Source organism: Thalassophryne amazonica, chromosome 7 (assembly GCF_902500255.1).
Source record: "Thalassophryne amazonica chromosome 7, fThaAma1.1, whole genome shotgun sequence".
NCBI lineage: Eukaryota > Metazoa > Chordata > Actinopteri > Batrachoidiformes > Batrachoididae > Thalassophryne > Thalassophryne amazonica.
The window spans coordinates 21,485,570-21,629,748 of NC_047109.1; positions in this window are offsets into that span (position 1 = coordinate 21,485,570).

Genomic DNA, 144,179 nt, shown 5'->3' on the forward strand with positions numbered 1-144,179 from the left:
AGGATTTTTAAAGAATTTATTTGTAAATTATGGTGGAAAATTTGGTCAACCACAAACAAGAAAGATTTTTGGCTCTCACAAACCAGTAACTTCTTTAAGAAGCTCTTCTGTCCTCCAACCGTTACCTGTATTAATGGCATCTGTTGGAACTCGTTATCTGTATAAAAGACACCTATCCACAGCCTCAAACAGTCAGACTCCAAACTCAACCATGGCCAAGACCAAAGAGCTGTTGAAGGACACCAGGAAGAAAATTGTAGAAGTGCACCAGGCTGGGAAGAGTGAATCTACAATAGTCAAGCACTTGTGTGCAATTGGGAGCTATTGTAAGAAAATAGAAGACATACAAGGCCATTGATAATCTCCCTCGATCTCGATTTTGGTAAAAACTCAACTCATCGTGTTGGGAGAAAGAAAAATGATGAGTTGCATCCCAAGAACACCATACCTACTCTGAGGCATGGGGGTGGAAACATCATGCTTTGAGGCTGTTTTTCTGCAAAGGGGACAGGACGACTGATCTGTGTTAAGGGAAGAATGAACGTGGCCATGTATCATGAGATTTTAAGCCAAAACCTCCTTGCTTCAGTGAGAGCATTGAAGATGCAACGTGGCTGGGTCTTCCAGCATGACAATGATCCCAAACACACCGCTCAGGCAACGAAGGAGTGGCTCCATAAAAAGCATTTCAAGGTCCGGGAGTGGCCTAGCCAGTCTCCAGACTTCAACCCCATAGAAAATTTGTGGAGGGAGTTGAAAGTCCATGTTGCCCAGCGACAGCCCTAAAACATCACTGCTCTAGAGGAGATCTGCGTGGAGGAATGGGCCAAAATACCAGCTACAGTGTGTGCAAACCTGGTGAAGACTTACAGGAAACGTTTGATCTCTGTCATTGCCAACAAAGATTGTGTTACAAAGTATTGAGTTGAACTTTTGTTATTGACCAAATACTTATTTTCCACCATAATTTATAATTTTTTTTCTCATTTTGTCTCTCATGGATGAAGTGTACCTATGTTGAAAATTACAGACCTCTCTCAGTAGTAGAACTTGTAGGAGAACTTGCACAATCAGGGACTGACTAAATACTTTTTTACCCCACTGTAGACAAGTAAACAGACTGCAGATAACACCACAGTAAGGGCCCCTTCACACATAGTGCAAAGTTTGGACAAAGTGCGCACTTAGTGCGCATGACGCAGGAATCATGTGCAAACTGTGTGAAATCATCCCTGCCTCTAATGCCTCGTACACCTGTTGCTACAACTATTTGTGCACACCAACAGCTGAAAGGCAAAGTGTGTGCTGTGAGAACCCATCAAACTCCCTCATGGCAGGTGCCGGCCAAATTCCAGGTGACACGCATGAACATCTAACACCGCTCACATGGCACGTAGAAAATGTGTGGCCAGTCGCACTCTTGGCACGATAACAGACTGCAGACAACCACTGTCATACTCGCAGAGAAATTTGTCTAAGTTCCCCACGAGTGTGGCTTTGGTGTGTGCACTGAGAACTGACAGGAGGTGTAGCTATGACAGAAGCAGCTGTGGTGATCTGTCATTCTGGGCATTCCAGCTGGACAACACCTACTGTGTTTGGACAGACATGGACTAATAACTGTCCACTGTGAGGCACGTGTGTCTGATTGCTTTACCTATGTGGACATAAATAAAAACATATATTGCCATGGTGACAAGCTGCAGCGAGCGAGCGCATGCATGGAGTGGACAATGACAGCCTGCCAGGTTTAAACGGACCATCAGATCCGAACACATGGTGGGCGATCTGACTGTCACGTCACCCACGTGAGCTCTGTCCCACATGATGCAGTGTCAGTCCTGCGGCGCGCCATCCACAGGACATACGTGTCAAGCCGGACACACACGCGGGGCTGGCCGGACATGCCAGGCCAGTAGATGTGGACATGATCAGAGCTCACTGCTTCTCATTCATGTCATTTCATGACTGTATGTCTGTGACCATGGGTCATCACCAGAGCAACAGACGGTTCATATCTGTATTGCTCGCTGGATAAATGGTGTGTTTTTATATGGTGTGTGATTTTCTTTTTTTTTTTTTGGTAATACTTCCATGTCCTTCATGATATGAGGCAGATTCCCACAGTTTTCAAAGAACAGCTGCGTAGCTCAGTGGTAAAGTTGCTGACTGGTAATCAGAGCTTTTGGAAGTCGTGGGTTCGCGTCCAGTGGGTGGTATGTGTTTTTCTTTTTTTTTTTTTATTTTACATAAGCAGTGCGATGTGGTCCCACAGGTACCGGCTGGTTTTATTTTTTATTTGTTGCACATAAGCGGCGTGATGTGCTTCATGCACGTGGTGGGAGCAATGGCTGTGACTCAATGGACATACCGAAAAAGTACGGAAGCCTTGGTTAATGTTAGTCCTCCTGATGACAAAGTTGGCGTGATAGCACTGTTACCTGCATGCAGTGCTTAATTTGTAAAGTGGGAGGTCCCAGAGCGCAGAGGATGGGTGGCTCCGGTGCAGAAAAAAAAGAAGGGCGGAATAAACTGGGCATGTATTGTAGGACTAGTCACACTAGTCACACCAAATCCAGATAGAGTACAAATTCCTGTTTAATGATATACAGTGGTCCCTCATTTATTGCGGGAGTTACGTTCTCCGCGTTCACACCGGGCACGACGCGAGCGACTGCAGCCACAGGTTGCCATGTAATTCCAATGTAAGGACACGTTTTGGCGCCAAACCACGCAGCGCGACGCGAGTGAAGTGACGTGAGTGAAGCGATTTTGAGCGTTTTGCACGTTTGTGGTGCAATATTGCATCGCGTCGCATCACGTCGTGTTGCCCTCCTTCCCAAGTTGAAAAATCTGAACTTTTTCGTCTTGTCGCGCCGTGATGACCAATCAGGGACTGAATATGTAGTGACGTGGAGATGTTTGGAGTTTGACTGAAGATGTGAACATGTCCTGGATCTCGTAGCAGCCTGTGAGCAGGACTTATGTCTCTTTTGTCCTTTATTTCACAATCATGACAGAATTTTTGGAGTGAGCAGCAGCCCCACAGCAGCGGGAGAGGAGTTTCTTTTTCTTTTTTTTTACGTGCACGCGTGAGGGAATCATCCATGGAGATTATTTTACTTACACAGATGCATAATAAAGCAAATGGTGACTGGTTTCTAAAGACAATTATGACAGAGTTTTTTGGGGAAAGAGCAAGGAGCAGCCCCACAGCAAGCAGCAGAGTTTCGTTCTTTCTTTCTTTTTTTTTTTTTACGTGCGCGTGCGAGCGAATCGTCTGTGTGGAGAATATTTTATTAATTAACTACACAGATGTATAATAAAACAAATGGTGACTGGTTTCTAAACACAATTATGACAGTTTTTTGGGGGGAGGAGCGAGCTGCAGCAAGCAGCAGAGTTTCCTTTTTTTTAATTGTTTACATTTGCGCGCGTGAACGGGACAGTTGGTCCTCAAACTGGGTCCTGCAGAGGCGGAAGGACCGCTGAAAGCGGCCGTCATCCAGACGCAGCTCCTGCAGCAAATAATGATACTCTCTGTATTGGGATCTTTTCACAACAACTCGCTCCGTGTGATCAAGGTCCACTATGATGACTTGACGCCGAGCGGAATGGAAGCTCCTCCTATTTGATGAAGCACCAGGGCGAATTTTCGCAGCGAAAGTCCACCCAAGCAGAGCGACGCACCGGGCGAAGGAGGCGCCGTCCGTCGCCACGCAACCCCCACAAATTTGTAGCGTCTGATCGCTCCCGGTGTGAACGCGGCATAACCCGCGATAAACGAAATCCGTGAAGTAGCGCTATTTTTTACACTTATTATAGATGTTTTAAGGTTGTAAAACCCCTCACTACACACTTTTCTCAAACAGGCATTAACATTTTCTCACTTTTCTCTCTTGTGTAAACACTCTCTTTTTTTCTTCTGTGCGAGAAGATTATAAACAGACACACGCAGAACACAATGCGTGGCTCTCCCTTCACTCACTGCCTCCGGGGGTACGGATGCGGGACCTGCAAAGAATCCAAGTCCTCTCTCGGTGGCCATGGAGCTCTGCGGCTACGGTCAACATCCGCATCAAAACAGCGAGTGTAGCCTCTGGACCTGTTGCCAGATTTGGTGCAATTCTGCACAGTAGACAGGAGGGCGGCGGTGTGATTGGCAGTGAGAGCAATCGCGGTGATTTTTTATTTATATTTTGTTAGTCAAGAGAGGTGGCGGATCACGGATCCAGTATAAATAGCTGGCGGAGCCAACATCAGAGGTTCCGGAGCGCGCGTCCGAGGTTCCGGAGCGCACTCTGGCTTGCTCCCCCTCAAATTAAGCCCTGCCTGCATGGCTGTGTAGGTTAGGCCATCCAAAGCTTAAGTTATTAAAATGAGCATAATGGGTCTAAACTTACCTGAGAAATAAAGGAAGAACTTCCTCTTACAAACACCTAACATGAGAAGCTGGGGTTATTTTCTCAACAATAATTTTGATCTGGACAAAACTCATGGGTTTGATGTGGACTCATCCAGAGTCAGTCAGATTAAAAGTTTCAATCGGAAATGAGGGGCCACCATGAATCTCAAAAGATTATATCTCAAACTTGGCCAAGGGGAATTGCACAAAATTTACCATAGTTATCTTGGGACAGCTCTCACTTGAACTACATAGGTACATCATGATTGATCAAAGGGGCCGTGGCCTATTGACTTTTTTAATTAGAAAATTGGGCTTGACGCACAGTATTCATGTTATCAAACTGAAATTTAAGGGATGATACAGACCAACTCACAAGTTATAGCATAGCAACATTTACATTTTTTTTTACCTCTAGGTAGTGCTACAAAAAATAAGAATACTCACAACCAATGCCAGCATTTTACCTGTTTTAGTTTTACGTTAAAGCACATGCATTTATAGCTAGAAATGGAACCAAAGCAGATACAATGGCCAACCAACCACTGCTATTTGTTTTAAAAGTCCTGTTCATGTGACAATTGAAGGCATACAATTATTTTCATGTACACAAACACACGTGTTGTGTTCTAGATCTAAAAATCTGCACCATTCTGCATGGTTATGACCCTCCTTCAGAGCCTCGTCTTAATGTGGAACTGCATTCAAAGGCTTTTAGTGTTTTTGTTGACCAGATGTAAAAACAGTCAGGGTGAAAGCAGGTAAGGCTGCTGATGGTGAGAGCTTTTTATCTCCATTAAGGCTGCATAATGCCACATTTCAGATGTGATTTATTTGATTTGACATACCTCACCTCAGCACTAAACACACACAAGCCAGCAAGAGTGCTGACATAATACTAAACTAAACTAGCATCTTGTAGAAGACTTTCTACATCATTTCAGTGGCTTTAGTCAGAAAATATACAGTGCCCTCCAAAAGTACTAGAACACTTGGTATTTCATATATTTTTCTCTTGGCGAAACAGCTCATATGACCGAACCATGAAACATTGCGCTGACAGGCAGGCATGCACGATCCCGGTCTGATGTTCGTGCGTGCGATGGTGTATTTCGAGCAGGAAACATAGTGTGAGCAGCTGCACCACATCACACCGCAGTGGAGAAAAAAAAAATTAAAAACAGGTGTTTAATTAGTGAATATCACTGGGTTGACTGTAAATAATACGTAAAAGGGGATGCAGTACAGAGCCACATGGTTAAATAACCCTGGTTAAAAAAAAATGTCACTCACAGGATTCAAACCCATAAGCCATCTGATTACCAGATGTAAACTTTACCACTGTGCTACCATCACTGGCCTGTAATCAGCGTGGAAAAATGCCTAAAATCAACAAAGACATGAACGAGGTGCGCTGTGTCCAGCCACTGCAGCCCAGAGCAAAGGTGAGAGATGTTTTATATATTTCCATGAGGACAGCAGGCAGAGACATGTGCCTCATGGAGGAATGTTGTAAGTTCAGGTCCTTCCAAACAGAATGTGTTCTCAAGCTGGGACGTCCAGTAGCAGAGATCTTTGGCTGTGAGCAGACACGCCCCCTCTGTCATTCAGTACCCAGACCAACGTGTCACTCTCTGTGTTATGTGGTCATTCATTTTCATTATTTGTTATGTACTGTAATTGCGGCTGTAGGTATTGTCGTAATTATTTACATAACTGTCCTCACGGTGGTTTCTGTGTTTTCAATGCGTGCACTGAGCTGTTATCCAGCTGTCAGTGTGCTGTGATCAGCTGACAGGCCTCTCCCCGTGCTGTGTGTGATCAACCTGGTTGTCCGGCCCCCATCAGATCTTTACATACCTATAAGCATTTTATGCAAGTGTGCTCCCCCCTGCATGCCAGATGTGTAGGGGGAGACGTGCAAGACACATGCACCACATGTGTGTGACTTTTTGCAACTCCACAATCACGGGGGACTTAGACAAATTTCACATCCAGCTTGACAGTGATTGTCTGCAGACTGTTTTCATGACGACAATACAAATGGCCACACATTTTCTAAGTGCCAAACGAGCGGTGTTAGGTGTGCAAAAACAGTTGTAGCAACAGGTGTACGAGGCGTTCAAGGCAGCTACGAATTTACACATTTTGCATACGATTCCTGCTTCGTGCGCACTTCGACTAAATTCAAACTATGTGTGAAGGGGCCCTTAGGAAGGTAATTTTAGAATTTTTATTTTTTGTATTTTTTTTGCATTTGAAATGGCATAAACAAATTAAAATGTGTGAAATACCAAGTGTTCAAATACTTTTGAAGGGCACTGTGTCTGCTGTCTGCAGGGCTGAAATAATTCCATGAGAAATGATTGATATATTTTATATGAAAATGTGAGAGCTGGTGGGTGGTTCCCTTCTGCTTTCCACACCCTGCTCTAGATCTCTCCAATCCACCTGTTTCTCATCACATGCTCATTTCATTCTGCATCTCTTCTTGCATTCATCCCCGCCAAATCGCTGTACTTAATCACCTTCACTTCCAGCCTGTCCTCTGAGTATTCTTGTCTTTATTGTCTAGCCATGTTTTTGAACCTTCTGCCTATTTTTGGACTCTGCCTTTTGCCTCATGCTTTGGTTACTGTTACTGTTGCTGTTTGATTACCTTTTTGTGTACCAGACCCTGCACGTCTTTTCAGTAAGGAATTTTGAAAACCTATTTCCTGTGTCTGAATCCAGCATTTGTGTCGAACCTTCTCATGCCCCAGACCTTGTTAGAATGATCTGCCCACACATGGACACAGCGGAGTCAGAACCATTTAGTTTGACAGTGCGCACGCACAGTCAACAGGAGGCACAACAAGAGGACAAGCTGTCCATGCTATGTGCGGGTTTTAGTGAACCGGCTAAATGACAAGACACGACGTTGTCCACCGTAAGCTCCCAGGTTGGAGAGCTTATGCGTAGATTGGTCAGTGACTCTCCCACAGCAACACAAACTGAAGCTACCACTACCCCCTTCCGGGTAAATCGGCAGAGCACACGGCTTCAGTTTCAAACTCAGCTTTTTGTAACCAGCTCTCCCGTCCAGAACATTTTTCTGAGTAGTCCAGTGATGTCAGAACTTTCATTACCCAGTGCGAGTTACACTTTGAACTGATGTCATCTATGTTTCCGTACAGACAAAGATGGCATTCATGATGTTTCACTTGACAGAACGTGCGGCAGCCTGGGCAAACGCTGAAGGGAGCCAACGGTCGGATTTTTGTCCGACCCTCTGTCTTTTCATCACCGCATTGCAACAGGTGTTCCAGCATACATCTCCGAGCCATGAGGCAACATGATCCATGATTGAACTTTGGTAGGGGGCTCGGAAGATTTCTGATTACGCAATCAACTTCTGCATCCTGGCAGCAAAGAGTGACTGGAACTTTGTGGCTTTGAATGGCAGTTTTTTCAAGTACTTGCTGACTGCATCAGAGATCAGCTGTTTGCTGTTGACCTTCCCGAAGATCGAGATGTGCTCATCGCGCTGGCTATTAAGGTGGACTGAAGAATGTCACACAGACCATGGAGGGAGACTCATTCTCACAGCCACAGTATGTGTGGTCACAACCTTCGTCCTTCTTGTTCAGCCCAGTCCTGCTCTAGTGCCTCCAGAGATGACACCGAGGAACCCATGCAGCTAGGACGCACTTGTCTTTCCACCGAGGAATGTTGTCATCATCAGGAGAAAGGTCAATGCTTCTACTGCGGCTGTTTAGGTCACATGATCTCAAATTGTCAGTTCAGGGATGCCTCTGATGTAAATAGATCTGTAGTACAGGAGAGTCAAAATTCCATCTTTTCAGATTCAGCCAATAACATGATAAAAGCAAAGCTAACCTCTGAACAATTCTCAGTGATGGTACCTGTATTCATTGGTTCTTCAGATGCTAATCACCTGCATTACTCTTTTGTTAGGAACCTGTATCTTAAATTATTTTGCCTCTCATGCCCTCTGGAGGTGAAGCAGTGGATGGCAGCTCACTGGGTTGTATTACCCATCGGACCCAATCTGTTTAGTTAATTGTATCTAATAACCATTCTGAAATGATTAACTTTCATGTTTTTGATAATATGATTCAACTGGCTATTTTGGGGCACCCCTTGCTTAGACCACATGACCTAAATTTTGATTGGACGAGCTGCACATCGTGTCGGCGATTAGATCGTGCCACGTAGCACGACATTTATGCATGAAAGATTTTTTTGAAAATTTCAGCTCGTCAAGTAGAGTAAAGAAAACAAGAACAGAGCAAGTGGTGATGTCAGCGGATCACATCAGAGCACAGCTCGTCTGAACATTATAACAAGAAGTTAAATCTGTGATAAACATACTTTAACAGCTGCACACAAGAAGGAAAGAACACACAACTGTTTTACCAAGCCATGACAATGTAACATGACAAATAATTACCTTTTTAGATGGCTCAAAATGCTTTCTGCAGCTTGTTAGGTGTGCGTGCATTCAGGAAGTGATTACAGCCGTTTTCAATGGCCAATTTGCAGAGAAAATTATGAATCCGACATGGCACAATCAGGTGGAAGTGGTAGTTTCGGCTGTATTCCCTCTGCCATTGTACTGAAGTGAACTTCGGTGAAACGAGATGAGTGTGTACGTGCGGAGGAGGAAGGGACAGAGGGGGCGTTGAGCCTGGTGACGCAAGCAGGAAGAACTAGACATGAAGGCATCTGATTAGTCTTTTGAGAGCGGACCATGGGGTTTATAGTGGTCGGAGAATTATCGATCCTACAGCTGCTACAGACATCTGATTTTTTTTTTCATTCCTTTTTCTGTATACATAATGTATTGACTACTGTTAGGATAGACAGACCATTTCATCCAATATAACAAAAAGTGTTTCTGAACAGAGTTACTTACCCTAGCTTTAACTGTACTCACAAAATAATTTCCTTCAAGATGAATAAATTTGATCTTATCTCATCGTATATCCTGTGAGATGTTTTTTGTACTTTGGAAACTATTATGACTGATGGGCCTTTCACACTGAATGCGTCGGAAGCATCAAAAATCTGTCGAAAAAGCATTATTTTCATGCTTTTTAGATGCGTCAGAAGCATCGCATCAAAAGCCGAGCTAAAGCAACGCTTCTGATCGGAGCGCGCATTGCCACTTTTTGACAGGCTGACGCGGTCAAAGTTCAATCCAATCCAACTTTCAATCCAATAGGAACGATGCGTCGGGCCAAAACACGGAAGACTAGTGGCAGAAACCACTGATCTCTACAAAACAGAAACGTATCACAGGACTGCTCATTTATAGAGCAGTTTTCTGAAGAAAAATCCTTGGAAATGTATTTTTGTTGTTGTTTGTTACCTCAAAATTTCTGATTACTGTTAAAAAAGTTTAGAACACTTGTAATTAAAATAGCTAAATAAATCAGTAAATGGTTCTTTAGAAACCTTTCATCTGTAAATTAGAACCACCTGTTATTTCAGATTAGATATTTTTTTGTTTAACATAAGGAACCTTGGACATTTATTTTTAGACAAATAAAATAACATGGAAATTTGTACTTTTTTAAGTCTGGTAGATTATTTATATCTCATTTCAACCAGAAAAACAGACACTGTAAATAAATACAAATGTTTATTATAAATGTAACAGGAAATTAACAGTGACTGCAGTGTGATTGTAAAGCAGGACTTCTGTGACATAAACCTCATGATGATTTTTTTAATAGTCATTTCAACTTGTAATTACGTCAAAGTATGTAATTGCCTTTAATGTTGTTATCAGGACAGATTCATTTCTAAAATATGAATTTGAGCACAATAAGTGGAGAACTTCTACCTGTGGAAATGTCTTTTGACTTTGATTTCGTGGACATTTTTAATGATCCATTCATTTATTGTTAAAATATAAAATGAAACAGCTTTTTAAAAAATAATAGTTGCTGTTCAAAGAGCCTTTTATTTAGAAGCAGGTGATGTTCTGCTGGATTCTCGGGACCAGATGAAGGTCTCTTCTGCAGCTTTGAACTCTGGTGGTGTTGCTGAAGACACTTTTGTCCTATTTTGAAGAGCAGAGATGTTTTCGTTCGACTGGACTTCGTGGTGTTCAGCTCATCAATGGAAGTTTGGTTGTCTGCACAGCAAATGTTCCTGATTGGGACAAAAAAAATAAATAAAAAATTGTCTTAAAATATAAAGAAACACTAAACAGTTTATATATATATAAAAGAAAGAAAGAAAGAAAAAAACTGAAAAAAACGATGGAAAAACAAACGCCAGAAAAAAAGGTATTTAAAGTTGAGCTTTTGTGGTCTCCGAATAAAGCTGTAGCTTTATTTGGTAAAAATAAAAAAGACTGAACATTTACAAATTAAAGTGTTCACTCACGACCTGGATGCATTGGAAAGCTTTGACGCATCGGCCTGACGCTTTCAGTGTGAAAGGCCCATGAGAATGTAATATTTTATGGTGTAATTGTCTCTCAATAGACAGAACAATGTTTCAAAGTAAAATTTGTGTGTTTCCAGTTTTATCAAAAATGTTATGGTCATTAATTAAGCCTTTCAAAGGGAGCATCAGCACTGAATAGACATTTAATAAACTATTATGGTGAAAATATGTTGAAACTCTATTTCTAGATGAATAAATGCTCACATTGAAACTGGTTTTCAACGAAGTTCTCATCAGCAGCTTTTAAATGATAAATGGATGAATGTGCTTTGCTAGTTAGGCTTCAAAATTGAAATTCTTTTAATTTACTCATTGCACAGGTTGAAAAATATCACTATTGAAAATCTTGGTTAAAAATCTTCTAAATCCCATCTTTGATTCAACATCTACACATGGATGGTGAAATAAACATTCACTTCTGAGCCACATTTGAACATCTTTTCAACGGTGGGCATAGATGTTTTTAAACATCTTTTCAACATAAAAATGCTCACTGGGCTAGGCAAAACGAAATAGCAGTGGAAATGTGGGACAAAACAAATAATGTCTGTTCAGTGCAGATGCACAATGAACAGCAGAAAATGCCAGAAGAGTGGAAAGTAGTGTGATTGATTGTTCCAACTATACAGTGCATATGGACAGCTTTCACAGTGCTTCATTTTTTTCTACATTTTGTTGTTACAGCCTTATTCCAAAACGGATGAAATTCATTTTTTTTCTCTCAAAATTTTACACATATGATATCCCACAAGTTTTTTTTTTTTTTTGCAAATTTATTAAAAACTAGAAGCACTCGGAGAGCGCAAACCTCCGCCAAGGCCATAGGGTCACTGACGTCACGGAATACCCTTTGGCAAAGAGACTTATTCCACTTCATTTCACGCATCTACCGTCATGTTTCAGATTCAGTGGTTAACCCTCTGGGGTCCAAGGGCATTTTTTGGACAGTTCACTTGCCTGGCATAAATGTTTTATTATTGCTGTTAACAGCTCTCCCTGCATCCCACAATCAAGTTTTATCTCTCTTTTTTCAGGGCAACCTGTACTTTCAAAAAAATATATATATATATATATAAATATATATAAATATATATATATATATATATATATATATATATATATATATATATATATATATATATGCTATAGTTGTGTTTTATAAGTGTAATAAAGGCTTACAATCAGAAATAAGAAAGGAAAAAGTAAAGCAGAAAATAATTTTCCACACACATTTATTCAGAACACACAGCAAACTATAATAAACAACTGTTCTGACACTTTATAAAGGTAATTTGGGCTCTTGTGTGAAAGACTGTATAACAAGAAGGTTCAAACAATAAACACAAATGCACATTTTGAACAATATATACAAAATGGTCTATGCGTTTTGTTTGTCTTGATCTCAAAGCAATTTCTGTCTGCTATTACACAAAGGTCATATCACAAACTTCTACTATGAAGTTGACTGTGTGTTTGTTTTCTCCTGCTCTGAAAGCAACATTCACACTTCGAGGCTCATTCAGTTTGAGGAGCGGCCCCTACCCCCTCACTCCATTGATATGGTAAACAATGCTTTACGCCGGAGCGAAAGAGCTTGCCACAGGCTTATCCAGTAACATTCACAGAAAAACTAGTCAAGCAATCCTGATACTCACACACTGTTTGAGCATGTGTGATTGTATAAGAGGCTGTCCATCTGCTCCGTCTGCTTACTTTCACTTTCGCTGTGCGTAATGGCGCAGGATGCACTGGAGCAACCAGGGGGCTACTCAAACGGGCCAACCTAAACTAAAAATAGTAGTCTGTGTCAGTCATTATGCTAAAGAACAGACCAACATTTGTGTCATTTAAGTAGCTTAATGACAACACAGATAACACGGATACAGATACTTTACTGTCATTGTAACAAAGTACAATGAAAGGTAAGGTTCAAGCCTTTCAGTGCAAATGTAAACCACATGCAGACTTTAAATGTCTGGAGAAGAAAAGAAAAATAAACATAAAATTTAACTGAGTGAAAGAGGCATGTTCAGAGTGCAAATTAAAAAAGAAAAAAAATTAGAAGAATGTAGTAGCAAAAAGGAGATTGCACATAAAAAAGAGAAAAGAAAACTGTGGATATTGCACAAAAACAAATATTGGACTCGTTTCAAGTGTGGCATGTCACTTGGCTATTTGGTTCCAGTGGTATTCAAAGCTCTGACAGCAGTTGGGTAGAAACTGTTTTTCAATCCATTTGTACTTGCTTTAATGGTCCTGTACCATCTGTCTGATGGCAGTAGCTCAAACACAGAGTGTCCAGGTTGGAATAAGTCGTTTAGGATGGTGTTGGCTCTCCTGAGACAATAAGAGCCATGAAGGTCCCACAGTGTGGGTAGAGGGCATCCAATGATCTCTGCCATTTTGGTGACCCTCTGGAGCTCTTTCCTGTTTGCCCCCGTGGAGCAGACAAACTATGTACAGAGGCAGTATGTGATGATGGTCTCCACAGTAGAGTGGTCAAAAGACACGAGCAATCTCTGGTTTATGTTACTTTCATACTAACTGCGAATAATAACTAGTTAGGTCTCACTTTTCTCTGAGCACTCTTGGGGTCATCGCAACAAAATGTAAAACTCTATTATTGCTAATACTGTTATTACTACTGGGATTGTAAAGTCTTTAATTGTTTCAAGAACATTTGGATTAGAAACAGGTTTTATTTCCCATCTAAGTGATGAATGTGACTCCTACTCAGTGAGCAAAGGTGCAGAATCCTCTCTCATCATCAGCTGCCTCCATAAAAATCTTATCAAAGGTACAGCGAGCAATAAACACCACATTGCATCATTTACTATTTTTCAATTTTTCAATTTATTTTCATTTATATAGCGCCAAATCACAACAAAGTTGCCTCAAGGTGCTTCACACAAGTAAGACCCGGGATTCCTTAACCCAGCCACTACACCTTGCTATTGAGGTGGGCGTCATTACTGAGATATTACCTAGATTTACAGAATTTGATAGTATCTCACTAGGCATGCTGACAAAACTCATAACGTCAACAAAAAGCACAACCTGTTTATCTGATCCTATACCAACAAAACTGTTTAAGGACCTGTGGCCCACTCTTGGGCCAACTGTGCTGGAAATTATTAATCTTTCTTTAACTTCTGGATCTGTTCCTAAATGTTTCAAATCTGCAGTGATTAAACCATTACTTAAGAAACCTAATCTTGACCCTAGTGTATTGAAAAACTATCGGCTGATATCAAATCTATCATTTTTCTCTAAAATTCTGGAAAAAGTGGTGTCATGGCAGCTAGTAGACTATCTTACTGAGAATAATCTCTTTGAGCCACTGCAGTCTGCTTTTAGAAAATATCATTCCACAGAGACGGCTCTCACTAAAGTGGCGAATGATCTGCTTACAATGGATTCGGACACCACTACGGTTCTGTTGCTGTTAGATCTCAGTGCTGCATTTGATACCGTGGATCATCATATTCTACTTGATAGGCTGAAAAATCATTTTGGGATTACTGGGAGTGCCCTTGCATGGCTGATGTCATACTTGACCAGTCGTTCTCACTGTGTTTTGTACAGTAACACTACCTCTAACCTTAGTGACATGAAATTTGGGGTTCCACAGGGCTCTGTCTTAGGCCCCCTGCTTTTCTCCCTTTATATAGCACCCCTTGGGCACATATTGCAGCATTTTGGGATTACCTTTCACTGCTATGCATTCAGTCAGTGAGTTCGTCAGTTTTGTGGAACAAACAGGTGGGAAACAGGTGTCCCCTATTTAAGGATGAAGCCAGCACCTGTTGAACATGCTTTTCTCTTTGAAAGCCTGAGGAAAATGGGACGTTCAAGACATTGTTCAGAAGAACAGCGTAGTTTGATTAAAAAGTAGATGCAAAAATTATAGGCTGTTCATCTACAATGATCTCCAATGCTTTAAAATGGACAAAAAATAAACAGAGACGTGTGGAAGAAAACGGAAAACAACCATCAAAATGGATAGAAGAATAACCAGAATGGCAAAGGCTCACCCACTGATCAGCTCCAGGATGATCAAAGACAGTCTGGAGTTACATGTAAGTGCTGTGACAGTTAGAAGATGCCTGTCAATTTATTTGCAAGAATCCCCCACAAAGTCCCTCTGTTAAATAAAAGACATGTGCAGAAGAGGTTACAATTTGCCAAAGAACACATCAACTGGCCTAAAGAGAAATGGAGGAATATTTTGTGGACTGATGAGAGTAAAATTGTTCTTTTTGGGTCCAAGGGCCGCAGACAGTTTGTGAGACGACCCCCAAACTCTGAATTCAAGCCACAGTTCATAGTGAAGACAGTGAAGCATGGTGGTACAAGCATTACGATATGCTCATGTTTCTCCTACTATCGTGTTGGGCCTATATATCGAACACCAGGTATCATGGATCAGTCTGGATATGTCAGAATACTTGAAGAGGTCATGTTGCCTTATGCTGAAAAGGACATGCCCTTGAAATGGGTGTTTCAACAAGACAATGACCCCAAGCACACTAGTAAACAAGCAAAATCTTGGTTCCAAACCAACAAAATTGTCTCGCAGATGTGAAGAAATCATGAAAAACTGTGGATATACAACTAAATACTAGTTTAGTGATTCACAGGATTGCTAAAAAAGCAGTTTGAACATAATAGTTTTGAGTTTGTAGCATCAACAGCAGATGCTACTATTATTGCGAACACCCCTTTTTCTACTATTTTTTTTTTTACTAATAGCCCAATTTCATAGCCTTAAGAGTGTGCATATCATGAATGCCTGGTCTTGTTGGATTTGTGAGAATCTACTGAATCTACTGGTACCTTGCTTCCCATGTAACAATAAGAAATATACTCAAAACCTGGATTAATCTTTTTAGTCACATAGCACTACTATTATTCTGAACACTACTGTACATGCCAATAACTGCTGGTAATCTCGTTCACGTAAAATCCTTAGAAGATTGCCTTGCAGCAGTGAGAAGTTGGATGTCTAGAAACTTCCTACTTTTAAACTCTGATAAGACTGAAATGATGGTTCTTGGTCCAGTGAGACATCGGCATCAATTTGACCAGTTAACGCTGAGCCTAGGCTCGTGTGTCATACATCACACTGATAAAGTGAGGAACCTTGGGGTAATTTTTGATCCTTCGTTGTCCTTTGGCCTCCACATTAGAAATATTACTATGACTGCTTTCTTCCACCTGCGAAATATAGCGAAGATTCGTCCCATCCTGTCTATGGCTGATGCTGAGACCCTGATCCATGCATTTATCTCTTCTAGATTGGACTACTGCAATGTTCTATTTTCTGGTTTACTGCAGTCTAGCGTTAGGGATCTCCAGTTGGTTCAAAATGCTGCAGCCAGACTTTTGACACGAAGCAGAAAGTTTGACCACATTACACCCATTTTGGTATCCCTTCACTGGCTTCCTGTCCCAGTGAGATTAGATTTTGAGGTTCTGCTACTAACCTATAAAATTATTCATGGACTGGCACCTCCCTACCTAGCTGACCTAATTAAACCTTATGTACTGGCCCGGGCTTTACGTTCTCAGGGTGCAGGACTGCTTTGTGTCCCTAAGGTGAATAAGAAGTCTGCGGGTCACAGAGCTTTCTCTTATTGTGCCTCTGCTCTGTGGAATGATCTCCCTGCGTCAATAAAAGTCAGATTCTGTGGAGACTTTCAAGTCCAGATTTAAGACGCACTTATTTTCCCTTTCATATGGCTAGCATACTGGTACACTTTTTACCCTTTTAATTCATTTTATTAGTAATTGGAGCGTGCCACGGCCTCAACTTTACCTAAATTCTGGGTCTTTTAGTGAAGTTTAGGGCTAGTGGCTGGCGATCACCTTAGTATTTCTTCTGTTTTTCTTGTTGTTTAATACTGGGAAATTATACTGTATTTTTTGTCTTTCTGATGCCTGATTCTGTTTTTTCTCTGTTTAAGGTGCAGCTCCATCCAGAGATGGGAGTTGTATTTGTGTTGGTGACCCTCCTGTCCTGTGCGCCAACAGCATTTCTTGTATATTCATCCGTAAATTGTTTTGTGAATTGTTCTGTAATTTATGTTTGTAGCATGGCCCAAGCAGAGGGTCACCCCTTTGAGTCTGGTCTGCTTGAGGTTTCTTCCTCAGAGGGAGTTTTTTCTTACCACTGTTGCTCTGGGGGTTGGTAAGGTGAGAACTTACCTGTGTGAAGCGCTTTGAGGCAACTCTGTTGTGATTTGGCGCTATATAAATGAAAATAAATTGAAATTGAAATTGAAGACCTAACCTTACCAACACCTAGAGAAAGCACACAGGCGACAGTGGTAAGGAAAAACTCCCTCTGATGATTTGGGGAAGAAACCTCAAGCAGACCAAACTCAAAGGGGTCTGCTTGGCCCTTTTGAGTCTGCTTGGTAGCATGGCCCAAGCAGAGGGCCATGCTACCAAGACACAAATTACCAAACAATTCACAAAACAAATATACAGGAAATGTTGCTGGTGCACCACACCCATCTCTGGATGAAGTCGCACCTCAAACAGAGAAGAAAAAAACAGAATCAGGCATCAGAAAGACAACAAATACGGTATAATTTGCCGGCATTAAGCAAAAAAGAAAAAAAACAAACAAACAAAAAAAAAAAAAAACAGAAGAAATACTAAGGTGATTGCCAGCCACTAGTCCTAAGCTTCAATTAAAGGCCCAGAATTAGAATCAGAATCAGAGAATCAGAATCGCCTTTATTGTCATTGTAATTTGCATTACGAGATTTGAGTGCAACTCCAAAAAGGTGCTTTCGGTGGTGCGAGTAATTTTTAGCCAAATAAAAGATAGTGAAATTTAACAGTAAATTATTCAGAGTATATGTACAACTAATATAAACATAAGGTAAAATAAATTAGAATGAAATGTGGACTAAGTAATGTAAAACAAGAATTACTCGTATATACAAATGTGGAATCATATTGCACGGGAACATTGCACATGGTTTACAGATATTGCACAAGAAACTTGAAGGTGTGGATTAGAGTGATTTGTTTTTGTTCAGAGCAGTGATCGCTCTGGGGAGAAAGCTGTCCCTGAGTCTGTTTGTCCTAGTTTTGATTGATCTATACCGTCGGCCGGAGGGTAGTAGGTCAAACAGGTGGTTGCTGGGGTGGGATGTGTCTTTGCTGATGCTGGCAGCTCTGTTGAGGTAGTGAGAGCTGGCAATGTCTTCCAGGCTGGGCAGAGAGCAGCCAGTGATCCCCTGGGCCATTGATCACCCTCTGCAGCGCTCTCCTGTCTGCTGCTGTGCACTCCCCGTACCACGCTGTGATGCAGTAAGTCAGGATGCTCTCTATGGTGGCTCTGTAGAACAACACCAGCAGCTTCTCCTCCAGACTGTTTCTGAGTCGCTGCTGGGCTTTCTTCACCACCACTGTGGTGTTGGCAGACCAGGAGAGGCTGTCAGAGAGCTGCACGCCCAGGAACCTGATGGAGCTGACCCTTTCCACACAGTCCCCATGGATGTAGAGCGGGCCTGGGTCAGCCCTGTTCTTCCTGAAGTCCAGGATTATTTCTTTTGTTTTTGTGGTGTTCAGCGGCAGGTTGTTAGCTGAACACCATGCTGTCAGTCAATTTACCTCCTTTCTGTAGTAGCTCTCATCCCTCCCTGAGGTGAGCCCAATCATGGTGGTATCAACCGCAAACTTTATGATTGCGTTTGAGAGATGGGTTGGAGAGCAGTCGTGTGTGTAAAGGGTGAACAGGAGGGAGCTCAGTACACAGCCTTGAGGGGAACCAGTGCTGAGTGTGATGGTGGAGGAAAGGTGGGGGCCAAGTTTTACGGACTGTGGGCGGTTTGTGAGGAAGTCCTTGATCCACTGGCAGATGGGGGTGGAGATGCCCAGATGTGTCAGTTTCTGGACCAAGATCTCTGGGATGATGTGGTTGAAGTCTGAGCTGAAGTCCATGAAGAGCATCCTCACATAGCTCCCCTGGTGCTCCAGGTGGCTCAGCGCGGTATGGAGAGCTGTGGTGATAGCGTCCTCTGTGGCGGTTTGCCCTGTAGGCAAACTGGTGGGGGTCCAGAGTGAGAGGCAGACAGGATCTGATGTGCTGAGAGACCAGTCTTTCAAAGCACTTCATGACCACAGGTGTAAGTGCAACAGACCTGTCATCATTTATGCTCTCCACTGCTGACTTCTTTGGGACTGGAATGATGGTGGAGGACTTGAGGTAGGGTTGAATGGTGGCCTGTGACAGGCACAGATTGAAGATGCAGGTGAAAACCCCAGCCAGTTGGTCAGCACATGCTTTCAGTACCTTTCCAGGTACACCATCGAGGCCGGCCACCTTCCTGGGGTTCACCGCCTTCATCACACGTCTCACTTCGTGTTCTTGAAGTGTTAGCGTGCTAGTGCTGGAGGGTGGTGGGTGTGGAGTTGCTGCTGGTCTGTCTGTCTGCTTCGAAGTGGCAAAGAAGCGGTTCAGCTCCTCTGCCACTGAGGAGTCAGACCTAGAATTCCTGGGTTGCTGCTTCTGTAGTTGGTTATATGATTTATTCCCTGCCACATCCTTCTGGGGTCTTTTGCAGTGAAGTGGACAGATAGATAAAGTTTATTACACTTATAAAACACAACAAAAACATATATATTCTGACAGCACAGGTTGTCCTGAAAAAAAGGAGACATAAAACTTGATTGTGGGATGCAGGGAGAGCTGTTAACAGCAATAATAAAACATTTATGCCAGGCGAGTGAACTGTCCAAAAGATGCCATCGGACCCCAGAGGGTTAACTTATGGTTCAAATTTTAACCAAACTAATTTCGGACAAGTTATCTAAATTAATGTCATGTCGGAAGTTTTATAAAGTGAAAATATCAGATATAAGTTTTAGTTTCAAAGTAATGCACTAATTTTTATGGTTTTAGTGTTGACATGCTGTGTCCACATGCATTATGGGTATCTCAGTACATTCACGACATGAGAAATGCATTTGAAACACTCTGATCAGGCTCTACGAACAACAGCATTAAACTCTAGTGCCTAAAACTCTCGTAAATATATTCTCTGGGTTTATAGATGTTGTTATTGTGTCTGCGTTTATTAAATTTCACGCATCTTAAATGTAGCAGACACGGATTATCTGGAATTTTGTTTTGGCAAGTTTTCAAGGTCTCTGCTGTCATCTACTGGCCAGTAGTGTTCATGGCAGTACTGGCCCTGAAGCTGGGCTGATATATTTTCAATCACTGTACTCGGCTACAGCTCAAACTGTACCACAGAGTTCAGAGCGCACGATTTATGTTCTCACACACATTGTACGTTCAGAAACCACACGTCGGACTCGTGTTTCCAGAAGCAAAACGTAAACAGAAGCTTTTTTCAAACTTAATTTACAAAAACTCTCGATGGGAGTACGGAACCCGGGAGAGGTCACTTAAAGTGATATTTTTTTCTGGCCATGATAATTTGTGCGCACGTTTTCCTTTAATTGAGCCCATGAATTAATACAACGTGCTCTCAAATTAATAAAACGTGCGCATGTTTTCCTGGCCGTGATAATTTGTGTGCACATTTTCCTTTAATTGAGCCCTTGAATTAATAACACGTGCGCACGTTTTCCTTTCATTCAAAATTAACTTCATAATATATGACCTAAATTGTCATCCTCACGACGGGGAGACGCATCGCCCTCAGCATCCTTTTTAATGTGCTTAAACTCCAGATGATGATGAGCTTTTGGATTTTCTGGAGATATCTATCTGATGTCAGCCAGACAACAAAATACAATGTCCAGGCTTTATGGCTTTCATTCTCCCAGTGGGAGAATGAAAGCCATAAAGCCTGGAGTCAAAGCCCTGCTTGTTTTGTAAGTGTTTCACAATGTACCATCAACAAGCATGTAGACACTTGTCTTGGCTGTGCTGAGAGGAAGAGGAGTTTGAGGACCTCTTGCACATGTGGAACCTGGTAAACAGCTGACTGTCAGATCAGGAACTAAGGAGGAAGCTGACAGAATGACATCCTTCTAAAGAAGCTTGTGGAACCCAGCTAATCAGCTGGGTTGGTACCAAGAATTTGTCGATATTTACAAAACTGAACTGAACTTCCTATACCTAAAACCGGGTCAAATGACAGAATCCCAGGACACGGTAGTGGTGTTGTGTGATTAATTACAGGATGAACCCAAAAATGCAGGTAGTAAAAACACAGGATGTAAAGGGAAAACAAAGGTGTACCAATTTATCAGAGTACTGAAGTCCAGTCCAACAAACAGAGGGAGTCTGATATGAGGAGGATTTTCTTTCACCAAAACATTAAATCTAGGCTTGTATCTCAGATGTACCTTCTGGCAAATTGTAGCTGAACTTTCAAGTCTTCTTTTAATAAAGTCCTCCTCTGTACCACTTCATCATGAAGCTGAATAACTGGTGACAGAAAATGCAAAACATGCACTGTGCATAGTTTCTTCAGTCAGAGCCAGAGAAGCCTGCAACTTTTTCGGGGTTGTCTGAGTGTCTTGTTGGCTTTCCTCATTCTTCTCCTTCTTTTACTTTCACTCAATTTTTCAGAACTGTCTACTCCATGCAGATTTACCATAGAGTGCCATACTGTTTGTATTTCTTCATAACTGATCTAAATAAAGTTCAAGACATACTCGTTGACTTGGAAATATTCATGTATCCATCCCCTGACTTGTCTGAAGAAAACTGCCAATTAAATTGATTATTTACAAGTATCATACCAAAGGGGCTGATTACTTATGCAACCCATCATCTTGGCTTTTATATTTTTAATTAATTTATATCAAGTTGTAGAGCTTTACTTTCAGTTTGAGTGTAAGGAAGATAATTTTAGAAATTTTTATATTGAGAAGCCTGATTTACTTTTTGTATTTGAAATTCCATAAACAATTTAAAATGTGTCAAACACCAAGGGGCTGAATACTTTTGCAAGCCACTGTAGATCGTGGGTACAAGAGGCTATAATGGACTTCCTTAGGAGGATGGCTAGTGTCTCCCTTAGAGATAAGGTCAGAAGCTCTGAGTAGAGTCGCTGCTCATTCGCGTTGAAAGGAGCCAGCTGAGGTGGTTTGGGCATCTGGTGTTCCAGGCACATCCATCTGGGAAGAGAACCCAGGGAAGACCCAGAACTAGGTGTAGAGATTATATCTCCACACTGGGCCTGGAATGCCTCAAGATCCCCCAGTCAGAGGTGGTCAATGTGGCACGGGAAAGAAAAGTCTGGGGTCCCCTGCTGGAGCTGTTGCCCCCGCGACCTGAACCCAGATAAGCGGTTGAAGATGATGATGAGATGAGTGATTAAATGGTAAATGGACTGCATTTACAGTATATAACACTTTTCCATCTGCATCAGACACTCAAAGCGCTTTACAATTATGCCTCACATTCACCCATTCACATAAACACTCTCAAATACCGATGACAGGATGGTGCCTTGCAAGGTACTCACTACACACCGGGAGCAACTTGGGGATTCAGGACCTTGCCCAAGGGCCATTAGTGATTTTCCAGTCAGGCTGGGTTTGAATGGAGTATACTCTGGTCTCAAGCCCAACGCTTAACCACTAAGACCATCACCTCCTGTAAATTTTGGGCATAACTCCCTGCCACCCAGCTGGGAAGAAATATCTATGTACTTGTTTAATGTTGATACGATCATCATACAGCAGCTTCATGGCAAGTTGTTTGTATGGAAGGAGCCACAATTTTTTTTTTATTTTACTATTTCTAACCTGACTCCTTCTGCTAACCCTAACCATAACCCACATCACCCCACATTTCATGCTCCCATCACAAAATTAATTCCTGCTCCCATCACAAAAATGTGGCACTTTTCATGATGGTGTCACAAACAATAGATCTTGATGCCATCATGAAATGGCAGGAGATTGGGTTGGGAAGGATACTTGTTTTCGGCTGTTCATAATTGTGTTGCGTGGTATGAGTTACCATTTCTTCCCTCACTAGCCAACTCGGTATGAGTGAAAATATGAAATTAATAAATAAGATCATTTGTACTGGTGAAAAAAATACATGTTAAAAATACGAGGTCTGTTAGAAAAGTATCGGACCTTTTTATTTTTTGCAAAAACCTGATGGATTTGAATCACGTGTGCTTGCATGAGCAAACCTTGAACCTTTGTGTGCATGCGTGATTTTTTCACGCCTGTCGATTGCATCATTTGCTGGTAAGCAGCCTTTGTGTGAGGATGTGGTCGCGCTCTCGGCGGATTTTCATTAAAAGGATAATGACGGAACGACTGGAGCAGCACTAATTTTGCCAGAAACTGGGCAACAGCCAGGTGGAAACCATTCGGATGATTCAGACGGCTTTCTGTGACGATCCTATGGGCATCACACAGATTAAGGAGCGGTAAAACTGGTTTAAAGACGTCCGCACAATGGTGGAGAGCGAATCACGCTCCGGTCGTCCATCAACATGCTGAAATGACCAGATCATTTCAAAGTGAATGCTGTGGTGATGCGGGACCGTCGTGTGACTGTCCGAGAAATTGCGGAAGAGGTGGACATCAGCACTTTTTCGGTACATTCCACTGTGACAGAAGATGTGGCCATGAAAAGAGTGGCGGCGAAATTCGTGCTGCTGCTGCTGGCGGCGCAAAAGTGCCTCCGTGTTGAAGTCTCACAGGACATGCTGTGACATGCCCACCTCTTTCACAATTTCTCGGATAGTCACATGACTGAAAAGTCACCGAAAGCTGTCTGAATCATCCAAATGGTTTCCACCTGGCTGTCGCCCAGTTTCTGGCAAAATTTGATGCGGCGCTGCTCCAGTCATTCTGTCTTTTTCCTTGTAATGAAAATCCGCCGAGCACACAGCACATGTCCTCACACAAAGGCTGCTTACCAGAAAATGATGCAATCGACAGGCATGAAAAAGTTCACGCATAAGCACGAAGGTTCAAGATTTGCTCATGCAAGCACATGTGATTCAAATCCATCAGGTTGTTGCAAAAAATAAAAAAGTCTGATACTTTTCTAACAGACCTCGTATACCATATACTTATTAATAAACTAATACATACACATTACAACCTGTGACTATTGATTGGAGTAAGGGAGTATCAAGAATGAATCAATGAATACACATGACATATTGCATCAGGAATGGCATCTGGCATAAAACTTGTGCCAAATCTTCATACAGATCCAACTCAGATCTGCTGTGGCAACCCTGAGTGAAAATAAGGGAGAAGCTGAAGTGACTTACTTACATTTGTACGCTTATATCTTTATAACTACGTAGGTTATATGCTATGTAATGATGAAATAATGATACATAGACTCTGTGAAGTGAATGGGGTGCCCAGTGGTTAGAGTTCTCTTCTTTGGAAGACCAATAACTGCATGGTTTGGCCATCCCTTTTTGGACATCTTGGAAGAAAAGGTTATCAGATTGACTACTGTTGCTGGGGACATATTACTCCTGCTTTTATATTCTGCAGTGCAGCCAGGAGATTGAAGGAAAACTGTATCATTATTTAGACAACAATAGTCAATACAGGACTGTAATGTTGTGTTCTTCTTTTAAATAAAAAGTACTTGGCTCTTGGCTGGTGAAGAGAAGGGGCAGATAAACCATGCTGCCAACCTCCCTTGAATGTGCTTAGGGTACTATCTCACTGGGCTGTGACTGCTGGAGAGCAGCTGATGATGTGGAAATTCCCGCAAATGTACCCAGTAAGGACAAAATAAAATAATAATAAATTAAAAACTAATCATAATAAAGCCTAGCATAGCTCCATGGGCAGAGGGGTTAAGGGGGCTAGAATGAAAGGGTGGATAGCGTACTCATCGACTTGCAAAATGATGTCCCTGCTGGACCTACTGTCCTCTCCTTCATGTCCAGTGTACGGGATTGTACACTGGACATATACACTCAACAAAAATATAAACACAACACTTTTGGTTTTGCTCCCATTTCGTATGAGATGAACTCAAAGATCTAAAACTTTTTCCACATACACAATATCACCACTTCCCTCAAATATTGTTCACAAACCAGTCTAAATCTGTGACAGTGAGCACTTCTCCTTTGCTGAGATAATCCATCCCACCTCAAAGGTGTGCCATATCAAGATGCTGATTAGACACCATGATTAGTGCACAGGTATGCCTTAGACTGTCCACAATAAAAGGCCACTCTGAAAGGTGCAGTTTTATCACACAGCACAATGCCACAGATGTCGCAAGATTTGAGGGAGCGTGCAATTGGCATGCTGACAGCAGGAATGTCAACCAGAGCTGTTGCTCGTGTATTGAATGTTCATTTCTCTACCATAAGCCGTCTCCAAAGGCGTTTCAGAGAATTTGGCAGTACATCCAACCAGCCTCACAACCGCAGACCACGTGTAACCACACCAGCCCAGGACCTCCACATCCAGCATGTTCACCTCCAAGATCGTCTGAGACCAGCCACTTGGACAGCTGCTGAAACAATCGGTTTGCATAACCAAAGAATTTCTGCACAAACTGTCAGAAACCGTCTCAGGGAAGCTCATCTGCATGCTCGTCGTCCTCATCGGGGTCTCGACCTGACTCCAGTTTGTCGTCGTAACCGACTTGAGTGGGCAAATGCTCACATTCGCTGGCGTTTGGCACGTTGGAGAGGTGTTCTCTTCACGGATGAATCCCAGTTCACACTGTTCAGGGCAGCTGGCAGACAGCATCTGTGGCGTTGTGTGGGTGAGCGGTTTTCTGATGTCAATGTTGTTTATCGAGTGGCCCATGGTGGCGGTGGGGTTATGGTATGGGCAGGCATCTGTTATGGATGAAGAACACAGGTGCATTTTATTGATGGCATTTTGAATGCACAGAGATACCATGACGAGATCCTGAGGCCCATTGTTGTGCCATACATCCAAGAACATCACCTCATGTTGCAGCAGGATAATGCACGGCCCCATGTTGCAAGGATCTGTACACAATTCTTGGAAGCTGAAAATGTCCCAGTTCTTGCACGGCCGGCATACTCACCGGACATGTCACCCATTGAGCATGTTTGGGATGCTCTGGACCGGCGTATACGACAGCGTGTACCAGTTCCTGCCAATATCCAGCAACTTCGCACAGCCATTGAGGAGGAGTGGACCAACATTCCACAGGCCACAATTGACAACCTGATCAACTCTATGCGAAGGAGATGTGTTGCACTGCATGAGGCAAATGGTGGTCACACCAGATACTGACTGGTATCCCCCCCTAATAAAACAAAACTGCACCTTTCAGAATGGCCTTTTATTGTGGACAGTCTAAGGCACACCTGTGCACTAATCATGGTGTCTAATCAGCATCTTGATATGGCACACCTGTGAGGTGGGATGGATTATCTCAGCAAAGGAGAAGTGCTCACTATCACAGATTTAGACTGGTTTGTGAACAATATTTGAGGGAAATGGTGATATTGTGTATGTGGAAAAAGTTTTAGATCTTTGAGTTCATCTCATACAAAATGGGAGCAAAACCGTTTATATTTTTGTTGAGTGTATATATATATATCTGTATTACAATAGCCAAGTGGCCTCTATGTTCGTGTGTGTGTGTGTATGATCAAAGCCATACACACACAGCTTTGATCATGCAAAAAAAGGGGAGAGCTGACATTTGCCGTTTTGCATGCTGATGTATTTTGGGTCAAGCATGAATGCTACGAAAGCTGAAAGATAGGACAAATATTTTTGGAGATATTAGCAATTTTAGCTAACCTATAAACAATGGATGGTGTGCTGCAATGCACCATGGCAGTTTGGGGTTTTGAGGATTTAAATGTTATTGTGGTTTGTTAGATTAACAGTGTTGTGTTACATGAATGTAAATCTAATATGTAGCTTCTATGATATAGAATAAAGTTTTATGGGTGAACACATTCAAATCATGTAGTTTTAATATTACATGCAACAACTTAAAAGTTAAGTTGCTCATTATACATAAAATTATGGAAAGTATTCCCACCCAAGTAAAATGCATTAACGTAGCCAGAAACAATTTTGCTGAGTGACCTAAATGTAAATTTGTTGGGTCAACATGATGAATTTACATTACTGATACTTAATTACCATGGGCCAGGCCAACTAGATTTGTAAGGGTAAATGTAAAAAAAAAAAAAATTAAGTCCCTTTGGCTAATCACTTGTTTCACTCGGGGTCACCACAGCAAATTCAAGGTGGATTTGCATATTTGATTTGATTTTATTCGGCAATAAAATTACATAAGAATATATAAAAATACTGCTGAGGATAACACAAGAAAGCTTCCAATATGGATGCTTATTTACATTGTGCTCCTCGAATAAATTGTGCTGATCCAACACAGCAAAGTTAAGTTGACATGTAACTATACTATTTTAAAAGCAGCTGTAAGTACTTACAGGCAGGGGTGGTGGACAAGTGGTTCGTGCACTTGGTTTCAGAACGAAAAGTTCCCGATTCAAACCCCACCCCTGCCACATTTCTTCATGTAATGTGGAGTTGCATCAGGAAGGGCATCTGATGTAAAAACTGTGCCAGTTCAACATATTCAACAATTCAACAGATCTCAGACCTCATTACCAGCTGTTATTGGTGGAGCAATGAAAGGTAATCCCAAAACACCACAATATGTGCCCAAGGGGTGCTATATAATGGGAGAAAAGCAGGGGGCTTAAGACAGACCCTTGTGGAACCCCAAATTTCATGTCATTAAGGTTAGAGTTAATGTTGTACTGTTGTACTGTAATGTTGTAATGTTAGCAGACCTTTAATGAAAGGCTCATTAAAGGTCTGCTAACGAGTCTTTCATTGGATTCAGGTGTGTTGAAGCAGGGAGACAACTAAGAATGTCAGGAATGTGGCTCTCGAGGACCGAACTTGGCCACCCCTGCATTAGACCTAGTTGATAAATGATTATTTGGGGGGTTTTATTAAAAAGAAGACCTGAAAGTTCAGCTACAATTTGCCAGAATGTACATCTGAGATGCAAGCCTAGATTTAATGTTTTGGTGAAAGAAAATCCTCCTCCATACCACTTCATCATGAAGCTGTATAACTGGGGATACAAAATGCAAAACATGCACTATGCACAATTTCTCCAATCACAGCCAGAGAAGCCTGTAACTTCTTCTGGGTTGTCTGGATGTCTTGGTGGCTTTCCTCACTCTTCTCCTTCTTGCACAGTCACTCAGTTTTTGAGAACTGTCTACTCCATACAGATTTACCATAGAGTGCCATACGGTTTGTATTTCTTCATAACTGATGTAAATAAAGTTCAAGACATATTCAGTGATTGGAAATGTTCATGTATCCATCCCCTGACTTGACTGAAGAAAACTGGCAATTAAACTGATTATTTACAGGTATTATACCAAAGGGGCCCATTACTTATGCAACCCATCATCTTGGCTTTTATATGTTTAATTAATTTATATCAAGTTGTAGAGATTTACTTTCAGTTTGAGTCTGAGGAAGATAATTTTAGAAGTTTTTATGTTGAGAAGCCTGATTTACTTTTTGCATTTGAAATACCATAAACAAATTAAAATGCGTGAAACACCAAGGGGCTGAGTACTTTTGCAAGCCACTGTATATACCCGCCTCATTTGCACAATACTGATTACAGTGTACAGTTCTGTCAGAAGCCTAGATTGGTGTGATGGAATTATTTATTTATTGTCCATATGTCATATGGTGATTTTTATTTTTCTGACTGTTGTTGTGTCTGTTTGTCTTTGTCTTTCTTATTATGTGAACCTGAATGCACCTTTGGCAAGATAAAGTGGAAAAAAGCTGCACAGCCTAATTTAACAACCCATCAACTCTTGTCCTGTAACTAACTGGTAAACTGAATCATATTTAACTTTACATATCTACAACACTTTTCACACAAGTGCATTACAGTGGAAGGTAGTTGGAGTGGATGATATGGCCTAAAATATCTGATCTTTTCAGAAAAAAATAGACTTTCGATTTTTTTTCCTACTTTTTAAAGAAAATGAGTACAAATGACAGATAACTCAAAACAAGTTTTGCTTTTATTTTATCAAACAAACATAACCCCTACTTACCTCCTGGAATTGAAGTTCCAGCTGTTCTTTTGTTTTAAAAAATACACTTGGGTGAATGATTCCACCACAGTAAGCTGCTTTTTAGCAGGAGTTTGTTGTAGCACTCTAGTTCACCTCATAAACATGGCATTTCTCCAACTTGACTGAATGCCACTGTTGTAGATGCTGGAATAAGTTTGTTTTGCTGCTGCCTTTTATTGCAGGAGGCTTTAGACAAACTCTGCAGCATGCAGTCACTTGTTCCCCGTCTATCACAGCAACCCCAAACCACTGACCAAACACTCGCTCTTCGTTAGCGTTAGCCATGTTGTTGTTGTGTGAAGGAACCAGGAAGTGAATTTGCGAAACATATGATGGTAGGGGAAGGTTCCGCCCTTTTCGCCTCTGATTGTCTAGAAGGTGTGTACCATGATTGGGTATTTGATTTGGCCCTGAAACGTCATCTTACGTTCAGGAACTGCCGTTGTCTTGTTTATCGATCGATCTCGATCTTGACAGTGTGATAAATGTGTGCCGTTACATTTATATTCCAAGCTCACGTTTTCATAACCTGTTTAGAACATGTTTAGATTAGTCTTAGCTTTTTGTGGGGTAGTTTTGTGATGAAAATAATGAACTGACAATGTCATCACAATGTTGGCTGCTTGTTTCCTCTGTTGGCTCTCAAGCGTTGAACAGTACCCTATTAAAGCATATGCAGGCTTGTGCAATGCCTGGGTCCAAATGGAGGCCTATGCAATAAAATATCACCTCAAATCTTTCATTTAAACCCACTGGTCACAATTGTGACCAGAAAAAAATGGACACTTTTAAGACTTTAAAAATGTTACTGCATCAATCATCAGTACATGTAGAGCAAAAACATCCAGAAACTCTGATAAGACTGAAATGATGGTTCTTGGACCAGTGAGACATCGGCATCAATTTGACCAGTTAACACTCAGCCTAAGCCCGTGTGTCATAAGAGGTCTGTCAATAAAGTATAGGTCCTTTTTATTTTTTTCAAAAACTATATGGATTTCATTCATATGTTTTTACGTCAGACATGCTTGAACCCTCGTGCGCATGCGTGAGTTTTTCCACGCCTGTCGCTGACGTCATTCGCCTGTGAGCACTCCTTGTGGGAGGAGTCGTCCAGCCCCTCATCGAATTCCTTTGTCTGAGAAGTTGCTGAGAGACTGGCGCTTTGTTTGATCAAAATTTTTTCTAAACCTGTGAGACACATCGAAGTGGACACGGTTCGAAAAATTAAGCTGGTTTTCGGTGAAACTTTTAACGGCTGATGAGAGATTTTGAGGTGATACTGTCGCTTTAAGGACTTCCCACGGTGCGAGACGTCGCGCAGCGGTCCCAGGCGCCGTCGTCAGCCTGTTTCAAGCTGAAAACCTCCACATTTCAGGCTCTATTGATCCAGGACATCGTGAGAGAACAGAGAAGTTTCAGAAGAAGTCGGTTTCAGCATTTTATCCGGATATTCCACTGTTAAAGGAGATTTTTTTTAATGAAAGACGTGCGGACGGATTGCAGTGTCGGCTCGCAGCCGCTGCGACACACTGCCACAGGAAAAACACCTCTGTTAGAAGCCTTAAGGACAAGTTGGAACATGTCCAGCTGTTAAACAATTTCTCATATACTCACTCCACTGAAAGCCATCAAAAGCCGCCTGGATTTTACAAATGGTTATCAACACGGAGGTGTTTTTCCTGTGCCGCCGCACCGCGCCGGCTGCGTCCCGACGCAACAACAATAACAACAACACAGGACATGTTCTGGCATGTCCAGGCACATTTACGATTTCTCAGATAATCACTTGATGGAAAAACCACCGACAGCCGTCTGAACGCCATCTCAAAGCTGTCCTGTGAGACCAAAACGGAGGTGTTCTTTGTCATGCTCCATCAGCGAATTCGTCATGATGCGTGAAGCCTCCACGCGGCTTTCCATGACAAAATCTCTTGTTAAAAGTAAAATCTGCCGGAAAATGGTTGATGTCCAGCTCTTGTGATAACCAGGGAAATGGCACATGATGGTCACGGATCCAGACAGCCATCCATTTAGAAATTAAATGGTCGTTCAGCCTGTCGATGGTGGCTTCGGAGCGCGGCGCGCCCCACAGCTGCTGGGGCCATCCTTAAAGCGACAGTAACACTCCTTATTCTCTACCAAGCCCGTAACATTTTCACCGAAAGCCAGATAAATTTTTCTAATGGTTTCCAGCTGCCAGTCTGTAACAGTTTCTGAAAAAATTCTGATGGAAAAAAAGCCCAAATCATTCCGCCATTTCCTGGCAATGAAACAACGATGAGGGGGCTGGACCACTCCTCACTCAAAGCCTGCTTACAGGCGAATGACGCAACCGACATGTGTGAAAAAACTCATGCATGCGCACGAAGGTTCAAGCTTGTCTGACGCAATCACACGTGATTCAAATCCATATGGTTTTTGAAAAAAATAATAAGGTCGGATACTTTTCTAATAGACCTCGTATATACCCGGAAGATTGCATCTGCGAGTATACATGTTGAACGAGTCACTGGTTGTGTGAGACAGCGATGCACCATTTTGAGTGGACCAGTTCCAACTGATTACTCAATGACCAAATACATTGAAGGTTTCACTTTGATGGACAAAATAGTCAGAGTATGCTGTGCCTTGAGTAATGCATGTGATACCGTTGTTCCAGCACTTTGGGGTGAAAATTTACTTTGAACTTTTGTAAACGTTCAGAAAGTTGGACCTGAATGGAAAAATATTACCGACACCATGCTTTCTAGATAAGCCACACAATTTATTTTGCATACTTGAGAACCCATTTAGTCCATGGAAAAAGCTCTATTGCCATGTTTTGGGACAAGTATGCATGGGTAATGGAAATTTGTATGCCAGAAGTAAATGCCTCTAAAATCATATTCCCATTTGGACTTTGGTCCTGACTGTCACAGAAATCGAAACAGCTTTCATATTTTTTTTTTACTATAATCCAAAATTAGAAAAATATTCGCCATGCAAGTTGGGTTTTATGGCTGTTTTTTATGGGCTGTACGAATCAAGATGGTGTACGAATCAAGCGTACTTGGGTATACCCGAGACATTTCTACATTTTAATTCTTTCAATTCACATGAAATAAAAATTGCTGTCTGGTCCTTCAGCGTCTGCCACCACAAGATCTGCTCATGAAATAAATCAGATTTTCTGATGACAGAACCTGAACTTTCCCTTATATCGAGTACTCAAAGCCAAAAGGTACTAAGTGACATTTTAGAAAATACACTCAAAGTCTTGTCACTTTGAAATGAAAGAGCTATTGTCATGAAATTTGCACAGCTTGGGCACCTTAATCAGTCGTTCAAGCACAAAATCCATGAGAATTTCTCTTTTCATAGAATAGAATTCAACAAAATTTTTGTTTCTGCACGTAGTACCATTTGTCTCCAAGCCCTCGATATACAGTATAAGGGAAAATAATTGATGAGTCAGTAAGCAGTATGATGTTTTCTGAAAAAAAAAAAAAAAAATCATAATCTGCATTGTTAAGTTTAATTGTTCAAACCACTGCTTTAAGGCCCGGTCCCACTGGGGAGAGGATTAATTGCGCATGAATTGAATATACAAATTTCGGGCGGTCATTGTCATCCGCAACAAAATTGGCCAAAAATGACAAATTCCTCAGTATGAATTATGGATATATTAATAATGTATAGCGAATATATGACAAACAATCACAGATGTATGATGCATGTACCGAGGAAACGGAACAGACGCATTGCAATTATCACTGAAGTATTACGGATGGATTGAGAATGCATTGCGCACGTGTTGCAGAAACAGCAGTTGTATTGCGCATGCGCGGCATCTGCATTGCGGTCATAAAAGAAGCGCACTCGGGCCTTTCAGCATCACTATTCACACCAACACCGCAGCCTCTGGAGCAATTGTTGGACTTAGACAAGTTGATTGTTATGTTGTTGGATGGCAGCAACTATCACACTACGTCTTTGCGGATCCATAACTACGTCTGTAAGTCTCCACAGCTGGACTGGCAATGACTGGCAAGTGTGTCGATTTCTGCCACATTTATATAGTATTTTGGGTTAATGTGAAGTGTTTGTTATGCATTCGCAAATTGTCCGCAAATCAGATGCAAAGCAGATGTAATACAAATGCTTTTTTCGTGGCCAATCTGTATGCAGTTGCTACAACTTATTTTAGTTTGTGATGTGGCACAATACACCTGTCAGTTGTGGATATCAGCGGATAACAGCGGATATACAGCACATAGATTGAGCATATATTGAGTATGTATTGCGTATGCAACCAAAATTTTGTGCAGCTCAAAAATTCTGGCAACGGAAAAATGTGCCTCTGCGGATAATTGCGGATGTGTGTGGATGTCATCCGACTCATACATGCATGTTTCACAGATATTGCGGATGTTTAGCAAATATAAACCAATTTTGTGCGCAATTCATACGCAAATCTTCCAAAACGCCAGTGGGACTGAGCCCTTAACAAGCTCTGACTACAGGAGTAGACAATATATTCGGTGACAAACCTGAGACATTTTGTTTTTACATTTTTGTTCTGTCAGTTCACATGAAATAAAAAGATAAAAGCTGCAATTTGTTCTGCACAGCTTCTGTCACAACAAAACCTGCTTACGAGATGCCAAATTTTTTTGGTGACAGACCCTGAATGTGCCCCTGTATATACAACACAATCAATTTCATTTTTGTGAAACAAGGAATTAAAAAAAAAAGTTTCATTCATTTCATCCTTAGCCTCCTCAAGCTCTGGGTACACAAGAAACCAGTGTTTGTGGTGACAGAAACGTTAATGTTTCATATATGATACATTTGATGTTCCTTGGATCAACTTATGTAGTAACCAGTACAAAAACTAAATTCATACTTTTATGAACCAAACCTGACGGCTGCCCAACATGCGTATACACATTTACGATTTTGTTATTGTTAATTTACAACATTAACACCCCATTTGGGGCCATAGTCATATAACTGACCTTTATCTTTCATACACTGATGAAACTATGATGTTGATTGTTATTAAAAGTGAAAATAATTTTAACAATATCTCAACTTTTAATAATGATACCAGATCTTTCATACTGAGAAGCACTATTCTTTAAATGTGGTCAAAGCTTAATTTCTTTCCACCCACCAACCCTACCTGTAGTAGGGGCAGCATGAATTAGAGCTCTGACGATTACGGTTCGGTTATACATGATAACCGGTTAGTCAATCGCTAACCGGTTAACCGTACATGATAGCTCTACTCCCTGTGGAGAGATATTTTGTCACTTTTATTAACCTGTTCAGCTCAGGTTATTCAGATGTAGATATAATTAGAATGTCTATGGCTATGGCTGCATCAGCAGCCAGAGCTAGTGCTGACAGCTGCTGCAAGTACTACTCGTCATAGACCCATTGAGTTACTATTCATTTTGCTGGAAATTCTGAGACAAATTCAAATCGGGCGTCAGGTTAATGCACGACGGTTAACCAGTTATGAAAATTTCTAATCCTCCGAGCCTTAGCATGAATGGAGACATACTTTATGTTCTTGCTTCCACATTTTGCTCTTGTCAATTCACAAGTCTGAAACCATGAGGTGCACACATAATGCTTCTATCTACATTATATTTTGTGTAAAGGTTTTCAATGAAAATGTGACGTGTTTTCTTTTGATCAGATGGATACTTGAAAATTAACACTGTGATATGCACTTTCATATTATGAACTTTGATCAAAAGCTGACGTTGAATAAATATAGACATAAATCAACCTGTTGTCTGTATCACTGCATACCTGGCAGGTCTTCTTGACCTGCTTGACATGCAGTGATACTCGCAATCATTTGAACTCTTTCACCGTGGGAGGTGTAAATTTGTGCCCAAGTGCTATCTTCAACTCTTACATCAAACTTGAATTTGTTGTAACATATGCTGATCTCTATTTTATATGTAAACTCTATGATGAAAGATAAAATGCTTGCATGAAAATGAGCATGTTAGAAATTGCTGTTTTAAGTGTACCTTCACTTAATGCCTTTTTTCTTTGGCAAGTGCTAGTTTTACCCTATCACCAGTTACTGTTGCTCAAACAGGAGAATACATAATCTGATTATTATCCTTCAGTTCCTCTGAACGGCTGAATCCACACATCCGACTGATCCTTGAAGAAACAACGGTGGTGGAAGCTGCATTTAATCAGGCATATCTTGGCGTGCTGGGTGACCTTGTGCACGCGATGCATGACCGGGGCATGTGACCTGCGCCCCCACCCCAGACTACAGACACATGAAACTTTTGTATAGTTTGTGTTGCTTTTTTTTTTTTTGCAGTAAACAATTTGACTCATGTGACTGTATCATAATTTGTCATTTCAGGCTGAGTCAACAGTAAAAAACATTTTGTCATTGATGTTTTGGTGCAATGAAGGTTCATTTCTAAGAATTTTTAATTTGGGTTTTGCCGCTCCAGCAGACACTGCACACTACACCTGGCTGAATCTTTACACAGATGCTGGAATAATCATGTCTAAACTGAGATTTTACCAAATGGTATTTAACATAAACAAAAAGGTTTAGTCACTTCAGTGAAGGCACCATTACATCAAGGAATTTAACAACCAGTTTTACTGTCTGTTACATTTACATTTATGACCCCATTAAATGTAAAACTTATTTTACTACTGGATTATGCTTAAACAGCTTTTCAAACTGTTTGCCTTTAAATCAGTAAACCTTGGTAACTTTTACAAATCAAACTGTTACACAAAAGTGGAGACATTTTAGCAAAAAGTACAAAAATTTATTCAAAATTCATAGTGAAACATAACATGTATAACATGATGATGATGATGATGATGACAAAGGTGTCCCATTCCATGGCATGAACCTTTGCAGAGGTGACTTTGAGAAAACCATCTGAAACACACACAGCATACATATTTTAATTAGTGTTGTCAGGTTATTAAAAAAATAATGTAATTGATTACAGGGTTTGTGATTAGTTAATCTAAATGAAGCATTTAATTGCAGGTATATTAAAAAAAAACTCAGATCTGTGTGTGCTTGGGACATTTAATAATCAGGTAAAAAAGGATCTGGCTTATTTTTGTTACATATCAAGGAGGTATTAAACAAGCTGTAAATTGATCTTAAATTGTGAGAACTGTCTACGTGTAATTTGGATAGGTTAAATGCAGACAAATTTCATTGGTGTACAATGACAATAAAAGGCTATATTATAAAGAATGTCTAAAAACAACTGTGGGAGTTTGGAGGCTGATTCTTTCTGCACAATATGATTCCTTTAATAATTATCTTATTAGATTTCATATTTTAAATTTGTCCATTGAACATTAAAATCTAGATGAAAAACAAACGTTTTAATGTGTTTTAAGCCTGTTTGAGCTCAGTGACAACGTTAATTAACGGTCATTAAAACTGAGTCAACATTTTGTGCATGAACGTCAGTAAACGCACAAACTCCCACATTTGAGATTTAACAATAAGTTATTAAAGCAAGTTACTTTGGTAAAAAAAAAAGTATTGACATTAACACGTTTATTGCTCTCAGAAATGCGTCTTTATTTACAGACCAAGTCACTGACGTCAAAACAAAACAGAGCAAAGTGTGACTGAAAGCGTGACAGGTATTGTAATTAATCTAAACTAACGCTTTATTTTAACAGCCACAATTTTAATAGTTAATAGCAACAGCCTGCAGTTTATTTATTTACAAGCTACTTAGGAAGCTAACGATTAGCTTACCATCATGCTTTGTCTCTTCGTCTCTTTATCAGCTTGTATCTGTTGTGTGTTGGGGGGTTTGGCTGGATGTTTTTGTGTTGTTTTCTTTTCTTTGCTCTCCAGGTGGTATGCAAACTGGTTTTTGTCTGTGGAGAAGGTACTGGCAGAAGAGTCCTTCACCCTCATCAGCATTATTAGCTGCACCTGTGGAGGATGTTCACGTGCAGGCCTACTGACTCGCAGCACCTGTGGATGATGCTCACGTGTAAACTTAAAGACTTTCAGCTGAAGCAGATAATGAGGTGGCGTTCTGCATTTAAGCCATGAGTGGTTCAAGCAGAATTGCCGGGAACTCGACCTTGTGACGTTCGTTTGTGAGACGCTGAGGACCGCGCCAGGGTTTGACACATCGTGCCTGTGAAGGAGGACGGGTGAGGGACGCATGCTGTCAGCACACATCAGAGGTGATTATTGTCTGAATGATCGTTAATAGTAATTTGGCATTTTGTTACGCAGTATATTTGAACATTGATGAGAATTGTGCAGTTTGCTTCTCACTGCCGTGGCGTACGGACTGATGATCCTCCACCTGTTGTGAGAAGCTGCTCATTTACATAAAGCTTAAATTCAGACCTGAATGTGTTGCTGATAGTGTGTGCCTCTGAAAGATATTTGCTGTAGCTCTGTTGACTTACCTCACCTTTTCCATCCTTCACAGAGTCAGTTTGTCGTGTCCACCTGGGGGGTGTTTGGCGCTGAATCTGAGTCCAGAAGCGCCGAGGCTTAGATCCTTTTGGGCGCTGGAGAGCGCGCCGTCCTTCACTCCGCCAGACAAACTAAATATTTATGTTGTACACTAATTATTGCACTGGAGGGGAAATAAAATTGTTTTGTTTGTGGAACCGCTTTCTGGTTATTTAGCGCTGGGTTCGGTCAGACGTTGGTCCGCTCCTCAACCTGCGTCTGCACTTAACAGTATCTTCTCGTCTTCATATTGTTGTATGAATTCCCAGTCTTCTGTACTTCTCAAGTGTGTTTTGTCTCGCCGCCAACAACTTTCTCTTAAAAACTCACAGAGCAGTAAACACATGGAATCCGCCATTGTTTATGTTTGTGTCGTGTATAAAAGGACGTCACTGCAGTTTGCTCTGCTGACCCCGCCCACGTTGAAGAGGTACTATTTGCAGTAGAAAAGGATGCGCCTGGAACCAAACCGAGTAGAGCTGAGTAGAGTACAGCTGAGTAGTGCTGGAGCTTTCTAGTAGAAAAGCGCCTTTACACTAAGGTCTGGCTAACTTGGTAGTCAAATCTAGGTGCAGTGGAGGCTGTTAGATAAAATCATGAATATTTACAAGGGGATGACTGGTGAAATATTAAAAGTATTCTTGTAGGTTTACCTTAAAGGGTTAATTTCACTTTTGGTGTGAAATTCATTTTATGTGTGCTCATCTGGGGGAGCTATATCTAAAACTTCTTTCATGAAAAGTAAAATGCAAGAAATGACTGTTATTTTAAAGATTACTGGCGGATTTTTATCTCCAAGTTGGTCACCTTTTGTTCTGTGTGCCGACGCGGCCCGGAGGACCCGAACCAGCGTCTGACCGGACCCAGCGTTAAAAGAACAGAGAGCGGTTTAAAGAAAACAGATTTATTAACCAACTGTGTGATAATGTGCAAAAGGGAGCAGCGGTCTGGCGTGGGAGGACGGCGCGCGCAAATGGACCGGAGCCACAAATGTTCTGGATTCAGGAACCCTGCCGACACCCCCCCAGGCGGCTGCACGGACCACCGAGTCTGTGAAGAGGAGAACGAGGTTAGTCAGCCCAAACCTTCAACTCAGAGGGAAGTTCACACAAGCATATACTCAGCAAACACTTCCAGGCTTACGTTAAAGGTAGCTCCTCACCGCAAGTGCCAACCAACACTTTCCATGAACGGCGGTGAGGAGCGAACCAAACAATTAACGTAACACGCTCAATTACAGCTGTTAATTATTAGAAACCATAAACATTAAGGTACCTCAGGAAGTGCGCAGTACAGCTTGAGAACCTCACTTCTCCTCTCTCACAGACACGTGCGTCAAACCTGGAGCGGTCCTCAACGTCTATTGTAATGAAGCTGATCTCTCCAAGTCAGCCTCACACAGATGGCACAAAGGTGATCCTCTGGCAAAGAAGCCCTGTATCTTCAGGGCTTAAATTCAGCAGGCCTCATCAGGGAATGCACTCCAGCTGTTCTCCTGTTGATCTGCACGTGTAGACAGGCAGCAGGTGCAGGCAATGAGTAAGGTTCTCTGATCCTCTGCACACTTCACCTCTTCTCAACTCAGGACCAAATGCAAACCACCTGGGGAGACACAGAGAAAGCAGGCCCAGCCAAACACCCCCCACTCCATGACAATAACCCCCCCCCAGAACCACCTGGGGAGACAGAGAAAAACAGGACCAGCTAAACACCCCCCAATCCATAACAATACCCCTCCCTCAAAGGGAAGCCTCCCGGCGACCACACGGACCTGCTCCGAAAATGGCACCATCCTCCATGGTCCACGGCAGGGAGACATGTGGCGCGACCCTCCTGGGTCCACGGCGGAAACACATGACAGGCCGGTGAGGAGACAAGGCAACTTGGCTGGCATGTTGGCTGGTAGCAAAACAAAAACAGTCCAAAACACCCCAAAAGAGTCCCACAATATAGTCCAACATAAAACAAATAGAAGAACCCCAACAACCCCCCCAGAGGACCGTCCCATCAAACCCTGGGGAGGAAAAGAAAAAATACAATCCCAAAACCCCAACAGAGCCCCACAAACACAATCCAAACATAATCCCAATAAAAGAAAAACAAATTAATACCCCCCCCCAGACGACATGTAGAGCCCAACACTCCCCAGAGGACATCATCGCCAGCTCCAGGAGTAATAACCATAGCCGAGGTTCATCTGAGATCCAAAGTCACATACAGGAGCTTTTTGCGTCTCCCAGAGGACCGTCCCATCAAACTCCAGGAGACACTCCCATGACCAAACAAACCCAGCCCCGGCCACCCACGGCCAGTTGGACCCACAGTCATATTTCTCCCCTGAGGATGGAAACTGGGAGAAACATAACAAACCCCAAGCCCCCCAGTGGACACACAAACAACCCCGGGGGAAAACAAAAAACGGAAAAACCTGTTGCCCCCCCCCAGAACCCCGAGAGACCCTGGAAACCCTCCAGAACCAGTTGTCAGATACTGTAATGGCAAACAGCTCAAAACAACTGAATCCAGGGGAGAAAACAGGACAAAATGACCCCAACCCCACCCCCTCAGCACAGGGGAAACTGGAAATACGTCCAGTGTCATTACCTATGACTATACCTAAAAGTCAAACGGGAGGAGTGGAACTGCGGTAATGGCATACGGCACAAAATGGCGCCACGCCCCCGACTTTCAACCCAGCTCCTAGCTGGAAGTATATTCCACTGCATCAAGCCTCAGCCACGCCAATGGTGTATGGCTCAACGGCGCGCTGAGGCCGGAGGTGGAACAGGGAATTAACATAAAATAAAACGCCCCTAAACCCCCCCCTCCCAGGTGCAGAGGTTTTCTGGGAAACCCCCAGCGTCACCAACCTGCACCACCCTAGAAACACTAATGACAAACGGTACAGAAGTGACTAGGGTTGGAGGTAGAGGACCGGGAAATAAAAACAAAACGACCCAATCACCCCTCCCTCATCACCCCCCAGAGGACATTTACAATCAAATCCTGGGGCGTGGGACTAAAATAAAAACCTAACAAATAATAAAACAAAAAGTACATGTGCACCGATATCCAGCAGCATTGAATGTGGAGTATGATGACTTGCATTTACCTTTTTTTTTTTTTTTTTGGTCCTGTGGCCAAAGTGACAGTCCAAGCTTTGAGGAGTGATTAATTTGCCTCTCACCTCTCAGCCTCAAACCTTCACCTTAAGTCAAACACTCTCATCCAGACACCACTAGACACGTGCACAGATACATCTGTGTCAATACAGCTATTGTCCTACCACAAACTTAAACGAGTGAGATTTGGCATCTAATTACCTGAGTCCAGTACTGTGCTCCAGACAGCCTATCTGTCCATACCACCGGACCAACTACCAGTGCTATAACCCACAAAAAAAAACAGTTTAAATCCCACATGTAAAACCCCACAATTAATAAAGCAACAAGAAACTAACTGATAAGTGACTTATACCGTCAAGCTCAAAAAATGGAACATCTATGTTCTACCTTAAGAGCTGTGACGGTAATGTGGCTCAGTCACCAGCAGGGGGAGCCAGAGTGCTAAAAATGAAAAGCCCTGTGGCAACCGAGTAAACTCAACACACACTGCTTTACTTGTGAGCAGCTACGTGTAGCATACAGCTAAAATGTGATTTAACTAATAAGTCCGGAGCTGATACAACAGACGTAGTAGCCATCTTCACCCGGGGAAACGGGGCTACGACTGTAACAGCAGGACGCAAAGCGACCCGTGCTGCAGAACTCCGCCGTGCGCGTTCACCCTCCAATCACACACTCATGCAGCTCCTGTCTAACCTCTCATCCGGTTGGAGTGTGAAGCGAAGCCGTCGCTGATCACGCTTAACGCCAATTCCAAAGACAAGGCAACATCACAGGAACACGGCTGCAAGAGAGTTCAAACTATTATTCAATATTAGGATCACTAACACGCACAACCCGGGCGGAGAGCACCCGCAACTGATCCCGGATAACTTCCAACGTCTGCTGCCACCTTCCCGGCACGGTACCAACTCTGCTGCCACTGGGTCCGTGATGTTTGGCCAGAGGATTCTGTTCTGTGTGCCGACGCGGCCCGGAGGACCCGAATCAGTGTCTGACCGGACCCAGCGTTAAAAGAACAGAGAGCAGTTTAAAGAAAACAGATTTATTAACCAACTGTGTGATAATGTGCAAAAGGGAGCAGCGGTCTGGCGTGGGAGGACGGCGCTCGCAAATGGACCGGAGCCACAAATGTTCTGGACTCAGGAACCCTGCCGACACCCCCCCAGGCGGCTGCACGGACCACCGAGTCTGTGAAGAGGAGAACGAGGTTAGTCAGCCCAAACCTTCAACTCAGAGGGAAGTTCACACAAGCATATACTCAGCAAACACTTCCAGGCTTACGTTAAAGGTAGCTCCTCACCGCAAGTGCCAACCAACACTTTCCATGAACGGCGGTGAGGAGCGAACCAAACAATTAACGTAACACGCTCAATTACAGCTGTTAATTATTAGAAACCATAAACATTAAGGTACCTCAGGAAGTGCGCAGTACAGCTTGAGAACCTCACTTCTCCTCTCTCACAGACACGTGCGTCAAACCTGGAGCGGTCCTCAGCGTCTATTGTAATGAAGCTGATCTCTCCAAGTCAGCCTCACACGGATGGCACAAAGGTAATCCTCTGGCAAAGAAGCCCTGTATCTTCAGGGCTTAAATCCAGCAGGCCTCATCAGGGAATGCACTCCAGCTGTTCTCCTGTTGATCTGCACGTGTAGACAGGCAGCAGGTGCAGGCAATGAGTAAGGTTCTCTGATCCTCTGCACGCTTCACCTCTTCTCAACTCAGGACCAAATGCAAACCACCTGGGGAGACACAGAGAAAGCAGGCCCAGCCAAACACCCCCCACTCCATGACAATAACCCCCCCCCAGAACCACCTGGGGAGACAGAGAAAAACAGGACCAGCCAAACACCCCCCAATCCATAACACCTTTACCATTTTGGTCAAGATGCAGTAAAAAGACAACCCCAGTCAGACATGTCTAAGTGACCTACTGACCTCTTTACTGTTTTGGATTACTTCTTTGACAGCTCATAGATTAGGGATGGCCTTTAAAATTATTGATAAAAAAAAAGTGTAATTAACCCTTACCCCAGCTTTAAAAATAAGAGCTGTGTGAGCAGAAGCAATTACCCAGTACAAACATTTTGAGATATTGGTTTCCATGAATGTAACCAGGAGATACACAGAAAATGCAGAGATAGGCTGGATTTTCCTAGAAAGTGATAAAACATTAACACCATGAGCAACAATGATTGTGATTTCCAATCTGACAGCTAGACCTTCTTCTTGGTAGATTTTTTCTGGATGACAGTTTGGACAATACCAAGTTCCCTTTGGTGCAATTTTGAGGCCAACACAGATGAAATGAAACCATCCATCAACATCACAGTTGTCATTGTCGCAGCCGATCATAGGGAGCTCTTCCTCACCACAACAAAGGCACCACTCCGGATTTGATTGTTTATCAATGGACTGCTGTGCCTGCTGTGATGTAACTGCAACTGCAAGTGGCATTAGGGTGAATTTAGTAACTCCTGGTACTGGACTTGATGAAGCTGAGAGAGAAAACTGACCCACCTTTCGTCAAAAAAGTGACAGCTGCCAATCAAAATCGACCACGTCACTAAGCCCCGCCCCCTCTATGACGCCATAGCCAATCAGAATTGATGATGTCACTATGTCCCGCCCCTAAGCCCCTCCCCTAGTCCCGCCTCCAAGCCCCGCCCCTTATGACATCACAGCCAATCATAATCGATGACGTCATTATGCCCCGCCCCTAAGCCCCGCCCCTGGTCCCGCCTCCGAGCCCCCGCCCCTTATAACGTCACATCCAATCAGAGTCGATGATGTCAGTATGTCCCGCCCCTAAGCCCCGCCCCCGGCTCCTCCCCTAGTTCCGCCCCTGGCTCCTCCCCTAGCCCCACCCCCCAAGCTCCTCCCCTAACCCCGGCCAAGCACCGCCTCCAAGCCATACCTCCCCTCCCACCCAGGGTCTAATATTTTAATGTCATTTTATTTCATGAATTAAAGAACGATTAAAAATACCTAGATCTTTTTAATGTATTAAAGAATTAACTAATTCTGAAATAATTAAACATAAATCAGTGTCTATTATTTAATGCCCCTTTAATATTTTTAATTCTTAAATTATTACGTTTCCTTTTCTGTTTTTTAATTCATAAATTAAAGAAGGGGTACAAATAGCCGTCTCTCGGCTGTAAGTCTTTGCAGCAAGACGGTCAAATACCCACGCATAGAGCCGCTCGCGGAAACATGACCCCACGGCTGTAAAACCTGTTGCAGACGCTGTGTCTGTGTGAGTGCGTGTGTGTGTGTGTGTGTGCGTGCGTGTGTGTGTGTGTGTGTGTGTGGCGGGACACCCGCTGAGCGGAGATGCTGCCCCGAGGTGATGAACCCGAAGAACAATAAACAATGCTCCTTATCACTCACGCCAGATGATGTTTTCTTTTAAGATATTAGCCGATCGATCATGGTGCGCGGGACACCCGCTGAGCGGAGATGCTGCCCCGAGCCCGAACAATCAACAATGCTCCTTATCACTTACGCCAAACGGTGTTTTTAGAGCAAAAGGTAAGGAATTACGCCCCGCGGACGAAGAAGGGTTTAAAAATCCCCTTTCCGACGATAGAGTGACATACAGCATTCACCATGGCGAGACGAACTCCGATCCTCCGCTACATCTGCGAGACCCCGGTTAACATCACCATGACAACAGAAGGCTCGCTTGCTCCAAAAAAAGCGAGAATGTACGTCAGCCGTCTGAGCCAGCCGATACCGGAGGAAGATCTGACGTACAGCCTGGAGGGGCACGAACGTTTAACTTACACGTTCGACCCGTATTATGCCCAAGTAAGTTTCTTCACTCTGGCCGAGGGTGAGACTGCCACTCGAGGAACCCCACGGGTGGCGCTTACTTCCGCCGATTGGGGTGTCTTCTCCGCGGCGGCGGGCTCGATGATTCGCGACACGGTCAACCCTGAACCTCCAGGAGATCGGACGCCGGAAAAGAAGAAAACACGCTTCCAACTCACCTGGCTCAGCGCCCAGGGGCCTCGCTATAGGGTGATATTCCAGCGTGGACCTCCTGACACTGTCTCTGAGGGTGAAATTAAGTTGGAGCGGGTTAGTGCCAGCGGCCACGTCAGAAGCGTCACAGCTGCGGCTGAGAGCTGGCATGAGATGTTCAACACCTGCAACGACAGGATTACGGGCCTCTTTACAAGGTGCCTGGCCTGGAGGGATGTTATCGAAGTCCGAAAAAACTTGGCCCCTCTTTTTACTTAAAAAAAAAAAAAAAAAAAAAAAAAAAAAACTCTGACGTAGCTCCTCCCCGCATGCACGGGGATTTCTATAAAAACCAGGGGACCACATCTCATTCAAGCATCGGACGACGAACCAGCATGAGCTCCTCAACCTCTCCCATTGCAGCAGCCGACGACATCGCTTGTGACTGCGCGCTCGACTGTGGAAGAGACCAGCCCTCCCTGAGCCAGGCTTCACGGACCCGCGGTGGGTACGAGAGCCCGTGGGGAGTTCAGCTCGAGGCGGTCTGGGGCAAGATCCATCCTTCTCACGCGCTTTCCAGCCCGGGAGGCGTGGGGTCTCTTCCCGCTGTCACGGAGGCCGCGAGTCCGCGGGAGGTACAAGACCTCGAGCCGGCTGAGAAATACGCCACATCTTTCGCATCTGACCGGCCTGACGGGTTCCTGTCAGAGGAATTCCTGAAAACGGTGAAAGTCGGCGTGGCACACTTACTTTTGGCTGTGATCAAAAGTTACAGACAAAAACTCTGTTACGGGTGTGAGATCGATCACCCCAGCCAGCGCCAGCACGAGTGCCTGGACCCGTTAAATGAATATTTCTTTACCGGACATTTTGAGAGATTAATGGTGAGACTCTGGAGACCGACCTTCATCCCGGCTGTGGTAAAGCTCCTAGCCCAGCGCTTCCTCAACCCATCGGCTGCGAGGGTTCAGGGGGCGGTAGAAAACATCCTCACTGAGCTGAAATACACTGATAATTTTGAAGCAAAGATCAACGAACTGTACACATGTTTCGGTGAAGACGCAGATCTCGACCTGGAGGGGATGGTAGCCGTCTATAACCCAGACGACTGAAGAAAAACCTGCTTTTTTTTTTTTTTTTTTTTTAAATATCATTATATTGTTTTACAGTCATGGGTAATTGTGTGATGATTCTCTTTCAAAGCTTGCGGGAAGTTTATATTATACGTGGACTCTCGTATAAGCTGGAGCGGGTAGTCATTCGCAGGCTGGAGATCCCAGACGCCCCGCCTTCATGCGCTATGGAGAGGGTCTTCGACGTTATCAGACGTCGCCCCGGGCCCGGAGTCTGGACAGATCATATCTACAGCGCGGCTCTCCATTCATCTGAAAAATCTCTGTACAACGTATTACTGAAAATCTCTGTTTTGACCACTGACGATTTTACACGGTGTAATACGATGCATCTGCTTACATTATACACTCTGTTTGTGGATGTGATAGCGTGCCGGGTGAAACAGATGGGGGTGTCCAGAGGGGAGATTGTTCCTACACTTTTACAGCTGAATACTGAAATAAACCGTAAATGCGGGGGAGATGTATTACTGAGAGTTTTCCAGTTTTGTACGTGAACGTATGCTTTTTTCCTTCACGTATGCTGTGTTTAATAAACATGAACAATTGCTTTTTTCTCTGTGTGTGACTTTAATGAATGTAATAAAGCACATATTCTAAACCTTATACGGCCTGTGTTCTTTCCTATAATATTGTTAAAAAAGGGTGAAATGTTTTTCATATTGCAAGACAGAGTCATACAAATGAGGTTTTGGTGGAAAAAAGGTGCTCGTATGAATTAATGAGGGGTTTTAACACGGTCTCATTAAAAGCTCAAGGCTGCTCTGTGAGCGCTCTCCGCGGTGCTGAATCAGAGTTCAATTTAACGTTTCCAAGAGCTCCTATTTAAAACGTATACTTTTTTCCTGCACGCATGTTGTGTTTAATAAACATGAACAATTGCTTTTTTCTCTGTGTGTGACTTTAATGAATGTAATAAAGTATATATTCTAAACCTTATACGGCCTGTGTTCTTTCCTATAATATTGTTGAAAAAGGGTGAAATGTTTTACAAATCAAATTTATATAGTGCCAAAACCACAACAAAACAGTTGCCTCAAGGCGCTTCATATTGAAAAGACAGAGTCATACAAACGAGGTTTTGGTGGAAAAAAGGTGCTCGTATGAATTAATGAGGGGTTTTAACACGGTCTTATTAAAAGCTTGAGGCTGCTCTGTGAGCGCTCTCCGCGGTGCTGAATCAGAGTTCAATTTAAAACAAAAGACTAATATTTATGGTCGCTAAAACATATAAAAATGCAAAAGGACTATCCGGTTCATCATTCTGAAGAGATCCGTCTTAAAAGATGGGTGATGAGGGTTTAATGAAGGATGTATATTATAGTCCGGTAAATCCGGGGAGTTTTGGAGGGCCGGAGCGTTTACGCAGGGCTCTGCATGATCAACACAGCTCTAAAATTCGTATGAAGCATATCAGAGATTTCCTGTCGGGGGAAGATGCATACACATTACACAAACCTGCCAGGACGCATTTTCCAAGAAATAGAGTATTTGTCACAAACCCGCTTAACCAATTTCAGGCGGATTTATGCGACATGCAGGGGTTATCAGATTTTAACGACGGGTACAAGTACCTGCTGACCGTTATCGATATCTTCTCAAAAAAAGCGTATGCCAGACCTCTGAAGTCAAAGCAAGGGCGCGAAGTCTCACAGGCCTTTGCCTCACTCTTAAAGCAGAGCGGGGTGCCTCTGAAGATGCAGACTGATGCCGGGAAAGAGTTTTTTAACAAACCGTTCAAGGATTTAATGAAAAAACACCGGATTCTACATTTTGCCACCGCAAGTTATCTGAAAGCCTCGGTTGTCGAGAGGTTTAATCGCACGCTAAAGACGAGAATGTGGAGATATTTTACTGCTAAAAACACGAGAAGATACATCGACGTCCTACCGTCTTTACTCACGGCTTATAACGAGAGTTATCATAAAAGCATTAAGATGAGGCCGAATGAGGTTAATGATCGAAATGTCGATCAAGTGTTTCAAAATTTGTATGGGGCATCCACCCTATGCAGGAGGCCTGTGAAGTGTAAATATAAGGTCGGAGATATAGTCAGGGTCTCCAAGCTCAGGGGAGTTTTTGATAAAAAATATGAACAAAGTTTTACGGATGAAATGTTCACGGTGTCAGAATGTATACAACGTACGCCGCCCGTTTATAAATTGAAAGATTATGACGGCGAGATCATTGAAGGTTCATTCTATGAACCGGAATTGCAGAAGGTTAAAATAGCAAAAGACAGACCGCATCAGGTTCAAGAAATTATTCGTGAACGTTTTACCAAGGGAAAGAAATTTGTATTTGTCAGATGGAAAAATTGGCCCGAGAAATTTAACTCCTGGGTTCCCGCGGACCAGCTGATGGCCGTATAAATATGAGAACTTCCATCTTCAACCGACATATGAGAAATGGATCGGGATCTGAAACACGGATTTTATATGACTCTGCCTTCAAACGCCAGCCTAAAAGTATTCCCGGACAACACAATTTCATGCTACCAGGTGGACTTGGCTCGACACCTGGATCTAGGGGGTGACTGGGATGTGGCGCTGACGGAAATTTGTTATCCGCACACCTGGTTAAATATCCCGGAAAAGCCTTCCTGTACGTTCCAGGTGATGAAAATTACGGGCAAGAACAAACTCGCCGTTCACTCGCGATATTTTGACACGGGATATTATGATAACTTTGAGGTTATTGCAGGGCTGATAAACCCTCGTTTGAAGACTATAGATCCGAATCTGACTTTAAAATATGACGATATCCAGAAAAAGTTTCTGTGGGAAGGAGACGGTACCAGCCAGGTATATTTTGAAGCCCCGACGGCGTACATGCTGGGGATGCACCCTAATCAATGGCTGAGATGCGGACCCGGGGTCACGAGCTGTCCCCGCTACCCCGATATAAAAGCAGGGATGTATCACCTGTTCTGTTATACAGACGTTGTACAGCCTCAGGCGGTGGGTGACGCTTTTGCTCCTCTCCTCCGAGCGTTCGAAATTGGAGGTCGTTTCGGGGAAATAATTACAAAGAAATTCAACCCCGCTTATTACATCCCGGTCTCCAAAAGACATATTGAGACAATACGCATCGAAATCAAAAGCGATCAAGATCAAACGGTGGATTTCAGATATGGTAAAGTGGTTGTGACATTACATTTTAAACCGGCGGGATAAAAAAAAATGGCTGGGGCAGCGCACAAAGCCGACATTTATAGATTTGTGCCTTACTATGAAAATCAAGTCGGGAACGGCCTTCACGGCTTCCACGGCGCTCCTGTTATGTACGGGCGCGGGCTCGGGAACATATTTTCGAAACTGTTCAAATTTGTGTCGCCGCTGATTAAACAAGGATACACGATCGCCAAACCTCACCTGAAAAACGCAGCCCGAAGCATCGCTTCCGACGTAGTGAGCCGCGTTGTTGAGAGGGCCGGACGGAGTCAGGAGCCCGAGCAGCAGCGGGGGTCCGGGATCATGGTGCTCTCAAGAAGGCCCCGGAAACGCCCCCCGGGGAAACGGGTCAAAACGGTTAAAAAGCGAAAGACCCCCAGAAAAAGCAGAACAGTTCGAAGGAAGCATAAGAAGAGGAGGTTGTCCGGGGATATTTTCTCTTAAACAATGTCTCTTTTGCGAAATAATTCCCCCGAATGCACCATGAGCGAATTGGATTTATTCGCCGTCCCCGGGACCCAGCTGTCCATCGAGCAAAGCCAATACGTTGAAGTCAGCCCGTTATCAGCCCTGACGGACATGGGCCCTATCGAGTTTTTTATCCCCGGAGACGGTGAGAGGTATTTAGACCTCAATAATACGCTGCTTTATCTGCGAATGAAAATTACAAACGCCGACGGGACTGACCTGGCTAATGACGCCCGCGTGGGCGTCATAAATTATCCTCTCAATACGATTTTCTCACAAGTCGACGTGACTCTGGGTGACCGGCTGATTTCCCAGTCCAGCGCGACGCACCCGTACAGGGCAATGATTGAGACGCTGCTGAACTTTTCCCCCGCTTCATTGAAATCGCAGTTCACGGGCGGTTTGTTTTACAAGGACACCCCGGGTCAGCACAATTCGACCGCTGTGGATGACGCGGGCCCGAATAAAGGCCTCGTGAGCAGAGCGCGCTTTAGCGCCGAATCGCGTGAATTTCAAGTTCAGGGTCCGCTGCACGCGGACATATTTTTCTGCGAGAGGCTTCTTCTGAATAACATTGATCTAAGAGTTAAATTAATTCGAGCCAGCGATGCTTTCTGCCTGATGGGGCTGGCGGCCTCCACTTTCAAGCTGAAAATTCTGGGCGCGTCCCTATTCGTTAAGAAAGTCACCGTATCCCCTGCAGTGAGATTGGGCCACTCCGCGGCTCTCATGAAAGGGAACGCCGTGTACCCGTTATCACGAATCAACGTTAAGACTTACGTGATCCCCAGCCATTCCAGGATATGCAACCAGGAGAACCTGTTTTTAGGAACCATGCCCAAATATGTGGTTCTGGGTATGGTGAATCACAATGCATTCAGTGGGAGAAGAGATCTGTCCCCGTTTGAATTTGCACACTATGACCTGGAGTACCTCGCACTCAGTCAAAATGGGAGACAGCTGCCGGCTAAAGCTTTCCAGCCTGAATTTAACAACGAACTCTCTGTCAGGGAGTTTTACAATCTCTACACCGCGACCGGACGACACCTCAAAGACCAGCCTCTCTGTATAGACCGGGAGGATTTTGCGCGCGGCTACGCGCTGTACGTCTTCAATTTAAACCCGGAGGAGGACAGCGGCGCTCTGAGCCCCGTCTCCACAGGCACCCTGCGACTTGAAATGAGATTCAGAGTCGCGACTCCGCATACCACCACACTGATAGTGTACGCGTGTTATGATTCTCTCCTGGAGATTAATTCCAAGCGACAGGTCCTTGTGGATTTTTACTGATGAACACCCTGGAATTGGACGCTGTTATGAGGGGCTTAATAGGAGACCTGTTTGCCGGTGTTTTTGCGTCTGACGAGTTATTCCGGATCAAGCCGGGCCCTCCCGTATATTTCATTGTAAACACCCACCCTAGACATTTACCGGGAGAACACTGGTTAGCGCTCACCGTTGAAAAAAATGGTCGAGCCACATTTTTTGACTCGTTCGGCCTCAGCCCTGACTTTGATTACTACCCTAAAAGCATCCTGCAATATCTGGAGAATCTCCCAGATGTTAAAAACATTCTGTATCACAACAAGCAGCTTCAGCACGAGTTATCCGATGTATGCGGACAACACTGCGTGTATTATCTGTATAACAGAGCCAGTGGGAAGTCGTACCGGGACGTGGTGTCTTTATACTCCGAAAATACTATCGCGAACGATGATTTGGTTTCTGATTTTGTGAAAAGATATCGTTATTGCCTTAAGAAAAGCTGCAATACCTCCTGTAACCAGCTAGCAGGGCCTCTGCATGAGTTTAAATATTGTCACGGCTTGTGTTAACCGGCGTTCCTATTTTTTTATGTTTTTCCGTGTGAAAATGTAACCCCCGTCTTAGAACGCTCTCCCGATCATACCTTTAAAGTTTTATCGCGTTTGGAAAATTTAAACCCCCGTTTTTTAAACGTAGAAAGAAGCTTTGACCTTTGACCTTTAATTTTTGTATGTGTTTTTTTCGCCTGAAAACGGGGTGGATGTGTGAGAGCAGCCTTCCGATCATAACTTTAAAGTTTTATCGCGTTTGCATGATGTAAACCTCCGTTTTTAAACGTAGAAAGAAGCTTTGACCTTTGACCTTTGATTTTTTTTATGTGTTTTTTTTCGCCTGAAAACGGGGTGGATGTGTGAGAGCGGCCTTCCGATCATACCTTTAAAGTTTTAACGCGTTTGCATAATGTAAACCTCCGTTTTTAAACGTAGAAAGAAGCTTTGACCTTTGACCTTTGATTTTTTTTATGTGTTTTTTTTCGCCTGAAAACGGGGTGGATGTGTGAGAGCGGCCTTCCGATCATACCTTTAAAGTTTTAACGCGTTTGCATAATGTAAACCTCAGTTTTTAAACGTAGAAAGAAGCTTTGACCTTTAACCTTTGATTTTTTTTATGGTTTTTTTCGCCTGAAAACGGGGTGGATGTGTGAGAGCGGCCTTCCGAACATACCTTTAAAGTTTTAACGCGTTTGCATAATGTAAACCCCCGTTTTTAAACGTAGAAAGAAGCTTTGACCTTTGACCTTTGATTTTTTGTATGTGTTTTTTTTCGCCTGAAAACGGGGTGGATGTGTGAGAGCGGCCTTCCGAACATACCTTAAAAGTTTTATCGCGTTTGCACGCTTTAAAACATTGTTATTAAGTACAGAAAGAAGTGTTAATCTTTGATCCTAAATTTTTTTTTATGTGTTTTTTTCACCTGAAAACGGGGTGGATGTGTGAGAGCGGCCTTCCGATCATACCTTTAAAGTTTTATCGCGTTTGCATGATGTAAACCCCCGTTTTTAATTGTAGAAAGAAGCTTTGACCTTTGACCTTTGATTTTTTTTATGTGTTTTTTTGTGAAAAATGTTCCGAATGTGTAGAAAATGCACCCCCGATCATACCTTTAATGTTTTTGCATCGTTGTTATTAAGTAGAGAAGTGTTGAAAGTTGTTTTTTAAACCGTATACCGAATAAAAGTGATGAAGGCCGGAGATGAGTTTCAGTCGGTGTTTTATTAGTAACAATATACAAAAACGTGACTGACTGCGATGTATTTTAAAGAATCTTGATCATAATATCCAGTCAGTTTTTAATTCGATGCCCTCCTTTTATGGTGAGAAACCTTCCCAGCGTTGGAAGTCTTTTTTTTTCTTAAGTTTCTTCCTGGCCGGCGAATCGGTTAAAAGAATTGATTCATCCGGCGAGCTGCTCCGGCCTTTTTTAAGCTTCTGAAGCTGCTCGCGGGCTTGCGGGTTTGATACGCACGCCACCGGGATGTTCCGCTCCTGTAAAATATTGAGGAACTTCACCCAGCCTGTAGGGGGGCTCGATTTCTTGAACGAGGATCCGAGATGTTTCATAAGATCTATGGCGTGAGACCCCCTCACGACTTTCCCCTTGTAAATAAATTCCCCCGACGGACTCCAGCGCGTATCACCCTTCGATAATTTCCTCATAATATATTCAGCCTTTCTACGCTCTCTGGAGGGGATATTCTTCAGGACCTCTGTGACAGTCTCATCCTCCTCCTCCTCCTCCTCCTCCACCCCCTCCTCCTCAGGTTGCTTAGCGACGCGAGTCTCTTGCGGGGGTGAAACGCGTGATTCGAGTTCCCCCTGCTTGATCAGGGTTAAATAGCGCTGCAGCAGAGCCTCATACTTTTTAATTTTTTCATAAGGAGAGTGAGTACGATCTTCCAGTATACCTTGCATTCGCGAGTCTAAATCATTTTCCGCCGTTTGTCTGATGTTATTTCCGCTCGGCGGAACGGAATGACCGAGTTGAAGCATCTGCTGTGGAGTGAGTAAAAACATCTTTTGCGCCGCTTTGAACGCCATTATCCTCTGGGTACTATTAGACTCGTTATAACGGGCAGGGCCGCGGCGAGCAGAGGCAGGAGAAAGCCGCCCGTCTGAATCAGCGCTCCCCGCTTCTTTTTATAACTGGTTTTTCTGTCGGCCAGAAGACGTAAAACTCTTTTTCGTTTTTTCAAGGCCCGGAATTGAGAGTCGCTCAAGGCGATATTCCCCTTTAATATATTCAAAGCGATCTCGGATAAAGTTTTCAGAAGCTCCGGCCTGCAGGTCTTCAGGCTGTGGTGACGCTCCCTCGCCCCGGCTCTGATTAGCGCTTTAAGAGCGGGGGCGTTCCTTTTTAAAAGAGAGCTCATGTCCGTTTATCTTTCTGTAAATAAACTGTGGGCCACTCGTGTGGGAGTAATCCCGATCTCAGTCTGAACTGATCTGGACACTCCTGCGTGCAATCCAGTAATAAATACCCGTAAGGTACGCTCGTAGCATCATCAAGTGCCTCCAAAAAAAATTGTTTTCTGCCGGGAAACATTTGCTGAGCCAGAATGTTCATCTGTAACTTGTCTCTGGGATTTTTAAACAGCACCATATAATTACAATTCAAACTGATGGTTCGACTGTATTTCCCTTTATGAAACACGTTCTGTGTGATCATGATGACGCTCATATTCCGGTGATGTCTGTACTGGGTGAAAATTCTTACAACTTCAGGATGATCCGTTGCTTGAAAGATGAGATCGTCCAAAATAACCAGATGGCTCTGACCTTCAGGGAAAAGGCTGTCGTCCAGAAATGAGTCAGGGAGTCCTCTTACAAATTTAATATTTTTATTCTTCAGTTCAGAATACAGAGGTTGTTCAGACGTATACAGCCATACAATGTTGTCAGGCACATATCTCATAGCGTGGCTACAATTTTCCAGCAATGTTTTCACAAACACAGTCTTTCCCGAACCACTCGGTCCAACGATGAGACAGGAGAATGGGAGCTGAAGTCTGGGGTCAATCTCCACCGTATTTCCAGAGTGAGACATGTTTCAAAATCCGAACGGTTCGGTTTCCCCGTCCTTTAAAAGACGCCGCTTGTCATACACCACCCTGAAGGATTTTTGAAATGACACGTTTGTCAAACTGAAACTGCTTTTATGACGTTTAATTCCCTGCTGCGGCATTATGATAGATGCAGCGAGGGCGGGATCTTTTATATAACCCTCCACCAGATCTTTGACGCTGTCAAAGTTTATTTTCTGACAGCTTTCGTGGGTTTGAGTGATCCCCTTCACACGCATGACCGTTTTACCTCGTGCGGTTTTATATGCGTAACTTTTAGGTCCCGCCGCTGCAAACTCTGTGATGACGTCGCCGTTCAACTCGTCGGTGAGCTGCCCCAGATAATTACCAGTAGGCAGCGGGGTTTCACCCCGCCTACAAACGTAAATCAGGCTATCGGTATCATAATACAGAATCCTGTCAGGATTTGCCACAGCCTCCATAAAACCGTACAAGGTCAAACGCGCGTACGCCGTTGTAAACGCCGCGATGAAAATATTGACGGTTTTACCCGGTCGGCTGACGTGCCGCGGGCCGTACCTCCATTGAACCATAGCCGCCTGACTGCTGAGGAATGTTAGATATGTGACCTCGTACTCTTCAGAAAACAGATACCTGAACAGATCGTCAGCATTTTTAACGAGCGCGGTCTGCGTCAGATTCGCCCTCTGGGCTAATTTCCCCCAGAAGGAGTTGAGGCAGATCTTAGCCATCTGTCGTTTTGCCGGATTGTGACTGATTTTTTCTGGGTCTAAACGAATCTTCTGATTCAGCCAGTAGTCCGTGATGCATTTTTCTCTGCTCTCGGAGTCTTTATCAAATTCGGGAGGGAAACCAGAGGCTTCCTGCTTGTGTTTTAAGAAGGTGTTTATGTACCCCTCAAAGATTTTATCACTTTTTTCCTCAAAATGCCAGACTTCAAAAATCTTAGCTACAGCATAGCCTGTATCCAGAGCTTTGTGGAATTCCGGGGTCGTCCAAGTCCCAGACAGAGCTCTCTGCTGCTGACTGTGTGTGCACGCTGCAGCTTGATTATTTTCATCAGCGCAGGTGCGACACAGAGTAAACACCAGTTTACCGTGAGGAGTTCTGTGTGGGAGGACGGGGAATTTTAGCCCCTGGGGCGGGTACACGATGGCTTTGATGAGCCCGAAACAAGTCCTGGGGTCTCGGAAATTTCTCTCGATAATTTCCGGATGCCCCGTGGGATATGTGAAATTTACGTTAACGTAAGGATACAGCGAGGTCACGTCGACGTAATAGACCGTCTCATCTTGCTCAGCCGTGTACCTCAGACGGGCCGCGCAAGTCCGACCGCCGTATAAAGCGTCGCGAGGTTCGAGGGGGGCCGGTAACCCCCTGCGGGCGAGGAAACACCGAACGCTCTCATCCCTCAGCCTCATTTCAAGCCATTGATGCTCCCAAATTACGCTGAGGGTGACGCCCGGCATAGCCCGCAGAAAGGCTATTTTTTTCTGACACGCTGCGTGGAGCTCTCCAAATGAGGTGTTTGTGAGAGGGTTTATTTCATGCTGTGTAAAACACCTTGCACACCCGTGGTAAAAACATCCAAGAAACTCCCACACTTTTATCCGGCCGTCAATCTGAGCATACCCATCAACATAATAACCTCCTATTTTTTTCTCGCCCCTGTTTAGAGCATGATCGATGATAATGTTTTGCGTCTCAGCAACCCATTCTAACCATTGCACGGCCACGTCCGAATATTTTTTATGCCTCGTTCTATAATTGTCGGCGGAGGGGATCGCCAGTGTTTTTGGAGCAAGAAAGTTAGTTTGGAAGACTTTCATACACGCCGAGGCGATTGTAACGCAGGTAAAAGGATCCACGAGTGTTTCAGCGATGAATTCAGACATAAATTTGGAGCAGGCTGCAGCCAAGATTTTTGTATCGTTATCACAATACATAACGGCCTCGGCTTTAAAATCGAAAATTGCGTTTTTTTTTCCGCACGTACCACGCGTTAAATTCCTCTCTTTCTCCCTCTGACATATTTGCGACCCCGTAAGCCGCTGAGTCCGGGTACGGACCGACATAGTTCAGATTTTTTTCTGAACTGAACAGGTGCGGAAAGTAACCTTTGCGGACTTCTTTCAGCCGGATCCCCAGGGCTTTAGGCATCTGAGATAAGCGCATTGTAAGGAAAGATAACGAATCTATATATTTCTGTTTAAAGGCGGCGTCTGTCATGAGTAATAGTTTACTCCCGGTCATAATCACAGCGGGGGTTACGCCCTGCTGGACTAAATACTTTAGAAGCAAATAGCCGTCAAAACCTTTTGAGTTGTGAGCGATGAACACGTATTCTTTGAATTTTCTCGTTCTAAAACGTTTAAAGAAGCGGGCTACGCAGTCTGTCCCCCATGCGCTCCAAAAATCACCCGTCTTTGTTACAGCGCTGACGTAAAACGGTACGTGTTCCCCGTTATTATCGACATACGTTTCAAAATCATAAAAAACATATTTCTCTGAATGCGTCTCTTCAGCTTTGACCGGCGTCATATAGCAGAGGTGACCCTCGCTCGGCTCCTGGAGAGCCTCGCCGCATATATGACACCTCTTCTGCTTACACACGTGCGGAGCGCTGTTTTTAGAAAACGCTATGTAATACTCACGTTTACATCGAGAGCATTTTTTTCTGTTATCACACACATTAACGAACTTACCGGCGGAAGGACGATACTTCGGCTGTTTAGGCAGGCTGTAACAGGTGGGAGAGCGACACTCCTTGTTACATTCGCTGCAGAATACAGGGTTATTTTTCTCATAACACTGCGTGGATTCACAAATTTTACAATATGACGGACAATTATGGGAGGCGTGGTTATTGTACCCCTCAAAGCAAAACTTACATACATATTTCACTCCCAAAAATCTCTTTAAATCGATGATTCCGTAAAAATGATTATTAAACAGAAAAACGAAAAGAGTTTTCTGCTGCGCCGGTATTCCTGTCTGGAATTTTGTCAGCTTTCTCTCCCCTTCGGCTCTGAAAAACACCACAATTTTACAACCCAGAGCGTTTTCAAATTTTCCCACCTGCTCTAAAGATACCGGCGTAGCTTCCGTTAATCCGACGCTATTTTGTAACGCCAGCCCGCGCTGCTCCGCCTCGTGCGTACTCAGATGAGGATTCAATAACTGAACGAGGTTTATCGCGAAACATAAACTGTTGTCAGGATTATACACGATATTAAGGCATTTGGATTTTTTCCTCAGAACCTCGTGATGGAGGAGGTCATCTATTCTGCGCTTCCCCGCGCCGTTCTGGTTGCGGATGACTTGAACCACTAATTCCAGAGACTCGTCGGCTAAAACGTTGGAATTCGATTGTATCAATCGTTCTAACAGATTTTGGAAGCCCGTCACATCGCCAGCGTCGTTATATGAGCTGATCAAAGCGGCCTCGTTGTAGACTGAGTCCCCACGAATCTCCATTTGGATAAAGTCCCCGGCCCTGGCGTGTGTTAAAGCCTTTTCGACCGAGTTATGAAGAGCCCCTACGACGTTACGGTAAAATTCCGCGTAGTCGGGAATTTCGTCAGCGCGCTGGAAATTGAGAGGCAGCCTGATTTCGATATTGTTAAAAGCAGGTCTCCTGATGACGTTAGCAGCCCCACCACCCGTCATGGGAGAGTGTCGGCTGGGTCCCGGTCGTGCATCATCCCCGTCTTCCATCAAAACAGAGATCGCCGCGTTTATCGGGGTTAAACGAGCTCTGTTTAAAATCTCTTCTCCGCGCGCATTGCGCGGGGAGGGACTTCTTAAAGGTGAAAAAGCGCGAGCGTCGTTAGGCGTTTGATTTAATTCATCCACCGCGGATTGGACGTGAGGATTAACTTCACACGCGAGGAGGTTTACGGCGTTATTTAACGGAGTCAGGCGTACCTGGTTCAACGCCGCGGGACCGGACTCGTCTGGAGGTGGGGTGTGCGGGGGGTCAGGGGGCTCTTCAGTATCAGACTGGACCGTCGAATTTATAGCGTTAATCGCAGAAATGATGTAGGGGTTAATTTCTTCCGATTCTCGTTCAGCCGCTAAATTGTTAAGAGCCTCATTTAACGGTGTTAAACTAACACGGCTTAAAAGTCTCTCTCCGGACTCGATGTTATTTCGAGGCGGCGAATTTAACGCCTCGGGTAATGGACCATCTGCTCCAGGAGCGCTCCCTGCTGAGTCGATTATTGAAGCGTTTAAATCCAATACACGTCCGAAGTTATTTTCCCGATGTGAATTCTCTCCTTCCATCTTTTAAAATCTGTAGCAGGAAGAATCTACCTCAAGAAATTCAGTTAATATACCTCTTCAAATGAATTCTCCCGTTCCATCGGAATAAGAAAAAAAATAAAAAAATAAAAACAGACTACACATTTTCAAGAAAGTTGCGTGATGAGGTTAATCCCAGCTCAGAATATCTTCGAGCCTTGCGTGTCGGTGGAAAATAGACGGTCTCCCTCCACCGCGTGCTGAAAAAAGAGAAAATCGTTAGTTATTAAATATTTAAAATAAATAAATAAATACATAAACTCCGACTCCTTACCGTGTACATCCGCGGATCGTTTTACGGGTCTCTCCCGCTGACCCGCTTCTCCATGGGCTGTGACAGAAAAAATCGGGTTATTCCAGAGTTTTTAACCGTGATTTAATCTCGATCGCTGTACTTACATCTGCGTGGTGAAGTCGGGGCTTCCAGCCTTCGAACTTCTTCAGGGGGCTCTGACTTGATTTCTAGAATTAACATAAATAAATGAATACAAAGCATCACCCTCGCAAGCGGATATTCTGTACTATTTCAAATATATTACCGAGGACGGGTCCGAACGCGCTCTGGACCGTCTGCGTGGTTTTGTCTAAAAAAAAAAGAAAAAAAAAGACAGTTTCAGACGGCGTGCATCATTTAAAAATACTCATTTCTATCAAAACAGATTACTTAAATCACTTACCCTGAAAGCTGATGCGGTTTTCGCACTCTGCTCGAAGACAAGAAAACTTAATTAAACAACATGGTTTTCCAGGATTTTTTCCGCAAATTTATTCTATTTTATACCCATAGCTGGGGGTCCAGGCATCTTCACTCTTCACCGGTCGTAGTGGAAATGCTCGCTGACTCGTTCCCAGGGACGTAAGTGATAAGGAGCATTGTTGATTGTTCGGGCTCGGGGCAGCATCTCCGCTCAGCGGGTGTCCCGCGCACCATGATCGATCGGCTAATATCTTAAAAGAAAACATCATCTGGCGTGAGTGATAAGGAGCATTGTTTATTGTTCTTCGGGTTCATCACCTCGGGGCAGCATCTCCGCTCAGCGGGTGTCCCGCCACACACACACACACACACACACGCACGCACACACACACACACACGCACTCACACAGACACAGCGTCTGCAACAGGTTTTACAGCCGTGTTTCCGTGAGCGGCTCTATGCGTGGGTATTTGACCGTCTTGCTGCAAAGACTTACAGCCGAGAGACGGCTATTTGTACCCCTTCTTTAATTTATGAATTAAAAAACAGAAAAGGAAACGTAATAATTTAAGAATTAAAAATATTAAAGGGGCATTAAATAATAGACACTGATTTATGTTTAATTATTTCAGAATTAGTTAATTCTTTAATACATTAAAAAGATCTAGGTATTTTTAATCGTTCTTTAATTCATGAAATAAAATGACATTAAAATATTAGACCCTGGGTGGGAGGGGAGGTATGGCTTGGAGGCGGTGCTTGGCCGGGGTTAGGGGAGGAGCTTGGGGGGTGGGGCTAGGGGAGGAGCCAGGGGCGGAACTAGGGGAGGAGCCGGGGGCGGGGCTTAGGGGCGGGACATACTGACGTCATCAACTCTGATTGGATGTGACGTCATAAGGGGCGGGGGCTCGGAGGCGGGGCTTAGGGGCGGGGCATAATGACATCATCGATTATGATTGGCTGTGATGTCATAAGGGGTGGGGCTTGGAGGCGGGACTAGGGGAGGGGCTTAGGGGCGGGACATAGTGACATCATCAATTCTGATTGGCTATGACGTCATAGAGGGGGCGGGGCTTAGTGACATGGTCGATTTTGATTGGCAGCTGTCACTTTTTTGACGAAAGGTGGGTCAGTTTTCTCTCTAAGCTGGAACAACTGTTGTGGAGATTCTCATAAAGTAACGTCCAGTCAGTTCGAGGAGAATCACCTTCTGAAAGAATTCACTTACATCCCCAAGAATCTCTTCCCAGAACTCATTGTCAGGCATGATACGCTCAAGCTGGATCTCTCCATTAACCCAAACAACAAAATCTGCATATTCTGCACTGCACAGGAAGAGCTGGGTCTGCACTTGATGGTAATATGCATGATTTCTCTTCAATGTACGAGCCCCATGAAGTAGTAATGCATTAACTGCATTATAGTGAGCCTTAGAACTTTTCAGCCTACCCTCGTATAATGACCATCCGCAACCTACAGGCACAAGTGCTCAGTTGGCACCGAGACATAGTACGGGCATTTAATTTCTAGTACTCCTGATCCACAGCATGGGCAGTAGATGACACCATCAGGAGTAGCACCCAAGTGGGGATAATCTGGATTGATCACCAACCCAGACTCTCTAAATGTGAACTGTTCATGATTCTTACTTGTGAGGGCAATATAGTCTTGGCAATGGTTTTTTTCATGGATGCACCCCCACTCCATGGCTTTTGATTTGAACTTGGCTTCAGCTGGATAACATATGGCCTTCACGAGACTTATGGATGGTTTGACCAGACTAGTGTTGCATGTTGCCTTCATACAGGAAGCAGTGATTCTACCAGCTCTGTAGCAGAACCATAACTTTATATAACCATAACTAATCTGCTTGCTTCCATGTTTCAGTTTCAACAAGCATGGCTTCCTGCTGGGTGATCATAATGTGAATTGTTTGACAGTGCTCACTTAGAGTTATGTGGTCCATACCTAAACAGTTCTCGTCTTTCAAATTTGTTAGTGGTTTTGGGAAATGAGCCAATGTTGATTTTGGTATAAATCTTGAGCTATAAGGTGCCGTTATTGTGAGTATGGCACTTTTCTGACCCAAAGCATTTAATGCTGAAAGGAAACCTTCCTGCTCTGCTGCTATGGGTTCTAGGATATCTGGGGGCACTCTGAGCGGCTGTCGAGATGGGTTGTGTTTCTCTCAATAGCTTTGTCAAGCCTTGTTTTCTTTGCTTTGGCTGAACTGAAGTCTATTTCTGAGACAGGAGAAGCGGTCACATCTTTAACCCCTCCAGGCAGCAACCAGTAGGCCTTCTCCTGTGTAACTGTTCTTGTTTCCCGGATCCTCACTGCCACCTCAACATAGAATAGCAGAGCTGCTACATGGGTACACGTAGAGCCCAGTCCAGCCTTGTAGTCACAGTTCGCTGTGATCACTGTCCCATCATTTTTAGACAGTACCCAAGGTCTTGTTGGAGGCTGCCTGATGCTTTGTTAGTGGAGAACCTGAAACATAAGAACCAAAATCTATGAATAACTGGAAACTGATTCTAAAATACATGATGGGTCATTAAAATTGGGTCATTCCATGTGATAATTGTGATTTTGAATATGTCTCGCCAAAGTTGCCATTCAGAGCTAACACTGCTAACAGAGTAAATCTGATTTGAAGTTCTTAAGGCCTAATAAAAAAATCATGTGTTTCGGGTAGGGTTGTTTTTGGAATAGAAAAATATCACATACTGATGGCAACAACAAATTATCGCTGAACCGGTAATGTTTTTTTGCCTTACGATAACTTGAAAAACTTACAAAAAAAATGTCCCCGTTTCTCCCAACTGGGAGAAATTTTTATATATTATATATAATATTTATATATTTATATATAATATTGAAATTTTTTCGCCCAAACCAGATGATTTTGTCATATTTTGGGGGTTAAAAAAAAAACATTTTTACTTGTGTTAAAATGATAAATATTGCATGTTTTACTAAATGTTCTGTTTTAATTAAATGTACTGTTCGACAACCCTGTCACCTTTCTGTATCTAAAAGTTAAGGCAAAACACCAAAAAGTTCACAATCAGTGATGCCGGTAATGCATTACTTAGTAACGCGTTACTCTAATCTGACCACTTCTTTTAGTAACGAGTAATCTAACGCGTTAATCTTTCCAAATCAGTAATCAGATTAAAGTTACTTCTCCATGTCACTGTGCGTTACTATTATTTTTCATTGTGGGTCGATAGCAGCATTAAACTTGGTCTGTGGGCAGGAGGTCGGGGTTCGACTGAACGTCCCACTTTAAGCGAGCTGTGAGCTTTTCATCCGCGGTTTTTTGCAGCTTCTCGACTCGTCCTCACCTCTTAAAGGGCGGTGATCAGCACACCTGCACTGAGCTTTACGAAGACATTTTTATACTTTTTTCCTCCTTTATTTAGAATTCTGAGCTGAGCTGCTCCGTATCGTCTCGTTAAAAACAGCTGATCCTCGGCGATGCGTCAACAACTAACACTATTTTCCACTCAAATGCACCTAAACTCTCTTTCTGAGGACCACATGATGTGAAAACGCAATAAAACTTTCTTACCTGTAAATCTGGTCCTGTTTTCTGCATAAATAAATGTTATCCATTCTTTATACTCAAACGCCAAAGCAGGGGCGAATCCAGATGGAATGGGGGCGTGGGGGAGGGATGTGCCCCCCCCCCCACAACAGCCCTAGATTAAAGGTCCAGTTTTGAAGCTGTTTTTTACTACAACTACTAATACTACTTAAAATAATAATAATTTCGACAAGTAAAATGTTTAGAGAGAATTTAAATGTTAGAAAAATGTTAGAATTTAATAGTTACATTTATAAACAATGTAGGTTTGAAATTGCAAGTTTTACTGTTACAGTGCTGTCAACAGTTAAATATGAGGTCAAGAAAGAGGTCTTTATTTTACTTTTATAAAACAAGTATTTATTTTCATTGAAGTCAAGAAAGGGTGACTATAAAGTGAGTTTTGGCAAAACAGGTATCATTGTCATGTTGACGTGGGTTGTTGTCGGCAGCTGGGAAAGTAACTAAAAAAGTAACTAGTAATCTAACTTAGTTACTTTTACAATTGAGTAATCAGTAAAGTAACTAAGTTACTTTTTCAAGGAGTAATCAGTAATCAGTAATTGGATTACTTTTTCAAAGTAACTGTGGCAACACTGTTCACAATATTGCAGTGTGACACTATTGGCCAGTTTGTTACATCACCACTAAATTGACTATAAGATACGGATCAACTGAACCAACTGCTGCTACACATTTATCATGATAAACAGGTTTATCTCAAGGGTTTAAAGCATCGTAATAACTGTACATTCTCTCCATTTTTCTATCATGTGCTAGCCTCCTTGTAATCCAGGATGGAGACGGCACCTGTCCTGCAGCAGATCGGTCACGTGATTGAAAACCTTCTATATGCTCAGACGTGCTAATGTCTATATTTTGCTGTGAATTTAAGAATTTAAAGCACATCTGTGAATTTAAATACCGTGTATGTATTTATTCATTTATGATTTGTTTATTGTGATTTAGTTGTGTACAGGAAGTGAATTGTAAGATTAAGATAGCTAATTAGTCTTTCACTGAACTCTTACTGGTCCTGTTTATTTAATGCGGGCCAGTTGACCCTGTTATGGCTGGAAGGATGGTGAGCTACTGGACAAATGGTTAGGAGCCACAGAACTTACAACATTTGCAACCTCCTACCTGGTCTGGTAGGAGGCTGTCACAGCCTGTGCTCTGTCTCCTCCTTATCTCATTAGACTGAACACCGATTTACAAAGATCCCTTCTCCATAACTGACATTCATGCATGGACATTTTCTTGTTAACAATAAGGACAATGTTCAGCTTTGTAATTGTACTGATCAACGGGTTTTTGTTGGGGGATATTGAATTGCTGTGTACTTGGTTTTGCTGTTCTAACCAAGTAATTTGTTAACCAATATTGTGCACTTTATTAATTTCCAGATTTTAACTGTAGAATTGTAAATATTGGGTATTTATTTAATTTGGGGGTTTTGGGTTTTTTGTTTTGTTCAATACATGGTATCAGCACCAAACATAATTCAAGCTGTTTGTCTATTACTAATTACTGACCATCAGAACCAGCAATTGTTCCTACACTTCTGATTTAGCCCATGATATCTATAGTTTTAATATTTTGAGATTGTTATTTACTGTTAGTGCCACACCAGCGCTACAGCTGCTCACAAGCTGAGGGAAGGGAACTCCAGCCAACTTCTGCAGCAACCACAGGCTGGTGCCAGCCTCAGGGTCTGTCCATAGAGCCACCTGTGGACTCTGTAGTGAGCCACCTCATGGCTATGGGGTGGCTGGGGAAGACTTTAATGGCTGTCTTTTTTCTTGCAGGTCTGTGGTTGATCCTTACAATGCAATCCTCGGGTCATGGGTCGTCTGTGTTCTGGAGGAGCCGTTCTTCACCCCAGTCCTGGATGTTGTCCAGGAGAAGCCATCTGGCCATCTGCCCTTGACTGAGGCAGACTCCGAGGTGCTGTCCAGCCACCCGCATATGGCAGATCACAAGGCGCCATCGGGTAATCCGCCCGCTGCAGGGACAGACCCCGAGTTGCCATCCGGCTATCCAGCTGTGGCTGAGGTGAACTCCAAGGCATCATCCGGCAAGCCACCCGCAGCTGAGTTGATTCACAGAGTGCTGTCCAGCCATCCACCTGTGACTGAAGCAGATCACAAACCGCCATCCAGCAATCCACCGCCATGGGTGGATTTTGGGGTGTTTGGGCACAGACTGAGATGGATAATCTTGGGATAATTCAGGGGTCTCCAGTGACCTTGCTCTTCCCTGTCTCTCATCCTGCGCGTCCGTTGATTTGAAAGAAGGTTTTGACCAGTTATTTAAGTTTGAACATAATTACTCTGAGGGCTAGACCACCACTCAGAGATTTATTAAACACAATTTAAATGTCACAGAATTTTTACAGAATGCAAGTTTTACAGAATGAGTGAGATCATACCCAGAAGTTCTGAGGGTCCCAGGAGGTGAGAGCTTCCAACCAGGCATCTCGTGTTCCAGCAAGCTGTCAGGATGGGCAGCGACCCAGCACAGGAGTGGCTGGACCCACAATACAGACTCCCAGACTAGGCTGAGGTGTGGAGGAAATCACGGTCTTTATTACAGGCTCAGGTACGGTACACATGTGATCAGTCAGTGAGTCAGAGGTATAAGCAGGCTGAGACACAGTCATGGACAGGCAGGGTTAAGTGGCACGATCAAGCATGGACATCCGGGGACGTAGCATGACGTAGCAAAAGTCAGGACTGTGGAAGGTGCTGGAAAGTGTACACAGACAACAATCTGGTAGTGAAGTGAAGGACTGTGAGGTTTAAATACAGGTGAACTAATCAGGATGTGAGATCAGGAACAGGTGGTGTTAATGAGGTGCACGTGAGGAAACACCTAGAAGGGGGTGTGGCTAGTGAACAAAGATTATACACAGGCAAGATTGTGAGGAGAGGAGTGCACAAAGTGGAGTGATGTAATAGACAAAGACACGTGAGCGGGTGCCAAGAGTGTGAGTGAAAGAAACGAGACAGGTTCAGTGAACACAATCAAATATGAGTGAGGGACGAAGACATGATGGGAGGTGCAGGGGTATGGAGTGGAAACAAATGGCAAAACCAGAACCGAGCTAAAACAGAAATCAAGGGCAGAATATAATACAACAACAAACCAGGCATAAACATGAGAACTGAAGACAAAAGACAAAACTAAACTGGAACTGACTAAGAAAACAAAGTGGCTAAACAAATTAACCCTCTGGGGTCTTAGCCGTTGTATATGATGGCTAAGACCAAGCTTTACTAAATTATAAATAACTTTTGAATGATATGAGATAGAAACTTACTTTTTTTTGCTGAAAAGTTAACTCCGCGGACTTTCGAGCCAGCCATCGGCCATGTTTGTACTCCTCATAGAAGCTGTGTGATGACATGCGCAATGTGAGTGTCCAATCGGAATTGGTTCACTGTCACATGGTTTTCCAAAATCCAATCGTAGGGCAGATTTACCTCACATGAAAAGCCAAAGATCATTTTCAGGAGTGATATGTTACTAGTTGGCCCATTTGAATAGCCTCCTGGGTGCTCCAATGAGTACATACTATTAGTACATACTCAGTGCGCCCTGCGCCATTACGCACAGCGATCAGTGAAAGCAGGAGCACACGGAGAGCCTCTGATGACAATCTCACGTGCTCAAACAAAGAGTGTGTAACTATCAGGATTTTGATTGTAAACCTTTATTACACTTACAAAACGCAACAAAACATATATACGAGGTCTGTTAGAAAAGTATCCGACCTTTTTATTTTTTCAAAAACCATATGGATTTGAATCACGTGTGATTGCATCAGCCATGCTTGAACCTTCGTGCACATGCGTGAGTTTTTTCACGCCTGTCGGTTGCGTCATTCGCCTGTGAGCAGGCTTTGTGTGAGCAGTGGTCCACCCCTCTCGTCAGATTTTTATTGCGAATAAAATGTCTGAACGATTTGGAGCTTTGCTGCATCAAATTTTTCCAGAAACTGTGGGAGACCTTCAGGTGGACACCATTCGGAAAATTCAGATGGCTTTCAGGGACGATTTTATGGTGATTACACAGATTAAGGAGTGCTCCACCCGGTTTAAAGACCGCCCACAGCGTCTGAGAGCGCGGCGCACTCCGAGCACCAATCGACAGGCTGAAACAACCAGATCATTTCCAACGTGAAGGCTTTGTTGAACCGGGATGTCATCTGACTTACACAACAATGGCAGAAGACGTGGACATCAGTACTTTTTCGGCACATTCCACTGTTACAGGAGTTTTTTTTCATGGAAAGAGGAGCGGAGGGATGTGCCACCGTGCCGCTCATGGCGCGGCACAAAAGCACCTCCGTGTTGGTCTCACAGAACGGCTTTCAGACGGCTTTTCAGTCATGTGACTATCCGAGAAATTGTGCATGAGCTGGACATGCCCCAACATGTCCTGTGAGGCTTCATCATGGCGTTGCTTTGCGCCATGCGGCTCCACCGCGACGCGCGGAATTCCTCCGCACGTCTGTCTCAATGTGCCGAAAAAGTGCTGATGTCCACGTCTTCCGCATTTCCTGTGCTAGTCAGATGATGTCCCGGATCAACAGAGTGTCCAGTTTGGAAATGAACGGCACATTCCACTGTTACAGGAGTTTTTGCCATGGAAAGAGGAGCGGAGGATTGCGCCACCGTGCCGCTCATGGCGCGGCACAAAACCACCTCCATGTTGGTCTGCATGGCGCAAAGCAACGCCGTGATGAAGCCTCACAGGACATGTTTGGGCATGTCCAGCTCATGCACAATTTCTCGGATAGTCACACGACTGAAAAGCCGTCTGAAAGCTGTCCTGTGAGACCGTCCTGTGAGGTGGTTTTCTGCCGCGCCATGAGCAGCACGGTGGCGCATCCCTCCGTTCCTCTTTCCATGAAAAAAACTCCTGTAACAGTGGAATGTGCCGAAAAAGTACTGATGTCCACGTCTTCTGCCATTGTTGTGTAAGTCAGACGACGTCCCTGATCAACAAAGCCTTCACGTTGGAAATGATCTGGTTGTTTCAGCCTGTCGATCGGCGCTCGGAGTGTGCCGCGCTCTCAGATGCTGTGGGCGGTCTTTAACACTTGGAAGACTAAGGACTGGTCAAATGACCAATCTACCTCTAAAGGCCCACAGGATGGTCAAATGACCAAGATCCTGTTGTGAAGGTGTCGTAACACGGACCCACAACAGGGGGCGCAAATGAACGGACAATGGATAAGAAAAGGAGTAACAATTTAATGTTGTGAAGGCACACAACGGAATACAGACAGAAAAATAATAGATGCCAATTGTACACAAGAGGACTGTGGGCAGGCTCGAAGATAGGAGACCTCTGGTGATCGAAGAGCCGGGGCCCACACCGCTTCCACTACCAACGGCCTGAAGAACACCGGAGCCGCCAAGTCCTGAGTCCCCAGGTGGTCTCTGTCCTCCGTTGTCGGCCCTGGTACTGCTGGCAGACAAGAAAACAGATGACGGTGAGTGTGAGTCCTCACACTCAGTAATACACAGTCCAACACTGATGGGAGGGAGCACCTCCACCTCCAATCATACACTTAAGCAGCTCCTGTCAGTCACTTAGCTGGAGGGAGTGGGAGGCGAAGACGTCGCGGTTCCCACAACACGCCGCTCCAACAAAACTGTCCCACAGGAATAAACGGCTGCAAACAGAGATCAAAACGTGGATTAATCCAAATACTGCAGAGAAGGATTACCTCTAGTGGTAGATGATTTCTCGGCGAGGAGGTGGAGTTGTAATCCGCTTCTTATGAGGTGGTTGATGAGAGACAGCTGGTGTGGTTGACAAGTGACAGCTGTCACTTCCAATGGCTCCGGCGCCCTCTCATGCTTGAAGCCCGCACTCCAAGCAGGGCGCCGACTGGTGGTGGTGGGCCAGCAGTACCTCCTCTTCAGCGGCCCACACAACAGATCCCCTGTGGAGAGTTACTTCTGTTATGTAAACAAGGAAGTCTCAGAACACCTCAGGGGAGGGGCTGACTTGGCTAGCCACATTCTTGTGTTTGCATATTTAATGTTTGAAAGGGCTGCTGATTTGTGCTTAGGTGGATAAATAACTTTAACAAGGGGGGAGAGATGAAATTTTGTTTTCTGAATTGTATTGAAATGTACCAAAAAACACACCAAAAGAAAACTTTTTCTGAATTGTATTGAAATGTACCAAAAAAAAACACACCAAAAGAAAACTTTTTCTGAATTATATTGAAATGTACCAAAAAACACACCAAAAGAAAACTTTTTCTGAATTGTATTGAAATGTACCAAAAAGCACACCAAAAGAAAACTTTTTCTGAATTGTATTGAAATGTACCAAAATGTACCAAAAAACACACCAAAAGAAAACTTTTTCTGAATTGTATTGAAATGTACCAAAAAACACACCAAAAGAAAACTTTTGTTTTCTGAATTGTATTGAAATGTAATAAAAAACACACCAAAAGAAAACTTTGTTTTCTGAATTGTATTGAAATGCACTAAAAAACACACCAAAAGAAAACTTTGTTTTCTGAATTGTATTGAAATGTACTAAAAAACACACCAAAAAAACAACAACTTTTTTTTCTGGATTTTATTGAAATGTACCAAAATGTACCAAAAAACACACCAAAATCAAATCAAATCAAATCAATTCTATTTATATAGCGCCAAATCACAACAAACAGTTGCCCCAAGGCGCTTTATATTGTAAGGCAAGGCCATACAATAATTACGGAAAAACCCCAACGGTCAAAACGACCCCCTGTGAGCAAGTACTTGGCAACAGTGGGAAGGAAAAACTCCCTTTTAACATGAAGAAACCTCCAGCAGAACCAGGCTCAGGGAGGGGCAGTCTTCTTCTGGGACTGGTTGGGGCTGAGGGAGAGAACCAGGAAAAAGACATGCTGTGGAGGGGAGCAGAGATCAATCACTAATGATTAAATGCAGAGTGGTGCATACAGAGCAAAAAGAGAAAGAAACACTCAGTGCATCATGGGAACCCCCCAGCAGTCTAAGTCTATAGCAGCATAACTAAGGGATGGTTCAGGGTCACCTGATCCAGCCCTAACTATAAGCTTTAGCAAAAAGGAAAGTTTTAAGACTAATCTTAAAAGTAGAGAGGGTGTCTGTCTCCCTGATCTGAATTGGTTTCACAGGAGAGGAGCCTGAAAGCTGAAGGCTCTGCCTCCCATTCTACTCTTACAAACCCTAGCAACTACAAGTAAGCCTGCAGTCTGAGAGCGAAGCGCTCTATTGGGGTGATATGGTACTATGAGGTACCTAAGATAAGATGGGACCTGATTATTCAAAACCTTATAAGTAAGAAGAAGAATTTTAAATTCTATTCTAGAATTAACAGGAAGCCAATGAAGAGAAGCCAGTATGGGTGAGATATGCTCTCTCCTTCTAGTCCCTGTCAGTACTCTAGCTGCAGCATTTTGAATTAACTGAAGGCTTTTCAGGGAACTTTTAGGACAACCTGATAATAATGAATTACAATAGTCCAGCCTAGAGGAAATAAATGCATGAATTAGTTTTTCAGCATCACTCTGAGACAAGACCTTTCTAATTTTAGAGATATTGCGCAAATGCAAAAAAGCAGTCCTACATATTTGTTTAATATGCGCATTGAAAGACATATCCTGATCAAAAATGACTCCAAGATTTCTCACAGTATTACTAGAGGTCAGGGTAATGCCATCCAGAGTAAGGATCTGGTTAGACACCATGTTTCTAAGATTTGTGGGGCCAAGTACAATAACTTCAGTTTTATCTGAGTTTAAAAGCAGGAAATTAGAGGTCATCCATGTCTTTATGTCTGTAAGACAATCCTGCAGTTTAGCTAATTGGTGTGTGTCCTCTGGCTTCATGGATAGATAAAGCTGGGTATCATCTGCGTAACAATGAAAATTTAAGCAATGCCGTCTAATAATACTGCCTAAGTGAATAAAATTGGTCCTAGCACAGAACCTTGTGGAACTCCATAATTAACCTTAGTCTGTGAAGAAGATTCCCCATTTACATGAACAAATTGTAATCTATTAGATAAATATGATTCAAACCACCGCAGCAAAGTGCCTTTAATACCTATGGCATGCTCTAATCTCTGTAATAAAATTTTATGGTCAGCAGTATCAAAAGCAGCACTGAGGTCTAACAGAACAAGCACAGAGATGAGTCCACTGTCTGAGGCCATAAGAAGATCATTTGTAACCTTCACTAATGCTGTTTCTGTACTATGATGAAGTCTAAAACCTGACTGAAACTCTTCAAATAGACCATTCCTCTGCAGATGATCAGTTAGCTGTTTTACAACTACCCTTTCAAGAATTTTTGAGAGAAAAGGAAGGTTGGAGATTGGCCTATAATTAGCTAAGATAGCTGGGTCAAGTGATGGCTTTTTAAGTAATGGTTTAATTACTGCCACCTTAAAAGCCTGTGGTACATAGCCAACTAATAAAGATAGATTGATCATATTTAAGATTGAAGCATTAATTAATGGTAGGGCTTCCTTGAGCAGCCTGGTAGGAATGGGGTCTAATAGACATGTTGATGGTTTGGAGGAAGTAACTAATGAAAATAACTCAGACAGAACAATCGGAGAGAAAGAGTCTAACCAAATACCGGTATCACTGAAAGCAGCCAAAGATAACGATATGTCTTTGGGATGGTTATGAGTAATTTTTTCTCTAATAGTTAAAATTTTATTAGCAAAGAAAGTCATGAAGTCATTACTAGTTAAAGTTAAAGGAATACTCGGCTCAATAGAGCTCTGACTCTTTGTCAGCCTGGCTACAGTGCTGAAAAGAAACCTGGGGTTGTTCTTATTTTCTTCAATTAGTGATGAGTAGTAAGATGTCCTAGCTTTACGGAGGGCTTTTTTATAGAGCAACAGACTCTTTTTCCAGGCTAAGTGAAGATCTTCTAAATTAGTGAGACGCCATTTCCTCTCCAACTTACGGGTTATCTGCTTTAAGCTGCGAGTTTGTGAGTTATACCACGGAGTCAGGCACTTCTGATTTAAGGCTCTCTTTTTCAGAGGAGCTACAGCATCTAAAGTTGTCTTCAATCAGGATGTAAAACTATTGACGAGATACTCTATCTCACTTACAGAGTTTAGGTAGCTACTCTGCCCTGTGTTGGTATATGGCATTAGAGAACATAAAGAAGGAATCATATCCTTAAACCTAGTTACAGCGCTTTCTGAAAGACTTCTAGTGTAATGAAACTTATTCCCCACTGCTGGGTAGTCCATCAGAGTAAATGTAAATGTTATTAAGAAATGATCAGACAGAAGGGAGTTTTCAGGGAATACTGTTAAGTCTTCAATTTCCATACCATAAGTCAGAACAAGATCTAAGATATGATTAAAGTGGTAGGTGGACTCATTTACATTTTGAGCAAAGCCAATTGAGTCTAATAATAGATTAAATGCAGTGTTGAGGCTGTCATTCTCAGCATCTGTGTGGATGTTAAAATCGCCCACTATAATTATCTTATCTGAGCTAAGCACTAAGTCAGACAAAAGGTCTGAAAATTCACAGAGAAACTCACAGTAACGACCAGGTGGACGATAGATAATAACAAATAAAACTGGTTTTTGGGACTTCCAATTTGGATGGACAAGACTAAGAGTCAAGCTTTCAAATGAATTAAAGCTCTGTCTGGGTTTTTGATTAATTAATAAGCTGGAATGGAAGATTGCTGCTAATCCTCCACCTCAGCCCGTGCTACGACCGTTCTGGCAGTTAGTGTGACTCGGGGGTGTTGACTCATTTAAACTAACATATTCATCCTGCTGTAACCAGGTTTCTGTAAGGCAGAATAAATCAATATGTTGATCAATTATTATATCATTTACTAACAGGGACTTAGAAGAGAGAGATCTAATGTTTAATAGACCACATTTAACTGTTTTAGTCTGTGGTGCAGTTGAAGGTGCTATATTATTTTTTCTTTTTGAATTTTTATGCTTAAATAGAGTTTTACTGGTTATTGGCGGTCTGGGAGCAGGCACCGTCTCTACGGGGATGGGGTAATGAGGGGATGGCAGGGGGAGAGAAGCTGCAGAGAGGTGTGTAAGACTATAACTCTGCTTCCTGGTCCCAACCCTGGATAGTCACGATTTGGAGGATTTAAGAAAATTGGCCAGATTTCTAGAAATGAGAGCTGCTCCATCCAAAGTGGGATGGATGCCGTCTCTCCTAACAAGACCAGGTTTTCCCCAGAAGCTTTGCCAATTATCTATGAAGCCCACCTCATTTTTTGGACACCACTCAGACAGCCAGCAATTCAAGGAGAACATGCGGCTAAACATGTCACTCCCGGTCCGATTGGGGAGGGGCCCAGAGAAAACTACAGAGTCCGACATTGTTTTTGCAAAGTTACACACCGATTCAATGTTAATTTTAGTGACCTCCGATTGGCGTAACCGGGTGTCATTACTGCCGACGTGAATTACAATCTTACCAAATTTACGCTTAGCCTTAGCCAGCAGTTTCAAATTTCCTTCAATGTCGCCTGTTCTGGCCCCCGGACGTTAATTGACTATGGTTGCTGGTGTCGCTACCTTCACTTTTCTCAAAACAGAGTCGCCAATAACCAGAGTTTGATCCTCGGCGGGTGTGTCGCCAAGTGGGGAAAAACGGTTAGAAATGTGAATGGGTTGGCGGTGTACACGGGGCTTCTGTTTAGGGCTACGCTTCCTCCTCACACTCACCCAGTCAGCCTGCTTTCCTGGCTGCTCGGGATCTGCAGGAGGGGAACTAACGGCAGCTAAGCTACCTTGGTCCGCACCGACTACAGGGGCCTGGCTAGCTGTAGAATTTTCCAAGGTGTGGAGCCGAGTCTCCAATTCGCCCAGCCTGGCCTCCAAAGCTATGAATAAGCTACACTTATTACAAGTACCATTACTGCTAAAGGAGGCCGAGGAATAACTAAACATTTGACACCCGGAGCAGAAAAGTGCGGGAGAGACAGTAGAAGCCGCCATGCTATATCGGCTAAGAGCTAGTAGCTGCGCTAAGCTAGCGGATTCCTAAAAACACACGAAGTGAATAATGTGTAAATAATTTAGAGGTGATTCAGCAGAGGGAGTGCTTTAGTTAAGGCACGTGAAGATTACACTGTGAAACAAATCGTTATCTAGTTATCTAGATCAATCTAACTGCGCAGATTAAACAGATTAAGCAAAACACCGCTGTGCTACGGAACAGGAAGTGATACAATACCGCAGTGAGAGCCAACCACCAGTAGAGGCCCCAACCACCAGTAGAAAAGACCAAAAGAAAACTTTGTTTTCTGAATTGTATTGAAATGTACTAAAAAACACACCAAAAGAAAACTTTGTTTTCTGGATTTTATTGAAATGTACCAAAATGTACCAAAAAACACACCAAAAGAAAACTTTGTTTTCTGAATTGTATTGAAATGTACCAAAAAACACACCAAAAGCAAACTTTTTCTGAATTGTATTGAAATGTACCAAAAAACACACCAAAAGAAAACTTTTTCTGAATTGTATTGAAGTGTACCAAAAAGCACACCAAAAGAAAACTTTTTCTGAATTGTATTGAAATGTACTAAAAAACACACCAAAAGAAAACTTTGTTTTCTGGATTTTATTGAAATGTACCAAAATGTACCAAAAAACACACCAAAAGAAAACTTTGTTTTCTGAATTGTATTGAAATGTACCAAAAAACACACCAAAAGAAAACCTTTTCTGAATTGTATTGAAATGTACCAAAAAACACACCAAAAGAAAACTTTGTTTCTGGATTTTATTGAAATGTACCAAAATGTACCAAAAAATACACCAAAAGAAAACTTTTTCTGAATTGTATTGAAATGTGTTGTGTGTTGGGGGGGTTTGGCTGGACAAGGTTGGGTTGTTTTGTGTTTATTTTCCTTCCCAGGTGATTTGGGGCTGTTCTCTGAGGAAAATGTGCTGCAGAAGAGTCTCTCTCCTCTGTTACGATGATTGGCTGTACCTGTTGCATTCTCGTGTGGCTCTCTATCAGGACAATCCACGACACCTATGATGTTCACGTGCAGATCTGAGGACTTCCAGCTGGTACCAATGTAGTGATGAAGAACTACATTTAAACCAGCAGTGAGTTGGATAAGATTCCCAGAGAATACGACCTTGTGACGACCGTGTGGGGACGCTGAGGGCCGTTTCAGAGTCTGACATCGCGCCTGTGAAGGAGGACGAGGGTGAGAGGCAAACGTTGTCAGCACACGACAGAGGTGAATATTCTGAAAAGTTTATCCGTGAATGTAAATTGGCGTTTATACGCAGCTATAAGTAATTATTGGTGGAAATTGTTTGGCGTGCTCCTCACGGCAGTGGCGTGCGGATCAATGATCCTCCACTAGCTGTGAGCAGCAGCCTCTTTGAACTAAGTTTGAAACCAGACCTAAATGTGTAGCTGATGTTTGCCACTAAACAATATTTCGTAGTAATAAGTGTTGAATAAACTCATCTCTGTTCCTCCTTCGCAGAGTACAGTCTGGGAAAGTCACCTCAGGGGGGGGGGGGTGTCGGCGGAACTCCTGAGTCCTGAACGTTCGGACTCCGACTGTTGAGACGCTGAGAAAGCGCGCCGCCTTTTCACCTCACCAGAACCTTAATTATTTAGTATTTCATGTATAGCACAAAGGGAGAAAAATAAATGTGTTTTCTTTTTGGAACTGCTTCTGATTATTTCATGCTGGGTTCAGTCAGATACTGGACCGCTCCTCAATCCGCGTCTAATCCATAACAGAATTCTCCGGCCAAACCAATATGGACCGAGCGGCAGAAGCAGTTCCATTTCAGGAGAAAGTCCATGAAGCACCTGGAGATGATTTGGGAGCAAGTGCAGCACCTTTCGATTCAAATTAAACAGACAGACGCCCGTGTTACGGAGCTTGTAGCTCAGGCTGGTTGGAACGCTGCTGTTTTGAGGGGGGTGTTTGTAGACGGGTTGAATGACTCCCTGAAAGATGAGCTAGCCGTCCGTGACGAACCAAAGGATTTAGATGAGTTAGTATCCTTGGTTATTCGTCTAGACGATCGGATTAAGGAGCGTGGACGAGAGAGAGGGCGAGTGTCCGAGTGGGGTGTTTTGTCTCGGGGTTTTCCCCGACATAAGTCCGGACCGCCTCTTCTTCATTCCTCTGAGACTCCTCCGACGGGACCTCTAGCTCCTCTAGTGGACGAGCCAATGCAACTTGGAAGGTTCAGAACAGCCATATTGCCCCGGTCAAACGAGCGTCAGGAGACAGCATCATATGGCTCCAGGTGTTTTATGGACATTTTTGTGGGATATAAATGGGAGTTTTTGTAAATCAGGTTTTGTGTATAGCACTTGAGATAGTTCAGGCTGGCTGGTCGGAGTTCGTTTGGACTCAGGTAAGCGTGTGTTTTGTTTTATTTTTGTTTATAGTTATTTAATTTTTGTTAGCGGCATGGGTCGTTTTATTTTGTTGGTTTTTATTTCCCTGTCCCCTAACCCCAGCCTCACACACTTCTGGCCATTCGTCTTTGGTGTTGTGGGGTGGTGCAGGTTGGTTGCTGGGCATTCCCATGAGGACCTCTGCACCTGGGGGGGGTCCAGGGCTCTTTTCTTAGATTTAGTTATTTCCCGGTTCCTCTCCAGCCTCAGCGTGCCTCTGACCGTTCGCCATTGGCATTGCTGAGGTGTCGGGCAGTGGGGATATACTCCAGTCAGAGCGGTGGGGCCGATCAGTGCCGTACACCTTTTCCGCTGCCCACCCCTCCCGAAAGGCTGGAGTATAGTCGGGGGGTCGACGCCGGCCGTCTTGCCGGTTTTCCCCTGCCCTTGGGAGTGGAGCTGGGTTGCGTTTTTCCTATTGGCTTCTCCGGCTTAGTAGTCCTGTGCCGATTGCCATGACGTGTTTCCCGACGGACCTGGAGGGTCTTTCGGGGTGCTGGGGAGGTCAATGGGGCTTTCTGTAGTTTTTGTTTGCTCCTGGGGTGGTTTTTGGAAATCCCTGGGGGTTTGGGGTTTTTGTTTCCTCCTGTTTCCCCCCGGGGTTTGATGGGACGGTCCTCTGGGGGACGTTAAGGCTCCCGTTTATGCCTGGGGATTCCTGGATGGCTCCTGCCGTGGTCGTTGCTCCTGGGGTTGACGATGAGGTCCCCTGGGGGAAGTCGGGCTCCACATGTTAGGGGAGGACGTTGTTTGTTTTTTCCTTTGACCTGTGTTCTAGTGTGTTGGGGGGTTTTTGTTGGGGTTTTTGGGTTTGTGTGTTTTTTGTTCCTCCCCAGGGTTTGATGGGACGGTCCTCTGGGGGGGGTGTTGGGTTGGGTATTGTGTTTTTCTTTTGTGTTTACCCTGGTGTGCTTCCCTGGGTATGTTTGTGGTACTCTCTGGGGGGGATGCTGGGGGCCTTTTTTTTGTTTTGTTTTTGTGTTTGGGGTTGTTTCGGGATGTTTTTTTTTTTTTTTTTTTTTTTGATGCCGGCCAGCCTTTCTACCGCATCTCCCGGCTCTGCTGCCTGCTGTGATCTCTGCCCTCCTTCTGCTTTGGCCTTTGATGTGTGGGGTTGTTTTTGGGTCTGGTTTGTGCGGTCGCCGGGAGGCTTCCCGTTGACGGGGGGGGTACTGTTGTGTGTTGGGGGGGGGGGGGGGTTGGCTGGACAAGGTTGGGTTGTTTTGTGTTTATTTTCCTTCCCAGGTGATTTGGGGCTGTTCTCTGAGGAAAATGTGCTGCAGAAGAGTCTCTCTCCTCTGTTACGATGATTGGCTGCACCTGTTGCATTCTCGTGCGGCTCTCTATCAGGACAATCCACGACACCTGTGATGTTCACGTGCAGATCTGAGGACTTCCAGCTGGTACCAATGTAGTGATGAAGAACTACATTTAAACCAGCAGTGAGTTGGATAAGATTCCCGGAGAATACGACCTTGTGATGACCGTGTGGGGACGCTGAGGGCCGTTTCAGAGTATGACATCGCGCCTGTGAAGGAGGACGAGGGTGAGAGGCAAACGTTGTCAGCACACGACAGAGGTGAATATTCTGAAAAGTTTATCCGTGAATGTAAATTGGCGTTTATACGCAGCTATAAGTAATTATTGGTGGAAATTGTTTGGCGTGCTCCTCACGGCAGTGGCGTGCGGATTAATGATCCTCCACTAGCTGTGAGCAGCAGCCTCTTTGAACTAAGTTTGAAACCAGACCTAAACGTGTAGCTGATAAGTTTGCCTCTAAACAATATTTCGTAGTAATAAGTGTTGAATAATCTCATCTCTGTTCCTCCTTCGCAGAGTACAGTCTGGGAAAGTCACCTGGGGGGGGGGTTGTCGGCGGAACTCCTGAGTCCTGAACGTTCGGACTCCGACTGTTGAGACGCTGAGAGAGCGCGCCGCCTTTCACCTCACCAGAACCTTAATTATTTAGTATTTCTTGTATAGCACAAAGGGAGAAAAATAAATGTGTTTTCTTTTTGGAACTGCTTCTGATTATTTCATGCTGGGTTCAGTCAGGTACTGGACCGCTCCTCAATCCGTGTCTAATCCATAACAGAAATGTACCAAAAAACACACCAAAAAAAAACCTTTGTTTTCTGGATTTTATTGAAATGTACCAAAATGTACCAAAAAACACACCAAAAGAAAACTTTTCTGAATTGTATTGAAATGTACTAAAAAACACACCAAAAGAAAACTTTGTTTTCTGAATTGTATTGAAATGTACTAAAAACACACCAAAAGAAAACTTTGTTTTCTGAATTGTATTGAAATGTACTAAAAAACACACCAAAAGAAAACTTTGTCTTCTGGATTTTATTGAAATGTACCAAAAAACACACCAAAAGAAAACTTTTCTGAATTGTATTGAAATGTTGGGGAAGTGTCGTGACACGGACCCACAACAGGGGGCATTAATGAAGGGACAATGGAATAGCCAAAAAGTAACAATTTAATGTTGTGAAGGTGCACAACGTAATACAGATACAAATATGCGTTATATCAATCTGACAAAAAGGTGACGTGTGGCAGGCTCGAAGATAGGAGACGTCCGGTGAGAGAAAAGCCGGAACCCACACAAGCCTCACCACCAACGGACCTGAAGAACACCGGAGCCGCCAAGCCCTGCGCCCCAGGTGGCCACTGTCTTCAGCAGTCAGACCCTGTACTGCTGGCAGAAAACAGAAACCGTTCTGGATGAGTGTGAGTTCGCACACTCAGTAATCCCACAGTCTGTGTTCAGTAAGGAGGGAGCACCTCCACCTCCAATCACACACTCGTGCAGCTCCTGTCTAACCACTTATCTGGTTGGGGTGTGAAGCGAAGCCGTCGCTGATCACACCAAACGCCAATCCCACAGATAAGGCAATCACCACAGGAAAACGGCTGCAAAAGAAGTTCAGACTATTACACAATGTTTTAAGTCAGCAGAGAAAATTACCTGTATGGTAGAAGATTTCTCGGCGAGGAGGTGGAGTTGCAGTCCGGTCTTTATAGTGGTGGTGATGGGTGACAGCTGGTGTTGATAGATGACAGCTGTCACCTCCAGCGGCTCCAACGCCCTCTCGTACTTGGAGCCCGCACTCCAAGCAGTGCGCCATCTGGTGGTGGTGGGCCAGCAGTACCTCCTCTTCAGCGGCCCACTCAACATTGAAATGTACCAAAAAACACACCAAAAGAAAACTTTTTCTGAATTGTATTGAAATGTACCAAAAAAAAACACCAAAAGAAAACTTTTTCTGAATTGTATTGAAATGTACCAAAAAACACAGCAAAAGAAAACTTTGTTTTCTGAATTGTATTGAAATGTACCAAAAAACACAGCAAAAGAAAACTTTGTTTTCTGGATTTTATTGAAATGTACCAAAAAACACACCAAAAGAAAACTTTTTCTGAATTGTATTGAAATGTACCAAAAAACACACCAAAAGAAAACTTTATTTTCTGAATTGTATTGAAATGTACTAAAAAACACACCAAAAGAAAACTTTGTTTTCTGAATTGTATTGAAATGTACTAAAAAACACACCAAAAGAAAACTTTGTTTTCTGAATTGTATTGAAATGTACTAAAAAACACACCAAAAGAAAACTTTGTTTTCTGGATTTTATTGAAATGTACCAAAATGTACCAAAAAACACACCAAAAGAAAACTTTGTTTTCTGAATTGTATTGAAATGTACCAAAAAACACACCAAAATAATTTTTTTGTTTTCTGAATTGTATTGAAATGTACTAAAAAACACACCAAAAGAAAACTTTGTTTTCTGAATTGTATTGAAATGTACCAAAATGTACCAAAAAACACACCAGAAACCAAAATGTATACAATAGGTACAGGTTACAGTCACTCACAATGACTAACAGTCCCCACACTGCCATGGAAGGTCTTTTCTGCATTTGCCACAAGTATACCTGTCGCATTTCAATACAATTCAGAAAACAAAATTTCATCTCTCCCCCAGGGTAAAGTTATATACCCTGGGTCCCTCCTCTGCACATGTCCAAACCATCTCAATCTCGCCTCTCTGACTTTGTCTCCAAACCGTCCCACCTGAGCTGTCCCTCTGATATGTTCATTCCTAATCTTGTCCATTCTTGTCACTCCAAAGAGAATCTCAACATCTTCAGCTCTGCCACCTCCAGCTCTGCCTCCTGTCTTTTGTTAGTGCCACCGTCTTTAAACCATACAACATAGCTGGTCTCACTACTGTTTTGTAAACTTTCCCCTTCACTCTTGCTGATATTCTTCAGTCACAAATCACTCCTGCCACCTTTCTCCACCCACTCCACCCTGCCTGCACTCTCTTCTTCACCTCTCTACCACACTCTCCATTACTTTGAACAGTTGACCCCAAATATTTAAACTCATCTACTTTCACCACTTCTACTCCTTGTAACTGCACTATTCCACTGGGCTCCCTCTCATTCACACACATGTACTCAGTCTTGCTTCTACTGACTTTCATTCCCCTTCTCTCCAAAGCATATCTCCACTTCTCCAGACTAGACTCAACTTGCTCTCTACTCTCACTACAGATTACAATGTCATCTGCAAACATCATAGTCCATGGGGACTCCTGTCTGATCTCATCCGTCAACCTGTCAATCACCACTGCAAACAAGAAAGGACTCAGAGCTGATCCTTGATGTAATCCCACCTCCACCTTGAATGAGTCTGTCATTCCGACTGCGCATCTCATGCAAACACAAGAATGTGGCTAGCCAAGTCAGCCCCTCCCCTGAGGTGTTCTGAGACTTCCTTGTTTACATAACAGAAGTAGCTCTCCACGGAGGATCTTGGGGTCATTTGACTCTTCGTGGACTTTACAGGTAGAAGAGAAAAGCTTGGACCTCCCAGTGTTAAACCGGCTGGAGCACTCCTTAATCTGTGTAATCCCCATAAAATCGTCCCTGAAAGCCATCTGAATTTTCCAAATGGTGTCCACCTGGAGGTCTCTCACAGTTTCTGGAAAAATTTGATGCAGCAAAACTCCAAATCGTTCAGACATTTTATTCGCAATAAAAATCCGACGAGAGGGGTGGACCACTGCTCACACAAAGCCTGCTCACAGGCAAATGACGCAACCGACAGGCGTGAAAAAACTCACGCATGCGCATGAAGGTTCAAGCTTGGCTGATGCAATCACACGTGATTCAAATCCATATGGTTTTTGAAAAAAATTAAAAGGTCGGATACTTTTCTAACAGACCTCGTATTCTGAAAGCACAGTTTGTCCTGAAAAAAGAGACATAAAACTTGATTGTGGGATGCAAGGAGAGCTGTTAACAGCAATAATAAAACATTTATGCCAGGCGAGTGAACTCTCCAAAAAAATCCCCTTGGACCCCAGAGGGTTAAAAATAAAACAGAGACTGTTAAAACCTGACACTAAAGCACAATAGATAATATAACAAATGAGAAGAACAAAATAAACAAGTGGTAAACAATGAAAACACAAACAGGCTGAACAAAACAAGAATGGAACTGGACAATGGCTAAAGTATAAAAGTAGCAAAGAAACAAAGTGACAAAGCAAAACAGAACATAGAAGAAAGACATGATGAAAATAAACAACTAATAAATCAAAGTGGGAACAGAAGATGCAGCAAAGAAAGGGGCAAAAAAGGGATCAAAGCCTGGATCAGGGCCGAGCATGACACAAGCTCTCAGCAAAGAGGAACCCCAAACAGTGCGCTGGGCTTTGTTTTTATACTCTATGCTAATACGATGTTTTTATGCTAAACTTGGGCGTTGTCCTTCATCTGAGTGGCCTTGATCCCTCTATTTCATGGCATGGTCCTGCCCATACGTGCTGTGCAGCCTTCTTTTCTTCCTTTTTCTCCTGTAGTGACATCTGTTCTTAAACTGATAAGAAATTGTTTTTGGGCAAAAATTGCTAACTGAAGGACTGTCAGCAAGTCACATCACTCGGTTATACGAGGTCTGCGAGAAAAGAAACCGACAGTTTTATTTAAAAAAAAAACTATATGGATTTGAATCACGTGTGATTACATCAGCCAAGCTTGAACCCTCGTGCGCATGCGTGAGTTTTTTCACGCCTGTCGGTAACATCATTTGCCTGTGAGCACGCCTTGTGGAAGGAGTGGTCAGGCCCCCTCGTTGGAATTCCTTTGTCTGAGAAGTTGCTGAGAGACTGGTGCTGTGCTTGATCAAAATTTTTTCAAAAACTGTGAGGCACATCCGAATGGACACCATTCGAGAAATTCAGCTGGTTTTCGGTGAAAATTTTAACGGCTGATGAGAGATTTTGGATTGTTTCTATCGCTTAAGGACTTCCCATGGAGCGGGACGTCGCACAGCGCTCCGAGGCGACGTCGTCATCCTGTTTCAAGCTGAAAACCTCCAAATTTAAGCCTCTGTTGACCCAGGACGTCGTGAGAGAACAGAGAGGTTTCAGAAGAGGTCGGAATCAGCAGTTTATCCGGACATTCCACTGTTAAAGGAGATTTTTTTAATGAAAGACGTGCGGACGGACTGGCGCGTTGGCTCGCAGCCGGCGCGGCACGCCCGCCACAGGAAAAACACCTCCGTGTTGATAACCATTTGTAAAATCCAGGCGGCTTTTGGTGGCTTTCAGTTGAGTGAGTATCTGAGAAATTGTTTAACAGCAGGGCATGTTCCAACTTGTCCTTAAGGCTTCCAACAGACGTGTTTTTCCTGTAAAAAAAACTGGCTTGAGGCCAGTTTTTATTTTTGGGAACATCCTGATTGTGTTTTGGGGTCATCTAAGGAACCTAAAAAAGTTAATTCGGTTTAGTCCTGGGGGGCGGGGGAGCAAAGGTAGTGGTCGTAGCTCCCCTAGTACTAGTGCTGAAATTTGGAAAGCAGTCCTCCTCCACAAAAAGTCCTTCCTCTTTGACAGAAAGCACCACAGTTCAGCACCAAGGACAGCTCCCACAGGAGCAACAGCAAAAAGGACAACAGCCTTATAAATGCATGTCACATTGACCTTTAAGCATATGTGCGCATCTTTGCCTTTCCAAAACAGCCTTATACTAGAGTTCTTCTTGTGTGGGCCGCTGAAGAGGAGGTACTGCTGGCCCACCACCACCAGAGGGCGCCCTGCTTGAAGTGCGGGCTTCAAGCACGAGAGGGCGTCGGAGCAACAGAGAGTGACAGCTGTCACTCATCAACAGCACCAGCTGTAACTCATTCTACTCTCATCATCCACATCACCATAAAAGCAGGACTGCAGCTCAACCTCCCCGCCGAGAAATCAGCTACCACTCAGGTAACCTTCTCTGCTGTGATTTACTGAATATTGTTCTGTGTGCAGCCGTTTGCCCTGTGGATACAGTCTTTTGCTGGACTGGTGTACTGTGTGGGTTTGCGATGTCTTCGCCTCTCACTCCTTCCAGAGAAGCGACTGACAGGAGCTGCACGGGTGTTTCTGTTTCTGGAGGTGGAGGTTCTCCCTCCCGGAGGAACTGAGTATTGAGAGATTACAGGGTGTGTACTCACACACCCACCATTAACTGTTTCTGTTTCCTGCCAGCAGTACCAGGTCTGACAGCTGGAGACGGTGGCCACCTGGGGACTCAGGACTTGGTGGCTCCGGTGTTCTTCAGATCCGTTGGTGGTGGAAGCTGTGTGGGATCCGGCTCTTCTCTGGACAGATGTCTTCTATCCTCGAGCCAGCCCACACGTCACCTTTTCATATAATTGACTGTACTTCTCAACTGCACTTGTCTGTATTCCGTTGTGCAATTCACAACATTAAATTGTTATTTTTGGCTTATCCATTGCCCGTTCAATTACGTCCCCTGTTGTGGGTCCGTGTCACTACACTTTCACAACAGTTCTTGGTGAAATTCTAAGGTAAATGTCCACTAGGTGGACATATTCCTTTTCAAGAACCTTTGGACACAACGATGACCATTCTGTTGCTTGCAGTGGTAGATATCAATCAATCAATCAATCAATTTTTTTTATATAGCGCCAAATCACAACAAACAGTTGCCCCAAGGCGCTTTATATTGTAAGGCAAGGCCATACAATAATTATGTAAAACCCCAACGGTCAAAACGACCCCCTGTGAGCAAGCACTTGGCTACAGTGGGAAGGAAAAACTCCCTTTTAACAGGAAGAAACCTCCAGCAGAACCAGGCTCAGGGAGGGGCAGTCTTCTGCTGGGACTGGTTGGGGCTGAGGGAGAGAACCAGGAAAAAGACATGCTGTGGAGGGGAGCAGAGATCGATCACTAATGATTAAATGCAGAGTGGTGCATACAGAGCAAAAAGAGAAAGAAACAGTGCATCATGGAACCCCCAGCAGTCTACGTCTATAGCAGCATAACTAAGGGATGGTTCAGGGTCACCTGATCCAGCCCTAACTATAAGCTTTAGCAAAAAGGAAAGTTTTAAGCCTAATCTTAAAAGTAGAGAGGGTGTCTGTCTCCCTGATCTGAATTGGGAGCTGGTTCCACAGGAGAGGAGCCTGAAAGCTGAAGGCTCTGCCTCCCATTCTACTCTTACAAACCCTAGGAACTACAAGTAAGCCTGCAGTCTGAGAGCGAAGCGCTCTATTGAGGTGATATGGTATTACGAGGTCCCTAAGATAAGATGGGACCTGATTATTCAAAACCTTATAAGTAAGAAGAAGAATTTTAAATTCTATTCTAGAATTAACAGGAAGCCAATGAAGAGAGGCCAATATGGGTGAGATATGCTCTCTCCTTCTAGTCCCCGTCAGTACTCTAGCTGCAGCATTTTGAATTAACTGAAGGCTTTTTAGGGAACTTTTAGGACAACCTGATAATAATGAATTACAATAGTCCAGCCTAGAGGAAATAAATGCATGAATTAGTTTTTCAGCATCACTCTGAGACAAGACCTTTCTGATTTTAGAGATATTGCGTAAATGCAAAAAAGCAGTCCTACATATTTGTTTAATATGCACTTTGAATGACATATCCTGATCAAAAATGACTCCAAGATTTCTCACAGTATTACTAGAGGTCAGGGTAATGCCATCCAGAGTAAGGATCTGGTTAGACACCATGTTTCTAAGATTTGTGGGGCCAAGTACAATAACTTCAGTTTTATCTGAGTTTAAAAGCAGGAAATTAGAGGTCATCCATGTCTTTATGTCTGTAAGACAATCCTGCAGTTTAGCTAATTGGTGTGTGTCCTCTGGCTTCATGGATAGATAAAGCTGGGTATCATCTGCGTAACAATGAAAATTTAAGCAATACCGTCTAATAATACTGCCTAAGGGAAGCATGTATAAAGTGAATAAAATTGGTCCTAGCACAGAACCTTGTGGAACTCCATAATTAACTTTAGTCTGTGAAGAAGATTCCCCATTTACATGAACAAATTGTAATCTATTAGTCAAATATGATTCAAACCACTGCAGCGCAGTGCCTTTCATACCTATGGCATGCTCTAATCTCTGTAATAAAATTTTATGGTCAACAGTATCAAAAGCAGCACTGAGGTCTAACAGAACAAGCACAGAGATGAGTCCACTGTCCAAGGCCATAAGAAGATCATTTGTAACCTTCACTAATGCTGTTTCTGTACTATGATGAATTCTAAAACCTGACTGAAACTCTTCAAATAGACCATTCCTCTGCAGATGATCAGTTAGCTGTTTTACAACTACCCTTTCAAGAATTTTTGAGAGAAAAGGAAGGTTGGAGATTGGCCTATAATTAGCTAAGATAGCTGGGTCAAGTGATGGCTTTTTAAGTAATGGTTTAATTACTGCCACCTTAAAAGCCTGTGGTACATAGCCAACTAACAAAGATAGATTGATCATATTTAAGATAGAAGCATTAAATAATGGTAGGGCTTCCTTGAGCAGCCTGGTAGGAATGGGGTCTAATAAACATGTTGATGGTTTGGATGAAGTAACTAATGAAAATAACTCAGACAGAACAATCGGAGAGAAAGAGTCTAACCAAATACCGGCATCACTGAAAGCAGCCAAAGATAACGATACGTCTTTGGGATGGTTATGAGTAATTTTTTCTCTAATAGTTAAAATTTTGTTAGCAAAGAAAGTCATGAAGTCATTACTAGTTAAAGTTAATGGAATACTCAGCTCAATAGAGCTCTGACTCTTTGTCAGCCTGGCTACAGTGCTGAAAAGAAACCTGGGGTTGTTCTTATTTTCTTCAATTAGTGATGAGTAGAAAGATGTCCTAGCTTTACGGAGGGCTTTTTTATAGAGCAACAGACTCTTTTTCCAGGCTAAGTGAAGATCTTCTAAATTAGTGAGACACCATTTCCTCTCCAACTTACGGGTTATCTGCTTTAAGCTACGAGTTTGTGAGTTATACCATGGAGTCAGACACTTCTGATTTAAAGCTCTCTTTTTCAGAGGAGCTACAGCATCCAAAGTTGTCTTCAATGAGGATGTAAAACTATTGACGAGATACTCTATCTCCCTTACAGAGTTTAGGTAGCTACTCTGCACTGTGCTGGTATATGGCATTAGAGAACATAAAGAAGGAATCATATCCTTAAACCTAGTTACAGCGCTTTCTGAAAGACTTCTAGTGTAATGAAACTTATTCCCCACTGCTGGGTAGTCCATCAGAGTAAATGTAAATGTTATTAAGAAATGATCAGACAGAAGGGAGTTTTCAGGGAATACTGTTAAGTCTTCTATTTCCATACCATAAGTCAGAACAAGATCTAAGATATGATTAAAGTGGTGGGTGGATTCATTTACTTTTTGAGCAAAGCCAATAGAGTCTAATAATAGATTAAATGCAGTGTTGAGGCTGTCATTCTCAGCATCTGTGTGGATGTTAAAATCGCCCACTATAATTATCTTATCTGAGCTAAGCACTAAGTCAGACAAAAGGTCTGAAAATTCACAGAGAAACTCACAGTAACGACCAGGTGGACGATAGATAATAACAAATAAAACTGTTTTTTGGGACTTCCAATTTGGATGGACAAGACTAAGAGACAAGCTTTCAAATGAATTAAAGCTCTGTCTGGGTTTTTGATTAATTAATAAGCTGGAATGGAAGATTGCTGCTAATCCTCCGCCCCGGCCCATGCTACGAGCATTCTGACAGTTAGTGTGACTCGGGGGTGTTGACTCATTTAAACTAACATATTCATCCTGCTGTAACCAGGTTTCTGTTAGACAGAATAAATCAATATGTTGATCAATTATTATATCATTTACCAACAGGGACTTAGAAGAGAGAGACCTAATGTTTAATAGACCACATTTAACTGTTTTAGTCTGTGGTGCAGTTGAAGGTGCTATATTATTTTTTCTTTTTGAATTTTTATGCTTAAATAGATTTTTGCTGGTTATTGGTAGTCTGGAAGCAGGCACCGTCTCTACGGGGATGGGGTAATGAGGGGATGGCAGGGGGAGAGAAGCTGCAGAGAGGTGTGTAAGACTACAACTCTGCTTCCTGGTCCCAACCCTGGATAGTCACGGTTTGGAGGATTTAAGAAAATTGGCCAGATTTCTAGAAATGAGAGCTGCTCCATCCAAAGTGGGATGGATGCCGTCTCTCCTAACAAGACCAGGTTTTCCCCAGAAGCTTTGCCAATTATCTATGAAGCCCACCTCATTTTTTGGACACCACTCAGACAGCCAGCAATTCAAGGAGAACATGCGGCTAAACATGTCACTCCCGGTCCGACTGGGGAGGGGCCCAGAGAAAACTACAGAGTCCGACATTGTTTTTGCAAAGTTACACACTGATTTAATGTTAATTTTAGTGACCTCCGATTGGCGTAACCGGGTGTCATTACTGCCAACGTGAATTACAATCTTACCAAATTTACGCTTAGCCTTAGCCAGCAGTTTCAAATTTCCTTCAATGTCACCTGCTCTGGCCCCCGGAAGACAATTGACTATGGTTGCTGGTGTCGCTAACTTCACATTTCTCAAAACAGAGTCGCCAATAACCAGAGTTTGATCCTCGGCGGGTGTATCGTCGAGTGGGGAAAAACGGTTAGAGATGTGAACGGGTTGGCGGTGTACACGGGGCTTCTGTTTAGGGCTACGCTTCTTCCTCACAGTCACCCAGTCGGCCTGCTTTCCCGGCTGCTCGGGATCTGCCAGGGGGTAACTAATGGCAGCTAAGCTACCTTGGTCCGCACCGACTACAGGGGCCTGGCTAGCTGTAGAATTTTCCACGGTGCGGAGCCGAGTCTCCAATTCGCCCAGCCTGGCCTCCAAAGCTACGAATAAGCTACACTTATTACAAGTACCATTACTGCTAAAGGAGGCCGAGGAATAACTAAACATTTCACACCCAGAGCAGAAAAGTGCGGGAGAGACAGGAGAAGCCGCCATGCTAAATCGGCTAAGAGCTAGTAGCTACGCTAAGCTAGCGGATTCCTAAAAACACGCAAAGTGAATAATGTGTAAATAATTTAGAGGTGATTCAGCAGAAGGAGTGCTTTAGTTAAGGCACGTAAAGATTACACTGGGAAACAAATCGTAATCTAGATAACTAGATCAATCTAACTGCGCAGATTAAACAGCTAACAGATACAGCAAAACACCGCTGTGCTCCGGAACAGGAAGTGATACAATACCGCAGTGAGAGCCAACCACCAGTAGAGGCAAGCAAGAGAGTCTCAAGATATGTGAATGCAACTTTTTTCCCTACAAAGTCCACAACCATATTGTTGAGGGGACTGCCTCAGACTGTAGGTGACTGTCATCAGTGATCGACAGTCTTATCTGCAACACCCAGCCTTTAACTGTGCTGTGACATGTTTCAAAAGCATTTCAAAAGCTGATCTATGTTTCACTTCAAACATGCACCAAATCTGTTTTTAATTGTTACTCCATCTGGCTTCGGGTTCAGCACTGTGGCCACCGTCGAAAGCATGTCACACTGGCTGTTATGACCACTGTGCCACAGGTTCATGACAAAATGTGCACCACATTCATGTGACAGTCACAGAAGGGTGTCGTGATGTGTGGTGGGCTGAAAACCAGTCACAGTGCAATTCCTTAACTTGTTCAAAATAGGTACACCAAGTCTCACAGCTCTAGAATGTGGTGAGTGGTTTATTGTGCTGTGCCACAATGGTGCAGTCTCTGTGCCACAGAGGAGCTTATGTGGGCAGCAGTCGATAGTTACATTTTGAGCTTTCACGCTCAGCGATTTGTAATTTGACTTTTTATCAGCGCTCCATGCTCAGCGTCCAACTGTTTATCTTTAGCTGTTCATCTCAAGTTTCCTGTATTGGTAATTCAGCTGATTGCATTCCGTGCTTCCACAAGTGAACTTGAACTTTGGCATTTCCGGCGTGCAGACTGTGCTCACGTGTTCACACACTTAAACTCACCTGTACCTTTCCTCCTCCTCAGAATCCACTCCTCGACAGCTCTGCTGCACAACCACCTGGCTCCGGTTATCCACACCATCAGTTGTGGTTCTGTTTCACCTCCCCAGAACCATTTACTGAAAGTAAAGTCTGAAGGACCTAAATGGCATGGTGAGATGGTGAAGAGCTGTTCTTGTTCATGTTGGTGACATAAGCATATTAAATTCAAAAGTCCACAAAATCCACAATCTGGCTCAGATCTGGATCAAACTTTGTCAGACGTTCGTGAGTGCCAGTCTGCACCTCATGTTCAAATATGAGAGCGATTGTTGCATGCCTCATTAAGATATAATGTAAAATATACATAAAATTGGGTTTTCAATGTTAAAGTTAAATGGCCACAAAATCCATAATATGGATTAGATCTGGATTCTATTTGTGATTTTGCTGTCCTTTCATGACTCCGACATGATTCACCACAATAGTGTTCATTGTTTTGCATGTCCTGTCTTCTTTCTGTCACTCCCCACTGCAATCTGTTGTTATTGTGTTGTTGTTCCACAGGGCAACTGGAGCAGTGTGTTGGTGTTTTTTTTAAACTTCACTTTTGTTTCATGTAGTCCACTCCTTTTATGTTATTCCTTGCATTCCGTACCTCTTTTCTCTGTGCTTTTTGTGTTGACCCTCGCGTCCCCTTGGGGATCATAGTTAATATAAATCTCCTTTTATTTCTCCTCTTTTGTCATGATCCATTGTTGTAGTTTCCCTGTGTGCTGCTGCTTCCTGCTTTGTTCTTTTACTTCTAACATTTCTGTCATTAATCAGACAAGAACAGATTTCTCTCACATACACAGGATCAGCCCAGAATCTGCAGTGCATGTTGACAGGGGAGGAGGGCAGAGAAGTTGTCAAAATGACTTAATGTCCTTGGGTTGGGCTTGGACAAATATTTCAGAATAATACTCAGGTTGGGTTGGATTTGATCACATCAGCACAAAGACATTGAATGTACTGGACATTTGTGAAACTATGCCATAGCCCCGCCTCTGTAAACTCAGCTGCTCCTTATTAATGATGTTATTGTTGTTAACAGTGTAATTTAATATACTTTTTGTTGTCTTGTTGAATGCTGAAGTGTGGCAGTTGGCATTACGTTTACATCATGTGAAGCAGTGAGGATGCAGTAGGATCGTAGATATTAGGAATAAAATAACCCAAGCTGCCTTAGCTATGCTCAAAAATGATGATGATCATCAAACACTGGTTCTGATACTGATTTGGTGTAAATTTGATGCTATATTTCCCTACATACCTATAGGATTTGACAAAGGCAGTTAACAGTGCTAAATGTATAACATGTTGCCTTGATCCACCTTGGGCCATCTTGGCTTGCTGTCTTTGCTCATTACTGAGATCTTCTGTGTTTTCCAGGTGGTGTTCTTACTTTCAATAAAACCTGTTTCTAATATGTTATTAATTCTGAAGAAAGTGGTCTTTAATCAACGTTTTGCATATTGAAGAAGTAGGTGTTGTGGGCTGGGGTGTTTGGCTGGCTTTGTTTTTGTTTTCTGTTTCTCCCACCAGGTGGTATGCGTTCAGGACTGAGTGGCTGACGTGGGGCTGAGTTTGAGGACCTCACCCTGATCACCTGTGGCTTGTTATCACGTGCAGTTCATCAGGACTCACAGCTGTGGTGCATCTGTCTTGATCAGGGCATGTTGCATTTAAACCTGGAATACACAGTGTGTATTTGCCAGAGACTCGACTTTGTGACCAGACGTGTGAGATCAACGTTGGGAGAACAATCTCACCACTACGGATGCAGAGATCGCTCCAGGTTTGACGCCACGGTCTGTGAAAGAGGATTGGGTGAGGTCTCACGCTCTTCAGCACACATCCTGAGGTATTTTGGTTTTTGTGACTTTCATGAAGTAAAGTCAGTAAATTTGGTGTCCCTCACACCTTGTTATATTGAGTTGTTATGCTATGCTAATCATCTAAATCAGCTTCTACTGCAGTGGAGTTTTGAACTGAGTTGTTCTGTGCCTGCGGGGAGAGAAGCTGATTTTACATTTAGGCCAGGAAGTGTTTTGCTGATTGTGTGCACCTTTGAGCTGTCTCTCTGTGTGGAGAGTGTTGGACTCACCTTACGGTTTCTTCTTTCACAGACTCGGTTTGTCGCGGCCACCTGGGGGGTGTCGGCGGGGTCCTTGGGTCCAGAATTGCTGTGGCTCCGGTCCTTTTGCGCTGCTGGGTGCGCGCCATTTTTCCACCTCGCCAGACCGTTGACTTTTGGGTTATTATCACTTAATACACTATGTTAATTAAAACTTGTTTTCCTTTGAACCGTGCTCTGTTTCTTTTATGCTGGGTCCTGTCAAACGCTGGGTCGGTTCTCCGCCCGCGTCCGACACATAACAGTAGGGCCTTTATTGTCATTGTGCATACACATCTATACAATGAAATGTGTCCTCTGCATTTATCCTAATAACCCTAATCCATCCTAATAGACACCGTCCAATCAGTAGGAGCATTGGGCAGCAACAGTCTGGTGCCCGGGCACCAAGACCACACTTGGAGACACTGGCTTGGTCAAGAACAGAGAAGGAAGCATAACCATAATGTTTGTGATGGTGGGAAGAAACCAGAGTGCAATGTTCAATTTCAATTTTCAATTTATTTTCATTTATATAATGCCAAATCACAACAGAGTTGCCTCAAGGTGCTTCACACAAGTAAGGTGTAACCTTACTAATCCCCAGAGCAGCAGTGGTAAGGAAAAACTGTCTCTGAGGAAGAAACCTCAAGCAGACCACAATCAAAGAGTGACCCTCTGCTTAGGCCATGCTACAGACATAAATTACAGAACAATTCACAAAACAAATATACTAGCCACAGAGCTATGGGGTTTCATTTATTCTTTCGAACACAAAAGGTTCAATGGTTGTTTCTTATGCAGAAAATTGTGAGGAATTAAAAATGTAACTCTTACAACTGTAAAGGTAGACACAAATTGACAATATTGATTTGGTGTCGTACCTTCGCTTCTCAGATTTCCTCTTCTTACAAGACTAGATTTTTACAGAAATGTACCTAAATCAATCTAAACTTAGAGAAATGATGCCAAAATGGACATTTCAAGACAATCTTATAGTGCTGATTTCAAATCTGTGACTTTCATTGCTCTACAAAATGTCTAGTACCCCTTAATTTGCATATCAAAATGGCTGCCGGTCAAAATGCCAAAGGCGCTGAGAGGTTTCTATATTGGCAGTTCTAGAAGCTTATTATATATAGAAGATGAACAATTTCAGTGGATGAAAAGGAAAAAAAAATCTCTATATTTCAAATATGTATCATATATGTATACTTATCTTTTACCATATGTTCACTACAAAGTGTGAAGCTAAGCACATTGTGAACTTGTTTCAACGCTTTCATGAATTCACACACACAAAAAAAATATTCACATCTTACAACTTTTACATATCTATTGAATCCTTCACTTGACCTGCAATTATGATAATGTATGAAGACTAGCCTACTGAATATCAATTCAAAATCTTGATTTACATATATTGTGGTATCCAAATACTTTCACATTCAAAATAAGCCATCAAAATACATGAAAAGCATCAGACATATATTTTCTACATACAAATTCAGGTACTCATGCAGGAGTCTACCAGTACATCTAAATTGTTGAGTTTGAAAGTCACAGGCTATGATCCTACACACCAATCAGTTATATGTATGAGTGCCCTTTCTGCAGTGTATCCTCCGTGTGCAATGTGTAGAATTTGGTAAATATACACTCAACAAAAATATAAACGCAACACTTTTGGTTTTGCTCCCATTTTGTATGAGATGAACTCAAAGATCTAAAACTTTTTCCACATACACAATATCACCATTTCTCTCAAATATTGTTCACAAACCAGTCTAAATCTGTGATAGTGAGCACTTCTCCTTTGCTGAGATAATCCATCCCACCTCACAGGTGTGCCATATCAAGATGCTGATTAGACACCATGATTAGTGCACAGGTGTGCCTTAGACTGCCCACAATAAAAGGCCACTCTGAAAGGTGCAGTTTTATCACACAGCACAATGCCACAGATGTCACAAGATTTGAGGGAGCGTGCAATTGGCATGCTGACAGCAGGAATGTCAACCAGAGCTGTTGCTCGTGTATTGAATGTTCATTTCTCTACCATAAGCCGTCTCCAAAGTCGTTTCAGAGAATTTGGCAGTACATCCAACCAGCCTCACAACCGCAGACCACGTGTAAGCACACCAGCCCAGGACCTCCACATCCAGCATGTTCACCTCCAAGATCGTCTGAGACCAGCCACTCGGACAGCTGCTGGAACAATCGGTTTGCATAACCAAAGAATTTCTGCACAAACTGTCAGAAACCGTCTCAGGGAAGCTCATCTGCATGCTCGTCGTCCTCATCAGGGTCTAGACCTGACTCCAGTTCGTTGTCGTAACCGACTTGAGTGGGCAAATGCTCACATTCGCTGGCGTTTGGCACGTTGGAGAGGTGTTCTCTTCACGGATGATGCAAAGGAGATGTGTTGTACTGCATGAGGCAAATGGTGGTCACACCAGATACTGACTGGTATCCCCCCCAATAAAACAAAACTGCACCTTTCAGAGTGGCCTTTTATTGTGGACAGTCTAAGGCACACCTGTGCACTAATCATGGTGTCTAATCAGCATCTTGGTATGGCACACCTGTGAGGTGGGATGGATTATCTCAGCAAAGGAGAAGTGCTCACTATCACAGATTTAGACTGGTTTGTCAACAATATTTGAGGGAAATGGTGATATTGTGTATGTGGAAAAAGTTTTAGATCTTTGAGTTCATCTCATATAAAATGGGAGCAAAACCAAAAGTGTTGCGTTTATATTTTTGTTGAGTATACATTCACATATGACTTCTCCAAAATCACGAAGTATAAAAGCTGCAACATTCCATATATGAAAAGAAAGAGACTAAACCGACAAGGCTAATGATGGGTATATATATTTACCATGGTTATATATAGCTTAAGAGATATGTCATATCTAAACTTTTACATAAACAAAATTGTCTTATGTATTTAAGAGTGTTCCTCACAGCTGCTTTAGCTTCTTTCAAAAACATATAATAACATTAAACGGCTAAACACTGAAATCCCTATTATCATACATTAGAAATCACAACATACCATAACTTTACGTATCATTTAGTTCATTAGAACTCAGAGCCAGTGAAGGCCAAAGTCACTCAATGTCATCATCACCATCATCATCATCGCTCTCGTCACTGGAGCAGGACAGGAGTTCATCATCCAAGTCATCAGCTGGCTCATTGCCATCTTCCTTGCGCAGAATGTTGGCAATGCTCTGTGGCAGTTGCTCTCCATCATACCAGTTGATGACATACTGGTTGTCCTTCAGCAACCACCCATGTTCCACAGGATCCAGATCTGTCGGAGTGCTGGCAGAGGAATTCTTCCACATGTAGGCGATGTAGTTTGCCCTGTGAACTTTATTGACTAGGGAAGCATGGCAAGGTGGCATGTCACTTGAGTTCACACCTTTCATTTTGCTGAGAGGTTGTGTTGTTGCTTTGCTTGGTGCATACCTCTGCTCAAACAGTGCCATCCTCACTTCATTGACTTTGGAGAGCGTTGCATGGAATACATACAGCATGTGAACTTTTCAATCTCTGTCGTGCTGTCATCAACTCTGTCACTTCTACCCAGGGAGGCAAAGACAGTGATAAACTGCTGATTCTTCTTCATGAGGTCAAATAGTCTTATCTTGCCCTTGTTCATGAATGAAGCAGTGTAGTCAGACCCTGTGTAGGCATGGAGAGCAGGCAGGGCTTCCAACACTTGTCAGTGTGTTCAACCAGCTGGGAGATGTTGATGTAGTGCCTTGTGTTGTTGGAGCTGAGTCCCACATCCATCCACACCAAGGGCCACAGAGTTTACATATGTGCAGAAACCATGTGCAAAACCTGTACTGCCATACATTAAAAGTCATATAGCACATAACATTCACCTTTAATCACACACTCCTCATGTATTGATTCAGTCTAGATGAGGGATGCAGGTGGACTATGAGATGCCTTTTCCTTCATCTGAAATTGAGAAAACATGCATCTCATGCAAACAACACCACCACCACCACCATCACAGTATCTACACATGCAGAAACAAAGTGCAGTGACATGCAGTGTTAAACTGGCAACTGGCTAACCATACTATGTACATTGTCACAAAGAAAGTGTCCTGAAATAGTAATTGGTATAATATGTATGAATAGAATTGAGATGATGATGAAATGCAATATGGCAACATCAGTGTAATTTAGCGTTAAATAACATAGATGATATATGTGATATCAGACTGATATATTACCAGTGAAATTATGGTGAGAAGTAGGAATACATATATGATTATGATACATACGAGGTCTGTTAGAAAAGTATCCGACCTTTTTTTTTGTTGCAAAAACCTGATGGATTTGAATCACGTGTGCTTGCATGAGCCAACCTTGAATCTTTGTGCGCATGCGTGAATTTTTTCACGCCTGTCAATTGCGTCATTTGCTGGCAAGCAACGTGAGGTCATGTGTAGTGCTCTCATCGGATTTTCATTGCAAGGAAAATGGCAGAACGACTGGAGCAGCGCCGCATCAAATTTTGCAGGAAACTGGGCGACAGCCAGGTGGAAACCATTCGGAAGATTCAGACAGCTTTCGGTGACGATGCTATGGGCATCACACAGATTAAGGAGGGGTACAACCGGTTTAAAGACGTCCGCACAACGGTGGAGAGAGAGCCACGCTACGGTCAGCCATCAACATGCTGAAATGACCAGGTCATTTCCAAAGTGAACGCTGTGGTGATGCGGGACCATCGTGTGACTAAACGAGATATTGCGGAAGAGGTGGACATCGGCACTTTTTCGGCACATTCCACTGTGACAGAAGATTTGGCCATGAAGAGAGTGGCGGTGAAATTCGTGGCTAAGCTGCTGATGGCGGAGCAAAAGCACCTTCGTGTTAAAGTCTCACAGGACATGCTGGACTCCGAAAAATGATGCCCACCTCTTCCACATTTTCTCGGATAGTCACATGACTGAAAAGCCACCGAAAGCCGTCTGAATCTTCCGAATGGTTTCCACCTGGCTGGCCGAGAGCACTACACAAAAACCTCACACAAATGCGGCTTGCCAGCAACTGATGCAATTGACAGGCGTGAAAAAATTCACGCATGCGCACGAATGTTCAGGGTTGGCTCATGCAAGCACACGTGATTCAAATCCATCAGGTTTTTGCAAAAAAAAAAAAAAAAAAAAAAAAAAAGGTTGGATACTTTTCTAACAGACCTCATATTTGAAATATAGCGAATTTTTCCCTTATTTTATATCCCCTTATGTTGTTATTCTTCTATATATAATAAGCTTCTAGAACTGCCAATATAGAAACCCCTCAGTGCCTTTGGCATTTTGACCAGCGGCCATTTTGATATGCAAATTAAGGGGCACTAGACATTTTGTAGAGCAATGAAAGTCACAGATTTTAAATCAGCACTATACGATGTCTGGATTTAGGTACATTTCTGTAAAAATCTAGTCTTGTAAGAAGAGGAAATCTGAGAAGCGAAGGTACCACACTTCAAATCAATATTGTGAATTCATGTCTACCTTTACAGTTTGTAAGAGTTACATTTTTGAATTTCTCACAGTTTTCTGCATAAGAAACAACCCTTGAACCTTTTGTGCTAGAAAACATAAATAAAACCCCCATAGCTCTGGGACTGTTGGTGCACAGGACAGGAAAGTCTCCAGCACAAATACCACACTCATGTCTGGATGGAGCTGCACCTTAAGCAGAGAGAAAAATACAGAATCAGGCATCAGAAAGACAAGAAATACAGTATAATTTAAACAAGAAAAACAGGAAATACTAATGTGATTGTCAGCCACTACCTCTAAGCTTCACTAAAAGACCTAGAAAGTGCCTGGATGAAGCCCACACAGATACAGGGAGAACCGACAAACTCCACACAGGAAGGTACTGGGTATGAGTGGAATCAACCCTGAGCCATTCATGTGAGGCAAATGTGTCAGCCACTGAGCCACTACTGCTTTTGGTTATAGAGGCAAACTCCACTGTAGTACTACTGCTACTCAATCTGAGTTTTGATGAGTGAACATTGTTGGAGACAACTGAAAATCACTTTGTTTTTTCAAGTGCTCTCATGGTTGATGTCTTCTCTGCCAAATTATGTCTGAATTTTCAACAGCAAGGCCCAGATTTCCTAAAAATGTGCACAAACACCGTTGTTCAAGTAAATGCACCTGCATGTTAATGCTGGCGAAAATATTTCCCTGGCATAAGTACTTATTTTTTTCTAAATCAGTCACAAGGTACAAACCTGTTACACTGAGGGGAGGGATGGCTCCTCCTGTTGATGAAGAAGAGGAGAGAGAGAAGGAACACTGAAAAAGTCAGGCAAAGACATATTGAGCATAGAGAGGTGGGCGTACTCCTGTTACCAAGCTGTCAGATGATACGCAAGAAGGACAACAGCTCTGTCTATTCAAGCTTCCTCCTCATCCTTCATTCTGCACTTCATCACACTGTTTGACTGCACTCACCGCTTGTATTGAGGAAAACACATTGGAAAAATGAAGCAGTAAATTTACCATAACAAAGCTATAGTAAATGGATTGCATTTATGTAGCACTTTTATAGTCAAAATGCTTTAAAGAGATGCCTCACATTCATACACACACACACCTACGTTAGATGCTGCCATGCAAGACACTCACTACCAGTGTTGCCACAGTTACTTTGAAAAAGTAATCCAATTACTGATTACTCCTTGAAAAAGTAACTTAGTTACTTTACTGATTACTCAATTGTAAAAGTAACTAAGTTAGATTACTAGTTACTTTTTTAGTTACTTTCCCAGCTGTCGACAACAACCCTCTGCCACCTCAACATGACAATGATACCTGTTTTGCCAAAACTCACTTTATAGTCACCCTTTCTTGACTTCAATGAAAATAAATACTTGTTTTATAAAAAGTAAAATAAAGACCTCTTTCTTGACCTCATATTTAACTGTTGACAGCACTGTAACAGTAAAACTTGCAATTTCAAACCTACATTGTTTATAAATGTAACTATTAAATTCTAACATTTTTCTAACATTTAAATTCTCTCTAAACATTTTACTTGTCGAAATTATTATTATTTTAAGCAATATTAGTAGTTGTAGTAAAAAACGGCTTCAAAACTGGACCTTTAATCTAGGGCTGTTGTGGGGGGGGGCACATCCCTCCCCCACCGCCCCATCCCATCTGGATTCGCCCCTGCTTTGGCGTTTGAGCACAAAGAATGGATAACATTTATTTATGCAGAAAACAGGACCAGATTTACAGGTAAGAAAGTTTTATTGCGTTTTCACATCATGTGGTCCTCAGAAAGAGAGTTTAGGTGCATTTGAGTGGAAAATAGTGTTAGTTGTTGACGCGTCGCCGAGGATCAGCTGTTTTTAACGAGACGATACGGAGCAGCTCAGCTCAGAATTCTAAATAAAGGAGGAAAAAAGTATAAAAATGTCTTCGTAAAGCTCAGTGCAGGTGTGCTGATCACCGCCCTTTAAGAGGTGAGGACGAGTCGAGCAGCTGCAAAAAACTGTGGATGAAAAGCTCACAGCTCGCTTAAAGTGGGACGTTCAGTCGAACCCCGACCTCCTGCCCACAGACCAAGTTTAATGCTGCTATCGACCCACAATGAAAAATAATAGTAACGCACAGTGACATGGAGAAGTAACTTTAATCTGATTACTGATTTGGAAAGATTAACGTGTTAGATTACTCGTTACTAAAAGAAGTGGTCAGATTAGAGTAACGCGTTACTAAGTAATCACTGCTCACTACACACCGGAGCAATTTGTGGATTAAGGACCTTGCCCTAGGACTCCAAGTGATCTTCTGGTCTAACTGGGATTTGAATTTGAACCGAGGATTTCTATAAATCTCTATTAAAAAAATAAAAAAACTACAGTACTCAGAGAGTCCTCATTTTCTGTAGCCTTTAAAGACAGTATAGTACTGGTAGATTTGATTGTATGCCCTGTAGTTACTAGTTGCTGTTAGATCATATCTGTGCTAATTCCTTATTCTATTATTTCATGTTAGTTATCAAGTGTTTGCTATGTTTAGATGGTTATGTTTTTGATGAGTTTTGGTCATCTGCACTGGTTTTATCTGATCAGAAACAAAGGAATTAGGTTCCACCATGTATCAAACAACTTGGTTGAAGACAAGGGGTGGAGCTTCCCCTCAGTCTGTGGGGATCCACTAAGATTAGGTTTGTGTGACTAAAACACACCCACTGTACCGCCTCTATTTTGTATAACAGCATGATGCCGGCCTTGTTTGACGTCTTTTCAGGAAATGGAGTCCGTGTGGGCTCTGTTGCTGGGGACCCAGGCCTGGTTTTCAACTTGACTTTCAATAAATTCAAACTGAGGAATATATTGATTTGGTTCTTTGTAAGGGGCAGTGTATTACATAAAGAACCGTGAGAAATTACATTACAAAGTTGATTTTTTTTTTTCCTTGTCAGAGGTATGTACTCTCTGAGTGCTGTTATTTATTAAGTATTAACCTAAACTGACAACGCTGATGTGCTGACTTCAGTTTGCTTATTTTTTATTCTACTTTGAAATTAAAGGAACACTTTTTAATCAGAGTATAGTATGAAGTCAACTCAACTTCTTGGATATAGAGCTGGTCAGTTCAGCACCAGAAGAGGTGGTAATCAGTTTCAGCTGCTTTGGTGTTAATGAACAGATGCACTAGAGATGTAGACTTAGACTTGTTTTTATTGTTATTCAGTAAAAGACATCACTGATGTTGTCACAGAATGAAATATCGATGCACTGCATGAATAGATAAAAAGAATAAAATATCTGCCCCTCACCCAACTTACGGCCAGGTGTGGACCTGAAAGCAGCAGAATGACTGGAGCTTGATAGGGCAGAAGGTAGCTTGGCAATCTGCTTCTGTATCTCGGCCATTTGCTGCAGCAGTCACTCCCTTCTCTGCACTGTCAGTGAAGGCATACTGTGCAGCTTTATGATGTGATGAGCTGAGATGTTGTTTCATGCGGATGGCTTTAGCAGCTTTATGGTCCTCTTCCATTCGCAGTAGAAGCAGGAATATAGTGAAAGATGGGGGGTTCGGTTTCATTGTTTCAGTGATAAGTTCAGTGATGAGTAGGGTTGGGTATCGAGAACTGGTTCTTTTGGGGTATCGTTAAGAAATTATTCGATCCACCGACATCAATAGCCTTTTTCTTTAACGATTCCCTTATCGGTCCTTCAGAGCGGCCATTGTTTTTGTGGTGTTTGTCAGGAAAATGATCATGTCTCTATGTTGATTACAGAACACCTGCAGGATCTGTAATCAACTGTTTCTGCAGCACGGCGCTTCTTTGAAGTTTGAAGCAATGAAGCATTGATCCGACTCGCTGCTTCGTTGGTTCTTTGTTTTATTTCGCTGTATCTTAATTTTTCCCCGCTAAAACCCCAAAGAGCATAGGTCTGTGAGTAATATTTACTTTTTTATGTTAAACCGACCTGTTATGGTCTTCTGAAACAGTTGATAGATGTATTTTATAACTTAAAAACGGGACCGATGCTAACACGTTAGCATGTCTACGGTGTTTTCAATGTTAAAGATAGCATTAAGCTGCTCACATCTCAGCATGTTTGTGTGCGTTTGTTTTCTGTATAATAATTAATAGCTGAGCGTTTGTTGTCGTAAAAGAGTCAAATGTATTACAAATTGCAATATTTTTTAAATTTATTTTATTTATATATTAATATGAGCGAAGCATCGTGCAGTGGCACAAAGCTCACTCATGGCACAGGGCATCCTAAACAGGAAGTGCCAAAATTCAAGTCCACAGTAGAACAGGAAATGTTCAAATGTCAAACACTTCCTGGATTGACAGACGAGATCCCATGGAATCTCACAGGAACTCAGTGGCAAGCTCACACCCTGCTCAGAGTGCCGCTCTCATTGGACCGACATCTCTGCTATTATGGCATTGTGGCATAGCTCACGCCCACAGGTTGAGCTCACCGGACTACTTTTGCCACCCTACTCAGCGTGCCGCTCTCGTTGGAGCAACAACACACAGAATGTGTCTCTTCCCAGATAGATCTCTTTCAGTGCAGCTTCTTTTTCTGACTTTAACACCCAACTCTTTCATCGCCAACTGGAAATGGTAATCAAAACATTCCAATCATACCTTTCTGAACTCGTCCACATCAAACTCCATCGTGTCAATGTTTACAGTGTGCTTGAGCAATAACAGGTGAAGTTGCTCATAAACTTCTTAAGTTTCTTAAATATTTATTACAGCTACTCTTCAGTTATCTTTGTAATTTTATTACTGGTAAAGTTTAGAATTAATTTAGATGAGATATACGCATTATCTCACAGGAATTATCACAATTATCTGGGAACTACTTTTTGCACAGGAATTCATCAAGCATTTCGGCCGTGGGCGCGTACTAACACAATACCCAGAAAGTGGCTAGATGTTCAGCCAAAACGAGAGCGTCCACTTTTAGCTTGCCATAAGCTAAGCTAGTGGCACTCGTGAGTGGGTGGCAAGCTCACACTCAAACAGGAATTGCAGAATTCTCTGTCACAGTGAAACAGGAAATATCCATTGTTGAACACTTCCTGGCATGGGTGGAGCTAGAGCGGATGCCGGGGTTTCACTGGACTCCCCTGAGATCTGATTGGACACAGATGGTTGACATGTCACGGCACCACACGTCTGGTTGAAAGACCTGCATTTTGAAATTAGAGTCACATTGACTGCTAGGTTCCTCCTGTCCAGTAGTTAGTGCTGTGTACCACAAAAGGTTCTAATCCACCTTTGTAGAAGAAGAAAAATATTTGCTTCAGATTTGAACTGAACACGTCGTTTGAACTATGGACATCTAATCACACCAAACTTATATTGGTGAGTAAACGACCACCTTTATGCCAGAAATGAGGTCCAGGTTGTTAAAAGCAGCATTTCTCCTTTAATTCGGGTTGCCTTGTATACACATGTTTAAGCTAACAGACAGCAGCTGGTTCATTCTCTGTTGGCTTATTAGTGCAGTAGATAATTGAAACAATCCTTCAAATGGTGATACAAGCATCAAATTCAGCACAAATACAGCTGGAGCAAACTTAATGGACCAACTTTAACTTTTGACCCCTGTACAAACTGAAACTGACCTTGGTATTTCACACATTTTAATTTGTTTATTCCATTTCAAATACTTTTTTTCTAAAATTATCTTCCTTAACTCAAACTGAAAGCAAATCTCTACAACTTGATACAAATTAATAAATTAATAATAAATAAATTAATAAAAATATAAAATCCAGCTTCCCGATGAAGTGGTGTAGAGGAGGGTTTTCTTAAAAAGAAGACCTGAAAGTTCAGCTGCAATTTGACAGAAAGTACATTCGGGATGAAAGCCTAGATTTGATGTTTTGGTGAAAGAAACTTTTGTGTTTCTTCATAATTGATGTAAATAAAGTCCAAGACATATTCAGTGACTTGGAAATGTTTATGTTTCCATCCCCTGACTTGTCTAAAGAAAAGTGGCAATAAAACTGATTATTATTTACAGGTTTTAGCAGGTTTTAGAGATTTGCTTTCAGTTTGAGTTTGAGGAATATAATTTTAGACATTTTTATTTATTTATTTGTATTTCTTGTATTTAAAATGGCATTTAACAAATTAAAATGTGGGAAATTGCAAGTGTTCCAATACTTCTGGAGGGCACAGTATCCTAACCTTATGATGAGTACAAAATGAGTGTGGTATTATTACTGTTTTGTTTAAGAATGTTTCATTTTCGCTGGTGCTGCACTTTGTGTCAAATCATAGTCATATCGTATGTCATGTTGATATGAAAATTCAGTAAGTTATATCTTCTATTATACATTCCAAATCTAAGGTGGAACTCTACTAGTGTTTACTAAGGTACACCGAAATATCTTTAAAAAAAAGAGCGAGTAGAGCCACTTATGTGCCTGGTCTTGAGAACCAGGGATGGTAGGTTGAAAAGCTTTTTTATCCCATGGGAACTCTCCTTACTCACCTAAGCGACTCAAGAATCAATCAATCAATCAATCAATTTTTTTATATAGCGCCAAATCACAACAAACAGTTGCCCCAAGGCGCTTTATATTGTAAGGCAAGGCCATACAATAATTATGTAAAACCCCAACGGTCAAAACGACCCCCTGTGAGCAAGCACTTGGCTACAGTGGGAAGGAAAAACTCCCTTTTAACAGGAAGAAACCTCCAGCATGGACAGAATATGGACAGCATGTATATAAGTGACATTTACATGACAATTTATATGACAATATTGAGATACAATAAGTTGGCCATATTGTGCAGCCCTACTGTCAACTAGCTGAAAACTTTGAATATTAATTTACATCTACATTAAAAAAAAATGCTTAAAGTGGCAGGGGGTTAAGAGGGCTGTAATTGGGGGGTCAGCTGAAAAGTGAAAAAAAAAAGAAAAATGCTTAAAAAAGTGGGGAGTATGGGGGGGGGCAGAGCTCCTCCAAAAGCTGAAAGGCAAAATAAGGAAAATGCTTAAAAAGGCGGGGGGTCTGGGGGGGAGAGCCCCCCGAAACTGAAAGGTTTTAGCCCTGCTTATGCTCCCAAGAACCATTCTACTGAAAAAAGTCTGAAGGACCTAAAGGACATGGTGAGATGGCAAGGAGCTTTTCCAGGCATGTGAGAGGCAAATAAAGAAAAATGCTGAAAAAGGTAGGGGGTCTGGAGGGTGCAGCCCCCCCCCCCAAGAAGCTGAAAGGTTTTTGCCATGCTAATGCTCCCCTGAAGCATTTACTCAAAATAAAGTCTGAAGGACCAAATGACATGGTGAGATGCTGATGAGCTTTGCTCATTCATGTCTGTGACATATGCATATTAATAATAATAATAATAATAGCAACAACAACAATAATAGTAATAATAACTAATAAATCTACAATATAATTTTAGAGAAAGAGACAAAAAGAACCTGATTAAAAACACAACAGAAAATATAAAACCAACTAACAATGAACATAAATAACTCAATGAACATAGAAATAAATAACTGTTTTCTGTGAACACCTAGTGACTCTTAAACCTCCACTTCATCCCTGTTCCTTGTGGTCACTAAAACCTACAACAATAGAAACCGCTTGAGAGCACAATTCAGGGACATTAGTAAAATGTGGTCAATGCATGCTGACTTAGATGCACTGTCCAATGAAATCGATGTGGGTTGTGTCATGATCTGTTTGAGATTGTATGCCTTTACCATAGTCACCAGCTTTTTACACATAGAACACTGTTTTGGAAATCAATCTACATTAAAATCACCAAGAAGAAAGATATCCTCATTTTGATCTGAAACCATGTCCATATTTTCACATATTTTTTGTAGATAATCTGCATTAGAATTGGGATGCCTGTAACAGCAACCAACCAAAATTGGCTTGTTGAATGGAAGATTAATCTGTAGCCATATGATTTCTATGTCTTCACACATTAAATCAGGTTTAAGAGTTGCAGAAATATTTTCCTTGACAAAAAAAGCAACTCCTCCACCATTTTTATTTCTGTCTCTTCTGTAAAAACTGTATCCATCAACAGTAAGTTGGGAATTCTCAAACCTACTGTCTAAGTGTGTTTCTGACAAGGCCAAGACATGAATATTGCCCAGGGAGCAGATTCTTATAATTTCCTGAATTTTGTTTCTGAGACTGCATATATTTGAATGAGCAAACACTAATCCTTTGTGTGGCAAATTTACAAATTGAGATGACATTTATAAAATAAACAAAACCAATAACATCATAATAAGAACTACAAGATTACATGATTGGTTACTCTGACTGTTGTCCTTGTCCATTTGCAGGCCAGACAATGAGTTTACCAGCAGCCTTCAGTTTGGGCAGCAGTTCCTTTCTCCTTTGCTGCACCACATCTAAAAAGTCCTCATTAATGTAAATGTTTGTACCTTTCAATTTTTTGGTGGAAAAGAGAATACGCTGACGATCTTTGAATTTGAGAAACCTAACCAATATGTTTCTGGGCTTCAGACCTTTCTGAAAGTAGGCACGCAGTGTACCCTCTCAATCTCAATATTTGGTCCATCAAGACCCATTTTCAGATAGAATGCACTGAACCTTCATTTCTAATCCACTTATAGTTAATCCTTTCTCTTCTGCAATTACGTCAATCAAAAGATTTGATCTTCTTGACTGATTTTCAATGTAATCCAATTTATTAAACAAGTTTTCCATTTCCAGTTTTGTCCTATCAATGGTATTTTCACATAATTCAATTTTTAATTCAGTAGCTTGATATTCAGGTTTCATATCTTCAGTGATTCCCTGGGTAAATTGTAAACTTGTTTTTAACTCCTGGACATCTTTTATGACTCCGTCCAGCCTTTTTGTATTTCCATCAAAGATAATTTGAAAGAAACTCTTAAAAGTTCTCTTGTTGTTGAAGTAGCATTTCCTTATAGAATTCCCTCTGTTGACCCAGTAATTGACTTAGTGTACTCATGGTAACACCACCATCATCAGCCACTGTTTTAACTTCTGGAGGCATAATGACTCACTCACTAATTCTTACCAAGATGTACAAAGGCAGATGTTGATGTTAAAATGAAGAGCTGGTCTCAGGCTGAGCAAACTCTTATATATGATTTATATATATATATATATATGTTCATTTTCTCTAATACATAGCACACACGCACATATATATATACGAGGGCTGTCAATAAAGTATAGGTCCTTCTTATTTTTTTCAAAAACTATATGGATTTCATTCATATGTTTTTACGTCAGACATGCTTGAACCCTCGTGCGCATGCGTGAGTTTTTCCACGCCTGTCTGTGACGTCATTCGCCTGTGAGCACTCCTTGTGGGAGGAGTCGTCCAGCCCCTCGTCGGAATTCCTTTGTCTGAGAAGTTGCTGAGAGACTGGCGCTTTGTTTGATCAAAATTTTTTCTAAACCTTGTGAGACACATCGAAGTGGACACGGTTCGAAAAATTAAGCTGGTTTTCAGTGAAAATTTTAACGGCTGATGAGAGATTTTGAGGTGATACTGTCGCTTTAAGGACTTCCCACGGTGCGAGACGTCGTGCAGTGCTCTCAGGCGCCGTCGTCAGCCTGTTTCAAGCTGAAAACCTCCACATTTCAGGCTCTATTGATCCAGGACGTCGTGAGAGAACAGAGAACTTTCAGACGAAGTCGGTTTCAGCATTTTATCTGGATATTCCACTGTTAAAGGAGATTTTTTTAATGAAAGATGTGCAGACGGGTCCGCGCATCGGGACACAGCCGGCGCGGTGCGGCGGCACAGGAAAAACACCTCCGTGTTGATAACCATTTGTAAAATCCAGCCGGCTTTTGATGGCTTTCAGTGGAGTGAGTATATGAGAATTGTTTAACAGCTGGACATGTTCCAACTTGTCTTTAAGGCTTCCAATGGAGGTGTTTTTCCTGTGGCGGAGCGTCGCGGCGGCTGCAAGCCAATGCTGCAATCCGCCCGCACGTCTTTCATTTAAAAAAATCTCTTTTAACAGTGGAATATCCGGATAAAATGCTGAAACCGACTTCTTCTGAAACTTCTCTGTTCTCTCACGACGTCCTGGATCAATAGAGCCTGAAATGTGGAGGTTTTCAGCTTGAAACAGGCTGACGACGGCACCTGAGAGCGTTGCGCGACGTCTCGCACCATGGGAAGTCCTTAAAGCGACAGTATCACCTCAAAATCTCTCATCAGCCGTTAAAATTTTCACTGAAAACCAGCTTAATTTTTAGAACTGTGTCCACTTCGATGTGTCTCACAGGTTTAGAAAAAATTTTGATCAAACAAAGCGCCAGTCTCTCAGCAACTTCTCAGACAAAGGAATTCCGACGAGGGGCTGGACGACTCCTCCCACAAGGAGTGCTCACAGGCGAATGACGTCACCGACAGGCGTGGAAAAACTCACGCATGCGCACGAGGGTTCAAGCATGTCTGATGTAAAAACATATGAATGAAATCCATATAGTTTTTGAAAAAAATAAAAAGGACCTATACTTTATTGACAGACCTCGTATATATATATATATATATATATATATATATATATATATATATATATATATATATATATATATATATATATATATATATATATATATATACCAATAAACCAATATATATACTGTCAAGGATTTTATATAGTTCATGCTTATTTTATTTATTTTATATAGTTCATGCTTATATTATCATTTATTTCCTTTTATGACTACGTGTACTTTTCCTCTTTGTGAGAAGAGGAGGTTTTAAAAAAAAAGACTTGTCTGCATTCTTCATGATGGCATTTTGCATAAGTGCCTTATCCTGCTTTGACGAGCCACAAGGCTCATGTTGCAGGAATGGAAGGTCCCAGCCGTTACCTTGCTTTGCTACCTCCCTCTTGCAGACATGACTCATGTGTAACCTCTCCCCGACTGTCCTTGTTTGTTTTTTCTCATGTTGATGAACTAAATAAAAAGCCGAGCCAGAGGAGGGGATTTTAGGAGAGCTTTGGAGCTGAGCACTTACAAGCTGCTTCTTATCCTCCTCCTCTGCGCAGAGCATAAAATATATTTGTCTCTCTCTGACTGGTTTCTTTACAGTGTCTGTGCCTCTCATTTCTTTAAAACAGGGTGCAAACCCAACAGTTTTTTTCCTGGCGCCCAACGTGGGGCGTCGACAGATGTTCTCGAGCGAACAGAGGGAGCACCGCTGACAGCGCGCACTGAAGAATGTCCTGAGGAGTGAATTCTCCGTCAGGCCGGTGACCATAGACGTCCACCTCCGCTCGCCGCAGTAGATTGACGACGCCTCCAAACCAAATGAGAGGCGCAACAAATTAACGTAAGTAATTACTGCCTGCCTGTGAGGATAAAATACGTTAATGTGGGTAATAAAGTGCGGGGGAGGGAGTTAGAGTCTCCGGTCCTGTCGGCACATTTGGCGGAGGGGTTCGAGTCCCCATCCGGAATAAAGTGCGGGGGAGGGAGTTAGAGTCTCCGGTCCTGCCGGCGCATTTGGCGGAGGGGTTCGAGTCCCCATCCGGCTAAGAAATACAGGAGGAGTAAAAATAAATTTCAGGAGAAGCAGTTAGAGAGACGCGAATTAATTGAATATTCCAAAAGTGAAATTAAGTGTGTTTGTGGTATGAATGTGAGAGAATGGGACTGTGAGTGACTGAAGCACGGACAGCTTGATATCCCATTTTATCAGGGGACAAAAGTGAAGCTGTCGTATGCAAAGTAGGTCATTTTAAGTCCATACGCACCACACACACATATTCCCGACGAGTCTGCAAAGAGGGGGATTCCAAGGAAGGTCCGCCCCACGGGGTAGAAGCTTGACCTGAACTTTGCAGAGTGAAGGGGAATAGGTGAACAACATGGGAAACACATGCTTAGAAAATAAGCCCCTATTTCAGGGCGACGAAAAATACATGCACAAACGCAATCCGGAAAATCTGAAGTACATAACTAAATGAAAAAAAAGAAATATGGCTTTTCAGGTAAATTGGTTATGCCAGATTGTGAAGGTTTGGTGTTAAAACTTACGGCAGCAGCAGCAAATAAAAAGGGTAACAGGAAAGCAAGAAAAGAAGGAGAAATAGAGTGTGCAAAAGTATGGCTCAGTGAAGCACAGATGAGAGTAGAGGCCATAAAGAGAAAGAAAAACCTGTGGTGACTCTAAAGGTAAATGGACAGGACATGGATTTTCTCTGTGACACAGGAGCATGTAGGACAGTGATAACAGACAGACCTCCCGGAACTAAATTTGCAAAAGAAGTCGTTTGGGTAAAATCTGCAAATGGACAGGTGAATTCAGAGAAAATATTGAAGTTTGTCAATTTTGAAGATCCTGAAATGGACCAAACTGCTTGTGTCTCTGTGGTTTATTCGCCCCATTGTCCAGTAAATTTACTGGGACGAGATTTGATGACTGCCTTATCTATAGGAGTCACACCAACAGTAGGTGGTATGAGAGCTGTGAGACAGCCCACTACTGTATATACAAATTTGGCCCAGGCCTGGCAGTACTCTTTGGATCTGTCGGAGTTGAGACAAACTGAACAATTATTGGAGGAAGGTCTGATGACTTGTGAAAACAGAGAACATGTAGTAATGATGTCACCAAAAGATCTACACATAACTATGCTATTCACTCCACGAAAGGATGAAAGGTATGGAGCAGGATTTCTGAAAATTCCATCAGAATTACAGACAGTAGCACATCTATACACAGACAGAAAAACCACCTCTGTGTGTAGTGTAGTGCTGACCCAAAGTGCAGACAAATGGTACAGAGGAAAACCTGAGGCTGTGCCGCATATTTCACTGACAAGGGCAGACACTCAGTCCTGGAAGGACCTTGGAGGAATTGCTAAAATAGCTGAGGAAGCGACTGATTGGCACGAAGCAGATGCAGTGTCAGTGTGGGATTTCAGTCCATCCACAGGCTTGTATCGGAAATACATGTTTGTAAGTGCTTGGACGACACCGGTGATACATGAAGTAGATCTGGACGATTGAAATTTAACATATGTGTTGTTGACACAGGAAGATGAGACTTTATTGACCAAACTGCCTCCTCATCTCTGGGTGAATGCACCCACAGATGTAGGACTGTTGAAAAACATTCCGCCAGTCAAAATTAAGCCACGATCTGATTGGAGACCACGGATCAAACAATATCCGTTAAAACCTGAAGCAGAAAAAGGAATTGAACCGGTTATTGCAGAATTACTGGAAGCAGGAGTCATCAGGGAATGTTTAGATGCATCCTCCAATATATCCTGTAAAAAAAGCAGACAATCAGAATTGGCGAATGGTACAAGACCTACGTGCTGTAAATGCTGCAGTAGAAACTAGCGCCCCTCTGGTACCAGGCCCACATACGCTGCTAAATAGATTAAGTCCTGGAAACATGTACTTCTCTGTCATAGACATCAGTAATGCATTTTTCTCAGTACCTGTTCATCCAGACTCTCAATTTTGGTTTGCTTTTACATTCAAAGGGAAAAGATACACATATACAAGACTCCCTCAAGGTTTTGCTGACAGTCCGACCATTTTTACACAAGCAATAAATTGTTGCTTATCTTCATTTACTCCACCAGAAGATTGACAAATCTTGGTGTATGTAGATGACATTTTGGTGGCAGGAAAGACAAAAGACAGCTGTACAAAATCTACCATGATGCTTTTGCAACATTTGGCAGAAACAGGAAGTAAAATTAAAAAGCAAAAGTTGCAGTTCGTGCAACTACAAGTGACTTATTTAGGCCACATCCTATCAGCTGAGGGGAAACGAATACAAGACGATCGAAAGCACGCTATTCTCATAGAGCCTAAACTGTCAACAAAAAAGTAAATGATGACTTTCTTAGGTATCTGTAATTATTGCAGAGCCTGGATTCCATGTTATGCAGAGAAGGTGCAGAAATTGCAGGATTTAATACATTCTATACCAATGGATATGACTGACAAAATACAGTGGAATAAAGAAGCTGAAGAACAGTTTACAGCTCTTAAACAAGAACTTGTGAGTTCCACAGTATTATCTCTGCCCAATTATGCCAAGTCATTCACTCTCATGGTGGACACAAAACAGGGATTCATGTGTGCAGTCTTGCTACAACAATATGGTAATAAAAATAAACCAGTTGGCTACATTCTTATCGCCTGCTAGACAGATAGCTTATACAGCAATGCTATTGTCTCAGGCACACATTACCATTGAAAGATGCAACACCTTGAATCCCGCCACGCTCCTACCTACTGAGACAGATGGTGAACCGCATGATTGTTTGGCAGACACACAGAAACAACAATTACCTTGACCAGACTTAACAGATGAACCATTTACAGATGGACTACATTACTTTGTGGATGGCTCATGTTTCAAAGATCAGAAAGGACAGACATTAACAGGCTATGCTGTTGTTCAATTACCAAATACTGTTATTGAAGCAAAACAGATTGATCATTTTAAATCAGCCCAAGCTGCAGAACTCATTGCATTAACCAGAGCTTGTATCTTGGCTAAAGGACAGAAACTGACACTCTATACAGATAGTCAATATGCATTTTCAACAATTTGGTTCTTTGCAAAACAATGGCAACAAAGAGTATGATAACCTCTACAGGGAAACCAGTGACACATGCAGGCTTACTCACAAATTTGCTAGAAGCAGTGACATACCATCACACCTGGCATTATGTAACTGCCCAGGCCACACCAGAGGCACAGATTTTGTCTCCAGAGGAAACCGTCTCGCAGACAAAATAGCAAAAGAAGCAGCAGCTGGTCGATATGGCACTTTTTCTATTTACACAGCTCAGACAGACAATGAACCATTAATAGACTCTGACCTTTTATTGGATATGCAAAAACAAGCACCAAAACAGGAATGAAATCTGTGGTTGAAAAATGGGGCAACCCCAAACCCCAAAGGACTTTATTGTGTACATAACAAACCCATCCTACCCAAAAGCTTATTCAAAGCACCTGCAATTGCAACACATGGATCAACACATGTGTCGACAGGGGGGATGGTACATATGGTAGACCAACACTTTACTACCTATGGATTTAATTTATACTCAAAAACTTTTTGTAAAGCCTGTATTAGCCAGGAGACTGGGTGTTCATCAGAGTGATTAAGAGGAAGAACTGGTTCAGTCCTCGTTGGGAAGGTCCATACCAAGTGCTGTTAACAACACTAACTGCAGTAAAGATAGCAGAGAGATCAACATGGCTACATCTAGGTCACTGTAAGATACAGCGTGTGTTGGCTGCCTCCACAGTGTAAGGGGAAGTCTGGCTACAAAGGGAGTCTATTTAATTAGCAATAGATTGTCTCAACGCCAGTGAAGCAGGGAGATCCTTGCACTATTAGGTGAGGTTGGTCAACAGCACTGTATCCTAGCAATCATGACTGAACTACAGCAGACCCCGGAGCGGCGTGCTCAGCGCCACCGTTGCCGGACTGTTGGTAGGGCAGCCGGTTGCGCTGTGACCATAGTGTGTTTTGTGCTCCTCGGATTCCTGGCCTGGTGGTTGACCCAAGAATTGAAGCTCACTGTGGACTGAGCCAGAGAACAATGGAAGCAACGTCAGAAGAGGTTTATTCATAATGTGAATGAGACAGATGGACACCCTCATATATACCATACTAAGAGGAGGTTTTAAAAAGAAAGACTTGTTGTCTGCATTCTTCATGATTGCATTTTGCATAAGTGCCTTATCCTGCTTTGACAAGCCACAAGGCTCATGTTGCAGGAATGGAAGGTCCCAGCCGTTACCTTGCTTTGCTACCTCCCTCTTGCAGACATGACTCATGTGTAACCTCTCCCTGACTGTCCTTGTTTGTTTTTTCTCATGTTGATGAACTAAATAAGAAGCCGAGCCAGAGGAGGGGATTTTAGGAGAGCTTTGGAGCTGAGCACTTACAAGCTGCTTATCCTCCTCCTCTGCGCAGAGCATAAAATATATTTGTCTCTCTCTGACTGGTTTCTTTACAGTGTCTGTGCCTCTCATTTCTTTAAAACAGGGTGCAAACCCAACAGTTACCAATAAACCCCTATATATACGAGGTCTGTCAATAAAGTATAGGTCCTTTTTATTTTTTTCAAAAACTATATGGATTTCATTCATATGTTTTTACGTCAGACATGCTTGAACCCTCGTGCGCATGCGTGAGTTTTTCCACGCCTGTCGGTGACGTCATTCGCCTGTGAGCACTCCTTGTGGGAGGAGTCGTCCAGCCCCTCGTCGGAATTCTTTTGTCTGAGAAGTTGCTGAGAGACTGGCACTTTGTTTGATCAAAATTTTTTCTAAACCTGTGAGGCACATCGAAGTGGACACGGTTCGAAAAATTAAGCTGGTTTTCGGTCAAAATTTTAACGGCTGATGAGAGATTTTGAGGTGATACTGTCGCTTTAAGGACTTCCCACGGTGCGAGACATCGCACAGCGCTCTCAGGCGCCGTCGTCAGCCTGTTTCAAGCTGAAAACCTCCACATTTCAGGCTGTATTGATCCAGGATGTCGTGAGAGAGCAGAGAAGTTTCAGAAGAAGTTGGTTTCAGCATTTTATCCGGATATTCCACTGTTAAAGGAGATTTTTTTAATGAAAGACATGCGGACGGGTCCATGTGTCGGGACGCAGCCGACGAGGTGCGGCGGCACAGGAAAAACACCTCCGTGTTGATAACCATTTGTAAAATCCAGGCGGCTTTTGATGGCTTTCAGTGGAGTGAGTATATGAGAAATTGTTTAACATCTGGACATGTTCCAACTTGTCCTTAAGGCTTCCAACAGAGGTGTTTTTCCTGTGGCGGAGCGTCGCGGCGGCTGCGAGCCGACGCTGCAATCCGTCCACACGTCTTTCATTAAAAAAATCTCCTTTAACAGTGGAATATCCAGATAAAATGCTGAAACCGACTTCTTCTGAAACTTTTCTTCTCTTCTCTCACGACGTCCTGGATCAATAGAGCCTGAAATGTGGAGGTTTTCAGCTTGAAACAGGCTGACGATGGCGCCTGAGAGCGCTGCGCAACGTCTCGCACCGTGGGAAGTCCTTAAAGCGACAGTATCACCTCAAAATCTCTCATCAGCTGTTAAAATTTTCACCGAAAACCAGCTTAATTTTTCGAACCGTGTCCACTTCGATGTGCCTGACAGGTTTAGAAAACATTTTGATCAAACAAAGCGCCAGTCTCTCAGCAACTTCTCAGACAAAGGAATTCCGACGAGGGGCTGGATGACTCCTCCCACAAGGAGTGCTCACAGGCGAATGATGTCACCGACAGGCGTGGAAAAACTCACGCATGCGCACGAGGGTTCAAGCATGTCTGACGTAAAAACATAGTTTTTGAAAAAAATAAAAAGGACCTATACTTTATTGACAGACCTCGTATATATATATATATATATATATATATATATATATATATATATATATATATATATATATATATATATATATATAAACTAAACCAATAAACCCCTATATATATATATATAGGGGTTTATTGGTTTAGTTTTATAAAATTTAAATTTTCAGTTAGTGGATTAATGGTTATCGAAGCTAGTCTTTTGGTTAGCTGTGCCCACCACTGGTTTTGTGTGTTCCCAAGAATAGGCTATCGATGCTCACTAAATAGATAACAGGCTGTTGCTGTCACTGTGTGGTTGTTTGTCCTGGTATGTTATATTGTTGGGGTTCTGGCTCTTCTGTGTCTCACATGCAGGGATGGGAATTGATAAGATTTTATCGATATCGATGCCATTATCGATTCCACTTATCGATCCGATTCCTTATCGATTCCCTTATCAATACCTCCTGTGAATTTTCTATGTACTAAAAGTAGGCTTTATAGATTTTCTATGTCAATAACATTTTATTGAGTCTTAAAGTAAATAAATATGAAATTGGTCACTGGATCCTTGATCTCTGGACATAAATAAAATCTGTACATGGTGGATCTTAGATCTCTGGATATACATAGAAATAAACAAAATCTGTAGTTTTTGTCAAAAGCATTTCCTTTCAGATATTAATGACAGAAATGTAACCCCATAGCCTCTGAGCTGAGCTCAGATGGCTGCGCTGCACGTCAGGATGTAATTCATAAAACACGGATGACATCTCATCTTGGGAGAAAAAAAATGTTTACATTTGTTTTCTGTATTACAACGTTTGGAAAGAGGTGTCATTTGATTTAAAATGGCGATTTGCTTTGAAGTTATGAATTCTGACCGGACTCTAGCTTTCTAACTTGACTTGGCAGAGAGCAGCGCAGCGTTTGGAGCGGTGCCAACGGAACGGAGGACGATTCTCGTTTCTTGCCCACAGCAAGACAAGAGCCCCAATTAGTGACTTTAATCCACAAAAAAGTGACTCATGATTGATATATTTTAATGGCTTTGAGAGGGGTTAAGAAGCGGACTTGCTGCATCTGAAAAGCAGTGAAACAGAGAACCAATGAAGCAGTGGGTCAGAGCACTGCTTCGTTGCTTCAAGCTTCGACAAGCACAACCGGTGCAGAAGTGGTTGATTACAGACCCGCTGCAGGATCTGCAATCAATGTAAACAAATTATAGTTTCCTGATAAACACCCTCAAAAACAAGGGCCGCTCTGAAGGACCGATAAAGGAATTTTTAAGCAAAAAGGCTGTTGATGTCAGTGGATTGAATCATTTCTTAATGATTCTTGAAAAGAACCGGTTCTCAATACCCAACCCTAATCACATATTTCATCACCTCACAGTTATTACTGTCACCACTTGTCTTTTCTTCTTGTCTGTCTCTATGTTGTTTTGGTGGTCAGCCCTTCCTCACTGAAATGATCTGTTTGCTTAAAAAAAAAACCTTATTGGCTGATCAGGAAGGGCAGGTCAAGGTCACACACACACTCACCATATTCACTCACACACTATATACTATCTGTCTTGCCAGAACAAATTGCATGTGTGTGTGTGTGTGTGTATATATATATATATATATATATATATATATACACAGTGAAGAAAATAAGTATTTGAACACCCTACGATTTTGCAAGTTGTCCCACTTAGAAATCATGGAGGGGTCTGAAATTTGATTTTAGGTGCACGTGCACCGTGAGAGACATAATCTAAAAAAAAAATCCAGAAATTACAATGTATGATTTTTTAATAATTTATTTGTATGTTACTGCTGCAAATAAGTATTTGAACACCTGTGAAAATCAATGTTAGTACTTGGTACAGTAGCCTTTGTTTGCACTTACAATGGTCAAATGTTTCCTGTAGTTTTTCACCAGGTTTGCACACACTGCAGCAGGGATTTTGGTCCACTGCTCCATACAGATCTTCTCTAGATCTTTCAGGTTTGGAGTTTCAGCTCCCTCGAAAGATTTTCTATTGAGTTCACTCCAGGACCTTGAAATGCTTCTTACGGAGGCCATCCTTAGTTGCCCTGGCTATGTGTTTGGGGTCATTGTCATGCTGGACCCAGCCATGACCCATCTTCAATGCTCTTACTGAGGGAAGGAGGTTGTTTGCCAAAATCTCACAATACATGACCCCATCCATCCTCCCTTCAGTACGGTGCATTCGTCCTGTCCGCTTTGCAGAAAAGCACCCCCAGAGTATGATGTTTCCACCCCCATGCTTCACGGTTGGGATGGTTTTCTTTGGGGTTGTCCTCATCCTCTAACATGGTAAGTGGAGTTGATTCCAAAAAGCTCTATTCTGGTCTCATCTGACCACATGACCTTCTCCCATGCCTCCTCTGGATCATCCAGATGGTCAGTGGTGAACTTCAAATGGGCCTGGACATGTGCTGGCTTGAGCAGGGGGACCTTGCTGCCCTGCAGGATTTTAAACCATGACAGCATCATGTGTTACTAATGTAATATTTGTGACTGTGGTCCCAGCTCTCTTCAGGTCATTGACCAGGTCCTCCTGTGTAGTTCTGAGCTTTCTCAGAATCATCCTTACCCCACAAAGTGAGATCTTGCATGGAATCCCACACTGAGAGAGATTGACCGTCATCTTGTGTTTCTTCCACTTTCTAATAAATAATCATAACAGTTGTTGTCTTCTACCAAGCTGCTTGCCTGTTGTCCTGTAGTCCCCCCAGTGCAGGTCTACAGTTTTGTCCCTGGTGTCCTTAGACAGCTCTTTGGTCTTGGCTATGGTGGACAGGTTGGAGTGTGATTGCTTGAGTGTGTGAACAGGTGTCTTTTATACAGGTAACAAGTTCAAACAGGTGCAATTAATACAGGTAAAGAGTGCAGAATAAGAGGGCTTCTTAAAGAAAAATTAACAGGTCTGTGTGAGCCAGAATTCTTGCTGATTGGCAGGTGTTCAAATACTTATTTGCAGCAGTAATGTTGGGAAAGTGAAGTACACAGACCCAGGACTGGGGGCGTAAATGAACGGCCAATAGGAAGTCCGAATAAATAACAATTTATTCTGCAAATGTGCACAAACAACCAAATATGCTTTTAGTCTGTCAATCACAAAACTCAGTGACGCGTGGGCAGGCCCGAGGGTATGAGACACCTAACCAGAGAAGAGCCGGGACCCACGAGGTTCCACCGCCAACGGAGACCTGCAACACACCGGAGCTGCCAAGTCCCGAGTCCCCAGGTGGCCACCGCTTCCAGCTGTCAGATCCGGTACTGCTGGCAGGAACAGACACAGGTTAAAGGTGGGTGTGTGTACACCCAGCAAACAGTCAGCAAAAATACAGTTCCTTCCTGGGAAAAACCTCCACCTCCAAGCACAGGAACACAGAGTACGTGCAGTGCCTTATGTATCACTTAATCAAGTCTGAAGTGAGGAGTGGAGACGCCAACTCCTCCAACTTCCACAAACTCGGCTACAAGCTGCAAGTGTACAAAAGATTATCGACTGCAAAAAGCTCAGATGCAAAAACGTGTGCGTACAGAGCGGCTGAGTAAGTTTACCTGAAGGGTAAGCAGATAACTCGGCAGAGTTATGGTGTCTCTCCCAGGCTTTTATGGATGTGATGTGATGATGGATGTTGACTGACAGCTGTCAGCTCAGGTGCTCCTGGTGCTCCTGCGAGGCGACTGCACCCTCTGGTGCCTGAAACCTGATGACAGGCAGGGCGCCCTCTGGTGGTGAGCCAGCAATACCTCCTCTTCGGGCGGCCCACACAACAAGTAACATACAAATAAATTATTAAAAACAATCATACATTGTGATTTCCGGATTTTTTTTTTTTTTAGATTATGTCTCTCACAGTGGATGTGCACTTAAGATGAAAATTTGAGACCCCTCCATGATTTCTAAGTGGAAGACCTTGCAAAATCGCAGGGTGTTCAAATACTTATTTTCCTCACTGTGTGTGTGTGTATATATATATATATATATATATATATATATATATATATATATATATATATATATATATATATATATATATATATATATATATACGAGGTCTGTTAGAAAAGTAGCCGACCTTTTTATTTTTTTCAAAAACCATATGGATTTGAATCACGTGTGATTGCATCAGCCAAGCTTGAACCTTCGTGCGTATGCGTGAGTTTTTTTAACGCCTGTCAGTTGCGTCATTCGCCTGTGAGCAGGCTTTGTGTGAGCACGGTTCACCCCTCTCGTCATTTTTTTTTTTTTGCGAATAAATGTCTGAACGATTTGGAGCTTTGCTGCATCAGTTTTTTTACAGAAGCTGTGAGAGACCTCCAGGTGGACACCGTTCAGAAAATTAATATGGCTTTCAGGGACGATTTTATGGGGATTACACAGATTAAGGAGTGATCCAGACGGTTTAAAGATCGCCCACAACTGCTGAGAGCGCGCTGCACTCCGAACGCCGATCGACAGGCTCAAACCCCGCTGAAACAACCAGATCATTTCCAACGTGAAGGCTTTGTTGATCCGGGACGTCGTCTGACTTTCACAAAAAGGCAGAAGGCGTGGATATCAGCACTTTTTCGGCACATTCCACTGTTACAGGAGTTTTTTTCATGGAAAGAAAAGCGGAGGGACGCGCCACGGAGCCGTTCATAACGCGGCACAAAACCACCTCCGTGTTGGTCTCACAGGACAGCTTTCAGGTGGATTTCAGATGGCTGTCTGTTGCTTTTCAGTCGTGTGATTATCCGAGAAATTGAGCATGAGCTGGACATGCCCCAACATGTCCTGTGAGGCTTCATCATGGCGTTGCTTTGCGCCATGCGGCTCCACCGCGACGTGCGGAACTCCTCCACATGTCTGTCTCAATGTGCTGAAAAAGTACTGATGTCCACGTCTTTTCACAATTCCTGTGCTAGTCAGATGACATACCGGATCAGCGTCCAGTTTAGAAATGAATGGCACATTCCACTGTTACAGGAGTTTTTGTCACGGTGGAGCTGCATGGCGCAAAGCAACACCATAACATAAAGTAGCGTTTTGTTGCATTTAGAGTACGCCTGAAATGTGCACATACTCTGCGTTTTTCCTGGGTATCGAGAGAGAGAGAGAGAGAGAGAGAGAGAGAGAGACAGCTGTCTCTCTGTCTGCTCTTTTTTTCGAGACCTGCTGTTTGTGTTCTCTGGATTTTGAAAGAAATCCATTTTATGAATTGAAAGAATGTAACCATGTTTTCTGATGTGCATTTTAATGGATGGATCCCTGCCGCTCATGCACACACGCCGGGCTGTGTGGATCATTTATCACAGACCCACACACGTTGATCACACGTGCTGCGTGCTGTGTGGATCAAACCTGTTCAAATGTGAATCTGAAACCTTTTCACACTTGAAGTCACGCTTCTGTAAACTGCTGCCTGGTTCGCACAAACTGAGGCGCAGTTCGCTCTGATCACTGTGTCGGCCCTCAGCAGCGCCGAGGCAACGAGGGTGACCGTACTCCTGCAAAGCCTCCCTGCTGTGAACAAATACACAGCCATCAACGATCGTGTCGGCACTTGGCAGCGCCACATAAACGAGGATGATCGCGTTCCTGCAAAGCTTCTCCCACCACACCAGCACTCACAAACCAGCTTCTGTTTCTACCACACAACGTTCAGCTGTGTAGATTTGCATGCAGTAGCTTGGTGTAGCTCAGTAGTAGGTACGCCACAGTGCGCAACTCTACGTTTGCGCCGGTGGGAAAGAGGCGTAATGCTAATGAGGATAGTATATATGAACCAGTATAACACAATAGAAACTTAACAACACAAACCCTCACAAACCTATACACTGGAACATTAAAATGCGCAAAGTACCTGTCCTAAACAAGTCTGAAAGCATTAACTCCAGAAAATATCAGTGAACACTAAATTTGATTGCACACATGTATGCAATGGCTGCTGCCTGGTACAGAGTGAGAGGATGTACCTGGCCACTTACCAACGAGGCCCTCTGGTGTCAAATTTGTAAGTAGCATCTGTGCTGTACTGAACCATTTATACAGGTTTTGACATAATATTGCTATTATGTTGTTCAACATTTGTGATTATTTACACAAAGACATTTACAAGTTCATAAAGAATGAATACAGCTATGAATGAATAAACAAAGCATATATTAATAAATACACAGCATTTTGCTGAACAACTATCTAGAAAATCAGACCAATAGATAAATGACAAAAAAAGGTTTATGCAAATAAGGGGTAAATAATTGAGGTTACAAATTTAACATAGCTATTTATTTCACCAAAATACATGGATAATAGAAGTTGTATTTCTTTTCTAGAACAAATTGAGCAAACCTGTGCAAAACATAATAAAAACAGGTGGCCATACTGCACTAAATTCTGGGTGAATGAGTGGACATACAGAATGAAGAAGATGCAAGTGGACCCTGACTGGTCACTTTGATCTCCACCTACCTCACCGACAAGTTGCAGTCAGGGAGGGACGCCACGTCTTACACTGTGATCACCAGCACCGGAGCACCCCAGAGCATGGTGCTGGCCCCTCTTCTCTTCACCCTGTACACCCTGTAACAGGAAGTCAGAGGTCACAAATGAGAGGAACAGTAATAGCCAGTAAACCAGTATTGATCAGTATGTCTGGTATTTACGTATATTGTGCATTTTTATTTCTATTCATATTTGTAAACTGTTTTTCTTTTTTTTTCACTTTTGATACTCTGTGTGCTTCTTCCCATATGGAAAAGATATACATAAATTTTATAAAGTTTGTATCTGTTCTATCTGGAACCTGTATGTAATACATGTGATAGTCAAACCAGATATAAGATCCTTAGTAAATTTGTACAATATGTGACTTATACAAGGGAACTTACAAGAACAATATATGACAGTAATTCCACATATTCTTAGTAGATATGTGTAATATCAAACTGAGACTTACATATAAGCACAACACATGTCAAATATAAAGTTTATTACTGGAACCGATGTAACTTCTTGTAAGTTTTTTCTATTTCTTTTCAATATGGGTTACCTCGTGTGCTGCTATACAATGCTGCTGGAACCTCAATTTCCAAGGGATCAATAAAGTTCTATCTAATCTAACCTTCTTTCCATCAGTGACATTTACATCAGCCACTGCAGGAGCAGGGCCTCCAGTATGAAGGACCCCACTCACCCCACACCCTTGGACTGTTTGTCGCTCTGCCTTTAGGGAGAAGGTTGCAAAGCATCACGGGCAGAACCTCACGTCTGTGGTCCAGCTTCTTTCCAGAAACTATCAGACTGATGAAAAAAGTTTCATACATTTAATGCAACACTGCTAAATAGGACTGAGCGCAATGTGGTCACAAGAGGTTTTGCAGTTCACCACACTGCCTCTTCTGTTTAACTTACTTCAGGTTTATTGTGTATTTTATATTTTGTATGTATTTCGTATATGTTTTACTTTTTTTTTTTACTTGAGTACCGAAATTTTGTTCCTTTTGTGTACTACATGCTTGGAATGACAATAAATTAACCTTGACAATGAAATTCTGCTTGAAGTAGAGATGGATGCTTGTACAAACTTGGCCAAATATTATATTTTGTCAGACTGCCGATTTTAACAAAATGTCTGATTTCCTCATAAATAAAGAATAAATCACCTGTCTATTTTTTCCCTATTCTTATGTCATTTATTAACTGTGTTCCTCTTCAGATGTCTGGTGCAGCCAAAAAAAAAAAAAAGCTGAAGTGACATGCACAGTCAGTTTTCACTGTTCATCACACAGACAATAATTTACTTCACTGAAACATTTTGAACTGCATTTAATTAAAGCAGAAAACTTTGGCTCTCATGGAAGCTTCATAAATTCTTACCTGTTTAATCCAGGCGACTCTGCAGTTAAATAATCTGTTTATTTCTGTCTGTGATTCCTGCTCATTTCAGAAAAAAAATCCATAATTTCCCCAGCAGCCTCTCACTGAAAACAATGGAGCATCCAGACTGTCGCTGACTGTCAACATGTGAGCTCAGTTTTCTCCATGTTCAGTCCAGAACCTCCAGAAATACTGTGTGTATTGACATTGTCACACTCTGACTGACAATGAATTCAGATATTTTGTCCGTTGGCAAACTCGTCAGTCTCCCTTAGAGTTAGGGTGCTAATGGATGGATGACATCACATTTCTACAGAAAATCTGCAATGAGCAGAAGGATTGTCCAATGTTTTTAAGTTTGGTAGTTTGAAAGCACGTCATGTTTTTTCACTGTTCATGCAGCCCGCCCTTCTCCCTGGGGGAGAGAGGGAGAGAGAGAGAGAGAGAGAGAGAGAGAGATCTCCTGTGCTCCGCTGGTCTTTTGTCAGCTGGTGCTGGAGTTATGGTCAATCAGAAAGCCAGAATAATTCATCAGACAGCTGCAGAAAAAACATACAAAACAAGCAAAACACAAACTGGCAAACAAAGGTGCAGGTGGCAATTAAGGTATCTGCTTCAGATCTGCTCAAAGTTTTGAACACTCACAAAACTTTCTGTTGAACTTTGCGGACATCAGCTGACAATGAACTCATTTTGCAAATGTAAAAAGGACTTTTGTCAGACAAAAACAAACACGAACTGAATGTAGCTCCTTCAGTGTGTTACTGGGGCTTGTACAAAGGTGGCCATTGTCACAGAACATTTCCTGTTTCTTTTACAAGATTCTTTCACAATAAGACCACAGGTCAAATGGATGAGGTCATCACAAGTCAGATGCGGAAGAGGTGGGAAAAACAAAATGAAAAATCATTTTTTCTTTTTACAATGTACTGAGGGGTCATGGAAGTTATGTATTTTAGGTGGGTATTTTACAAACTTTCTTCAAAAAAGGACTGATGCTCAGCCCTAGGCAATCAGACACACAAATACAGTATAACCATCAGCACCAGTATAAGCGGGATGAAAATCAGCACCTCCAAATCCGAGGCCATGGTTCTCGACCGGAAAAAGGTGCCTTGCCCTCTTCAGGTTGGTGGAGCGTCCTTGCCTCAAGTGGAGGAGTTTAAGTATCTTGGGGTCTTGTTCATGAGCGAGGGATGGATGGAGCATGAGATCGACAGACGGATCTGTGCAGCGTCTGCAGTGATGCGGTCGCTGTATCAGACCGTCGTGATGAAGAGAGAGCTGAACAGGGGGGAAAAGCTCTCGATTTACCAATCGATCTATGTTCCAACCCTCACCTATGGTCATGAGATGTGGCTATGACCGAAAGAACGAGATCGCGAGTACAACAGCCAAGATGAGTTTCCTCCGCAGGGTGGCTGGGCGCTCCCTTAGAGAAAGGGTGAGGAGCTCGGTCACTCGGGAGGAGCTCGGAGTTGAGCTGCTGCTCCTCCACGTCGAAAGGAGCCAGCTGAGGTGGCTCGGGCATCTTTTCTGGATGCCCCCTGGACGCCTCGCTGGAGAAGTGTTCCGGCCACGTCCCATTGGGAGGAAGCCCCAGGAAAGACCCAGGACACGCTAGAGGGACTACATCTCTCAGCTGGCTTGGGAACACCTCGGGGTTCCCCCGGAGGAGCTGGGGGAGGTGTGTGTGGATCGGGAGGTCTGGGCGGCTTTGCTTGAGCTGCTGCCCCCGCGACCCGACTCCGGATAAAGTGGAAGAAAATGGATGGATGGATGGATGTGTCACATTGCTCAGAATCTGCATAAAGTAGACTTCGTAGCAATTCTGGCCCCAATAGCTGATGGCATAATGGCCACTTGTTGCTGTAAAATGCACACTGAGTGAAAATGAATTATTTAGTGGCGTCACTAAAATTAACATTGAATCGGTGTGTAACTTTGCAAAAACAATGTCGGACTCTGTAGTTTTCTCTGGGCCCCTCCCCAATCGGACCGGGAGTGACATGTTTAGCCGCATGTTGAATTGCTGGCTGTCTGAGTGGTGTCCAAAAAATGAGGTGGGCTTCATAGATAATTGGCAAAGCTTCTGGGGAAAACCTGGTCTTGTTAGGAGAGACGGCATCCATCCCACTTTGGATGGAGCAGCTCTCATTTCTAGAAATCTGGCCAGTTTTATTAAATCTTCCTAACCGTGACTATCCAGGGTTGGGACCAGGAAGCAGAGTTGTAGTCTTACACACCTCTCTGCAGCTTCTCTCCCCCGCCATCCCCTCATTACCCCATCCCCGTAGAGACGGTGCCTGCTCCCAGACCACCAATAACCAGTAAAAATCTATTTAAGCATAAAAGTTCAAAAAGAAAAAATAATATAGCACCTTCAACTGCACCACAGACTAAAACAGTTAAATGTGGTCTATTAAACATTAGATCTCTCTCTTCTAAGTCCCTGTTAGTAAATGATATAATAATTGATCAACATATTGATTTATTGTGCCTTACAGCAACCTGGTTACAGCAGGATGAATATGTTAGTTTAAATGAGTCAACACCCCCGAGTCACACTAACTGCCAGAATGCTCGTAGCACGGGCTGAGGCGGAGGATTAGCAGCAATCTTCCACTCCAGCTTATTAATTAATCAAAAACCCAGACAGAGCTTTAATTCATTTGAAAGCTTGACTCTTAGTCTTGTCCATCCAAATTGGAAGTCCCAAAAACCGGTTTTATTTGTTGTTATCTATCGTCCACCTGGTCGTTACTGTGAGTTTCTCTGTGAATTTTTGGACCTTTTGTCTGACTTAGTGCTTAGCTCAGATAAGATAATTATAGTGGGCAATTTTAACATCCACACAGATGCTGAGAATGACAGTCTCAACACTGCATTTAATCTATTGTTAGACTCGATTGGCTTTGCTCAAAATGTAAATGAGTCCACCCACCACTTTAATCATATCTTAGATCTTGTTCTGATTTATGGTATGGAAATTGAAGACTTAACAGTATTCCCCGAAAACCCCCTTCTGTCTGATCATTTCTTAATAACATTTACATTTACTCTGATGGACTACCCAGCAGTGGGGAATAAGTTTCATTACAGTAGAAGTCTTTCAGAAAGCGCTGTAACTAGGTTTAAGGATATGATTCCTTCTTTATGTTCTCCAATGCCATATACCAACACAGGGCAGAGTACCTACCTAAACTCTGTGACTGAGATAGATTATCTCGTCAGTAGTTTTACATCCTCATTGAGGACAACTTTAGATGCTGTAGCTCCTCTGAAAAAGAGAGCCTTAAATCAGAAGTGCCTGACTCCGTGGTATAACTCACAAACTCGCAGCTTAAAGCAGATAACCCGTAAGTTGGAGAGGAAATGGCGTCTCACTAATTTAGAAGATCTGCACTTAGCCTGGAAAAAGAGTCTGTTGCTCTATAAAAAAGCCCTCCGTAAAGCTAGGACATCTTACTACTCATCACTTATTGAAGAAAATAAGAACAACCCCAGGTTTCTTTTCAGCACTGTACCCAGGCTGACAAAGAGTCAGAGCTCTATTGAGCTGAGTATTCCTTTAACTTTAACTAGTAATGACTTCATGACTTTCTTTGCTAATAAAATTTTAACTATTAGAGAAAAAATTACTCATAACCATCCCAAAGACATATCGTTATCTTTGGCTGCTTTCAGTGATGCCGGTATTTGGTTATACTCTTTCTCTCCGATTGTTCTGTCTGAGTTATTTTCATTAGGTACTTCCTCCAAACCATCAACATGTCTATTAGACCCCATTCCTACCAGGCTGCTCAAGGAAGCCCTACCATTAATTAATGCTTCGATCTTAAATATGATCAATCTATCTTTATTAGCTGGCTATGTACCACAGGCTTTTAAGGTGGCAGTAATTAAACCATTACTTAAAAAGCCATCACTTGACCCAGCTATCTTAGCTAATTATAGGCCAATCTCCAACCTTCCTTTTCTCTCAAAAATTCTTGAAAGGGTAGTTGTAAAACAGCTAACTGATCATCTGCAGAGGAATGGTCTATTTGAAGAGTTTCAGTCAGGTTTTAGAATTTCATCATAGTACAGAAACAGCATTAGTGAAGGTTACAAATGATCTTCTTTTGGCCTCAGACAGTGGACTCATCTCTGTGCTTGTCCTGTTAGACCTCAGTGCTGCTTTTGATACTGTTGACCATAAAATTTTATTACAGAGATTAGAGCATTAAATAATGCAGATACTGATGTTGGTAAAAGTCTCGGTCAGACAGCATTGTTGTGCTGATCTGTCTGCTGTTTGTTGTTTGTTTCTTTAGTCACATTCATGTGACCCCTCAGTATTTAGTATGTAATGGCCGAATGTGTGTCTTTAGATTAATGGGAAAAGTCATTGTCTTTTCTTTTGCGGCCATCAGAAACACTGCAGTAGACCATCAGTGTAGACGCCTTCAAAGCTCACTTTGAATCATGCAGCTGTTCGCCAAAGTGCAGAATCTCATTTCTTTCTTCAGCACTTGAATGACTGCTTATTACATGCATCAAATCTATTTGAAGTCTTGAGTAGGAAAGTGTTGGAGGACATTAATCAAGAGGAACAGGCGCTTGCTTTGACTTGAGAGTGGAGCTGGCAGCTCCCCATACCTGGATGTCTGTCACTGTCGGTCCTCTAGAGGTCTGACAGCCGCCGCACCCTCTGCTGCTGCCGCATCTTCCGCCACTGCTGCTACATCATTCAAACAGGATATATTTAGTCAAAAAAGCTGTGCATTCAGATCTGACTCCATATAATTACAATCTTCAAGGTGGCAAGTGCCTGTTAAGAGTTTCTGTTCAAAGGATTACACCAGAGAGAAAATAGATGAGCAATAAAATGAAAAGAAGAAGCTATTATTTTGATCTTTGCAGTCACCATGCTCCTTTTTCACTGTATGTTTCCCAGGGGCAGGAAAACACAAAGGCACCATGTAGGGTTGATGTACTTGCCCAATTCTACCTAATCAGACAGTCTGCAAATGTGTTTGTTCAGTCTTATGCAACAAAGTCTCAGATTGACAACAACAGTGGTGGTTCCAGCTTGTGTGATAACTTGGGCCTTTAGCCCCCCGTGCACACACACAAACACACAGTCAAGTCTAGTGTGGAAGCATGTACTGGTGCTACACTTTGCATCCTGCCTTGTGTCCTGGATATCTGGGTTCTAGCCATGGTGGGCGGCACTTGGCAGCACCACCCTGCACTGCAAATTGCTGCACGGGTCTCAGGTTCAAATTGACTGCTGCCCGGCACAGATTTTCAGAATATTTAAAACTTAAATTAACCAGTGGTGGGTACAGCTAACCAAAAAGTTAGCTTTGATAACTGGTAATCAGCGAACTGAAAAGTTATCTTTTTTAACACTAAACTGCCTTAAACTTATCAAAAGCTACAGATAACTAATAACTTTCAATTTTGCTTCCCATACACTCTCAACTACTAAGAAGGTGATTTTGAGTTTAAACACCACCAAAGCTTCTAATATACTGAACAAAAATATAAACGCAACACTTTTGGTTTTGCTCCCATTTTGTATGAGATGAACTCAAAGATCTAAAACTTTTTCCACATACACAATATCACCATTTCCCTCAAATATTGTTCACAAACCAGTCTAAATCTGTGATAGTGAGCACTTCTCCTTTGCTGAGATAATCCATCCCACCTCACAGGTGTGCCATACCAAGATGCTGATTAGACACCATGATTAGTGCACAGGTGTGCCTTAGACTGTCCACAATAAAAGGCCACTCTGAAAGGTGCAGTTTTGTTTTATTTGGGGGGGATTCCAGTCGGTATCTGGTGTGACCACCATTTGCTCATGCAGTGCAACACATCTCCTTCGCATAGAGTTGATCAGGTTGTCAATTGTGGCCTGTGGAATGTTGGTCCACTCCTCTTCAATGGCTGTGCGAAGTTGCTGGATATTGGCGGGAACTGGTACACGCTGTCGTATACGCCGGTCCAGAGCATCCCAAACATGCTCAATGGGTGACATGTCCGGTGAGTATGCCGGCCATGCAAGAACTGGGACATTTTCAGCTTCCAAGAATTGTGTACAGATCCTTGCAACATGGGGCTGTGCATTATCCTGCTGCAACATGAGGTGATGTTCTTGGATGTATGGCACAACAATGGGCCTCAAGATCTTGTCACGGTATCTCTGTGCATTCAAAATGCCATCAATAAAATGCACCTGTGTTCTTCGTCCATAACAGATGCCTGCCCATACCATAACCCCACCGCCACCATGGGCCACTCGATCCACAACATTGACATCAGAAAACCACTCACCCACACGACGCCACACACGCTGTCTGCCATCTGCCCTGGACAGTGTGAACCGGGATTCATCCGTGAAGAGAACACCTCTCCAACATGCCCAAATGCCAGCGAATGTGAGCATTTGCCCACTCAAGTCGGTTACGACGACGAACTGGAGTCAGGTCGAGACCCCGATGAGGACGACGAGCATGCAGATGAGCTTCCCTGAGACGGTTTCTGACAGTTTGTGCAGAAATTCTTTGGTTATGCAAACCAATTGTTTCAGCAGCTGTCTGAGTGGCTGGTCTCAGACGATCTTGGAGGTGAACATGCTGGATGTGGAGGTCCTGGGCTGGTGTGGTTACACGTGGTCTGCGGTTGTGAGGCTGGTTGGATGTACTGCCAAATTCTCTGAAACGCCTTTGGAGACGGCTTATGGTAGAGAAATGAACATTCAATACATGAGCAACAGCTCTGGTTGACATTCCTGCTGTCAGCATTGCACGCTCCCTTAAATCTTGCGACATTTGTGGCATTGTGCTGTGTGATAAAACTGCACCTTTCAGAGTGGCCTTTTATTGTGGGCAGTCTAAGGCACACCTGTGCACTAATCATGGTGTCTAATCAGCATCTTGGTATGGCACACCTGTGAGGTGGGATGGATTATCTCAGCAAAGGAGAAGTGCTCACTATCACAGATTTAGACTGGTTTGTGAACAATATTTGAGGGAAATGGTGATATTGTGTATGTGGAAAAAGTTTTAGATCTTTGAGTTCATCTCATACAAAATAGGAGCAAAACCAAAAGTGTTGCGTTTATATTTTTGTTGAGTGTAGAACCAAAGACGATCACAAACCCAAACAGCCAACAAGCCAGTGCTTGTTTTTGTGCACTCTACCTCCTGCTGTAAGAAAGCATCATTTACCCTGACAGGATACAGTGGACCAGCGATGAGGCAGAGGTCTTGAAATGGAAATCAGGTTTGAATTATGGTTTTGCTTTAAAAATAAAATTATTCTGGATAGAATAACTACATTAATGTAAACTCTTAAAATGTAGAAAGTGATATATAACACATATCTGTTCATTTTAAAAATAATACACTAATTCTGAAGATTTGAACATTAACACACACATGCCCGAAAGGGATTATGGGTAAACTAAGCCTCCGCTCATACTGATTGGTTGATTAATTCATTCTATGTAAAAACCAACAGAAGTGTTGGTGTTTACAAATAAATGTGTTTTTGGTAAAATATGTCATTTTTTTCGTTTGTATAAAAAAAGAAAGAAATTTTCAAGATCCCACTAGACAGCGCCTAAGCGCACGCGTGATGACATCACAACTCTATCCAATTAGGAAGACAAGGTTTCTTTCAATAACAAGAACTGTCAAAAAAGTTTCTCGTGTGTGGTTGGAATTGTGTGGCGGTAGGAATCGCTTTTTAATGCTTGAATAATGATGTCAGCTGCACAAAGAAATCAAATAATAGGGAAAACATGTTCATTGCACCCAGAATGTTGGTATTTTGGTCGTTGAACTTTGTGGTGCGGTGTCAATAATGCATTGATCAGTTGCTCCGTGCGGCGTCATAACACAACTAATCAATCAGTCACTCTGTGTAGTGTCATAGCATTCCATCGGTTAGCGGCGTTGTGCGGTGTCAAAACAAATCAATCAGTAGCTCCGTGTGGTGTCATAACATTCAATCGGTTAGCGGCGCTGTGCGGTGTCAAAACGAAACAATCAGTTGCTCCATGCGGCATCATAACACAACAAATCAATCAGTTGCTCTGTGAGGCATCATAACATCAAGCCTGGTTCACATGGCAAGATAATTAGGCCGATATCGGACCCGAACTTCCCCTTCTGACAATCTTATGGATGCACCGACAATTGTGATGACGCGAAATATAATCTTATCAGATATTCCTGCCATGTGTGGTTTGTAAGAGTGCTCTGATCTGCTCAGAAGGACGTGAGGAGCTAAATGTGATATGCAGCCAATCAGAAAGCGAGGTGTCTGACCTGGGAATGTTTGTGTGTGAAATCTTGTTTTTACCATGTGGCTGACACACACTGTACAACTAAACCTGTCAGATCTATGATTTTTTTTTTTTTTTATCTCCACGTGTGGGGTCTCTCAGGTTTTGGAATCCTACAGATAATTTTAAAATCCTGCGGTCAACAACACTGTGATATAACCACCGGCCACCAGTAGATGGCAGTGTTCTATGCATTTTGATGCTGGTGTCACATACAGTTCTTTCTGCCATACAATTCTTTCCGCCTAGCTTAGAAAACAGTGCTTGGAACTTGAGGTGGATGGATGATGAAAGAAGCAAAACACCTTCACAATTTACATCAATATTTTGATGAATTTCTTCATTTATAGCTATTGTCAGTTACCCTGTGGGTATTTGTTCGTTCGTAAATATTCCACAAGGGCAGTCATCTGCTCACTAAACACTTGCATTTTCATTGAGTCCATGATTAAACAGTGTTAATGATTAAAATAGATCGAGTTTACGTCTGCCCTGTTGCTGTTTGACAGGTAGAGATGCAGAGGACAACGAATAAATAGATCTACGCATGCGTAACATTCCACACTATTTTCTAAGAGAGGTGGAAAGAATTGTACAGCAGAAAGAATTGTACGTGACACTGGTTATATCACACGGCCTGAATCACAATTGAACAGACGTTTTGGCTTCTTCTGGCATTTTTACATAAAACAAACACAGTAACAATGTCTATAAACCCAGAGAATATATTCCCAAGAGTTTTAGGCACAATATATAAAGAGTTTAATACTGTTGTCCGTGTGGAGCGTGATCACAGCATCTCAAATGCATTCCTTCTGTCGTGAATACTCATAATGCACTGGACAACTGCATGTCCACACTAAAACCTTCAAAATTAGTGCATTACTTTAAAACTAAAACATATATTTGATATTTTCACTTTATAAAACTTCACACATGATGTTAATTTAAATAACTTGTCCAAAATTAGTTTGGATAAAATTTTAACCCTAAGTTAAAACTGTGTGCCTCTGGATGACTTAGGTGATATTGCTAGTGCATTAGTATGGGGTCAAAAGAAATGAGCTTTTTTCTTTTATATGACTAGTTCTCCTTTGTCTGCAGAGGGTAGAGCAGTTTCCTCTGGAACCAGCTCTCCTTTGTTTGTAGAAGACAGAGCTGCGCACCTACTACAAAAAGCCACGTCTGCAAAAATGTTAGCTGTTTAAAACATAAAAGATAATTGGTTGATTTTCAAAGTTATCTGAAAAGCTAATCTGATAATGAAAACATTATCTTTGATGATTAGGGGAACTGTGCCCACCACTGAAATTAACAAATTAAATAAAAACTGATCTCTTTAACCATTTGTGGCCATCACATGATGAATCTCTGTGTGAAGAAGCACTTCTTCGCATGGAGAAGCACTTCTCTGTGGCTGCTCAACGCTTCTGCACTGAGCGGTGCTGAAAATGTAACGTTGCTAAGAGACCTGGATGTGAAATTATGGGATAGTGCAGCCTTTAGCCTTCCCCGAAGAGACTCGTGCACAGGAGGACTTTTGTTTATTTGGATTTTGCATTCTGCAGCAGCAGGTTCTTTATCGTGGCACAACAGAAGCTTGAGGACTACTTTGGTGGGGAAAACACAAAACGCTGTGCTCACGACGCTTCAAAGTCAGAATTTACCCGGCACTAAAATGGTCCTAGCTACAACCCTGTTGGATAGCAACCACCATGGCAGACAACTGGACCATTTTCACATATCTAAATTAACCACCTATCTCCTGCAGCTAGGTAAACATGGACATCACCTTGGCCTTCTTCAGCTACTGGGCGTCCTCTACACTCAGGCACCCACGTGTTGGATCATGTACAGAGAAACGGGCCATCTTTCCAAAATGTTGAAGCTGACACTCCCTCACAATCTAAGTGGTACTCCTTATCTTAGTCTCTCTTACTAACCACTTGTTTGAGGCAAAGTCATTCCAGTGTTATCCAAGGATCTGCAAAAGACACCAAGTACTGAAGACATCCACTCGCTGCCTTGGGTCACTGGTTAGTGTCCAAGTCTCACAACCATACAGCAAGACAGACAGCATCAGGACCCTGAAGACTTGGACCTTCATTCATCTCACCTGCAAAGATATCAGCATCCCCAACCACCCCTGTCCAGCGACCTCATGATTCTATAAGCTCTTCCTAAGTGCTTCTCAATCTCAAAGGCCAAGGACCCAGAGACATGTATGCCACTGCCTATGTGAATGTTTCTACATTCTACATTCTTACATTCCACTGATTCTGCAATGAGCACAGCATCATCTGCGAAGTCAAGGCCAGTAAACCTTTTCTCCCAACAAAGCACCCAAGTCACTGGCTCCCACAACACTACCCAACACCCAGTCCATGTAAGCATTCAACACCCTCAGGCTCACATTTGTTATGCATCGGATAGATAAGAAACACCATTCTGCACAAACAGCACATTACAGTACCTAATAAAGTGGCCGGTGCAGTGTTTGGTGTTAGTGTGTAACCCAGCTTTTTCATGCTTTGGTTAAACTCCTTGTGTGGTGTATGAGCATTTTCCTTTGCACAATTTTGCCTTTTCTTTGCCCTTACCAGATGCCAAACTGACATTACAGCCTACATGTTTATTTGATAAGATTACTAACCCCAAGAGCCTTAATCACTTTCATATTTATGGCTTCCCTAACCCTAAACTGACCTGATTTCAATGCTGGAACCTCAAACAGACCCAGTTACATCCTAGCTTAGACATTGCTTTTAAAAAGATACTTAACAGTACTAAGTACTTAACATCCCACTTTAGTTATGAAGAAAAGTTAAGTAAATATATTTTTTTGGGCAGCACGGTGTCTTAGTGGTTAGCACTGTTGCCTCACAGCAAGAAGATCATGGGTTCAATTCCCATCTGTGGCCTTTCTATGTAGAGTTTGAATGTTTTCCCTGTGTTTGTGTGGGTTTCCTCTGGGTGCTCTGGTTTCCTCCCACATTTAAAGACATGCAGGTTAGAAGGATTGCAAACGTTATAACCGTCCAGGTCTCCCTTGCAAAAGAGGTCTTGATCTCAATGGGACGAACCTGCTTAAATTAAATTAAAAAATGTATATGGCTCATTAATGGCACTTAGTGCAGAATTGTCGTAAACACAAAGTTAGCTTCGATAACTGCTAATCAGCGAACTGAAAAGTTATCTTTTATAACGCTAAACCAATAAACCACCAAAAAATGTATTGGAAGCTACAGCTAACCACTAACTGATAACTTCCAGTATTGTCTCCGGTACACTCTCAGCTATTAACAAGCTGATTTTGTGTTTAAACACCACCAGCGCTTCTGATAGAATCAAAGGTGATCACAAACCCAAACACATCCAATGAGTCAGTGCTTCTGCCTTTGTGCCCCCTGCCCACTGCTGTAGGGAAGCATCATTTACCTTGACAGCATACAGAGGATCAGCAGTTAGGCAGATGTCTTGGAAAGGAAAGCAGCTTTGACTTATGGTTTTGATTTATAAATCAAACTGATCCAGATCTTCAGAATTAGTGTTATTATAAAATTAACAGATATGTGGTATATTTTCACTTTGTACATTTTAAGAGTTGACAATAATGTAGTTATTCTATCTGGATTAAGTCAAACCTGCTTTCCTTTTCAAGAAGTCTGCCTCATGACTGGACCGCTTGTATGCTGTCAAGGGTAATGACTTTTTTTTTGTTTTTTTGTTTGTTTGTTTGTTTGCTTGCTTGTTTGTTTTTTCTGGCACCCTGGCGGCCAGGCCTCTTCTGCTGGGGTAGAGTTGAGCTCGGCTCCTCTCAGCTGCCTCACTGCTGCAAAATACATAGCACACAGGAGCTAACAGGGTTTCTAAATGTTTTTCACCGTTACTATGTAAAAAATTTTCAGCGGTCTAAAAGTTATCGGAAGTAAATTTACCAAAAGCTAATTGGTCTGGTGGGTTTTGAAATTAGCTGAAAAACTAATCTCCTAACAAAGCGGGATTAGCAGAACTGTGCCCACCACTGGCCCAGAGTAATACTGATTTAACATTTTAGTTGTTAAAATGTTATTATTATTATTATTATTATTATTATTATTATTATTATTATTAGTAGTAGTAGTAGTAGTATGAAATAATGGCTTCAAAAGTGAACATTTACTCTAAAGGTATTGTGGGGAGCCATTCTTTCAGTCTGATAAGCCCCTGGTTTACAGTCGCTGAGCAGGAAAAATGGAGAGCTTTGTGTATTCATGTGTAAAGTGCAACCTGATTGACAGGTAAAAAGGTTTTATCCATGCTTTTATGTCATGCCTTCCTCAGAAAGAGACTTTGGAATATCTGAAAAAAGAAAAGCGTTAGTATGTTTTTTACGTCCACCAACAAAGTTGGAGGTTATGTTTTCACCCCCGTTTGTTTGTCTGTTTGTGAATAGCCTGGAGCACACAAATTTTCATTTATCATTATGAAATTTTTACTGAAGATTCATATCCTAATAGGCAAGAACTGATTAAATTTTCAAGGTCATAGGTCAAAGGTGAAAACTCTCTATCTCTTTAATGTTGAACAGATTTTCAAAATTCATTGCTCTGTCAAAAAAGATCATTTTCTTATACATATATTTTCATACGTTATGTATGATGGTATCCTTCAATTCATTGGCAAAGTTTGATCCGGATCTGATCCAGATTACAGATTTTATGGCCATTTAAATTTATCCTTCCTGACTACGTGTCAGGAGGATATACCTGGTAGTCAGGAGGTTAACATTGAAAATCCTATTTAATGTATATTTTACATTATATCTTAATCAACCATGCCCCAATCACTCTCATATTTGAAAGTGAGGTACAGACTGGCACTCACTATCACCTGACAAAGTTTGATCTGGATCTAATCTGGATTGTGGATTTTGACATTTGAATTTAATATTGAAAGCCAATTTGGAGTACTTTTTGCATTATGTCTCAATCAAATGTGCCTCAAATCACTCTCATTTTTCTGTTGCCACCATCATCAAAATTGGATGGAGGTTCTAATTTTATGCCTGTTGGTCAGTCTTCCAGTTATCAGTCAGAAACCAAGTGCCAAAATGCAATGACAAATTGTACATACAACCCCTGGCAATAATTATGGAATCACCGGCCTCGGAGGATGTTCATTCAGTTGTTTAATTTTGTAGAAAAAAAGCAGATCACAGACATGGCACAAAACTAAAGTCATTTCAAATGGCAACTTTCTGGCTTTAAGAAACACTATAAGAAATCAGGAAAAATAATTGTGGCAGTCAGTAACGGTTACTTTTTTAGACCAAGCAGAGGGAAAAAAATATGGACTCATTCAATTCTGAGGAATAAATTATGGAATCACCCTGTAAATTTTCATCCCCAAAACTAACACCTGCATCAAATCAGATCTGCCCGTTAGTGTGCATCTAAAAAGGAGTGATCACACCTTGGAGAGCTGTTGCACCAAGTGGACTGACATGAATCATGGCTCCAACATGAGAGATGTCAATTGAAACAAAGGAGAGGATTATCAAACTCTTAAAAGAGGGTAAATCATCACGCAATGTTGCAAAAGGTGTTGGTTGTTCACAGTCAGCTGTGTCTAAACTCTGGACCAAATACAAACAACATGGGAAGGTTGTTAAAGGCAAACATACTGGTAGACCAAGGAAGACATCAAAGCGTCAAGACAGAAAACTTAAAGCAATATGTCTCAAAAATCGAAAATGCACAACAAAACAAATGAGGAACGAATGGGAGGAAACTGGAGTCAACGTCTGTGACCGAACTGTAACAAACTACCTAAAGGAAATGGGATTTACATACAGAAAAGCTAAACGAAAGCCATCATTAACACCTAAACAGAAAAAAAACAAGGTTACAATGGGCTAAGGAAAAGCAATCGTGGACTGTGGATGACTGGATGAAAGTCATATTCAGTGATGAATCTCGAATCTGCATTGGGCAAGGTGATGATGCTGGAACTTTTGTTTGGTGCCGTTGCAATGAGATTTATAAAGATGACTGCCTGAAGAGAACATGTAAATTTCAACAGTCATTGATGATATGTGGCTGCATGTCAGATAAAGGCACTGGGGAGATGGCTGTCATTACATCATCAATAAATGCACAAGTTTACATTGATATTTTAGACACTTTTCTTATCCCATCAATTGAAAGGATGTTTGGGGATGATGAAATCATTTTTCAAGATGATAATGCATCTTGCCATAGAGCAAAAACTGTGAAAACATTCCTTGCAAAAAGACACATAGAGTCAATGTCATGGCCTGCAAATAGTCCGGATCTTAATCCAATTGAAAATCTTTGGTGGAAGTTGAAGAAAATGGTCCATGACAAGGCTCCAACCTGCAAAGCTGATCTGGCAACAGCAATGAGAGAAAGTTGGAGCCAGATTGATGAAGAGTACTGTTTGTCACTCATTAAATCCATGCCTCAGAGACTGCAAGCTGTTATAAAAGCCAGAGGTGGTGCAACAAAATACTAGTGATGTGTTGGAGCATTCTTTTGTTTTTCATGATTCCATAATTTTTTCCTCAGAATTGAGTGATTCCATATTTTTTTTCCCTCTGCTTGGTCTAAAAAAGTAACCGTTACTGACTGCCACAATTTTTTTTCTTGATTTCTTATAGTGTTTCTTAAAGCCAGAAAGTTGCCATTTGAAATGACTTTAGTTTTGTGTCATGTCTGTGATCTGCTTTTTTTCTACAAAATTAAACAACTGAATGAACATCCTCCGAGGCCGGTGATTCCATAATTTTTGCCAGGGGTTGTAGTAAACATAACCAATGTTCTGTGAAAATGATCTGAAAAAGAATTCAGAAACCGAAAAAGTTGAAAAATAAACAACCTGACAACACCACAACAACAAAAAAAACTTTGATTCAAGTACATACTCTTGGCATTTAATCGCATCTAATTTACATCATGAAAAGTCACTTCTAACAGGATTTTGATCTTGAAAATTTTTCCCAAGGTAATTTTTTGTGGAATTGGAAACTAGTGTTGGTGGAGGTTTGCACTCTATATATAGGCATAGTTTTTTTACTTGTGTGCTGCTGTCCTTAATTTTATCTCTGGTTTTAGCCATGCTAACACATCCGGAGGACGTACACAGACTTTGAAAGAAAAAGTTCAGGCTGGGTTCAGTAAGCCTCGCAAAAACATAAACCCAAAACCTGGACTCTTTATGAAACCAAATGTGTCAGATTGTTTTTGTTGTTGTTTTTTTAGGACTTTATACAACACAGTGCAATATGACACATATTTCCATTTTCTGAATGTTTTACATCAGCTGTTAAATGCTCATTATTGTAACGATCGTAGATCAGTACAGTGAAGAAACAATGTATAGATACATATGACATGCTGTTAGAAAACATTTTTCATGATGGAATCATGAAGGTAAACTCAAGATTCAAATGTTAAAACATATTTAAAGGCCCTTCACACATAACATGATTGAGACCAAATGGCGCACGAAGGAGGATTCGAATGCCACTTGTGAAAATTTCAAAGCCACCTTGAACACCTCATACAGCAGTCGCCACAACCATTTAGCCATAGCACATTCCCATGTAGCTTGTGCCAGAAACCCATTGAAACGGTGGGCAAGATGAGGTCGCACTGCCATCTGACCATGCTCGCAACATTTGCATGGCATGTTGTATGCAGGTTGGGAAAACCATGCTGAGGGGCTGCACAAAATCGTCAGCCACCTCGAACACTGGCCGAATGGCACGATCGAGGCAACCTTCACACCAGCATCGCAATGCTGCGGACCACATATTGTCATATGTGGTCCAACATGAAGGGCACAGTGGTGTATGAGTATGAACGTATGAACATAAAGTGATGAACATAGGGTGATGTTGCCACCTTTTGGTTTTCAATGTGCTGCCCACTGGTAGTTACTGAAGATAGCCGTAGATGTAGATGAGTGTGTGCAAACGATGACGACACGGGGAAAAATAAAAACAAAAGATATCACCTTTGGATCGTCCTCAGCCACGTCTCAGCACGCACAGCGATGACCATGCACCCAAGCTGCACCATATGAAATTATCCTTCAATTAACTTTGCTGGACTGAGCACCGGTCACTGCATGCATGGGGGGAGGGGGAGGGGGGGGGATGTTTATATTTCATTTTATTTCATACATGTAGTTTCATTAAAGTCCTTGCTTACGTCTATGGGCATGAAAAAAGAGGAACAGACGGACAATACTTATTGTATTCTCAGCTCTTTTTATATCGGGAATTAAATATTCCGTGCTTCCCCGCTGCTGGGACAGCTCCTCACTGCTGTGTGATGTGCAGTCTCACATCTCTCTCTCTATGCTTGTGTGCATGCACACGAGAATGCACAAAACCATCGCTGTGGGACTGTACACGGCTGTCCACCCGTCTGTACCATCCGACAGCATCTGGTATTTTTCGCGGCTCGCCAATTCGTTTTTTTTTTTCACCCTTTTTTGGTCGGGTTCTGCCTCTTTCGCCCAACTTTGTGTTATGTGTGAAGGGGCCATAAAGTTTGGTGTCACTAAATGATGTGGCACACATATACTACAGAAATGTTTGTTGGGGTTTCAATCCAGAGAAATGTATAGTTGTTTATGTTGTAGGCATGTGCAGCGTGTTGTCAGACTCCACAGGGAGGCAGACTGATTACACTGTCTGAGAACTTGAATATGTGTTCATGATATGCAGGGGGTGGCAGGACGATCCTGCCCCACGCTGAAAAATCACACACATCCAGGTGACTGTGGGGATAACAGCAGCCATACCAACAGGAACCATCACGCCCGAAACGCTGCCCACCCACGTGTTCCCGCCAGGACAGTGACACAGATCAGGCAGGAGCATCAGTGGGGATGGAGGGTTCATTTATCACTCAGATGCCACTCTAATGAAGTCATAATGCACTAAGACATTTGCAGAGGGAAGGATGAGGACAACAGAATGTGATGAAAGAGATAATACAGAGAGCTAATGCTCCTTGTTGCATGTTCCTTTGCTTTAAACAGAAAAGCAAGTCTGTTGGTGCATACAGATTATATATTGGTTGCGAGGCTTTTGCTGGAAATTAAAGGTTTCCATGTAATGTGCAGAGAATGCCCTTTAGCAGTCACTTATTTTGTTATTTGTGGTGTAAATCTTAAAAAAATTTGTTGGAAACTTTTTCCTCTGCAGAAGTGTTAGATGACCACACACATATTTTAGTTAATGCAGAAATATACGAGGTCTGTCCATAAAGTATCGACAGGCGTGGAAAAACTCACGCATGCGCACAAGGGTTCCAGCATGTCTGACGTAAAAACATATGATATGATAAGGATATGATTCCTTCTTTATGTTCTCTAATGTCATATACCAACACAGAGCAGAGTAGCTACCTAAACTCTGTAAGGGAGTTAGAGTATCTTGTCAATAGTTTTACATCCTCATTGAAGACAACTTTGGATGCTGTAGCTCCTCTGAAAAAGAGAGCTTTAAATCAGAAGTGTCTGACTCCGTGGTATAACTCACAAACTCGTAGCTTAAAGCAGATAACCCGTAAGTTGGAGAGGAAATGGCATCTCACTAATTTAGAAGATCTTCACTTAGCCTGGAAAAAGAGTTTGTTGCTCTATAAGAAAGCCCTTCGTGAAGCTAGGACATCTTTCTACTCATCACTAATTGAAGAAAATAAGAACAACCCCAGGTTTCTTTTCAGCACTGTAGCCAGGCTGACAAAGAGTCAGAGCTCTATTGAGCTGAGTATTCCATTAACTTTAACTAGTAATGACTTCATGACTTTCTTTGCTAACAAAATTTTGACTATTAGAGAAAAAATTACTCATAACCATCCCAAAGATGTATCGTTATCTTTGGCTGCTTTCAGTGATGCCAGTATTTGGTTAGACTCTTTCTCTCCGATTGTTCTGTCTGAGTTATTTTCATTAGTTACTTCATCCAAACCATCAACATGCTTATTAGACCCCATTCCTGCCAGGCTGCTCAAGGAAGTCCTACCATTATTTAATGCTTCAATCTTAAATATGATCAATCTATCTTTGTTAGTTGGTTATGTACCACAGGCCTTTAAGGTGGCAGTAATTAAACCATTACTTAAAAAGCCATCACTTGACCCAGCTATCTTAGCTAATTATAGGCCAATCTCCAACCTTCCTTTTCTCTCAAAGATTCTTGAGAGGGTAGTTGTAAAACAGCTAACTGATCACCTGCAGAGGAATGGTCTATTTGAAGAGTTTCAGTCAGGTTTTAGAATTCATCATAGTACAGAAACAGCATTAGTGAAGGTTACAAATGATCTTCTTATGGCTTCGGACAGTGGACTTATCTCTGTGCTTGTTCTGTTGGACCTCAGTGCTGCTTTTGATACTGTTGACCATAAAATTTTATTACAGAGATTAGAGCATGTCATAGGTATTAAAGGCATTGCGCTGCGGTGGTTTGAATCATATTTGTCTAATAGATTACAGTTTGTTCATGTAAATGGGGAATCTTCTTCACAGACTAAAGTTAATTATGGAGTTCCACAAGGTTCTGTGCTAGGACCAATTTTATTCACTTTATACATGCTTCCCTTGGGCAGTATTATTAGACGGTATTGCTTAAATTTTCATTGTTACGCAGATGATACCCAGCTTTATCTATCCATGAAGCCAGAGGATACACACCAATTAGCTAAACTGCAGGATTGTCTTACAGACATAAAGACATGGATGACCTCTAATTTCCTGCTTTTAAACTCAGATAAAACTGAAGTTATTGTACTTGGCCCCACAAATCTTAGAAGCATGGTGTCTAACCAGATCCTTACTCTGGATGGCATTTCCCTGATCTCTAGTAATACTGTGAGAAATCTTGGAGTTATTTTTGATCAGGATATGTCATTCAAAGCGCATATTAAACAAATATGTAGGACTGCCTTTTTGCATTTACGCAATATCTCTAAAATCAGAAAGGTCTTGTCTCAGAGTGATGCTGAAAAACTAATTCATGCATTTATTTCCTCTAGGCTGGACTATTGTAATTCATTATTATCAGGTTGTCCTAAAAGTTCCCTAAAAAGCCTTCAGTTGGTTCAGAATGCTGCAGCTAGAGTACTGACGGGGACTAGCAGGAGAGAGCATATCTCACCCGTGTTGGCCTCCCTTCATTGGCTTCCTGTTAATGCTAGAATAGAATTTAAAATTCTTCTTCTTACTTATAAGGTTTTGAATAATCAGGTCCCATCTTATCTTAGGGACCTCGTAGTACCATATTACCCCATTAGAGCGCTTCGCTCTCAGACTGCGGGCTTACTTGTGGTTCCTAGGGTTTGTAGGAGTGGAATGGGAGGCAGAGCCTTCAGCTTTCAGGCTCCTCTCCTGTGGAACCAGCTTCCAATTCAGATCAGGGAGACAGATACCCTCTCTACTTTTAAGATTAGGCTTAAAACTTTCCTTTTCGCTAAGGCTTATAGTTAGGGCTGGATCGGGTGACCCTGGACCATCCCTTGGTTATGTTGCTTTAGACGTAGACTGTGGGGGGGTTCCCATGATGCACTGTTTCTTTCTCTTTTTGCTCCGTATGCATCACTCTGCATTTAATCATTAGTGATCGATCTCTTTTTCCTGGTTCTTTCCCTCAGCCCCAACCAGTCTCAGCAGAAGGCTGCCCCTCCCTGAGCCTGGTTCTGCTGGAGGTTTCTTCCTGTTAAAAGGGAGTTTTTCCTTCCCACTGTGGCCAAGTGCTTGCTCATAGGGGGTCGTTTTGACCGTTGGGGTTTTTCATAATTATTGTATGGCCTTGCCTTGCAATGTGGAGTGCCTTGGGGCAACTGTTTGTTGTGATTTGGCGCTATATAAGAAAAAAGTTGATTGATTGATTGATATGAATGAAATCCATATAGTTTTTGAAAAAAATAAAAAGGACCGTTAATTTATGGACAGACCTCGTATTACAGTGTTCTGCAATGCATGAGCTACCCCCAAAGGTTAAGTCAGGTCTGGGAGCATGCACTGGTGCCATGTGTTGCTGCATCTACCATACTACTAAACTGCCTAGTGCATTAGTATGGGGTCAAAAGAAATGAGCTTTTTTCTTTTATATGACTAGTTCTCCTTTGTCTGCAGAGGGTAGAGCAGTTTCCTCTGGAACCAGCTCTCCTTTGTTTGTAGAAGACAGAGCTGCGCACCTACTACAAAAAGCCACGTCTGCAAAAATGTTAGCTGTTTAAAACATAAAAGATAATTGGTTGATTTTCAAAGTTATCTGAAAAGCTAATCTGATAATGAAAACATTATCTTTGATGATTAGGGGAACTGTGCCCACCACTGAAATTAACAAATTAAATAAAAACTGATCTCTTTAACCATTTGTGGCCATCACATGATGAATCTCTGTGTGAAGAAGCACTTCTTCGCATGGAGAAGCACTTTTCTGTGGCTGCTCAACGCTTCTGCACTGAGCGGTGCTGAAAATGTAACGTTGCTAAGAGACCTGGATGTGAAATTATGGGATAGTGCAGCCTTTAGCCTTCCCCGAAGAGACTCGTGCACAGGAGGACTTTTGTTTATTTGGATTTTGCATTCTGCAGCAGCAGGTTCTTTATCGTGGCACAACAGAAGCTTGAGGACTACTTTGGTGGGGAAAACACAAAACGCTGTGCTCACGACGCTTCAAAGTCAGAATTTACCCGGCACTAAAATGGTCCTAGCTACAACCCTGTTGGATAGCAACCACCATGGCAGACAACTGGACCATTTTCACATATCTAAATTAACCACCTATCTCCTGCAGCTAGGTAAACATGGACATCACCTTGGCCTTCTTCAGCTACTGGGCGTCCTCTACACTCAGGCACCCACGTGTTGGATCATGTACAGAGAAACGGGCCATCTTTCCAAAATGTTGAAGCTGACACTCCCTCACAATCTAAGTGGTACTCCTTATCTTAGTCTCTCTTACTAACCACTTGTTTGAGGCAAAGTCATTCCAGTGTTATCCAAGGATCTGCAAAAGACACCAAGTACTGAAGACATCCACTCGCTGCCTTGGGTCACTGGTTAGTGTCCAAGTCTCACAACCATACAGCAAGACAGACAGCATCAGGACCCTGAAGACTTGGACCTTCATTCATCTCACCTGCAAAGATATCAGCATCCCCAACCACCCCTGTCCAGCGACCTCATGATTCTATAAGCTCTTCCTAAGTGCTTCTCAATCTCAAAGGCCAAGGACCCAGAGACATGTATGCCACTGCCTATGTGAATGTTTCTAC